This window comes from Salvelinus fontinalis, chromosome 39 (assembly GCF_029448725.1).
Source record: "Salvelinus fontinalis isolate EN_2023a chromosome 39, ASM2944872v1, whole genome shotgun sequence".
In the NCBI taxonomy this organism is placed as follows: domain Eukaryota; kingdom Metazoa; phylum Chordata; class Actinopteri; order Salmoniformes; family Salmonidae; genus Salvelinus; species Salvelinus fontinalis.
The window spans coordinates 19,430,693-19,573,920 of record NC_074703.1 but is presented as its reverse complement, the minus strand read 5'-3'; the positions used below and the strand labels follow the sequence as shown (position 1 = coordinate 19,573,920).

At 43.2% G+C, this 143,228-nt stretch overlaps 3 protein-coding genes across 5 annotated transcripts in view; 2 read left to right on the top strand and 1 right to left on the bottom strand.

Annotated features, from left to right (window-relative positions):
* The window catches only part of LOC129838473 (proton myo-inositol cotransporter-like), an 83,973-nt gene extending 26,759 nt beyond the window's left edge, over nt 1–57,214 (bottom strand). The window contains exons 1-4 of one of the 3 annotated variants that reach the window (XM_055905453.1): nt 56,354–57,214; nt 46,101–46,260; nt 36,553–36,761; nt 491–599 (exon numbers count right to left, since the gene is read on the bottom strand). In XM_055905453.1, the coding sequence (XP_055761428.1) occupies nt 491–599; nt 36,553–36,761; nt 46,101–46,260; nt 56,354–56,900 (1,025 nt within the window). In that variant the 5' untranslated portion in view covers nt 56,901–57,214. The remainder of the gene's footprint in view (nt 1–490; nt 600–36,552; nt 36,762–46,100; nt 46,261–56,353) is intronic. The other 2 variants (XM_055905452.1, XM_055905454.1) reach the window with 2 other exon arrangements.
* A 22,255-nt stretch (nt 57,215–79,469) lies between these two features.
* On the top strand, nt 79,470–112,242 carry LOC129838398 (mucin-2-like). Its single transcript, XM_055905323.1, has 41 exons — nt 79,470–79,677; nt 87,907–88,135; nt 88,792–88,921; nt 89,073–89,136; nt 89,984–90,066; nt 90,457–90,640; nt 90,789–90,914; nt 91,149–91,269; nt 93,358–93,493; nt 93,607–93,684; nt 93,787–93,994; nt 94,186–94,335; nt 94,639–94,733; nt 94,870–95,002; nt 95,637–95,880; nt 97,854–97,894; nt 98,015–98,103; nt 98,238–98,392; nt 98,900–99,038; nt 99,244–99,348; nt 99,555–99,752; nt 99,992–100,234; nt 100,584–100,740; nt 102,648–102,758; nt 104,023–104,164; nt 104,286–104,314; nt 104,538–106,757; nt 106,904–107,107; nt 107,310–107,551; nt 107,749–107,935; nt 108,071–108,275; nt 108,493–108,665; nt 108,885–108,954; nt 109,075–109,184; nt 110,110–110,141; nt 110,243–110,393; nt 110,504–110,541; nt 110,677–110,784; nt 110,892–110,931; nt 111,332–111,440; nt 111,584–112,242. The coding sequence occupies exons 1-41, from the start codon at nt 79,470–79,472 to the stop codon at nt 111,753–111,755; spliced, it is 7,659 nt and encodes a 2,552-aa protein (XP_055761298.1). The 3' UTR covers nt 111,756–112,242.
* Nucleotides 112,243–112,961: 719 nt separating this feature from the next.
* slco1d1 (solute carrier organic anion transporter family, member 1D1) lies at nt 112,962–132,563 on the top strand. The gene is made up of 15 exons (XM_055905804.1): nt 112,962–113,473; nt 113,724–113,822; nt 115,571–115,712; nt 116,158–116,290; nt 116,536–116,660; nt 117,669–117,815; nt 118,253–118,351; nt 120,335–120,622; nt 121,215–121,379; nt 121,893–122,088; nt 125,763–125,928; nt 126,236–126,420; nt 126,943–127,007; nt 127,151–127,268; nt 131,789–132,563. Exons 2-15 carry the CDS (start codon nt 113,772–113,774, stop codon nt 132,012–132,014), a joined length of 2,106 nt encoding a protein of 701 aa, XP_055761779.1. The 5' UTR covers nt 112,962–113,473; nt 113,724–113,771; the 3' UTR covers nt 132,015–132,563.
* Nucleotides 132,564–143,228: the final 10,665 nt, after the last annotated feature.

The following is a 143,228-nucleotide window of genomic DNA, read 5'->3' as shown; positions in this document are numbered from 1 at the left end:
TTGGTTTGCGGGAGCCGAAACGGCGCATAGGAGCCGGAGCAGATCTCCTGTTTCTGTAGCGTGAGGCAGCTGGATGTACAAGTACATCCCCTGGACAGGACGCTAGTCTATAAACAGGGCCTCACCCACAAAATCAAATCAAATCAAAATCACATGCGCCAAGTACAACAAGTGTAGACCTTACAGTAAAATGCTGACTTGCTCTTTCCCAACATGCAGAGTTAAATAAGAAAAATCTCCTTCACGTGGAAAATCGAACCAACAAGTTTCAAAGTTATTCGCCATGTGTACAGGACACCACAGGCGTAAAACAGTACAGTGAAATGTTTACTTGCGAGCTCTTTCCCAACAGTGCAGAAAAACAACACAAGGAATACGAAGATACGATAAAGAAACACGAGAATGCAAGTAGATACAGATCAGGGCCAGTACCATAGTCAATGTGCAGGGGCCGCTAAGGCCACCAAGATACTAAAGGCTGTGTACTCACATGACGGTGTTGATCCCAGAGAGCTGTTGGAACATCTGTAGTCCACATCCCACCAGGAGTGCTCTCCGTGTGGGGGGGTAGGTCAGCATCCTCCAGATCACAGGGCCATCTGGACACACACACACACACACACACACACACACACACACACACATACACACACACACACACACACACACACACACACACACACACACACACACACACACACACACACACACACACACACACAGGAGCAGAGGATAGAATAGACCTTTTGATCATCATCAGCCTATCAATGGACAAACACAACACACACGAAACAGGCCAACAGCGATACCAACAAGTGGCTGAAGTTAGTTCTGTTCGGTCTGAACGTAAAGTAGTGTCTGAGGCAGCAGCAGAAGCCGGCAGGCTTATAGCTGAGACCTTCAAACAGAGACTCCAGGGAGAAGCAGTCATAATAGGACAAAACGTCTGGACAGGTATGCAGAGCTTTGATAAAGAGACTCACACACTGACTGACTGACTGACTTAATCCACTGAGATATGAAACACACACAATAATGGACAAATATGGGCACACACACAGACACAGGCTGACAAACACAGACAAAAAACACACACGAATACACACAGTGTTGGAGGGGAGCAGCTGTGAGTGGGTGGATGCTCGCTGGGCTGGGAAGAGCTCCTTTAGCTCCCAGACAGGCTGAACACACACACACACACACACACACACACACACACACACACACACACACACACGCACAGCTACCGGACAGCGCCCCACTGAAACAGAAAACACTCTCCCCAGGACCAGTCACAGCAGGCTCTCCCGAGAACCAATCAACACTGACCGAGCCACTCTGCACCCAGCTACACTCACCGGGGGCACCAATCAAATCACGCTGTTCTTCCCAGCACAACGCTTTCTGACTATTACTGCTGTCACTATCTTTGAATACATGTATGGATGTCTCTTATGCCTCATAAGCTTAGCTATGTTATTAATCAATCTAGAGAGAGATCTGTTTATATCGTGTGTATCACAAAATAATAGAAAGATATCATAAACCGTCATGGAAGTCTCCAAATGTTACCGGTACACCTTATTATTACTAGCTGACGGGAGTGAATGTTGACTTGGACTGTGTGTTTGTGTTTATCGACTGCGTGAGTAACGTGAGTGTGGACATGAGCTGCCAGGATACAAATGCAGCCATCAGAAACTGAGAGGAAGTGATGCGTTTATGAGAGTCAACAATTTGCAGAGCGCTAACATTGTAGAGGCAGGATTGAACGGCCCCCCAGGAGACAATGCCAGAGGACAGAGAGCTGATTAGCTGCAGCTCAGATCCTGAGACATGGACAGACAGATCGGCCGTGGACCAACTGGTTATGGGTGTGTTAATGAACGAAGCGCTAACTTCACAGAGACGCACAAACACACACACAGACTGATGAACACAAACACATGCTGCTTGTGCATGCATTCATATTCCGCAGCAAGAAAATCTAAAATGTCGTTCAAATAAAAGGGGGAAGGTAACAAAATGGTGGCTCGTCCGGGATCTTGTGTCCCATGAGTATGGTTGTCGCTCTAGTCACCTACTCTGAAGCTCTGCTGTGCCCAGATATTTGAGTGTTCAAAATACACTTTTGTGGTAGAGTTTCTGTCACTGACATTCACCTTGAGGGGTTATACGATTGGGAAAGTTGCATAAAGGCTAATAAAATAAAAAATAAAGCCATGGATTTTAAGTTGGAAGCAATTGTGGAAAACCTTACATGGGAGATGCTAGATACTGTCAATGTACAAAGGCGAATCTGCTCGTCATTTCAAAGCATTATGACATTAAGGTGGCATCTGGCGATCCAAAAGCTGTAATTAAAGTGTTCATCGGTACTGCTTTAGTGGAGGAAGAAATCCTTCCAGGGAGAGAGGCTGATGAATAGGGCGCTACCGGTAGCAAAGTACGTCCCGTAGACTTGCAACAAACGGGAGGTAGAACTAAAGGCAAAGTTGGAGCAACAAAAATGTGAGCTTGAACAACAGAAATTAGAGCTCGGGCACAAGGAAAGAGAACGCGAGGAGAGATTGGATCAACATAAATGAAGAATTGGAGCACAGGGCTTAACAAGATGAGCGTGCAGCCTCATCTTGTGTGAGCAGTACGGCCCATTAAGTCTCTGGTTGGGATTGGGGTATGTCCTAAACAACATTTTGGATGTGTATGAACCCTTTGTTTCGGACAGGTTTGTATCTCTGCAGAGTGGCAATGCTATTAAGCAGCCGGTGAAGATACTGCGAGACACTTCATTTTGGAGGATGTTTTGCCTTTGTCTGACACTTCAGCAACTGGTTACAGTGTGTTAGTACAAGGCATGGAAATGGGTTGCATGGAAGTTCCTTTGTATAACGTGGAACTCGAGTCTGATGTTATTTCTGGTTCCGTTGGCCTAGCCAACCGGTGAAGGGGGCATCATTCATTTTGGGAAACAATTTGGCTAGAGGGAAGGTTGTGCCAAATCCTGCAACTTGTAAGGAACCTAGAGTAGAGGAACCTGATGGGTTATCAGTACCCTAGAGGGTTCCCAGCGTGTGCCGTTACACATGCTCTGTCTAGAAAAGTCACCAGGAGCAAGTCAAGTATTGAAGAGGATGTCAGCGATCCCACCATGGTTGATCTGTCCGAGACGTTTATGGGTGATCCTGATTTCAGTAAACCTCTTGAGTTGACCTCTCCTTTGAAAACCCCAAACGTCAGTAGGACCGCTGAAGGAAGAAAGGGTTCCTGGAGTTGATACTTCGATGTCTAGGAAGCAGCTGATATCTCTCTTTTTGACGAGATATGTCCAGAGGAGGAGTTGATGAAGTTTGGGTGGGTTACGTTGACAGAGATGGTGTTCTAATGAGGATATGGCAACCTCGCACCACTTCTGGGCAGGATGACTGGCCCAGTGTATCTCCAATTGTCGTTCCAGGTATGCTTCGACAAGAGATACTGAGGTTGGCTCGCGATGGTAGTATGGCAGGCCATCTTGGGGTCAATCTCTCCACTGGGATCCTCTGCCTCTAACCCTATTACAGGGGCTGAGTCACTGGCTTACTGGTGCTCTTTCATGCCGTCCCTAGGAGGGGTGCGTCACTTGAGTGGGTTGAGTTACTGACGTGATCTTCCTGTCTGGGTTGGCGCCCCCCTTGCTGTGGTGGAGATCTTTGTGGGCTATACTCGACCTTGTCTCAGGATTGTAAGTTGGTGGTTGAAGATATCCCTTCAGTGGTGCGGGGGCTGTGCTTTGGCAAAGTGGGTGGGGTTATATCCTTCCTGTTTGGCCCTGTCCGGGGGTATCATCGGATGGGGCCACAGTGTCTCCTGACCCCTCCTGTCTCAGCCTCCAGTATTTATGCTGCAGTAGTTTATGTGTCGGGGGGCTAGGGTCAGTTGGTTATATCTGGAGTACTTCTCCTGTCTTATCCAGTGTCCTGTGTGAATTTAAGTATGCTCTCTCTAATTCTCTCCTTCTCTCTTTCTTTCTCTCTCTCTGAGAACCTGAGCCCTAGGAACATACGTCAGGACTACCGGGCATGATGACTCCTTGCTGTCCTCAGTCCACCTGGCCTTGCTGCTGTTCCAGTTTCAACTGTTCTGCCTGCGGTTATGGAACCCCTACCTGTCCCAGACCTGCTGCTTTCAACTCTTAATGATCGGCTATGAAAAGCCAACTGACATTTATTCCTGATTATTATTTGACCATGCTTGTCATTTATGAACATTTTGAAAATCTTGGCTCTCTCTAATTCTCTCCTTCTCTCTTTCTTTCTCTCTCTCGGAGGACCTGAGCCCTAGGACCATACGTCAGGACTACCGGGCATGATGACTCCTTGCTGTCCCCAGTCCACCTGGCCTTGCTGCTATTCCAGTTTCAACTGTTCTGCCTGCGGTTATGGAACCCCTACCTGTCCCAGACCTGCTGTTTTCAACTCTTAATGATTGGCTATGAAAAGCCAACTGACATTTATTCCTGATTAGTATTTGACCATGCTTGTCACTTATGAACATTTTGAACATCTTGGCCATGTTCTGTTATAATCTCCACCCGGCACAGCCAGAAGAGGACTGGCCACCCCTCATAGCCTGTTTCCTCTCTAGGTTTCTTCCTAGGTTTTGGCCTTTCTAGGGAGTTTTTCCTAGCCACCGTGCTTCTACACCTGCATTGCTTGCTGTTTGGGGTTTTAGGCTGGGTTTCTGTACAGCACTTCGAGATATTAGCTGATGTACGAAGGACTATATAAAATAAACTTGATTGAATAAGACATATGACCGTATCGAGCATAATGTCTTCAGGTCTGGTGTCGTGGCAATTTCCTGTATTACCAAATGAGGAGAGTTATAAACCACACACCAGTCAGAGTTTCTTAAATTTCATCTTTAATAATATGTGAGCTTTAAAATCGCCCTTTGACTCTCAGATCAATTCAGTGTCTATAATGAATTATGAGAGTGCCTACAAAAGAATACCAAGATCTTTTATAGCCAAGATACACCCCTCTCAAATTACATGACGAACCACAGATCTTAGGAAAACTTCACAAAGGGCCTTTTACTTCAGAAAGGAGTATCCCATAGCCAGATAGCATTAGCTATAAATTATTGTCCAGTTTGATCTCTAAGACGAGGTTCTAATCTCGTTCCTGGTACTTCATAGTACCAAAACATTACCTCATCCAAGGCATAACTCAATTGTCAACAATTATATTCTCCCATCTCAAGGAAACCGCCTCTTCTCCCCACTCCTGGACAAGCTCACTAAGGGGAGTGACTTCTAGGTCATATACTATCTCAAGATAAGTACAACATCAGAGGGGATATACAATGGTTCCAGACACTGCCATACTCCTCCCCCCAATGGGAAAAGTAGGGAGTGACTGGCGTACAGACATTGTGGAGACAACTAACTGGTTCCCCCTTAATCACGCCATCCCTTCACATGGTTTAACAGATACATTCACATATGAAGACAATGTTCCATTCTGACCTCTACACTCTCTGGGCCCCAAGTGACTTTTCCCTAGCTGAGAAGGGAAAAGTGACACTGCCAACCCTATAGTCCAAAGGGAAACATTCTAATGACAAGTATTTCACATAAGCATATTATGCAAATAAAAGATCTTATCTATGTTACCCAACTAATTCTGATTCAGTCGCCACACTGGTCTGAAACAGGATGTTGTGTATTACTGTAAATCTTGTTAGCCAGCGGACGGGAAAACCAAACCAAGCTGTGGCGGTTGCACCTTTGCAGCCTATTCCTGATTTGACAAACATTTCAGGAGGGTTCTGGTGGACTGTGTTGGTCCTTTGCCCAAAGCCAAGAGTGGCGACCAGTTTCACTTAACCATCATGAGCACTGCAACTCGTTTCCCTGAGGCCATTCCACTGAGGAAAATCACGGGCGGAAAGTTACTGCGGATATAGCAGGAGTTTCCCCTTGAAATCAGACGTGTCCGTGGTAAGGACAACTTGGTTACTGATTGTGTCTCAAGGGGTGGGCAGTCAATAAGTTTTGTGTTTTGCGTTTAGCTAGTGTGTTTCCCTGGCTCACAATTTATTTTGACTGCACGTTCTGTATTGTTTTTTTTTTTTACTTGTGAGAGTTAGGCATTTATAAATAAGAACATAATTTATATATATACAGTAGCAGTCAAAAGTTTGGACACACCTACTCACTCAAGGATTTTTCTTTATTTTTACTATTTTCTACATTGTAGAATAATAGTGAAGACATCAAAACTATGAAATAACACATATGGAATCATATAGTAACCCAAAAAATTGTATAAAATCAAAATATATTTGAGATTTGAGAATCTTCAAAGTAGACACCATTTGCCTTGATGACAGCTTTGCACACTCTTGGTATTCTCTCAACCAGCTTCATGAGATAGTCACCTGGAATGCATTTCAAATAACAGGTGTGCCGTGTTAAAAGTTAATTTGTGGAATTTATTTCCTTCTTAATGCATTTGAGCCAATCAGTTGTGTTGTGACAATGTACAGTATGGGTGGTATATAGAAGATTTTAGCCTATTTGGTAAAAGACCAAGTCCATATTATGGCAAAAAAAAACATAAATGCAGTTGCAAAAACCATGAAGCGCTATGATGAAACTAGCTTTCATGAGGACCGCCACAGGAATGAAAGACCCAGAGTTACCTCTGCTGCAGAGGATAAGTTCATTAGAGTTACCAGCCTCAGATTTCAGCCCAAATAAATGCTTCACAGAGTTCAAGTAACAGACACATCTCAACAGCAACTGTTCAGAGGAATCAGGCCTTCATGGTCAAATTGCTGTGAATAAAAATACTAAAGGACACCAATAAGAAGAACAGACTTGCTTGGGCAAAGAAACACAAGCAATTGACATTAGACCGGTGGAAATCTGTCCTTTGGTCTGATGAGTGCACATTTGAGATTTTTGGTTCCAACCGCCGTGTCTTTGTGAGACGCAGAGTAGGTAAACAGATGATCTCTGCATGTGTGGTTCCCACAGTGAAGCATAGAGGAGGTGTGATGGTGCTTTTCTGGTGACAAGGTCATGATTTATTTAGAATTCAAGGCACACTTAACCAGCATGGCCACCACAGCATTCTGCAGCGATATGCCATCCCAGCTGGTTTGCGCTTAGAGGGACTATCATTTGTTTTTCAACAGGACAATGACCCAACACACCTCCTGGCTGTGTAAGTGCTATTTGACCAAGAAGGAGAGTGATGGAGTGCTGCATCAGATGACCTGGCTTTTACAATCACCCGACCTCAACCCAATTGAGATGGTTTGGGATGAGTTGGACCGCAGAGTGAAGGAAAAGCCGCCAACAAGTAATCAGCATACATGGGAACTCCTTCAAGACTGTTGAAAAAGCATTCCAGGTGAAGCTGGTTGAGAGAATGCCAATAGTGTTTTGTCTTACATTTAATTGTTGACACCCTGTGGACTCCATGTTTACATTGGAGAAGGGGACGCATTTAAGTTGACCGTGTTGTGAAGTGGAAGTTGTTTTCTGTTGGTGGTGAGCAAACTTGTCTTAGGAAAATACAGGACATATTTGCTGTCTTAAGGGGGACAGTGTTACAGGCTTTGGTTTTTCCATTTATGTTTTGAGGTTGGACTTTAGCACGTACAGTATAGCACCGATTGGTGTCATCTAATAGTTAGTATGTGTTACACCTGTGCTGGTTGTCAGGTGCTATTTAACTGGCCCAGTGCTCCAGTTGTCTTGATAGATGCAGAGGGTTAGCACCTTTAGTTGGCGCTCCCTATTTTGATTCTTGACAAACAATCATTTATCTGATTTTGGTTTGCTTGTTGTTTTTAAGTTTTGTGTTTTTTTTTATTTTGTTTGCCTCTTCTTGGGCAGGCTTAGTAGGTGCTCATGGTGGGTGGCTTTAAGGTTCCAGTTGTTGTTGCTAGTCAACTTTCAGTGTACACCACCATGAGTGTCTTCCTAAAACCACACCTGTTTGGTTTTGGTTGTGGGTCAGTGACTCTGTTAGTTTCCCTTTCTGTTTGAGCGACATTTTCGTCTTTCGTGCTGGGGAAAGTAACACACACACAGGCAGAGACACGGGCACACACACACACACACACACACACACACACACACACACACACACACACACACACACACACACACACACACACACACACACACACACACACACACACACACACACACACACACACACACACACACACACACACACACACACACACACACACACACACACACACACACACACAGAGATGATAGAGGGAGAGAGATAGATAGAGGGGGGAGAGGGGAATAGCAGGGCGAGGGACAGATAGAGATAAATGGGAAGCTATACTCACTCAAATGAACCCTACATTACAGTGTTTTACAATCAATTTGGCCCTAATTTCGGAACCTTGATGTCGTTTTTCAAAACTCTAGACACAAAGCTCACAACCAATGATCAAAATGCACATTTTTCAAAACTCTAACACTTTTCCCAATTGCTTGGATACAATACACATTAAGATAAGATCATTTGTTCATTGAACTAAAATCACCTGTTCAAAATGACACAACTTAACATCAAAGTACTACCATTTCAAAATGGAATTCACACATTACATCTGAGATGACTGCCTATTCATTTCATTACATGGATCATTATCAATTGATAAAACTGCTCAAAATGATAACTGTTGCATTACTCTTAATGCATAGTTTTATGGAAACTGACGAACAATATTCCATGTTAAGATCATGAAAGTTTCAGGATAACGAGATCCATTGACACCAATTACCGTGGAACATGAACCAATTGGACTACATTATCTATGGATGTAATATTTCATCATCATTCTTTATCAGACAGTGCTTCTATGGTCCCATGTACCACTTTCCCAGACTATGTTTTCAGATTTGACATTACTGTACACTCACCGGACACTTTATTAGGTTCACCTATCTAGTACTGGGTAGGACCAGTACTGGGATTGAAAAAAAACTGTAGGGTGGAAAGAAGGGAACGGGGATAGAATGTGCTTTCCATCGTAATGCAGTGTTCATTTGAGTGAGTTTAGCTTCCGATGTATCTCTATCTGTCCCAGTTGGTTCACGGCGGTCTGTCAGTCCAAGTAATGCTCTAACCATAAAGGCCATTTTAGCCATTATACACACACCACCTATCCTTTAAAAGTCTAACACAAAGATAATGCTCCTCTCTTTAATTTCAATCCATATTACTCATATCAAACCAACAGAGTGCAGTAGCCATCCAGTACAAAGGAAACACACTACACACAGCTGAATTAAAACCTAATTAGTGCACAGTCAGATGAGGCCAGTGTTATGGGGTCTTAATGAGAGCGATATCTTCTCCCCTTTGATATCCACCAATGGAATCCCCAATTATATCATTTCCCCATGGCAACCTTCGCCAGGGAAACACCCAAGCGACTCCAATTAGAGTGAATTTTCCAATGTTGGTATAGCGATGGCTTCATTAAGTGGGATGTTTTGTTCTGCACATCAAATAACCCAGAAATGGTTCCTAGTTGTTCTCTCATGGAACCTTCTGCACAGGCACCCGTCACTGTTTGATTACTACAGTGGAAACATTTCATTAAAACCATCCTCTCTCTCACTGCCTGTCTTAGGCTACTCAACGGAGAGTGACAGGATGAATGTAGCCACAGTGCCAAAAGGGAGAGAGAGAGAGAGAGAGAGAGAGACAGAGAGATAGAGAGAGAGACAGAGAGACAGAGAGACAGAGAGACAGCGAGAGAGAGAGAGAGAGAGAGAGAGAGAGAGAGAGAGAGAGAGAGAGAGAGAGAGAGAGAGAGAGAGAGAGAGCAAGGAAATAGATGGAGAGAGACAAAGAGGGAATGTGGGGGAGGAAGAGAGGGAGAAAGGGAACAAGAGAAAGAGGGATGAAGGGATAGGGGGAGGGGAGAGTGAGTGAGGGAAAGAGACAGAGACGTTTGACAACATGTTGATTATATTACGTTCCTTTGAGAAGGATTAAACTTTTCAGTATACTGATTAGGATTCCAATCCAGCTACTGATAAGCAATGGAGATTAATGTCCCTATCTTTTTATTGATTCGTAAGTCATGTGTAAGGTTGTGGAATGCAATCCTCTGTCGTCAATAGATAGTTTGATTAGGTTAGGGACAGACAGAAGTCAACCCAAGGAACTTAATGAAGCAAGCAATGGAACTCCCATCTACAGGAAGATGAACAACAAATTCCTTTCAGAGATGATGGAAAAAGCTCCTTCTGTTCCACATGTAATTTTACATAAGTGTCGAAGAGATTTCAGCAAGGTCAGGACATTTTCATAAAACATTATTAGAAAGCAGAGCACTTTAATATTGACAGCCTCTTTCCCCTCTCCTCTTTAATCTCCTCTCTCTCCCTCTCCTCTTCTTCCCTCTCTCCGCTCCCCTCCTCTTTCCTCACCCGTCTATCTCTCCTCTCCTCCTTTCCAACTTTGTTGTTCCCTCTCTACAGATGTATAGGGGAAGCAGCTGGGTGGTTATCCGAGGGCACTGAGGGCCGGCCAACGGCGGTTGCTAGGAGCCGCTCCGTAGGCGAAGAGAGCCAAGCCAAGCACAGTCAGACAGACAGTAAGATGGACACAAACACACATACAGTGCCTTCGGAGAGTATCCAGACCTCTTGACTTTTTCCACATTTTGTTACATTACAGCTTTATTAAAAAATTGATTTAAAAAAAGTATCCTCAGCAATCTACACACAATACCCCATAATGACAAAGCAAAAACAGGTTTTTAGAAATGTTTGCAAATGTATATATATATATATATTTTAACTAAAAATGAAATACCTTATAAGTATTCAGACCCTTGCAATGACTCGAAACTGAGCTCAGGTGCATCCTGTTTCCATTAATCATCCTTGAGATGTTTCTACAACTTGATTGGAGTCCACCAATTGTAAATTCAATTGATTGGACATGATTTGGAAAGGCAAACACCTGTCGATATAAGGTCCCACAGTTGACAGTGCATGTCATAACAAAACCAAGCCATGAGGTCGAAGAAATTGTCCGTAGAGCTCCGAGACAATATTGTGTCGAGGCACAGATCTGGGGAAGGATACAAAAAAATCCTGCATTATCTTAAGTCCCCAAGAACACAGTGGCCTCAATCATTCTTAAATGGAAGAAGTTTGGAACCATAAAGACTCTTCCTAGAGCTGGCCGCCCGGCCAAACTGAGTAATCAGGGGAGAAGGGCCTTGGTCAGGGAGATGACCAAGAACTCGATGGTCACTCTGACAGAGCTCTAAAGTTCCTCTGTGGAGATGGGAGAACCTTCCAGTGTCACGCCCTGATCTGTTTCACCTGTCTTTATACTTGTCTCCACCCCATCTTCCCCATTATCCCCTGTGTACTTTTACCCTTGTTTTCTGTTTGTCTGTTGCCAGTTCGTCTTGTTTGTCAAGCTTACCAGCGTTTGTCCTGTCAGCTCCTGTCTTTTCCCAGCCCCGCTTTTTCTCGCCCTCCTGTTTTTTTTACCCTTGCCTGTCCTGACCCTGAACCCGCCCGCCTGACCACTCTGCCTGCCCCTGATCCTAAGCCTGCCTGCTATCCTGTACCTTTGCCCCTATCTGGATTACCGACCTCTGCCTGACCTGTCCCTGAGCCTGCCTGCTATCCTGTACCTTTGCCCCTATCTGGATTACCGACCTCTGCCTGACCTGTCCCTGAGCCTGCCGGCTGTCCTGTACCTTTGCCTCTGTTGCTGTAATAAACATTGTTACTTCGACACGGTCTGTATCTGGGTCTTACCTTATCCTGATATCCAGAATCACAACCATCTCTGCAGCACTCCACCAATTAGACCTTCATGGTAGAGTGGCCAGACGGAAGCCACTCCACAGTAAAAGGCACATGACATCCCTCTTGGAGTTTACCAAAAGGCACCTAAAGACTCTTAGGCCATGAGAAACAAGATTCTCTGGTCTGATGAAACCAAGACTGAACTCTTTGGCCTGAATGCCAAGCGTCACATCTGGAGGAAACCTGGCACCATCCCTCAGTTGAAGCATGGTGGTGGCAGCATCATGCTGTGGAGATGTTTTTCAGTGGCAGGGACAGGGAGACTAGTCAAGATCGAGGCAAAGATGAACGGAGCAAAGTACAGAGAGATTCTTGATGAAAACCTGCTCCAGATGGCTCAGGACCTCAGACTGGGGCGAAGGTTCACCTTCCAACAGGACAGCGATCCTAAGCACACAGCCAAGACAACGCAGGAGTGGCTTCGGTACAAGTCTCTGAATGTTCTTGAGTGGTCCAACCAGAGCCCGGACTTGAACCCGATCGAACATCTCTGGAGATACCTGAAAATAGCTATGCAGCGACGCTCCCCATCCAACCTGACAGAGCTTGAGAGGATCTGCAGAGAAGAATGGGAGAAACTCCCCAAATACAAGTGTGCCAAGCTTGTAGCGTCATACCCAAGAAGACTCGAGGCTGTAATTGCTTCCAAAGGTGCTTCAACAAGTACTGAGTAAAGGGTCTGAATACATATGTAAATGTCATATTTCAGTTTTTTGTAATAATAAATTAGCAACAAAAAATCTGTTTTTGTTTCATCATTATGTGGTATTGTGTGTGGATGGATGAGGGGGAAAAAACGATTTAATCAACTTTAGAATAAGGCTGTAACCTAACAAAATGTGGAAAAAGTCAAGGGGTCTGATTACATACACAAACACACACACACACACACGTACAGTTTGCCCAATTCTCCTAGTCTGTCTGGACTATCGGTTCCCTGACGTTGTCCTTTTGTCTGTGAACCTATCCCTGTGTGAGATCCCTGCTGTCCGGTCTGTGAGACACAGATCTAGTGATCCATCCTTTTATGATCAGGCCTGTTCTGTTCCGTTCCATAGCGTTTGGCTTTACAGAAGAACAAACACTGACACTGAGTTACGGTCAATAACACTCTGCTGTCTTCTCATGAGACACTGATATACAGTTTAATACGAAGGAGGAGAGAACAGAAGAACAGAAGACAAGAACACAATCAGGATGACAGAGGAGTAGAGGACATGACTTTACTTTGATGCAAAAAGAGTTGGCGATGTCAGTGCCTGATGCCGTTTTAAAACCTCCCAGTGCAAACAGGCAAATAAAACAAAAGCAACAAACAATCTCATTGATCAATTGATAAATTAGACGAGAGAGCTTATCTCTGTGTAATTTCATCGTGCATGGAGAGAGCAGAGGGCTACAGTTACATAGGATTTCCCTTTGAGGTTGAAGCGTTAAGACATCTGACATCTTTTCCAGGTTACGTAAGAGTGCAAAAGGGGAGACTGGTGAGAGTTAGATCACATTTCACACAGATCGCCAGGAGACAGGAGGGAGGCATTTTTCAAACGTATACACTCTCTAGCTCAGATTTAGCACTTGTATTATTTAACAGTTACGCAAGCTTTTCAGTGTGCGTCTACTGCATTTCAGAGCTTAAGATTACATTCGGTATTCCCATCTCCCTTCATCCATGATCATTCATTCACTGAAATGATAACATGTTCCTCTAGCCCACCTGTGGACCGTCATAATTACATTAACATTGAGCATTCATATTGAGCATATAGCAGTGGGAGGGCAGGCTGCATATAGCATTACTGTATGTGTGCGCATTGATGACGCATAGTCCAGCTCAGTTAGGCTTCCTCTATAAGATGAGAGTAAACTGACACATTAAGGGACGGGCAATGGCATTTATATAACACAGATGAGCAGAGATACAGAGAGGGGGATAAGGAAGCAGCGAACAGAAGCATATTGTCCAACATCGGAACCTTCGGGGAGCAGGCTGATAATGGGAGAGAGGAGAGAGAAGAGGAAGATAGGACACATGCACACATATGCACGTTAACACACACATGCTCACACAAACACACACACACACACACACACAGAGAAAATGATTGATATGGGGAGAGATACACAAACCTAAACAGTAAGTACAATGCAAAGGCTCACCATACTAAACATCTAAGAGGAGTTCTACAATGTGTATTTGAAGACAGCTCGAACAATCTGACACTATAGAAATATGTAAAGGCAGTGGCTTGGTCTGTGTATATAGTTTTGCACCTACAGTATAGCAAATAATGATCACATATTTACACATTCAAATTACAGAGCCCCGAAATACTCTCTGAGTTGAGCAGACTCTTCTCTCCTCCGTGTGCATAGATCACATCTAGGCCTTTGCACTAGCAGCCTTATTCAAAATTAATAAGCAGCCTAAAACCTGCAGGCGACTGGAAGTGTTGCAAGTTTTGATCTCCTTTGCTCTCTCTCTACCTCTCTTTCTCTCTCCTCTCTCGCTCTCTCTCTCTATGCTCGCCGTCTCTCCTCTCCATTTCTCTCTTCTGCTCTCTCCTATCGGTCCCTCTCTCTCTTTATTTCGTTATCCTTCTCTCTCACAATACATTTCTGTCTCTCTCTCTCTCTCTAGCTCCCTCTTGCTCTTCCTCTAATTCTCTCTATCCTTCTCTCTCTCTCTCTCTTTCTCTTGTTCTCTTTTGCTTTTGTTCTCTCTCTCTCTCTCTCTTGTTCTCTTTTGCTTTTGTTCTCTCTCTTTCTCTCTCTTGTTCTCTTTTGCTTTTGTTCTCTCTCTCTCTCTCTCTCTTGTTCTCTTTTGCTTTTGTTCTCTCTCTCTCTCTCTCTTGTTCTCTTTTGCTTTTGTTCTCTCTCTCTCTCTCTCTTGTTCTCTTTTGCTTTTGTTCTCTCTCTCTCTCTCTTGTTCTCTTTTGCTTTTGTTCTCTCTCTCTCTCTCTCTCTCTCTCTCTCTCTCTCTCTCTCTCTCTCTCTCTCTCTCTCTCTCTCTCTCTCTTGTTCTCTTTTTCTTTTGTTCTCTCTCTCTCTCTCTCTCTCTTGTTCTCTTTTGCTTTTGTTCTCTCTCTCTCTCTCTCTCTCTCTCTCTCTCTCTCTCTCTCTCTCTTGTTCTCTTTTGCTTTTGTTCTCTCTCTCTCTCTCTCTCTCTCTCTCTCTCTCTCTCTCTCTCTCTTGTTCTCTTTTGCTTTTGTTCTCTCTCTCTCTCTCTCTCTCTCTTGTTCTCTTTTGCTTTTGTTCTCTCTCTCTCTCTTGTTCTCTTTTGCTTTTGTTCTCTCTCTCTCTCTTGTTCTCTTTTGCTTTTGTTCTCTCTCTCTCTCTTGTTCTCTTTTGCTTTTGTTCTCTCTCTCTCTCTTGTTCTCTTTTGCTTTTGTTCTCTCTCTCTCTTGTTCTCTTTTGCTTTTGTTCTCTCTCTCTCTCTTGTTCTCTTTTGCTTTTGTTCTCTCTCTCTCTCTTGTTCTCTTTTGCTTTTGCTCTCTCTCTCTCTCTTGTTCTCTTTTGCTTTTGCTCTCTCTCTCTCTCTCTTGTTCTCTTTTGCTTTTGCTCTCTCTCTCTCTCTTGTTCTCTTTTGCTCTCTCTCTCTCTCTTGTTCTCTTTTGCTTTTGCTCTCTCTCTCTCTCTCTCTCTCTCTCTCTCGTTCTCTTTTGCTTTTGCTCTCTCTCTCTCTCTCTCTCTCTCTTGTTCTCTTTTGCTTTTGCTCTCTCTCTCTCTCTCTCTCTCTCTCTCTTGTTCTCTTTTGCTTTTGCTCTCTCTCTCTCTCTTGTTCTCTTTTGCTTTTGCTCTCTCTCTCTCTCTCTCTTGTTCTCTTTTGCTTTTGCTCTCTCTCTCTCTCTCTTGTTCTCTTTTGCTTTTGCTCTCTCTCTCTCTCTCTCTCTCTCTCTTGTTCTCTTTTGCTCTCTCTCTCTCTCTCTCTCTCTCTCTTGTTCTCTTTTGCTTTTGCTCTCTCTCTCTCTCTCTCTCTCTCTCTCTCTCTCTCTCTCTTGTTCTCTTTTGCTTTTGCTCTCTCTCTCTCTCTCTCTCTCTCTCTCTCTCTCTTGTTCTCTTTTGCTTTTGCTCTCTCTCTCTCTCTCTCTTGTTCTCTTTTGCTTTTGCTCTCTCTCTCTCTCTCTCTTGTTCTCTTTTGCTTTTGCTCTCTCTCTCTTGTTCTCTTTTGCTTTTGCTCTCTCTCTCTTGTTCTCTTTTGCTTTTGCTCTCTCTCTCTTGTTCTCTTTTGCTCTCTCTCTCTCTTGTTCTCTTTTGCTCTCTCTCTCTCTTGTTCTCTTTTGCTCTCTCTCTCTCTTGTTCTCTTTTGCTCTCTCTCTCTCTTGTTCTCTTTTGCTCTCTCTCTCTCTTGTTCTCTTTTGCTCTCTCTCTCTCTCTCTTGTTCTCTTTTGCTCTCTCTCTCTCTCTCTTGTTCTCTTTTGCTCTCTCTCTCTCTCTCTTGTTCTCTTTTGCTCTCTCTCTCTCTCTCTTGTTCTCTTTTGCTCTCTCTCTCTCTCTCTTGTTCTCTTTTGCTCTCTCTCTCTCTCTCTTGTTCTCTTTTGCTCTCTCTCTCTCTCTCTTGTTCTCTTTTGCTCTCTCTCTCTTTTGCTCTCTCTCTCTCTCTCTTTTGCTCTCTCTCTCTCTTGTTCTCTTTTGCTCTCTCTCTCTTTTGCTCTCTCTCTCTCTTGTTCTCTTTTGCTCTCTCTCTCTCTTGTTCTCTTTTGCTCTCTCTCTCTCTTGTTCTCTTTTGCTCTCTCTCTCTCTTGTTCTCTTTTGCTCTCTCTCTCTCTTGTTCTCTTTTGCTCTCTCTCTCTCTTGTTCTCTTTTGCTCTCTCTCTCTCTTGTTCTCTTTTGCTCTCTCTCTCTCTTGTTCTCTTTTGCTCTCTCTCTCTCTTGTTCTCTTTTGCTCTCTCTCTCTCTTGTTCTCTTTTGCTCTCTCTCTCTCTTGTTCTCTTTTGCTCTCTCTCGTTCTCTTTTGCTCTCTCTCTCTCTTGTTCTCTTTTGCTCTCTCTCTCTCTCTCTTGTTCTCTTTTGATCTCTCTCTCTCTCTCTCTCTCTCTCTCTCTCTCTCTCTCTCTCTCTCTCTCTCTCTCTCTCTCTCTCTCTCTCTCTCTCTCTCTCTCTCTCTCTCTCTCTCTCTCTCTCTCTCTCTCTCTCTCTCTCTCTCTCTGATATGTCCTCTCCCACTTGATCATCTATGGAGATCATTAGTTTAAAGTAAAGCAGGAGTCTTTGGCAATGGATGCCTCTAATGGTGAATAGTTATGTAGCTAAACAACAAAAGACTAACAGGTAATACTACTGATTAAGATAAGCGCCGGCTGACTCTGCTGCAAACACTCACGCACACACATACACAAACTCTCTCGCTCTCAGTTTCTGTGTCAAAAAAGAGCCTCACAACCCCCCAACCTTCTACAGTATGTCTTCCTCACATTATAAAAAATCCATCCTCTCGCTCTCTCCTCTCTCACCACCCCAACCACCTCCAGAGAATCAGGCTGACCGGAGCTCAGTGTGTGTTTGATAACATTAGAGTTGAAAGCATCAGTGTAGGGCAGTATAGCATAAACAGTGGCACCCGGTACTATCACACTGTTTATGGGAAACAATGCAAACAACTTCAATGACTAATTTCTCTGAACGGAGGAAAATAACCATCACCAGATTAACAGGGAATGCATATGAAGAAACAATACTGCAAGCCACAGCTTCATACTACTTCTCAGACATAGAGAACTGATATTGTATACTGTCCATTTGGGTAGGATTGGGGTGGGGACTGGGGGGTCCATGGGAGACTTTTTCAATGTTTTGGGGATTGCGTATGTCTTAATTATTATTAGAAAGGACTAAGGTCCAAATCAGATGTTGGGTACTATATTTATAAAATATCATATGAATCCAAAAAATTATAATGGCCAATTGGGTACAATCAGGTAGCTTCATTTGTCAGAGATTAAATTATATTTCAACAAAATAATGTTGCAGGAATACTAATCTTATCTGTTTCTAACTATAGCCTTCATCTCTCTTTTAAATGTGATGCCTCTGTCCTTGCTGGTGAATACAAAAACATTGCCTTTTCATCAGAGCTTTTTTCCCTCATGACTGAGTCCCATTATTCATTAAGAAGAACCCTGAAACCTGACAAAAAGGCTTGTATACCACAACAACAGAATCTCTTAGGATAGGATACTGAAACCTTGCTAAAAGATGTCTGCTACAAAGTCACCTGGGACCCTTTAAAAGAAGGGATTCGATGGTGCTTTCAGAAGACAAAAAAAACAAAGCATTTTCTCCACAAAAACAGGACAAAAATCAATGGTCAAATTGATCCATTCAATCAAAGCAGACATGGGCTGTGTCTGGGTACATGTTTAATAACTTATGTTCGGCTGAGCCTCTGTCTGTATGGGTAGAACCATCTAACACTACAGAACAAACATTTAGAATAGGAACGTTACTTCTGAGAGGAGATAAGAAAGAGAGAGCGAGAGAGAGAGAGAGAGACAGCGAGACAGAGAGAAGTGAGCGGGGAAAATTGTAGCGTCAGTAAAATTGCAGTCCCTTTCATGTCTCATAGATGGAAGACCACAGAGTTGGCTACATTTGGCTTAAAGCTGTTCTTTTTTGGTCAAGCTCCTGTGCCACATTTACAGTCAATGAGTGTAAATACTTTATCACTGTGAAGTGAGCTACAGTATGTTGAGCTCCCAGTGGGAAGAATGTGCCGTATGATGAGGTGTGCGTGTGTGTGTGTGTGTGTGTGTGTGTGTGTGCGTGCGTGCGTGCGTGCGTGCGTGCGTGCGTGCGTGCGTGCGTGCGTGCGTGCGTGCGTGCGTGTGTGTGTGTGTGTGTGTGTGTCGTAGGATGAGGACTCTTGAAAGCTCTCACAGCTGTTCTCAAACGCCTGGGACGTCACACAGGGCTATAGCGCATCTGTGGTTTACCTTCAATATGACAGGAGGAAATGACATAACATACTGTACAGTACATACGTCACTCACCACCCTCACTCACATACATGTACACATACACGGGATAAACACTAACTACAGAACGTCATAGAGTTCCGTCCCGATGTGAATCCTTAGGGAAAAACTACATGATCACATGTGAACTGTTCCAAAAACACATGAGCAACACACGCACGCACACACACACACACACGCACACACACATCCAGTTTCAACCAATCATCTCAGCCCCCTATGTTGTTGCTCTGGCTAGGAGCTGGGAGTCTAGAGGTAGAGGATAATATCTGGGTCCATTATGTGGTTTGTCTGGGGAAAAAATGGCATCACTCATTGAGATTCATGGTTCCCAGACTAACACATGCCCCAATGCAAATGGTGGAGAGAGAGCTCTGCCAGGGTGGGGGATACAGCCCCTAACAACTAACTCCTGGATTTCTAAAAATGGCTCCGTAAATGTGATCCAAATGGCAGGGGATCGAGAGAGAGAGAGAGAGAAAGAAAAAGAGAGAGAGAGAGAGAGAACATTGTTGCTTTTTTTCAGCATCATTTACAACTCTGGATATTACTTCTCACACAATGTTCTCTTGTGACTTAGCAATAATGAATATTGTAATGTAAGTGTGCTGAGATCAATGAAGAGCTAATAACCTGTGTCTATTAGGAGCCATTTGAGTAGCGAGAGGTTTGTGCGTAGGTTGTTCTTGGTTGGCTATTATGTACAGGGTTGTGTTCCTGTGCCTCAGAGACCTCAGACTTCACAGACCTCAAATCACAAGAGAACATTGTGTGAGAAGTAGCTTATAAGAGGGCCAGTATCAGACTGGTGGAGAGTGAGAGTATTGCTCTGTCTTCACTCAATATGCTTTTTTTTTTTAAATAATGTTTTTATTTCACCTTTATTTAACCAGGTAGGCCAGTTGAGAACAAGTTCTCATTTACAATTGCGACCTGGCCAAGATAAAGCAAACCAGTGCAACACAAACAACACAGAGTTACACATGGGATAAACAAACGTACAGTCGATAACACAATAGAAAAATGTATATACAGTGTGTGCAAATGTAGTAAGATTAGGGAGGTAAGGCAATAAATAGGCCATAGTGGCAAAATAATTACAATTTAGCATTAACTCTTGGGTGATAGATGTGCAGAAGATGAATGTGCAAGTAGAGATACTGTGCAAAGGAGCAAAAAAAAGAATAACAATATGGGGATGAGGTAGTTGGGTCGGCTATTTACAGATGGGCTGTGTACAGGTGCAATGATCGGTGAGCAGTTCTGACAGCTGATGCTTAAAATTAGTGAGGGAGATATAAAGACTCCAGCTTCTGTGATTTGTGCAATTCGTTCCAGTCATTGGCAGCAGAGAACTGGAAGGAAAGGCGGCCAAAGGGGGAGTTGGCTTTGGGGATGACCAGTGAAATATACCTGCTGGACCGCGTGCTACGGGTGGGTGCTGCTATGGTCACCAGTGAGCTGAGATAAGGCGGGGCTTTACCTAGCATGCTTTCATCTGCTATGACAGAGATCATCTGTAATAGCTGTCCTCTAGCCTGTCATAGCCTTCCATTCTCCTCTAATGCTTCCTTTACATCATTACATGACTTCAATGGGATCTTTGTTGAATGTAATGGCCCTCTCTGTACAATACCAGCTCGTCTAATATTATAAAGTAGGTAATAGTTGATGTCTGTGAAAATGTTGGATCCACGGGTCAAATATATTTACGGGTAAAATCGTTGAAAACATATTCAGTAAGATAAACTAATTCAGTTTGTTTCTGAATTGTTTCCCTTGGGCTTGAAAGTAAAACAGAATAAATGAGAGTGGAAGAAAAGGAATATTCATTCAAAACTCGATTAGCTGAGCTGAATTAGAAGATAATGCCGCTAGCATGTTAATATTAAATTATCCCTTATTTCAAATAACAATGGAAATCCCCTTGTGTCTCCAGATAACGAAGCTAGGAAATGAACATGGGTGTCATTCGACTGTTACACACCACGACACGCCTCATCCTAAGTCCAAATGACAGAATAATAAGACTATACAACGGGTGAATGAGTATACGTCTGTGTACCAAATGGAACTCTATTCACAACACCAGAGTCCTTTTAGGCTATATAGGGTACCATTTTGGATGTATCCCATCTTCAGGCATTAATAACTGAAGGAATCTATTTGAACATCTACATTTCATAAAAGTCCAAATTATCCTAGGTGCTTCTTTTGTATTCCCTCATTTCTCATTATGCAAATCTAAATATAATGTATATTCCCATCATTTCCCCATAAACGAAGTTCCAACAGATACATGATTTAATCAGATCTAAGGCACCAACCAACCGATTCCATAAAATGTTAAAACGGTAAATGATGAATCAAGCAGAAGAGGAGCAGGAGAAGAGGCATGTGACTTGTGCTACACTCTCTATCTCCGGGATGAATGTCTATCTGTGTAATATCTCCTCGAACCTCTCATCTGCTTCTTCTGCCCACATATCAGTGAGCAAGAAAGAGAGAATGGCAGAGAGAAAGAAAGAGAGAAAGAGAGAGAGAGGAATATTGCATAAAACCTCATTGTAAATTTGTACAGCGAGCAGATAACAAATATAGTAGCATACCTTGTGCTCATTATGAATGACATACTGCATCGTTCAATTACCTGAAAGCATAGCAGCCATTGAGATTAAAATGGCAATTATGAATAAAATGGGGAGATTGTGCGGTGGGGAAAATTGCTGTGGATGGTAAGCACAGGATAAATAATTTTCTTCATGGCTGAAAAATCAGGTTTAAATTGTACTGGCAAAAAAAAAGTCTCTGACAATTATTTCGGAGGCAGTAAGCTATCTCAGAGCCTGTCAAGAAACCCGTTGAAGATAAGTTAATTATATAGTTGAAAGACAAAGCCTTTGACAGCTGTAACATCTATACAGTATCGCAGGACAGAACATCGCTCTCTCCCACTCAGTTTCCAATCTGGATGTGGAAACTTGATTCCCCTCTTACCTTTGACAGCTACATCAAACAACTGTGTAAAAGCGTCATTCTATCGCCTCAAGTACATTGCCAAACTCCATCTTACCCTCACTCAGTCTGATGCCGAGAATCCCGTCCATGCCTTATCTCCTCAATGCTGTACTACTGCGACGCACTATTCATCGGCATCCCCGGCAGGAGTCTCCAGAAGCTCCAATACATCCAGAACAGGGCTGCCAGGATCCTGATGAGAGTGCGGAAACACCATCACATTGGGCTCCCGAGTGGCGCAGTTGTCTAAGGCACTGCATCTCAGTGCAAGAGGCCTCGCTACAGTCCCTAGCTCAAATCCAGGCTGTGATCGGGCCGTGATTGGGAGTCCCATAGGGCGGCGCACGATTGGCCCAGCGTTGTCGGGGTTTGGCCAGGGTAGGCCGTCATTGTAAATAAGAATTTGTTCTTAACTGACTTGGCTAGTTACATAGAGGTTACATTTAAAATAATCACAACACCCCCATCCTGGCATCTCTGCACTGACTTCCCGTCTCATTCAAGATCGAATTGAAAACCCTCCTGCTGACTTTCCAGTGTATAGAAAGTCATGGAAATGCCCCTTCTTATCTCAAAGAACTGCGCTCCCTCCGTAACCCCACTCGCACCCTCAGGTCAAGCGATAGCCTGCTCCTCCACGCCCCCAGGACCAAGCTCCGCTCCTTGGGGGATTGGGCTTTCAGCTCGACCGCCCCCAGCCTCTGGAATGCCCTCCCGGACCACCTGAAGGCACCATAGACTCAGGACTCCTTTAAAACGGGCCTAAAGACTTTTCACTTTAGGAAGGCTTCCTGTTGATAGCTGTGCTCCTTGGTGTCCTTGTCCCTTGTAGTTTCAGCTGTGTTTTTTGTGTCAGTTGTATTAAATAAAATATGTGGGGGTTATTTTATGCACTTTGAGATAATTCTGTATAATGAAAAGCACTTTCCAAATGTAATAAATGATTAGTACTATATGCAGTACATAAACTCTTAGAAGACAAAGGTGATATCTAGAACCTAAAATGTTCATTTGGCTGTCCCCATAGGAGAACCCTTTGAAGAACCCTTTTTGGTTCCATGTGTCACGCCCTGGTCTGTTTCACCTATTCCTGTGATTGTCTCCACCCCCTCCAGGTGTCGCTTATTTTCCCCAGTGTATTTATCCCTGTGTCAGTTCGTCTTGTATGTTAGTCAAGTCAACCAGCGTGTTTTTCCAATACTCCTTTTGCTATTCTCTTTTTGATAGTCTTCCCGGTTTTGACCCCTGCCTGACTCTGGCCTACTTTTCCGCCTGCCTGATCATCCTGCCTGCCCTGACCTTGAATCTGCCTGCCCTTCGGTACCTTTTTTGACTGAACTGGTTTTGACCCTTTTGCCTGTACACGACCATTCTCTTGCCTTACCCTATTGGATTAATAAATATTGTAAGACTCCAACCATCTGCCTCCTGTGTCTGCATCTGGGACTCGCCTTGTGTCATGATAGTACGAACTGGCCATGACAGACCCAGCAGACTTGGACCAGCTCCGCCACGCTGTCTCCCTACAGGGAACCACCATTGGGAGACATCAGAAGTTGCTACAGGGCCTTTTGGAAGGCCTCAGTTCCTTGACGGAATGCCACGACCATGGGTTAAAGGCTTTATGGAGCAAATCCGGGAGTTAGCTCAGACTGTATGCCACCTCTGAAAAACCCCAATCACCCAGTCATTTTTTCCCTATCTGTAGTGAGTTTGTACAGCCTATCCTGACTCCCCGTGAACCCTGCTGACCTCCTCCAGAGCGATATTCGGGGAATCCTGGTACCTGCCGGGGTTTTCTTTCTCAGTGCTCGCTTATTTTTGAGCTACAGCCATCTTCGTTTTCTTCAGACCAATCGAAGATAGCATATATAATTACACTAATGTCGGGAAGGGTGCTCTCCTGGGCTACGACAGTTTGTGAACAACAATCTGTCATTTGGAGGAATTCATGGCAGAGGTGAGAAGTTTTTGATTCTCCGGTATCCGGGAGAAAGGCGGCCAGCATACTGCTTGACTTACGTCAAAACTCCCGTAGTGTGGCAGACTTCCAGAGTGCCTGGAATCCGGAGTCTCTTTTCGATACTTTTCTGCATGAATTATCTGAGGAGGTAAAGGATGAGCTAGCTGCTTGGGAATTGCCGGTGGGTCTCGACTCCCTTATCGTCTTAACCATTCAAATTGATGGACGCCTAAGGGAACGCAAGAGTGAGAAGAGGTCTGGTCTCGGGCACACTCGTGCACTCGATATGGTGCGTTCACCTCCTATGGAATCCGGAAGTTTCCGAAGGCAGCTCTTCCAAGAGGAGTCGAAGCCACCCGAGCTCTCTCGTGAATCTATGACGGGTGAGTCAGATACTCCTGAGCCTATGCAGTTGGGAAGAACTAGGCTATCAGTTTGGGAGTGCTCACGGAGGATGAATAATAACTGTTGTCTGTACTGTGGAGGGACAGAACATGTTATAGCTACCTGCCCTATTAGAAAACCCTTGTCCCTAGTGGGTACCAGTACTATGGTGAGTCAGACTGGGAGTTCCCTAATTCCCATCACCCACACACCCTTTTTGTGCTTGTGCTGTGGGGAGACCAATCTAAGTCTCTCAGAGTGCTCATTGACTCTGGGGCTGATGAAAGTTTTATGGATGCCACTATTGCTTCGGAGCTTGGTATTCCCTCTCAGCCTCTCTCTGTCCCCACGGATGCTAGGGCACTGGACGGCCGCTCTATAGGGGAAGTCACCCATAGTACCGTGCCCGTTCAATTATGGGTTTCTGGTAACCACAGTGAGACCGTACAGTTCCTCCTCATTGCATCTCCCCATGTTCCGGTTGTTTTGGGATTTTCCTGGCTCCAAAAGCACAATCCTGTGATTGACTGGGCCACAAGCTCCATCCTGGGTTGAAGCCCATTTTGCCATTCCCACTGCCTTCAAGCAGCACATACATTCTCAAGTCATCTTCCTCAGGAGGTTAGCAAGACTGTGGATGTCTCTGTTATCCCCACGGAATACCATGACCTCCTGGAAGTGTTCAGCAAGGCACGTGCTACTTCCCTTCCCCTGCACCGTCCTTATGATTGTGCCATTGACCTTCTCCCAGGCACTACACCACCTCGGGGTCGGTTGTATTCTCTGTCTGGACCAGAGACCAAAGCTATGGAGGAGTACATAGAAAAGTCTCTGGCCACTGGGGCCGTCCGTCCGTCTGCATCTCCTGCCGGCGCAGGGTTTTACTTTGTGGAGAAGGACAAAGCCCGTGCATTGACTACCGGGGACTTAACGATATCACTGTCAAAAATCGTTACCCACTTTCTCTCCTTGGCGTTTGAACCTCTCCAGGGGGCTACCATGTTTTCCAAGTTGGACCTTCAGAATGCCTACCACCTGGATCGGATACGCGAGGGGGATGAGTGGAAGACAGCCAGCCAGTGGACATTATGAGGAGCAGGACATGCCATTTGGACTCACCAACGCCCCCGCTGTCTTCCAGGCTTTAGTCAATGATGTGCTTCGGGACATGCTAAAGCGGGTTGTGTTCTTCTACCTGGACGCCATCCTGTTTTTTTCCCAGATCTGCCTAAGAACATGTACTCCATGTCAGACAGGTTCTTCAGCGCCTCCTGGAGAACCGTTGTTCGTGAAAGCCGAGAAGTGAGTTCCACCGCTCTTCTATCACCTTTCTGGGATGTGTCGTTGCTGAGGGCAACGTTCAGATGGATCCTGGAAAGGTGAAAGCAGTGGTGGATTGGCCTCAACTAATGTCCAGAGTGCAGTTGCAACGGTTTCCTAGTTTTGCAAACTTCTACCGCCGTTTCATTTGGGATTACAGCACCCTGGCGGCCCCCCTCTCGGCACTCAATTGGTCTCCAGCTGTCGACAAAGCCTTTTGTGGACCTGAAGCATCAGTTCACAACAGCACCCATCCTCATCTATCCGGACCCCTCGCGCCAATTTGTGGTGGAAGTGGATGCTTCAGATGTTGGAGTGGGGGCCATCCTGTCCCAGCGATCTGCCCAGGACCAGAAGCTTCATCCCTGTGCCTTCTTGTCCCATCACCTCAATCTCGCTGAGAGGAACTACGATGTTGGCAACCGAGAACTCCTGGCGGTGAAGATGGCATTGGAGGAGTGGCGGCACTGGCTGGAAGGAGCAGAACAGCTATTCCTGGTCTGGACTGACTATAACTTGGAATATCTCCATTCAGCCAAGTGCCTACCCTTCTTTGGGGTAGGGGGCAGTATTTTCACGTCCGGATGAAAAGCATGCCCAGAGTAAACGGCCTGCTACAAAGCCATAAAAGCTAGAATATGCATATTATTAGTAGATTTGGATAGAAAACACTGAAGTTTCTAAAACTGTTTGAATGATGTCTGTGAGTATAACAGAACTCATATGGCAGGCAAAAACCTGAGAAAAAATCCAACCAGGAAGTGGGAAATCTGAGGTTGGTGGATTTTCAACTCAGCTCCTATTGAAGATACAGTGGGATATTGGTAATGTTGCACTTCCTAAGGCTTCCACTAGATGTCAACAGCCTTTAGAACCTTGTCTGATGCTTCTACTGTGAAGTGGGGCCGAAGGAGAAGGGAATGAGTAAGGTCTGCCATGAGCTGACCATGCTCTGACCATGCACTTTTACATGAGAGGGAGCTCTGTTCCATCGCACTTCTGAAGACAATGGAATTCTCCGGTTGGAACATTATTGAAGATTTATGTTAAAAACATCCTAAAGATTGATTCAATACATCGTTTGACATGTTTCTACTGACTGTTACGGAACGTTTTGACATTTCGTCTGCCTTTAGTGAACGCGCTTCGTGACTTTGGATTTGTTTACCAAACACGCTAACAAAAGTAACTATTTGGACATAAATGATGGACATTACCGAACAAAACGAACATTTCTTGTGGAAGCGGGAGTCCTGGGAGTGCATTCCGGCGAAGATCAGCAAAGGTAAGAGAAGATTTATAATGCTATTTATGACTTTTGTTGACTGCATAATATGGCGGATATATTTGTGTCTTGATTGGGCTCTGAGCGCCGACTCTGATAATTGCATGGTTTGCTTTTTCCGTAAAGCTTTTTTGAAATCTGACACAGCGGTTGCATTAAGGAGAAGTGCATATACAATTCCATGCATAACAGTTGTATCTTTTAGCGATGTTTATTATGAGTATTTCTGTAAATTGATGTGGCTCTCTGCAAAATCAAAGGATATTTTGGAACTTCTGAACGTAAGGCGCCAATGTAAACTCAGTTTTTTGGATATCAATATGAACTTAACCGAACAAAACATACATGTATTGTATAACATGAAGTCCTATGAGTGTCATCTGATGAAGATGATCAAATGTTAGTGATTAATTTTATCTATATTTCTGCTTTTTGTGAATCCTCTCTTTGGCTGGAAAAATGGCTGTGTTATTCTGTGAATCGGCACTCACCTAACATAATCGTTTGGTTTGCTTTCGTCTTAAAGCCTTTTTGAAATTGGACACTGTGGCTGGATTTACAACAAGTGTATCTTTAAAATGGTGTAAAATACATGTATGTTTGAGGAATTTTAATTTCTGTGATTTCTGTTGTTTTGAATTTGGCGCCCTGCAGTTTCACTGGCTGTTGAAGAGGTGGGACGCTACCGTCTCACGTACCCTAGAGAGGTTAACTCCAGGCAGGCCCGGTGGGCCCTCCTGTTTACCAGATTCAACTTTACCATTTCCTACAGTCCAGGGTCTAAAAATGTGAAGCCTGATGCTCTCTCCCGTCTATGCAGTTCCTCTGCCATACCCTCGACTTCCGAAACCATTCTCCCTACCTTATGCCTTGCTACCACTGTGGATTGGGGTATTGAGAACCTGGTTCAAGGCACAACGCTCCCAGCCTGGACCTGAAGGGGGCCTGGCTAACTGGCTGTTTGTCCCTAACCCATTCCGGTACCGGGTGGCTCATTCCCCCAGGCTGACCCTGACGTCTCTGCCTTCATCACCGCATGCACTGTGTGTGCTCAAAACAAGACTCCACGGCAAGCTCCTTCTGGCCTCCTGCAGCCACTACCGGTTCCTCATCGTCCCTGGTCTCATATATCTCTGGACTTAGTCACTGGGCTCCCTCCGTCTGATGGCAACACCATCATTTCATCCCTCTCCCCAAACTACCTTCTGCCAAGGAGACTGCCCAGCTTATGGTGCAGCATGTCTTCCGGATCCATGGAGTCCCGGTAGACATGGTCTCCGATCGGGGTTCTCATCTCAGTTCTGGAAGGCGTTCTGCACCCTTATTGGGTCATCGGCCAGCCTGTCATCCGGATTCCATCCCCAAACCAACGGTTAGTCGGAGCGAGCCAACCAAGACCTGGAGACCACCTTAAGATGCCTGGTCTCAACCAACCCCACTACCTGGAGCCGTCAACTGGTCTGGGTGGAGTATGCCCGGAACACTCTTCCCAGTTCTGCCACGGGACTCTCCCCTTTCGAATACTCCATGGGGTATCAGCCTCCACTCTTCCCTGAACAAGAGCAGGAGGTCAGTGTACCCTCGGCCCAGATGTTTGTCCGCCGCTATCGACGTACCTCGAGAAGTGCCAGGGTGGCTATTCTCAAGACCAACTCCAGGTATCGTCGACAAGCGGACCATCACCGGACCCCAGGTCCCCGCTACCACATTGGGCAGAGGGTATGGCTTTCCACTCGGGATCTGCCACTTTGGGTAGAGTCCCGCAAACTGTCCCCTCATTTCATTGGTCCTTTTCACTTCTCCAGAGTCCTGAGATCCACTGCTGTCCGTCTTGTGTTACCCCGTACCCTCCGTATTCACCCTACCTTCCATGTGTCTAGTATTAAGCCTGTGTCTCACTGTTGTTTGTCTTCTGTCTCCAGGCCCAACCCTCCCCCCTGGGTTATCAGTGGCCAGCCAGCGTATACGCTGAGATGCCTCCTGAAGGTTCGACCACGGGGCAGGGGTTTCCAATACCTGGTTGACTGGGAGGGTTATGGCCCGGAGGAGAGGTGCTGGGTCCCTGCTAAAGACTTCTTGGACCCGGCCCTCATCGCCGATTCCCACCACCGACACTTCAGTCAGCCAGGTATGCGCCCTAGGGAGGTGGGTGTGTGTGTGGGGGGGGGGGGGTATTGTCACACCCTGATCACACACCTGTCCTTGTGATTGTCTCCAACCCCTCCAGGTGTCGCTTATTTTCCCCAGTTGATTTATCGCTGTGTTTCCTGTCTCTCTGTGCCAATTCGTCTTGCATGTTAGTCAAGTCAACAAGCGTGTTTTTCCCGTTCTCTCTTTGATATTCTTCCCGGTTTTGGCCCCTGCCTGACTCTGGACTACTTTCCTGCCTGCTCTGACCTTGATTCTGCCTGCCCTTCAGTACCTTTTGGACTCTGATCTGGTTTTGACCCTTTTGCCTGTCCACAGCCATTCTCTTGCCTTACCCTATTGGATTAATAAATATTGTAAGACTCCAACCATCTGCCTCCTGTGTCTGCATCTGGGTCTCGCCTTGTGTCATGATACCATGTTAAACCCTTTACACAGAGGGTTCTACATGGAACTTGCCTACTTAAATAAAAGTTAAATAAATCCAAAAGAGTTCTACCTGGAACCAAAAAGGGTTATCCTATGGGGACAGCCGAAGAACCATTTTGGGACCCTTTTTTCTAACAGGCTGACTACACCGCTGGCAAAATAAATGTAGTCATCTATATTATTCAATTATTGCACCCACACTGCTCGCGTGCGCCAACGAGTGTCTGCGTTGCCAAGGGCTAAAATAGAAGTCAGTTCTATTTGTGACACATCTCCTCATTGGTTTATAGAAGCAGATACCCACGTGCCATCTCCTCATTGGTTATACCCTTGTGGGTGACTGAAAGACGAACGAGGTCAGTGGCGGAAATGAGGAGAGATGACTAGAAATGATTCGGTTGACCGTTTTGAGTGGATTAATTGGTGGAGTAGAGGACCTTGTGCATTTCAGGTAAAATAAAAACTCAATGTTTATACCTCAGGACAAATTAGCTAGCAACAGCAAGCTAGCTAAATAGGACAAATTAGCTAGCAAGTGCAAGCTAGCTAGCTAAATTGCCATAAATGTTTAATGCTTTTCGACCTGTCCCCAAATTAATATAATTGGTTCAGAGTTTGTTTTGATATTTTAACCTGTGTGTCGTGATCTCGTTTGGTGTGGGGGGACAAAATACATTTATGCACTATGGCGCATGCGCGCAGCTGGTTTGGGTTCCGTGTAAGAGTGCAGGCTATATAAAGGACATCAAATCACATGTCAATAACTCATGTTTCGCTGGTTGTCAAAACACGTAAGCTCATTATTTCTTAACAGACTCTCTTCCAGCTAGGGAGAGAAGTTCTCTCTCAGTTGTCTATCACTCTCACTCTCTTTCTTCTCCCCCTTTTCTATTTCTCTCAATCTTTTAACCCCCGCCCTCTCGCCTCTCTAAGAACACAGTAATCAGAGTCCATTGACTAGTGTGTTGTGTTGTTAGTATCAGTCCTGTGGTTGGTATCATTAGGGGCTCAAACAGCTCCTCTGCCTCTCTCTCCAAATCAACATATAGTCTTGATCACACAGCCGCTGCACATCAAAACAGCACACCCACACACACACACACACACACACACACACACACACACACAGAGAGAGGCACACATGTGGATACACGCACAATAACCACGCTTTCACTCACTTCTCCCAGAATTACCCCATAGACCAGGGGTCGGGAACCTATGGCTCCCAAGCCAGGTGTGGCTCTTTTGATGATTGTATCTGGCTCGCAGATAAAACAAAATATTCTCACTTTTTTTTAAATTTGTTTTATTTTTTTCTCCCCTTTTCACCCCAATTTTCGTGGTATCCAATCGCTAGTAATTACTATCTTGTCTCATCGCTACAACTCCCGTACGGGCTCGGGAGAGACGAAGGTCGAAAGCCATGCGTCCTCCGAAGCACAACCCAACCAAGCCGCACTGCTTCTTAACACAGCGGGCCTCCAACCCGGAAGCCAGCCGCACCAATGTGTCGGAGGAAACACCGTGCACCCGCCCCCCTCGGTTAGCGCGCACTGCGCCCGGCCCACCACCTGAGTCGCTGGAGCGCGATGAGACAAGGATATCCCTACCGGCCAAACCCTCAATAACCCGGACGCCACCCAGGACCACTGCGCCACCCGGGAGGCCTATTCTCCCTTGTTTTAATCCATCCATCAATTTTTCACTGCTCATGTCCTGTTCAGGGCTGCAGGAGCAATTGTCCATTATTTTAATTAAATGATACTGGCCTACGTTGGCCGTTGCTAGGTTAAACAGGTAAACGCCTCCTTTTGAATCAGTCTGCTCGGTCATTAGCTCAAAGCTAACCCTTCGACGAAGAAGATGGCGAAAAGAAAAAAAGATGACGAGTATCGTACATTTCAGGACGAATGGACCGAAGAATTCGCCTTTGTGGAGAGAGCAGGTTCTGCGGTGTGTCTAATTTGCAATGACAAAATTACATCGATGAAACGGTCGAATGTAAAGCGGCACTTCGACAAATTCAGAAGCTTATTATACTGACATTTAGTTGAATTCACTTTTAAAATATATTATATGGCTCTCACTGAAATACATTTCCAAATGTTTTGCTTTCATGGCTCTCTTAGTCAAAAAGGTTCCCGACCCCTGCCATAGACCCATCAATCTTTCAAAATACATTGAATCTTCTCATGTCTGGAACTCAGTAATATAAAAGACCAATCATCCAGGGTCAGTGAGTAGCTCAGAGGCTGTCGTTCTCAAGTCAAATCCAATTTTATTGGTCACGTACATGTGTTTAGCAGATGTTATTGCGGGTGTAGTGAAATGCTTGTGTTTCTAGCTCCAACAGTGCAGTAATATATAACAATTTCACAATACACGCTATACACACATCTAAAGTAAAGGAATGGAATTAAGAATATATCAATATTTGGACGAGCAATGTCAGAGCGGCATAGACTAAAATACAGTAGAATAGAATACAGTATATACATATGAGATGAGTAATGCAAGATATGTAAATATTATTAAAGTGACTAGGGTTCCTTTATTGAAGTGGACAGCGATTTCAAGTCTATGTACATAGGGCAGCAGCCTCTAATGTGCTAGTGACGGCTATTTAACAGTCTGATGGCTTTGAGATAGCAGCTGTTTTTCAGTCTCTCGGTCCCAGCTTTGATGCACCTGTACTGACCTCGCCTTCTGGATGATAGTGGGGTGAACAGGCAGTGGCTCAGGTGGTTGTTATCCTTGAGGATCTTTTAGGCCTTCCTGTGACATCGGGTGCTGTAGGTGTCCTGGAGGGCAAGTAGTTTGCCTCCGGTGATGCGTTGGGCAGACCGCACCACCCTCTGGAGAACCCTGCGGTTGTGGGCGGTGCAGTTGCCGTACCAGGCTGTGTTACAGCCCGACAGGATGCTCTCAATTGCGCATATGTAAAGGTTTGTGATGGTTTTAGGTGCCAAACCAAAAATGTTCAGTCTCCTGAGTCAGACACACACTGTCTGTGTGGGTGGACCATTTCAGTTTGTCAGTGATGTGTATTCCGAGGAACTTGAAGTGTTCCACCTTCTCCACTGCGGCAGTGTCGATGTGGATGGGGGGGGGTGGGGGGGGCTCCCTGTGCTGTTTCTTGAAGTCCACGATCAGCTGCTTTGTTTTGTTGACGTTGTGAGTGAGAGGTTATTTTCCTGGCACCACACTCCCAGGACCCTCACCTCTTCCCTGTAGGCTGGCTCGTCATTGTTGGTAATCAGGCCTACTACTGTTGTCTGCAAACTTGATGATTGAGTTGGAGGCATGCGTGGCTATGCAGTCATGGGTGAACAGGGAGTACAGGAGGGGTCTGAGCACGCACCCTTGTGGGGCTGAGGATTAGCGAAGTGGAGGTGTTGTTTCCTATCTTCACCACCTGGGGGAGGCCCGTCAGGAAGTCCAGGACCCAATTGCACAAGGCGGGGTTTAGACCCAGGGCCTCAAGCTTAATGATGAGCTCGGAGGGTACTATGGTGTTGAATGCTGAGCTATAGTCAATGAACAGCATTCTTACATAGGTATTCCTCTTGTCCAGATGGGATAGGGCAGTGTGCAGTGCGATGGCGATTGCATTGTCTGTGGATCTTTTGGGGTGGTAAGCACATTGAAGTGGGTCTAGGGTGTCAGGTAAGGTAGAGGTGATATGATCCTTGACTAGTCTCTCAAAGCACTTCATGATGACAGAAGTGAGTGCTATGGGGCAATAGTCATTTAGTTCAGTTACCTTTGCTTTCTTGGGTACAGGAACAATGGTGGACATCTTGAAGCATGTGGGGACAGCAGACTGGGATAGGGAGAGATTGAATATGTCCATAAACACTTCAGCCAGCTGGTCTGCGCATGCTCTGAGGATGTAGCTAGGGATGCCGGCAGCCTTGCAAGGGTTAATGTCTTACTCACGTTGGCCATGGAGAAGGATAACCCACAGTCCTTGGTAGCAGGCCGTGTCGGAGGCACTGTGTTATCCTCAAAGTGGGCGAATAAGGTGTTTAGCTTGTCCGGAAGCAAAACGTCAGTGTCCGTGATGTGGCTGGTTTTCTGTTTGTAGTCTATGATTGTCTGTAGACCCTGCCACATAGATCTTGTGTCTGAGCAGTTGAATTGCAACTCCACTTTGTCTCTATATGACGTTTTGCCTGTTTGATTGCCTCACAGAAGGAATAACTGCACTGTTTCTATTCAGCCATATTCCCAGTCACCTTGCCATCGTTAAATGCGGTGGTTCGCACTTTCAGTTTTGTGCAAATGCTGCCATCTATCCATGGTTTCTGGATAGGGTAGGTTTAAATAGTCACAGTGGGTACAACATCTCCTATACACTTTCTGATAAACTCAGTCACTGTGTCAGTGTATTCGTCACGGTTATACTCGGAGGCTACCCGGAACATATCCCAGTCCACGTGATCAAAACAATCTTGAAGCTTGGATTCCGATTGGTCAGACCAGCATTGAATAGTGCTTAACACGGGTACTTCCTGTTTGAGTTTCTGCCGACAGGAAGGGAGGAGCCAAATGGAGTCATGATTAGATTTGCCGAAGGGAGGGAGGGGGAGGTCCTAGTAGGCATCCCAGAAGTTGGAGTAGCAGTAGCTGTCGTGGTATCGGCTTGAGGGGGAATAAACACGGCTGTGACTATAACCGAAGAGAATTCTCTTTGGAGGTAATACGGTCTGCATTTGATTGTGAGGTATTCTAGGTCAAGTGGACAAAAATACTTGAGTTCCTGTATGTTATCACAATCACACCATGAGTAGTTTATCATGAAACATACACCCCCGCCCTTCTTCTTCCCGGAGAGATATTTATTCCTGTCTGCTCAATGAACTGAGAACCCAACTGGCTGTACAGACTCAGGCTGTACATCCCGAGAGCCATATTTCCATGAAACAGAGTATGTTACAATCCCTGATGTCTCTCTGGAAGGAAATCCTCACCCTGAGCTCATCATATGTATTATCCAGAGACTGAACATTAGCGAGTAATATACTCGGAAGCAGTGGGTGGTGTGCGCGCCTCCTGAGTCGGACTAGAAGTCCACTCTGAATACCTCTTCTCCGTCGGCAGAGTTTTGGATCAGCCTCTGGAATCAGTTCAGTTGCCCTGGGGGGTACAAACAAAGGATCCGATTCGGGAAAGTCGTATTCCTGGTCGTAATGCTGGTAATGCTGGTGAGTTACTGCCGCCCTGATATCCAAAAGTTCTTTCCGGATGTTTGTAATAACACCAAAACATTTCTGAGCTAATAACACAAAAAATGAAAATACTGCAAAGTTGCCTATGAGCTAGAAGCACGCTGCCCTACAGTCACACGGAGCTCATTATCACAAAGGAAACAGCTTTGAGAAGCACGGTGCCTCTTCTGTTACTTTAATTACCTTTGTGTCTGACTTACTGTGTGTGAAGGTCCTTCACCCTATTAGACTACTACGGTGTCTAACTAACACTGAGATAAAACACTCTTTTAAAGAGGAAAACATTATCATGTTGACTGGCAATAGGCTTGCTCCCAGCCGTATACGCCAGGTAAAGGAGGTTAATCTATGTAGATATAATCAGATCAGTAGGCCTGAATAAAAACCTGGGGTAGGTTTCCTGGAAGCTTCGTATAGGATTAAGAGCATCTTTCCTGAAATGATTTTATCTTGGATGAAAGATTATCTTAGTAGCAATAAGATCACAGGAAATTCATACATGACTAGCATTTCTAACATATTCTACACCAGAGATGATAGCCCAATGCTTTAATAAGATATACTATAAGACAGTGAATCAGAGATCAGAGAGCAGTGACAGATACAGCTGTTGTTGTTAGTTGTGTTGTTGATGTTTTGTTGCTCTGTCACCCCGTGTCTCTGTAATATATTGTCCTTTCATCCAGAGAGAATTGACTGCTACAGATATGACTATGTTGTGATGTTGTTGTTGTTGCCGTTGTGTTGCCCTGTCACTTTGTATGTGTCATTGTGATTATTATTGCTCTTTAATCCTGGCTGTGTTTGGGTGGTTAGAGTGACACTCACTATCATTCCATCAGAGGTGATGGAGACAGGGAGAGAAAGAGGGAGAAAGGGATGAGGTTACCATGGAAACAGGGATGTCAGGGAGCAAGGGGGCAAAGGAGGGACTTGTTTTCCCAGGTGTGAGCCTATCCCCCCAACACCCAACAATGATCAGAGTTACAATTTATTGCCAGGGGGGTATTTTGTTCTTGGATTGTGGCCCCACTGACCACACTCTAGCACTCTGATTGGCTGAGGCTCCCCGTTATGGACCAATCCCAGCATGAGGTACTCAATTACAGGTTAGTGTTTTCTGTAGGACTGTCAGGAAGGGTTAATTACAGAACAAAGGAATGATGCATGTTTACCTCTCCCTCTGCTTTATTTTCCCTCTCTTTTCTTTTCAGGAGATGGCTTGGTGTCATTGGAATAATAAGAGCTAATACACGCGCTGATGGCTGGACTGACCTTACTGTATACAATGTCATTGACTTGATAATGCAGTACAGAACACTCATTCATCTAACCATCGGTTGTCCATATAGGCTACTTTCGATATATGTGTATATCAGCTATTCATGTCAACAAGTGGATTAATGCAGTTTATCATGTATGGTGGTTTCATTGAGTTTGAGTCAGTGCCTGGGTCTATGACCATGCCTTGACCCATATATTTCCAAACACTCACACATATACATTCACTTTAGCACTGACCTTCAATGGAGACACAGTGACTACCGTAAATAAGCTTCTTTCAGAAAATGTTCATAGAAAAACATAGAAAACATTTCTGCAATGTCCTTGGTCTCGCCAGGCGACTCAGTCTATTCTGAGTCGCCGGCTCTGACAGACGGACTTTTAGTGCTGTTTTGTGATTCTCAGAAGAGGTCAATGTTCTCAGAAGAGGCTAACTGTTTCGTCCCACATCATGGGAGTGTAACACCGAGATGATATAACAGCTGATAAAGCTTTCTCGTCTGAGCGCAGAGAGCAGAGAGAAAGAGAGAGAGACAGACAGTGGGCACATGGGCCACTCCTCTCCCTGTGTGTGTGTGCGTGTTCGTTGACGCATTCATTCATGCATGTGTGTCTTTCTGCTGAGCCTCCTGCTCCCCTCTCACCTCCTCCGCAGTCTTTCTCCTCCTCCTCGATGCTGTTCTTGATGCTGTCGTACTCCTCGTCAATGTTCTGATTGCCTCTAATCTGGCTGAGCACGCGCCGGGCCTTCTGGGTAAGGCCTTTCTGGATCAGCCAGCGGGGGCTCTCTGGCAGGAACAGAAACCCCACGAACTGGAGCACCGCAGGGACCACCGACAGACCCAGCATATACCTGGAGAGGGGGAGGGAGGGGGGCGGTGAGGGGGGGAGAGAGAGAGATGGAGAGAGCAATATATGAGTTGTTTCATCTGTGAGAGTGACTCTCTTGCAAAATGAGGAACCCCATGAACCTGAGTACAGCAGGGACCACTGGCAGGAAGGGGGTAACGAGGGGTATTCAATATATTAGCTGTTTCATCTTTGAGAGGAGAAACTCCATGAACTACAGCACAACAGGAACCACCTTTACACCCAACATAAAGTATACCTGGTGAACGGGAGGAGGAGAAGATAGGTAGAGAGGGGGGAGACGCGGTGGAGGTGAGGGATGGAAAAAGGGAGGACGAGAGAGAGAGGGGAGAGACATAGAGATAAATAAGCTGTTCATCTGAGAGGGGGAGGGATGAGAAACCCCATGAGCTGGAGCATAGCAGGAGCATAGCAGCATTGTGGGAGGCAACCACTGACAGGTTGCCTCCCACAATGTAGCAATATTCCAGCATTAACGTCTATAGTCTACTTTAGCCTCATTCACATTACCCATAAACGCTCCATTACGTTGCACCGGATGTCATGCTCTTCAATGGCAAGGTCCACAACGGAGTGGAATGGCAACGCCCCCTTGCAGTTGAAGGCTCTGTTGCGAGACGGATTCCGCATTCTTTAAAATGTTCCAAACGTTGGCAATAAAACAGGTAGTTACCAAAGACCAACTGAAGATGAAAATATGTGTTTTCGGTGATGGCTTTATGGGATAGCTAGCAACTTTTAAACAATTACCCATTCTTATAAGTGAGGACTATTTTAAAATGTTAAAGAATACACATTGGCTCTTAAGCCAATTATACTGTGACTGTTTCCCACTTTTAAGTTTATTGTTATGGTAATGACGTTTGTTTTTTATGATAATTATTAAGTTTGAGGAAGGTACAACTTCTGCTGTTTCCAGGAAACTTAACAATGGCAGACATGGCATTCACCTTCGTTATTGCCGATGAAGTGAATCCTATCGAAATGCCACTTCTCCTACACAATGCTGAACATGATTAACATGGTCCAAGGAATTATTATCCTGATGATAAGGAAATTAGATACTCACACAATGCTTTGGTTCTGACTTCAAGTTGAAATTGGTGAGGAGCAACTGCAGAAATTCACAAGCTTTGTTTTGTATTTCTGTGATGGTTTTCTCAAAATATAACCAGGTAGGCTACTAAAACTTATATTTATTATTTTCAGCACATGGGATATGCTCTGTTGTTTGCCATTACTTCATGCCCTTGTACCTTCCTCATTATTATGTGTGATTGTGAAACATGGAATTGTAACAGAATTGATTAAATGAAACGTGCATGTTTACTGAAACTCGCATGAGTCTTACAATATGGTAATTGATTGTGGGTCAGCATCACTACAGCCTGGAGTGTAATTCTTAAATTCTCAACCTTTATGATGCTTTTGTCAGTAAGCATGTAAAGAACAGAATTTGATTCAATCACACACAGGACAAAACACTTCCTGTACCGTACTGTACATCAGTTTACATGCTGGATAAACAATATGAAAAGAATTAAACGACATGTACATCAGTTCACATAAGTTACTAGGTAAACACTACTTCAAGCAGTCAAATGACCTTGGTATTAACCCCACGACTGGTGTCTGAGATACTTGCTCATTAAGGGCCAGTTTCCCGGAAACAGATTAAGCCTTTAAAATTGCCAGTGTAGAAATCCCTGACAATAACCAATATTAGAGACAAGACAGATGATAAGCTATAACACGGGGACACAACATTACAGCTATATTGTAGGATATTCCATTTATTTGTGTTAGGCATTTAGATCACGTGAAGGCTTATGGAATTTGATTGTAAGGATGAAGATGTATTTAACGTCTAAATAGTCACCCACCCAAAACAGTAAACATGCAAGATTCAAGTTTTATTAGTCGTGTGTACGGGATAAGCATGGTATACATCGTCCAACGAAATGCTTAAAATGTATAAACAGTAAACATGTATTGATAATAACCAATGATCAACCATTTAGGACCATGTATTGCCTTTCGCTTCCAAGAAAACCAAAAGAAGGTTGTCTCCCACAATGCTTTGGTTCTGACTTCAAGTTGCAATTGGTGAGGAGCAACTGCAGACATTTCTGGTCGACTGCACTCCAAGGTTCATGACCTATGATCACATGGTTGCCGTGAAGGTCATGCAGTCGACATGTAGTCGTAAGTCTGAGAATTTGTATACCCATAATGCCACACACTTTGAAAGGCGGTGACCAACGTTGGTCAAGGTCTTGACAAAAGCACTCCGCTCGAATGCGCCCATAATCGCTGTGTTACACTCCCAGCCTTCATCAAGCGTAAACAACGTAAACAAGGTGTAGACTAACAGTGAAATACTTACTTATGGGTCCTTTTCCAACAATGCAAAGGGACCCGTAAGTAAGCATTTCACGCTTAATCTACAGCTGTTGTTTACGAAGCATCTGACAAATAAAATTTGATTTGATTTGATTTCTCAGGCCCCACATCAAATCATTACCAGGCTGACAACACTGTGAACGATAGCCTAACGTAACAACTCTGTTTTGTCATTGAACATTTTTCAAAAGGCTTCACAGGGTTGACTGTCAAATAGAAGTCTGCCACAGAGCAGAGCACATCATTAAAACTCAACTTTCAAGGACTCAGAGTTGGCACAAAAACGCAACTTGTCAAATCAGTAAAAAAAAAAAAAAAAAAGAACAACGCAAGGACACACGCTGACACCTATGGCTTTTAGAGACATTGAAATAAACCCAGCACTTGTGGCAAGTTCAAGGGAGCTGTTCTGAATAATGACCTATAGCAAGACAAACCAATACTCACTTTATGAGCCAGTGACACTCATGGCTAAAAACTGTGGGAGGCTGTGTTTGAGCCTAGCCGAAGCACATTTTATTAGACGGCAATATAGCGTTTAGATTTACAAAAACAATAAACTGATGTTATCTTTTTGAACATATCCCTGCTCTGCACTGATGTTGAATGTTGCATCAGCTGGAGGCAGGATGAGGATCCACATCTCTGGTGCTGACATTTACACTGATCTGACCTGCTCGTCCAGACTGGACCTGCCATCTGACGTGACACGATTCACAGATGACAGACGGAGGAATCTTTTTTGTTTTTTAATTCATGAAACTAGTTGGCTACATTTCAATGTCTGTGCTAGCACACCACTTGGAATCATTCCCAATACAGTCTGTCTCAGAAATCAACAACACATCCTAACACCTGATATATCCCACTGAAACCTTGTTACAGACTAGAATATGAAAACGCGAAACGAAACACAAACAAATTTAGCAGCACTGTGTCCATGCCCGTGATGTATACATGACGCATAAACAACTGAAAGCAGTGGTGTGTTGAAAGTCAACGCTATATGTTGGAATGTGACAAGAGCAGTGGGAGGGAGCATTCAAAACTTGCAGATTGGTCTTAAAAGGCCCAGTGCAGTCAAAAACGTGATTTTTGTTGTGTTTTGTATACACTGAGCTGTGTGCCAGTAGTTCAAACAGACAGCTCGGTGCATTCAACATGTCAATGCCTCTCATAAATAAAAAGGAGTGATGAAGTCAATCGCCAGGAGAGATTGACATGCATATTATTAATATTAGCTTACTTTTTTGTGGCACCTGACCACACGACTTAACAGTAGTCAAGGTGCGACAAAACTAGGGCCTGTAGGACCTGCCTTGTTGATAGTGTTGTTAAGAAGGCAACGGAACGCTTTATTATGGACATACTTCTCCCCATCTTAGCTACTGGGTGGGATTAAAAACAAACAAAAGACATCTATTGTAAAATATACTGTGACCGTAAAATGTAAACTCAGCAAAAAAAGAAACGTCCTCTCATTGACAACTGTGTTAATTTTCAGCAAACGTAACATGTGTAAATATTTGTATGATAACAGATTCAACAACTGAGACATAAACTGAGCAAGTTCCACAGACATGTGACTAACAGAAATGGAATAATGTGTCCCTGAACAAAGGCGGGGGGTCAAGATCAAAAGTAACAGTCGGTATCTGGTGTAGCCACCAGCTGCATTAAGTACTGCAGAGCATCTCCTCCTCATGGACTGCACCAGATTTGCCAGTTCTTGCTGTGAGATGTTACCCCACTCTTCCACCAAGGCACCTGCAAGTTCCCGGACATTTCTGGGGGGAATGGCCCTAGCCGTTACCCTCCGATACAACAGGTCCCAGACGTGCTCAATGGAATTGAGATCCGGGCTCTTCGCTGGACATGGCAGAACACTGACATTCCTGTCTTTCAGGAAATCACGCACAGAACGAGCAGTATGGCTGGTGGCATTGTCATGCTGGAGGTTCATGTCAGGATGAGCCTGCAGGAAGGGTACCACATGAGGGAGGAGGATGTCTTCCTTGTAACGCACAGCGTTGAGATTGCCTGCAATGACAACAAGCTCAGTCCGATGATGCTGTGACACACCGCCCCAGACCATGACGGACCCTCCACCTCCAAATCGATCCCGCTCCAGAGTACAGGCCTCGGTGTAAAGCTCATTCCTTTGACAATAAACGTGAATCCGACCATCACCCCTGGTGAGACAAAACCGCGACTCGTCAGTGAAGAGCACTTTTTGCCAGTCCTGTCTGGTCCAGTGACGGTGGGTTTGTGCCCATAGGCGACGTTGTTGCCGGTGATGTCTGGTGAGGACCTGCCTTACAACAGGCCTACAAGCCCTCAGTCCAGACTGTTTCAGCCTATTGTGGACAGTCTGAGCACTGATGGAGGGATTGTGCGTTCCTGGTGTAACTCGTGCAGTTGTTGTTGCCATCCTGTACCTGTCCCGCAGGTGTGATGTTCGGATGTACCGATCCTGTGCAGGTGTTGTTACACGTGGTCTGCCACTGCGAGGACGATCAGCTGTCCACCCTGTCTCCCTGTAGCGGTGTCTTAGGCGTCTCACAGTACTGACATTACAATTTATTGCCCTGGCCACATCTGCAGTCCTCATGCCTCCTTGCAGCATGGCAAATTCATGCAGATGAGCAGGGACCCTGGGCATCTTTCTTTTGGTGTTTTTTAGAGTCAGGAGAAAGGCCTCTTTAGTTTCCTAAGTTTTCATAACTGTGACCTTAATTGCCAACCGTCTGTAAGCTGTTAGTGTCTTAACGACTGTTCCACAGGTGCATGTTCATTAATTGTTCATGCATGGGAAACAGTGTCAAACCCTTTATAATGAAGATCTGTGAAGTTAATTGGATTTTTATGAATTATCTTTGAAAGACAGCATCCTAAAAAAGGAACATTTCTTTTTTTGCAGAGTTTATATAGTATGTATAAGCTGGAAGTAGAAGCCTACGTGTTGTTGTCCATTAGTTTACTCTAATTAGGAGAGGATGGTAAGGTTAGGGGAAAATAATAAAGGAATATATATACAGTTGAAGTCGGAAGTTTACATACACCTTAGCCAAATACATTTAAACTCAGTTTTTCACAATTCCTGACATTTAATCTGTGTAAAGATTCCCTGTCTTAGGTCAGTTAGGAACACCACTTTATTTTAAGAATGTGAAATGTCAGAATAATGGTAGAGAGAATGATTTATTTCAGCTTTTATTTCTTTCATCACTTTCCCAGCGGGTCAGAAGTTTACATACACTCAATTAGTATTTGGTAGCATTGCCTTTAAAGTGTTTAACTTGGGTCAAACGTTTCTGGTAGCCTTCCACAAGCTTCCCACAATAAGATGGGTGAATTTTGGCCCATTCCTCCTGACAGAGCTGGTGTAACTGAGTCAGGTTTGTAGGCCTCCTTGCTCGCACATGCTTGTTCAGTTCTGCCCAAACATTTTCTATAGGATTGAGGTCAGAGCATTGTGATGGCCACTCCAATACCTTGACTTTGTTGTCCTTAAGCCATTTTGCCACAACTTTGGAAGTATGCTTGGGGTCATTGTCCATTTGGAAGACCCATTTACAACCAAGCTTTAACTTCCTGACTGATGTCTTGAGATGTTGCTTCAATATATCCACATATTTTCCCCCCCTCATGATGCCATCTATTTTGTGAAGTGCACCAGTCCCTCCTGCAGCAAAGCACCCCCACAACATGATGCTGCCACCCCCGTGCTTCACGGTTGGGATGGTGTTCTTCGGCTTGCAAGCCTCCCCCTTTTTCCTCCAAACATAACAATGGTCATTATCAAATCAAATCAAATCAAATTGTATTTGTCACATACACATGGTTAGCAGATGTTAATGCGAGTGTAGCGAAATGCTTGTGCTTCTAGTTCCGACAATGCAGTAATAACCAACAAGTAATCTAACCTAACAATTCCACAACTACTACCTTATACACACAAGTGTAAAGGGATAAAGAATATGTACATAAAGATATATGAATGAGTGATGGTACAGAACGGCATAGGCAAGATGCAGTAGATGGTATAGAGTACAGTATATACATATGAGATGAGTAATGTAGGGTATGTAAACATAAAGTGGCATAGTTTAAAGTGGCTAGTGATACATGTATTACATAGAGATGGCAAGATGCAGTAGATGATATAGAGTACAGTATATACATATACATATGAGATGAGTAATGTAAGGTATGTAAACATTTTATTAAGTGGCATTGTTTAAAGTGGCTAGTGGTACATTTTTACATAATTTGCATCAATTCCCATTATTAAAGTGGCTGGAGTTGAGTCAGTATGTTGGCAGCGGCCGCTAAATGTTAGTGGTGGCTGTTTAACAGTCTGATGGCCTTGAGATAGAAGCTGTTTTTCAGTCTCTCGGTCCCTGCTTTGATGCACCTGTACTGACCTCGCCTTCTGGATGATAGCGGGGTGAACAGGCAGTGGCTTGGGTGGTTGTTGTCCTTGATGATCTTTATGGCCTTCCTGTGACATCGGGTGGTGTAGGTGTCCTGGAGGGCAGGTAGTTTGCCCCCGGTGATGCGTTGTGCAGACCTCACTACCCTCTGGAGAGCCTTACGGTTGTGAGCGGAGCAGTTGCCGTACCAGGCGGTGATACAGCCCGACAGGATGCTCTCGATTGTGCATCTGTAGAAGTTTGTGAGTGCTTTTGGTGACAAGCCGAATTTCTTCAGCCTCCTGAGGTTGAAGAAGCGCTGCTGCGCCTTCTTCACAACGCTGTCTGTGTGGGTGGACCAATTCAGTTTGTCCGTGATGTGTACACCGAGGAACTTAAAACTTTCCACCTTCTCCACTACTGACCCGTCGATGTGGATAGGGGGGGTGCTCCCTCTGCTGTTTCCTGAAGTCCACAATCATCTCCTTTGTTTTGTTGACGTTGAGTGTGAGGTTATTTTCCTGACACCACACTCCGAGGGCCCTCACCTCCTCCCTGTAGGCCGTCTCGTCGTTGTTGGTAATCAAGCCTACCACTGTAGTGTCATCCGCAAACTTGATGATTGAGTTGGAGGCGTGCATGGCCACGCAGTCGTGGGTGAACAGGGAGTACTGGAGAGGGCTCAGAACGCACCCTTGTGGGGCCCCAGTGTTGAGGATCAGCGGGGTGGAGATGTTGTTACCTACCCTCACCACCTGGGGGCGGCCCGTCAGGAAGTCCAGGACCCAGTTGCACAGGGCGGGGTCGAGACCCAGGGTCTCGAGCTTGATGACGAGTTTGGAGGGTACTATGGTGTTAAATGCTGAGCTGTAGTCGATGAACAGCATTCTCACATAGGTATTCCTCTTGTCCAGATGGGTTAGGGCAGTGTGCAGTGTGGTTGCGATTGCGTCGTCTGTGGACCTATTGGGTCGGTAAGCAAATTGGAGTGGGTCTAGGGTGTCCGGTAGGGTGGAGGTGATATGGTCCTTGACTAGTCTCTCAAAGCACTTCATGATGACGGAAGTGAGTGCTACGGGGCGGTAGTCGTTTAGCTCAGTTACCTTAGCTTTCTTGGGAACAGGAACAATGGTTGCCCTCTTGAAGCATGTGGGAACAGCAGACTGGGATAAGGATTGATTGAATATGTCCGTAAACACACCAGCCAGCTGGTCTGCGCATGCTCTGAGGACGCGGCTGGGAATGCCGTCTGGGCCTGCAGCCTTGCGAGGGTTAACACGTTTAAATGTTTTACTCACCTCGGCTGCAGTGAAGGAGAGCCCGCAGGTTTTGGTAGCGGGCCGTGTCAGTGGCACTGTATTGTCCTCAAAGCGAGCAAAAAAGTTATTAAGCCTGTCTGGGAGCAAGACATCCTGGTCCGCGACGGGGCTGGTTTTCTTTTTGTAATCCGTGATTGACTGTAGACCCTGCCACATACCTCTTGTGTCTGAGCTGTTGAATTGCGACTCAATTTTGTCTCTGTACTGGGACTTAGCTAGCATTATGGCCAAACAGTTCTATTTTTGTTTCATCAGACCAGAGGACATTTCTCCAAACAGTACGATCTTTGTCACCATGTGCAGTTGCACACCGTAGTCTGGCTTTTTTATGGCGGTTTTGGAGCGGTGCTTCTTCCTTGCTGAATGGCCTTTCAGGTTATGTCGATATAAGACTTGTTTTACTGTGGATATAGATACTTTTGCACCTGTTTCCTCCAGCATCTTCACAAGGTCCTTTGCTGTTGTTCTGGGATTGATTTGCACGTTTTGCATCAAAGTACGTTCATCTCTAGGAGACAGAACGTGTCTCCTTCCTGAGCGATATGATGGCTGCGTGGTTCCATGGTGTTTATACTTGCGTACTATTGTTTGTGCAGATGAACGTGGTATCTTCAGGCATTTGGAAATTGCTCCCAAGGATGAACCAGACTTGTGGATTTTCCCATGATGTCAAGCAAAGAGGCACTGAGTTTGAAGGTAGGCCTTGAAATACATCCACAGGTACACCTCCAATTGACTCAATTGATGTCAATTTGCCTATCAGGAGCTTCTAAAGCCATGACATAATTTTCTGGAATTTTCCAAGCTGTCAACTTAGTGTATGTAAACTTCTGACCCACTGGAATTGTGATACAGTGAATTATAAAAGGAAATAATCTGTCTGTAAACAATTCTTGGAAGAATTACTTGTGTCATGCACAAGACATTTGTGGAGTGGTTGAAAAACGAGTTTTAATGACTCCAACCAATGTGTGTGTAAACTTCCGACTTCAACTGTATACAGTGTATATATATTTACCCAAAAATATATGGGGGATTGGAAATTATGCAGACAATTATATTGATGGAATCTACAATCTATCTGTACTATTAAAGCTTATCTACCCCCTAAAGAAAAAGAAAATGGGGATAAATGAGATATTTTTTAGATATTCAAAGATGAGGCATGTAGAGCAATTGTCTCACCTCCATCCATCGTGGCGTAGGTAACTGAAGGCTCCATCTATGATGCTGGCAGTAAACTGGCCTCCCGTGATGAACAGTGTGTTTACTGTCACCAGCTGGCCTCTCAGGTGGGGGGGAGACGTCTCAGCTATGTACACTGGCACCGTCATGGACGCAATACCTACTCATGTGGGATGGGGCAGAGGAATAGGGAAGACACAATGAGGAGTGTAGGACCGGACAGTGTAGGGTGAAGATGCCCCTAGACGCTAATCTCGCATCAGTTTAGCATTGGGGGAGGGGAAGCTGATACTAGATCTGCACCTAGGGGAAACTTCACCCCAGAGCATACAGTACAGTCAAAGTTTATGGATAAGTGCAAATTCAGCTTTTATGATCAGTACACTGGTTTGCCTAATTCAACATCAATGGTATAGGGTCTGAGTTATGCATGAAACAACATATCCTCTCCACAATCAAGTGGAATCTGAGTGTCCTCAGCCACTGTCACGTTCTTCAAAATGAGCGGACCAAGGGTTGTGTTGGGTTCCACATCTTTATTTCAGTGAAACTAGAAACAAAACAACAAAACTACAAAGAACGTGAAGTCGTAGGGTCACAAGCACATACACAAACAAGTGGCACCGGATTGGTGACATGCACTTCAGGGCGTGTGCAGGGAGCTGGCACAGGACGTACCGGACTGGGGAGGCGCACTGGAGGCCTGGTGCGTGGAGCCAGCACAGGTGGCACCGGACTGGTGACACGTACTTCAGGGCGACTGCACTGCAGCATACTCCTCGCTAATTCCTCTCTCCGGTATATCTCATTAAACTCCTCTATCGACTGCCAGACGGTCTCTGGCTCTCTCCTCTGCCCAGCCGACCGCCCCATGTGTCCCCCCCCAAAAAAATCTTGGAGTTTCTGTGGCACCGGACTGGTGCCCCGCTCTTCAGGGCGAGTGCGGGGAGCTGGCACAGGATTCACCAGACTGCTGGATCCTCTGGTCGTATGTTGAGCAGAACACACTTGCACAACATCTCTCTCATCTCTCTCTCTCTCCCAACTTCTCCATTGCCTCCCTGACGGTCTCTTCCCTCTGATCAGCCGCCAGCTTTATGTGCCCCCCCCCCAAAAAAATCTTGGGGTTTCCCTAGCAGCGGTCCCCAGCGCCGTCGCTGTCCCCCTATGCTCCTTGGCGACTCCCGCCAGGGAAGGGTCTCGTGTCCTCCCAAGTCCAAAACTCCTTTACCTCATTTACACGCTGCTTGGTCCTTTGTTGGTGGGATATTCTGTAACGTTCTTCAAAATGAGCGGACCAAGGCGCAGCGTGTGTTGTGTTCCACATCTTAATTTCAGTGAAACTAGAAACAGAACAACAAAACTTACAAAGAACGTGAAGTCGTAGTGTCACAAGCGCATACACAAACTAACAATATCCCCCTTACCTCAGGTGGGAAAACGGCTACCTAAATATGATCCCCAATTAGAGGCCACGATTACCAGCTGCCTCTAATTGGGAACATACAAAAACACCAACATAGAAGATATAAACTAGAACACCCCCTAGTCACGCCCCGACCCACTACACCATAGAGAACCAAGGGCTCTCCATGGTCAGGGTGTGACAGCCACATCTCTCATCTAGAGAACCTGACCAATCAAAACACTCAACCACAGAGCTGCTGCACCAATCACACACTAGCCATTAGGGCACTAAAGAGCCCTCATCAATGTGCACAACATCAATCATGTCTGACAGACTAAACAACATCAACCACAACATCTGTCATCTCTATAACCAGATCTACAACATATATCTCAAGTGCATCCACTACATCAGAGATACTGTAGCCTATATAGCATGTAAGTCAGTGTTGTTGTCAGCTGCTGCAGCCACAGACCATGCCAAAACGACTACATATTTACACTGACTGCTAGAACAAACAACATGTGTTTGCCCGGATTCATCTGACAAGGGCCCGTGACATCACCGCTCTGCGCCACACCGATAAGGGACTATTTATAGCACTCAGAGTGCACTGCTTCCTGTCTCTCCTCCAGTTGCCCGGCAGACGACGTAGCTACCTGTTACCATGGGAACCGCTTGCTTCGCCATGCAACCTCGCCGTTATACGACACCGGCTGGGGTTAATCAATATCTGGGAGACACGAGACGTTTTATTGGCATTTTATTCTTCTTCTTTTTACCCAGACTGTTAAAGGGGCCCTAGGGTTGCCGCTCATACGGTACACACCTGGGGTGACCAATCCTAGAGGTGTGGTTGATAGAGTTTCCAACTACACCTGTAGAGTTATTAGGTGTGCAGATTGCTCCGGCCCTGCAGTAGCCGAACACACCTGATTCAGCTGATCATGGTCCAGACTCAGAGTGACGGCCTTGATTAGTTTACTATTTCAGTCAGGTGTGTTAAGGCAGGGCTGGAGCAAAAGCATGCATACCCAGTCGCTCCCGTGGGTAACACCGCCAAGTAAACAACTAGAGCTGAGCGTGCTTCGACATCGATAAAGGGTTCAACTCTGTTTGCTCTTCTGTCAAAGGCTGCTCCTCTACATATCACATTTGACATGTTAGTCATTTTATTTTCATCACACACATGCAGAGAGCAGAACAAATAACTGAACCAAACGCGTGGTTGTGAATGGAATTAAGAGTATTGGAGCGTTTATTATCTTGCAAAGTTTTTAATGTGGATTAAAATAAAGGAGAGAGAGGCAGAGAGAGGCAGAGAGAGAGAGAGAGAGAGAGAGAGAGAGAGAGAGAGAGAGAGAGAGAGAGAGAGAGAGAGAGAGAGAGAGAGAGAGAGAGAGAATGTTTTTGGGATGTTATCCTAATGTTAGATAAAACCCTAATGCAGGACATACACTACACAATTTGGGCACAATTTGGGCACAAATTCGGCACGTTTTTGCCATCCTAGACAATGTTCATGATCGGGGTGAAATCCTATGAATTTGGTATAGGATCAGGACACACCTAGTTAGAGCGGGTCAAGGACGCACGGATGATGGCTGTTCCGTTTTCCAGACCCCTGTTGGATGTCCCGATCATTTTCCGACATCAGAAATGTTGGTTGTGCACCTTGCAGTATGAGAAGTGCTATGACGCGATTGGGCAGGGACCACTGCCAAAAGCCAATGAGCACTCAGCATGTGAGACCAAAACAATACCGGTGAAGTGGACAGCAACAACACACCATGTGGACCGAGGTGACGGAAGACAGATTGGTGGAGCTGTGGACAGAACACAACTGTCTTTTCAATATTACCTTTGAGTCAGACAAACCAAGAAGATCATTTCATATCATCATCATTTAAAGTCAATATTCTGCGATCACGTCTCTTTTTTTATGTTTCTGCACATACTAACGTGCACAGTTTGCGTGTTGGCATTTTTTTTCCTACAACAAATGAGAAATGCAGTGCAAGATCAATTAGTGAATCATCATGTAATGTGAGCACCACAGTCCTGTGGTTGAGGATGGACGGAATTAAAGATTTGGGACAAGAAAATCTGGAAATGTGAGCACATCCAAGTTGTTAAGATTTTAGAAGTTGTGTAGTGTATGCCCAGAATAACTAGAACTTAATGTAAATCTTAGCTAATGTTTTAGGAATGTTCCCGGTTTGCAGGGCGGATTCTGAGAGAGTGGTAGAGCCCTAGCCCTCCTTTCCTCCCCATCACTCCCTCCTTCTCTTGTTATCAGCGACAGCCTTTAGTCAGTCCTTCTGGTCTCCCCAGGCCTCTACTCAGTTCTCAGACACATGTGGAGTCCACCAGCACCAAGACTCTCACAGCCACGGCCACAGTCACAGCCATCCATTATAATGACCTCTCCTTTCAGGACCAAGGACAGCGGCACACACTATCCTGAACGAACTAGCATCATGTGTCAAAGACTGTCTATTTATAGCAAGTAGTCACCATGTGGAAGTCATTGAAACCCACAATGTGGGTTTCAATGGAGGACTAGCAGCACTCTCTATAATACAAAAAGTGCATGGTACTGCAATAGGCGTCATGGATTTTCAGGATCAGACTGAAATATCCCATCCAAAATCGTATTTTTTTTAACCTTTATTTGATCAAGGAGTCATACTGAGACCAAGGTCTCTTTTACAGATGAGCCCTGAATTACATAAATGACAGAAAATACACACATCAAAATATCAATACAAATTGCAAGAAAGAAAAACATGGTAATAAAATACAAACACATTCATCAGTAATAAGGCCCTCAATCAGCTTTCTGAATTCACCTAGAGGCACCACAACATAACATTTAAGAACATTAGAGTAGAGACCAAAGGAATTTCCAGAGTTAGCCATCCCCGAGATGGGGTGTGGTAACATTTTGTCTAAAGTCTAGTAATGCTGTTAGGTACAGTGGGACTTAATGTAAAAGGGCTTAATAAATGAAAACATAGCAATGTATTGTGCAATGTAACCTAGGTGACATCACAGAGGGCCAACCAACTGTCTGGTAGAGACTGCAGTGATGACTACTAAAATTGTCACCTGTAAGAAAGTGCAATGCTCTATGATAAACTGCATCTAACAGTTTTAATGAAGTGGCAGCTGCGTTCATATAGATGATGTCATAGTCCAGGACCGATAGGAGCGTTGACAGAATCATCTGCTTTCTACTACTTAGCGAGAGGCAGGACCTATTTCTATAGAGGAAGACCATTTTTACGCTCAGCTTCTTAACTAACACATCAATATGCAAAAGTCTTAAAACATCACACTTATTTTTATGTGCTCTAGGGAACAACATATACTTAGTTTTACCTGCATTCAGTACTCATTTCAGGTCAATAAGGTTTTTTCTGTGAAGCAATGTGTCACGTTCCTGACCTATTTATGTTAGTTTGTTATGTGTGTTAGTTAGTCAGGACGTGAGGTTGGGTGGGCATTCTATGTTTTCTGTTTCTGTGTTGGTTTTGGGTTGCCTGGTATGGCTCTTAATTAGAGGCAGGTGTTTGGCGTTCCTCTAATTAAGAGTCATATTTAGGTAGGCGTTGTCACAGTGTTCGTTGTGGGTGATTGTCTTCCGTGTCTGTGTAATTGTTTGCACCATACGGGACTGTTACGGTTTGTTCGGTTTATGTAGTCTGTTCCCTATTCGTGCGTTTTTCTTGTTTCATTTAAGTTCGTCGTCTAGGTCTGTCTACACCGTTTGTTGTTTTGTTAGTTTAATTAAGTTCGTGTTTTGTTTAATAAATATGTGTTCAAACTCCACTGCGCCTTGGTTCGATCACTACTCCTCCTTTTCGGTAGAAGAGGAGGAGGACCGCCGTTACACAATGAAAGCAGACTGTAGATCAGAGACAGCCTGGTCAACCGTGGGGGCGACAGTATACACAACAGCATCATCGGCATACAAGTCAATATTGTTAGTGTAAACATAAAGATGTACAGGACTCGACCCCTACAGGACACCTTTCGTAATATCCACAAAACCTGATTTAACACCATCATTAAATTGAGTTCTATCTGTCAAGTCATTTTTTAAATTCAGTTACGATATGTTATGATTGAGATCAAATTAGGACATTGACTTCAATGTTGTTGGTCAATAAATACCTGTTTGTCAATAATAAAACGGACAATATCACTTAACAGAAACAGATCATCATCATTCTGTGCCTTATAGACATACCACAGAACAAGTATGCATCCCAAATGGCAGCCTAGTCCCTATTTAGTTCATTATTGACCAGAGCCATATAGGCCCTGGTCAAAAGTAGTGCACTATGAAGGGAATATGGTGCCATTTGGGACTCTACACAGCTCTCCAATGTGTCCACCTAAAGGTCAACTCACCAATAATTGTCTCAAGATGGTAAGATGAACCAAACCCCAGGCTTGTGTTAAAGACCAGTCAAAGGTATGCATTTCTGCCTTCTCCTGACAAACGGCAAGAATGACCTTCCCTCAGAAATGCTAAGCAATTAAAGTTATGACGAGCCCAGCCTGCCGTCATGTAAATGTGATTGGACGTGTGACAGGGTACGCTCGGAATACAGTGGGGTCTGAAATTATTGACACACTTGATAAAGATGAGCAAAAATGACTGTATATAATACTGAGGTACAGTACCAGTCAAAAGTTAAGGGTTTTTCTTTATTTGTACTATTTTCTACATTGTAGAATAATAGTGAAGACATCAAAAATATAAAATAACGGAATCATATAGTAACCAAAAAAGTGTTAAACAAATCAAAATACATTTTATATTTGAGATTCTTCAAAGTAGAATAACAGCTTTGCACACTCTTGGCATTCTTCAACCAGCTTCACCTGGAATGCTTCACACATATGCTGAGCACTTTTGGCTGCTTTTCCTTCACTCTGCGGTCCAACTCATCCCAAACCATCTCAATTGGGTTGAGGTTGGGTAATTGTGGAGGACAGGTAATTTTATGCAGCCCTCCATCACTCTCCTTCTTGGTCAAATAGCCCTTACACAGCCTGGAGGAGTGTTGGGTCATTGTCCTGTTGAAAAACAAATGATAGTCCCACTAAGCAAAAACCAGATGAGATGGCGTATCGCTGCAGAATGCTGCTTAAGTGTGCCTTGAATTCTAAATAAATCACTGACAGTGTCACCAGCAAAGCACCCCCACACTATCACACCTCTTCCTCCATGCTTCACGGTGGCAACCACACATGAGGAGATCATCTGTTCACCTACTCTGCGTCTCACAAAGACACGGCGGTTGGAACTTAGAATCTCAAATTTGGACTCATTTCCACCAGTTTAATGTCCATTGCTCGTGTTTCTCGGCCCAAACAAGTCTCTTCTTCTTATTGGTGTCCTTTATTACTGGTTTCTTTGCAGCAATTCGACCATGAAGGCCTGGTCTCCTCTGAACAGTTGATGTTGAGATGTGTCTGTTAGTTGAACTCTGTGAAGTATTTATTTGGGCTGCAATTTCTGAGGTGCATTTAACTCTAATGAACTTATCCTCTGCAGCAGAGGTAACTCTGGGTCTTCCTTTCTTGTGGTGGTCCTCATGAGAGCCAGTTCATCATAGCACTTGATGGGTTTTGCGACTGCACTTGAAGAAACTTTCAATGTTTTTGAAATGTTCTGGATTGACTGACCTTCATGTCTTAAAGTAATGATGGGCAGTCGTTTTTCTTTGCTTATTTGAGCTGTTCTTGCCATAACTTGGACTCAGTCTTTTACCAAATAGGCTGTATACCACCGCACCATGTCACAACATAACGGATTGGCTCAAACGCATTTAGAAGGGGAAAAAATTCTACAAATTAACTTTTAAGAAGGTACACCTGTTATTTTAAATGCATTCAAGGTGACTACCTCATGAAGCTGGTTGAGAGAATACCAAAAGTGTATAAAGCTGTCATCAAGTATAAAATATATTTTGATTTGTTTAACACTTTTTTGGTTACTACATGATTCCATATGTGTTATTTTATAGTTTTGATGTCTTCACTATTATTCTACAATGTAGAAAATTGTAAAAATAAAGAAAAACTCTTGAATGAGTAGGTGTGTCCAAACTTTTGACTTGTACTTGTATATACTTGTATATTGTATGCTAAAAAAAAGGGAAATTATATTATGTTATACTAATTCAATTTCTCAGAGAAATTAACAAGTAATAATTGTTTTTCTCACACCCCTGTTTTCAATACCTTTCAATACCTTAACCTTGCGAGGATAATGACATTAATCCTTTTTCCTAAAATGGGAGGGATCTTAGACCCTTTCTCCTTACATAATCCTTCCAGATCCTTGATATACATGTGGGAGCAAAATAGCTCCATAGCATCAAACGTCCACTATCTTTTACAATAAATATGCAGCCTTATGCTCATGCATTCTCAATTCAATGCCAAACCCAAGAGCTCTAGGCATTGGCTTTATGTCTGCTCATGCATTACTCATTTTGATGCCAAACCCACCGCTGGTGTGTGTGGCCCAAGAGCTCTATTTTCATGTCATCTGACCAAGGCACCGGTTCCAATCCAAGTGACAGTGCTGTTTAGCATACTCCAGGCATTTACATTTGTTGATGAAAATAGAGCTCTTTAGCCACACACACCAGCGGTGGGTTTGGCATCAAAATGAGTAATGCATGAGCAGACATAAAGCCAATGCCTAGAGATGGAGAGGCAAATGTAACCCGTGTGACCCGATCAATTAACTATTTTGATGGCCGGATAAACTGCTTCTTTCAATCTTTGGAAAATACTAACTATTGAATTTGTTTTGGAAGATTGATGTGTCTGAGGGGTAATATTGAGCGAGAAGAGAGTGAAAGTCTACTGTGTGTGTGTGTGTGTGTGTGTGTGTGTGTGTGTGTGTGTGTGTGTGTGTGTGTGTGTGTGTGTGTGTGTGTGTGTGTGTGTGTGTGTGTGTGTGTGTGTGTGTGTGTGTGTGTGTGTGTGTGTGTGTGAGAGAGAGAGAGCAGTTTTTGAAAGATAAAAGGCTCATTCATATTTGCCCAGGCTTACTCTCTGGGTCTATTAATTGGTGTCAAAAACAAAGATTGGCTAATCCCTATGACTAGTTCACTCAAACAGCAAAAACACACAAAGCATAGCACCCTTAGTCCATTCCTCCACTTGTTGTGCTCAATGAAGCCAAGAATTAAGACAAGGCTTAACAGTGATGACTTCCAAGCATGGCACACTACTTCACCACTACATGATTTGAATGCCCAAAGTAACTCCATACTATGAACATTATTCTACTGAGCATGACAGGCCAATCTTCATTTCCAATCAAAGGCAACATCAAGACTACGAGTCACCCAGAGGTTGCTATAAATACCTTCGGTACATCGAATTCTCATTGAATGCCAAACAGTGTGAAATCTTGCAAAAGCCTTCTACCTCCAAAAATACCATAGGCCTAGGCACTGCAGTCAGATATCAGTAACCCTGACAACAAGCCAGTCTCAAAGTAGTGGGATGAAGTTAGCAACTTCTAGTTTGATTATTGCTTTGGTATACAGCTAAATAAAGTATTGACTATCCCTATGAAGTAAACTTTCTCAGTTTTGTATTAGGTTTGCCAATCAACATACTGTAGTCTACAAGGCATGTGCTGTCATGCATGCACGTTAGTTGCCTTCTGATGATGGTAACCTAAACTGTCTGAGTGTAATAAACTAGGCTTACCCGTACACAGATAACCTCATCCTTACTCTAGGTGAATGAGATTAGCCTGAAGTGAAGAGTAAATTCAACAACTATCTGTTGATAAAGGAGCTTATTTTTTGTTAAAAGTAAAACATATGCATTTTGGTCCTTGACCTTCATAAAGGTTTTACTAATCTCTGGATGACAGACTACATTTTAGGTTCTGGCCTTCTGTGTTGGTTGTACAGATGAAAAAGGAAGAGACTTTTCTATATTTCAAAATGGCTTCATATAGGCTCAGGGACCAATCACAATAGGACACCACACATGATGTGATTGGTTGCAAAAATCTGACCAATAGCATTTAGGCCCTATAGCTAAACGCCCCCTCTAATATTCTATATGTAAACCCCTGAAAACCCCAGGGACATTTTACCCCTTTTAGGTTGGGAATTTGTTTCTAGCATTAATGTAAGCACATTTCAGGTGAACCTGGAGGTTATAAATCAAACATTATCTTCAAATAAATCATACAGTATCTTTAGAAACGTTTATTTTGAGTAGGAATGTGAGTTAGCTAGTTAGTTAGCATGAGCTAGCATCTGCTGGGATTTAAGAGAATGTGCAGGTGATGTAAAAAAAGAAAAAAAGAAAAGAAAAAAGGTTTTAATGTAAGCCTAAAATAGAGTTTTAGGCTTACATTAAAACCTCATCATAGGTTATTAATAGTGAGATGTGCAATGCCATTTTGTTTCAATATTTGATTGGTCTAATAAAATATAACTAGTTTTCTAGAGTCAATTACTAAAAAGTGACTAAATAAAACGGATTAAATGGATTTTAACGCACACATTTTCAGCGGGCCGTTGCTCCATAGGGAGGGGCATTCTGCCCCAATAGTTGGGCAAGACGCCCCTTTTCTAGAATTTGTATTTTAATAACTAAAGACTTGTCAACCATGTTCATTTATTTTCTGTTTCCACATTCTCACCAAAGTTCGTTTTTTTTTGTGTCAGCAATTATATTTTTGTTACCCTACCTGTAAACAAGTCATCTCATCCCCAGGCTAATTGTCTTGTGAACGAGATAAGTAAACAAGTGAAAAGTTGCAGAAACTAAGGAGACACCTTACCAAGTCCAAGCCCGACAATGAGACGTCCGACCAGGAGAACCACCTTATCGGGAGCTGCGCTAAGCACTATTCCCCCAGATGTGAAGATGAAACTAGCCAGGAGGATGCAGACCCTGCGCCCGAAAACTCCGTTCAAGAACCCGCCGGCAAACGCGGACAGCGCGGCGGCAGCCACAGTACTAGAGATCAGAACCTCCTGCCATAGGGCGCTGAGATTCATCTCCCTCTTGAGCAGGAGCATCGCTCCCGAGATTACCCCGGTGTCATAGCCGAACAGAAAGCCACCCAGCGCGGAGAACGCGGCCAGAACATAAACAAACCCAGGTGTGACATCTTGGTGGAACTGTTTACGCGCCTCTCTCTCCAGGTCCCCGGTGGTGGTGGCGGTAGCGGCATTGGCAGGGACAGCCTGGCTGTTGATGCTCGCGCTGGACGGAGCTTTGATGAGGCTCCGCTCTCCGTCATCGTTCACTTTCTTCCTCCTCTCACCCATCAGGTTGCTCATACTACGAAGACTATAGTCATTGTCGCTCGATTTTCGGGACATAAGGGAAACAAACGCGCACACGAAATGTTCACAGGACTGTAGTTGGTTGGTTAGTTAGTTGTTAAGAGTAAGAGTTGTTTGTTGTTCTCAGTCGAGCAAATGTGGTCCAAAAAACGTTAATTATTGATCGTTCAAGTTGACAGAAGTTGGTCTGTACCCGTGGTCACAGGCTACAGAAGTGTCATCACAGTGGTACTGATGAGGGCTTCTCTCTCTCTCAATTTTTTTGGAGCCGAAGAAGGTATGGCATGGAGGAGAGCTGGTGTGTTCGTCATTGCCAGCGTCGCTCTGACGTAAAGGTATTGCTCTCCTGCAAGCTGCCATCTAGACACTGGCCGTGTTCCAGATAATCAAAAGGACTGTAGGTGTCTGACTGATTTACAAATCACCTTGCATCATAAATAACGACTCGTTATTAGTTGTAGATCAGTCAGTCCATCACAATTTACCAATGATACATTGCGGTTTTGATCGTCTCCAACACGGCCATAATCATGTTATCAATTCAATATGTTTGGCAATATTTTTGTAAGCCTATGTTGGGCAATGTCTACAAAAATGGATTTCGATGTGATTGTAGGATATTTCTGGTATCATAGCATTCAATTTATTTTATTCTATTCAGCTTGGTTATACTGTAGGCTACATTTCCACAAGATTATAAATCATTAGCCTATATAATGTGGTCTTTCATTAATCCAGTGATATTGTGTCGTCTAACTATTTGAAATAGCAAGATGTGCAATGTGTAAAAAAATATCCACCTACACCTGTAATATCCCCATATCTTTCCCATTTGCTTTTCTCCTCAGCAAATGCAAATGCAGTGATGGTGTGCCCTCTTCAGGGCAAACCTCAATATTTCAATTATATGAACTGAAATGCTTGTTACAGTGTAGAGTGGTTTACTGTATGCAAGTAGTGGGTATATGCCCTGTCATTTAAACAACTCCGTTTTTTCCCTTTTTAATTGTAATTTTGTGGGACCTATTTTATGTTTCATAATGTCTAGTTGGTGGAAGATTTATCAACACAAGGACTTGTTAGAAGCGAGTGTGACAAAAAATGCACCCAATGACTGAGGGAAATCAATTCAAAGCATTCTTCCTTCAGACTTCCTTCAAACGTCAACAATGAAGAGGCGACTCCGGGATGCTGGCCTTCTCGGCAGAGTTCCTCTGTCCAGTGTCTGTGTTCTTTTGCCCATCTTAATCTTTTTTTGACTCTTCTGTTTCACCACTCTCGCCACGCTGTCTGTGTCGCACCAAACGACGAGCATCACAAACACCGGGAATCTTCCCCTTCAGTTGGTCAACTTTTACATTTACTGCAACCCCAGTAATCACTCCTTTCAGTGGTACCCTATTCTTGAGAGCGAAACAATTCAAAGGTCTTGCCCCCATTCGTTTAACGCCAAGCGCCTTCTCCCTCTGACCAGCACAAACACAAACAATTATTATAAGACCACTTCTGGTTACCCTCACCGACTCCACAGCACCCAACTCTGTTTTCACCCACCCTGAAACCACAAATGGATCAGCCAAAAGGCAAGGGCTCACTTTTTCCAAAAACTTCACCCCTACAGACTCATCTTTATCCAGACCCTCCGTGCAAGACTCGGGCTCCGAGAACTTCACCCACACCTACCACCTCTGATACTTCTCCCTCATTCACTTCCATTTATCCTCTTGTCTTCAGCTCACTCTGCTTACACTGTCTACTGTTCTTCTTTAACAAACAATCTCCTTTTCCCCACCGTTTCTAACCGCCCCACGCTCACCGTCTTCCTCCCTCTCTCTCTCTTAGACCTCCTCTGCCTCTCTTTTTCCCTCCATTCCTCCTCCGTATTCCAAGTATGCGTCTCCTTATGAAAGTACTGCACTTCTCCTGACATACATCTTGTTCTTATCTTGTCAAGGGACGCCATTTAACCGGCTGTCACAATCTCCGTACAATAACCACAAACCCCATCGGGATGTCTCTCATTTGTATCTGGAAGTAGCTAGCAAGTTAGCTAGTAGGCTTGGGTGCTTGACTGCCGTTGTGAGGCCAGAGCACTCGGATCAACCCTACTCCTCGGCCAGAACATCCAATGTGCGCTCTGAATGATTCGAGAGCAAATGCGCTCTAAATTTACGAATGGACAATCTGACAAAGCTCTGAATTTACAAAAGCCCAGAGAGCACTCAGAACCATATCTGGTACTCCAGATTTAATTTACGAACACAACCTACAGTATGTGTCTCTAGTGCACGCAGTAGGTCTTTTATGATTGGCTACATGTACACACACACAGGTCTTGTCATATACACTACTGAAGGGGGGGGGGGGGGGGATTTGCACTTTCAGCAGGTGGTTTTCTCACCTTAAACGGTCAGGTTGACGTTTTTTGGAGGAATCTTGTCCTAGAGGCAGGGCAAAGTAAAAATTCTCGATATATAGACTACCAGTCAAAAGTTTGAACACACCTGCTCATTCAAGGGTTTTTCTTTATTTTGATTATTTTCTACATTGTAGAATAATAGTGAAGACATCAAAACTATGAAATAACACATATGGAATCATGTAGTAACCAAAAAATTGTTAAACAAATCAAAATGTATTTCATACTTTAAATTCTTCAAATAGCCACCCTTTGCCTTGATGACAGCTTTGCACACTCTTGGCGTTCTCTCAACCAGCTTCACCTGGAATGCTTTTCCAACAGTCGTGAAGGAGTTCCCACATATGCTGAGCACTTGTTGTCTGCTTTTCTTTAAGTCTATGGACCGACTCATCCCAAACAATCTCAATTTGGTTGAGGTCAGGGGATTGTGGAGGCCAGGTCATCTGATGCAGCACTCTATCACTCTCCTTCTTGGTAAAATATCCCTTACACAGCCTGGAGGTGTGTTGGGTCATTGTCCTGTTGAAAAACAAATGATAGTCCCACTAAGCGCAAACCAGATGGGATGGCGTATCACTGCAGAATGCTGTGGTAGCCATGCTGGTTGAGTGTGCCTTGAATTCTAAATAAATCACCAACCAGTAAAGCACCCCAACACCATAACACCTCCTCCTCCATGCTTTACGCTGGGAAATACACATGCGGATATCATCTGTTCATGGAACCAAAAATCTCCTATTTGGACTCCAGACCAAAGGACAAATTTCCACCGGTCTAATGTCCATTGCTCGTGTTTCTTGGCCAAAGCAAGTCTCTTCTTCTTATTGGTGTCCTTTAGTAGTGGTGTCTTTGCAGCAATTCGACCATGAAGGCCTGGTCTCCCCAGAACAGCTGATGTTGAGATGTGTCTGTTACTTGAACTCTGTGAAGTATTTATTTGGGCTGCAATTTCTGAGGTGCAGTTAACTCTAATGAACTTATCCTCTGCAGCAAAGATAACTCTGGGTCTTCCGTTCCTGTGACACTCCTCATGAGAGCCAGTTTCATCATATCGCTTGATGGTTTTTGCGATTGCACTTCAAGAAACTTTCAAAGTTCTTGAAATGTTCCGGATTGACTGATCTTCATGTCTTAAAGTAATGATGGACTGCCATTTCTCTTAGCTAATTGGAGCTGTTCTTGCCATAATATGGACTTGATCTTTTACCAAATAGGGCTATTTTCTGTATACCACCCCACCTTGTCACAACACAAATGATTGGCTCAAACGCATTTAGAAGGAAAGAAATTCCACCAATGAACTTTTAAGAAGGCACACCTGTTAATTGAAATGTATTCCTGGTGACTACCTCATGATGCTGTTTGGGAGAATGACAAGAGTGTGTAAAGCTGTCATCATGGCAAAGTGTGGCTATTTGAAGAATCTCAAACATGAAATATATTTTGATTTGGTTAATGCTTTTTAGGTTACTACATGATGCTGTATGTGTTATTTTATAGTGTTGATGACTTCACTATTATTCTACAATGTAGAAAATAGTAAAAAATAAAGAAAAACTCTTGAATGAGTAGGTGTTCGAAAACTTTTGACCGGTAGTGTACGTAGTAAAAATGAATGAAAACCATTTAATGTTAGGATTAAGCATAAGGTTAGCAGTGTTTTTAAGGTCAGGGTTAGGTTTAAAATCAGATTTTATGACTTTGTGGCTGTCAGCTAGTGACTACCCTGCAGGACTGCCTCTAGTACATGAGTCTCCCCAATAAATGCCAACCTGATGAAAAGTGTTCTTTCATCTGTCATGCATGTGTTGAAGTGTGTTATTTTTATCCATTGCAGGGAGCCCCACCACAAATGGATCAGGTACCTACAGACCCATGATGTTCCTATACAGTGCCTCATCCTCTAGAGAAAAGCAGAAAAACATCCTGCTGTGTATAATATCTCAACAGATCCGTATTGATGTTACTATCCTCTATAGTGGGATGATTAACTATATCCAGCAGAATCTTTCAACTATTTAATCTTTCATTGACCGATTAACTATTAATGCTTTGAACACAGTGGGCTAATAAAGCCCCATTACTTGACCAAACAATGTGATTTTGTGATAAACGGATATTGTGTAAACTACAATCTAATCTGTCATTTAAAATTAAACTTGAACACAAATATCTGCACATCTTCACACATCTTCACTTACTAACTATTAAGTCCAAGTAGGCGTAAAATGTCCCACCTAGTCTCATTTGTACCATAAGATGTAATAGTTTTCTCCCTTTGTTTGGCAAAAGGTGAGGACAATGTGATTAAGAATCCTTACAATGTATTAGGTAAGATGTAGGTTAAAGGTTATCTCCTTTTGTTTGTGAACAGGGAAGTGGTGAGGAAAATGGAACAATGACGAACGTGCAGAAGTACATTAGGTAAACTGTAGGTGCTTTGGGTCATTGATTATGAAATATCAGAGTTTAAACATTGACACTGTATACACAGAGTGTGTTTGGGAACACCTTCCTAATATTGAGTTTCACCAATACTCCAGTGCTTCCCACAGTTTTGTCAAGTTGGCTGGATGTCCTTTGGGTGGTGGAACATTCTTGATACACATTGGAAACTGTTGAGCGTGAAAAACCCAGCAGCGTTTCAGTTCTTGACACAAACCGGTGTGCCTGGCACCTACTGCCATACCCCGTTCAAAGGCACTTCAATATTTGTTCTTGCCTGTTCCATCTCTGAATGACACACACACACAATCCATGTCGCAATTTTCTCAAGTCTTAAAAATTCTTCTTGAACCTGTCTCCTCCCCTTCATCTACACTGATCAAAGTGGATTTAACAAGTGACATCAATAAGGGATAATAGCTTTCACCTGGATTCACCTGGTCAGGCTATGTCATGGAAAGAGCAGGTGTTCCTAATGTTTTGTACACTCAGTGTCGTACCGTAATGTCTATTTAAGCCAACTATTAGTAGTAAGTGTTAAGCACTGATATCTATTAAGAAATAGCCAATCTCTGTTTTACTTCGAGTGTTGGCCCTTTTTACCTTCCGAGAGAGTTCTCAGGGATTATCACCACGACTGTGTACGTCTCACTCCAAGCCGACACCAAAATGTAGCAAAGATCTTTATTGGACCCTGAACAAACTGCAGACTATCAACACATTAACTGTCCAACTCGCAGAGATTTTACGCTGGACCACTGCTACATGCCTTTTCGTCACGGGTATAAGGCCATCTCCCGTCCTCCGTTCAGCAAATCTGACCATGACTCACTTGACTCAATTTTTTTCCTTCCTGCTACAAACAAAGACTCAAGAGGGAAGTTCCGATGATCAGGTCTGTACGACACTGGTCTGACCAACTAGAATCCATCCTCCAAGACTGTTTTGATCACGTAGACTGGAATATGTTTTGGGTAGCCTCTAGGGATAACATCAATGAATACGTTGACTCAGTCGCCGCATTCATAAAAATATGCATAGATGATGTGATATCGATAGTGTCTTTCAAAACTCACTCAAATCAAAAACAGGGGATTGATGGCAGTCTTGTCGGGAAACTGAAGGAGAAAGATGCTGCTCATTAACACAGCAAAGTGACCGGGGGTCAATTGTATGGTTAAACAGTACAAATACAACCTATCCAGATCGATCAAGATGGTGAGACACAAGTACAGTACAGGGACAAAGCGAAGGAGCGATTCAGCGGGAGTATGTGGCAGAGGTTTCTCGTTCAAATATTTTTTATTGAACACACACAGGAATGGTGTATAGGTATAAAAGGCAGGTATACAATTTTTTATCGAAACATAAAAGAGCAGACAGAAACAAAATGACCCAGAGTTCTGGGTACAAAACAAATATTACAAAACAAGACATACAGAACAAGGACAGGTAGAAAGAAAGAGGGGAGATGTCACCCCCCACTTATTCCCCCCTTTATCCCTGCCCCACTTATTCCCCCCTTTATCCCTTCCCCTTATTCCCCTCCCGACTGCTCGGGTGGCGGTGCCAGCACATGCTGCCCAAAGGTGGATTAAAATATTACTATTGAGAGTGCGTTAAAAAGTACAAATTCACAGCGCCTAATGGTCCAAGTAAGAGAGGAAAGGCTGCCAGATTTGATCAAATGTTGATAATTTATTGTTCAGAATATATCTAATCCTTTCTAAGTGTACTGTGTTTGCCAATTCGCTGAGCCATAATTTGGTAGTGGGCGCTTCCTTCTTTTTCCAAAACAACAAGATTAGTTTTTTTGCCAAAATTAGACTGTAAGAGATGAGTTGTTTTTGAGGGTTGGTTAATCCGTTTAGGGAATCAGACACTCCCAGGATTATCAGAAGCGGGTCTGGGTCAATTGAAGTCTCCAGAACTTCAGAGAGGATCCTAAAAATTCCACACCAGTAACCATACAAGCTAGAGCATAGGGCAAAGCAGTGGAGTAGTGTACCCTGTGCAGCCTGACATTTATCACACATAGGGGATGTATCAGGAAATATCCTATGCAGTTTGGTTTTGGAATAGTGTAATCTGTGTAATACCTTGAATTGTATGAGACGATGTCTGGAGTTAATGGAGCAGGTGTGGATATACTCCAAGCTATCTTCCCAGTCTGCCACAGAAATGTTAGTTCCTAGTTCTTCCTCCCATTTTGCCTTAATGGCATCTGTAGAAGGTGTGCTAACCGATTGAAAAGCATCATATAAACGAGATATCAGTTTGTCTGAGGTGGGGGATGTTTTTATGCATCCGTCAAACATGGAAGGCTTAGCGTTCCCAAATGTTGGGAGGTGTTTTCTAACATAGTCTCTGATTTGTAGGTATCTGAAAAAGTTACTTCTGGGAAGATTATAAGTTTCCCTCAGCAACTCAAAGGAAGCAAAGGTCCCTTCTATATATAAATCCCCTATACTCTCCCCATTGCTCAAAGGTGTTATCAAGGTTAGAGGGGGCAAAGGAGGGGTTCCTGGCAACAGGGAGCATGAATGACATTGGTCTAAGCTCAAAGTTCGGACTGTGCTATGTATAATAGGATTGTTACGATAAAGTGACCTCTCCAGATTGACAGGCGACAAAATCACAGCACCAATAGAGAAGGGGTGACACTCCTCCCGCTCCATACTAAGCCAGCTGGGTGACGGACGTGCGTCATCCAGCAAAAACGTAACAGCGCGGAGGTTAGCGGCCCAGTAATAAAATATAACATTTGGGAGAGACAATCCTCCTTCCATTTTGGATTTGCAGAGGTGTTTTTTACCTATCCTGTGTGTTTTATAATCCCAGATGAAAGGATTGATAATTGAGTCCAGTTGTTTATGAAAGGATTTAGGTATGAATACTGGGATGTTCTGGTATAGGTAGAGCAGTTGTGGGAGGAAGACCATTTTAATGGCATTAATTCTTCCGAGCAGAGAAATTGGGAGAGTTCTTCAAAATTGTATGTTTGTCTTGAGTTTTTGCATCAGAGAGGGGAAATTCTCTTTAAATAGTAAGGAGTATTGTTTGGTAACTACAATTCCTAGATAGGTACATTTTTCTGAAGATAACTAAACTGGAAGATGTCCTAGCCAGGAGGTATTTTGTAACCGTATGGGCATTAATTCACTCTTGTTCCAATTTATTCTTTATCCCGAGAAGGTACCAAACAAATTAATCACATCAAGAATAGCTGGAATACTAGCTTGGGGTTCTGTTACATAGAGGAGAATGTCATCTGCGTATAGGGAAATCTTATTTAGAGTATCTTTAGTATTATAGCCGTGTATTGCTGCATCAGATCTAATCTCCTGAGCGAGAGGTTCAATGATTAGGGCGAAGAGCATAGGCGACCTCGCACAACCCTGCCTTGTCCCTCTGTAGAGGTTAAATCGGGGCGACAATGATTGGTTAGTGAGTATTCTCACACAGGATTTCCTATATAAAAGCTGGATCCAATTTATGAACCCATCTCCAATATTACATTTCTGTAGGACTTTGAATAGATAGGACCACTCAACTTGGTCAAAAGCCTTCTCGGCGTCAAGAGATATAACGGCAAGGTCCACGTTTGGTAACCTCTGAGAATACATAATGTTGAAGAGGCGCCTGAGATTGAAGAATGAGTTTCTGTTCGGGATAAAGCCGGTCTGGTCCGAATGGACCAATTTGCCAATTAAAGTGCTAAGCCTGTTAGCCAGGGTTTTTGCTAAAATCTTTTGGTCTGTATTAAGGAGGGATATTGGTCTGTATGACCCTACCTCTTCCGGATCTTTACCCTTCTTATGTATAACTGTAATGAATGCTTCATCCAAAGTAGATGGGAGAGCTCCATCCTCCTTGGCCTGAACCAACATTTTGTGCAGGTAGGGAGAGAGCATGTTGCTGAATGTTTTATAGAATTCACCAGGGTATCCATCTGGGCCCGGGGTCTTGCCACTCTTTAGAGTTTTAATTGTTTCTCGAATTTCTTCAAGAGATATTTCCTTATTCAGGAAGTTAGAATCTTCCTGGTTCAGGGCAGGAAGATTACAGTCCTCCAAACAGTTTTGCATAATTAAGGGGTTAGGATCTGCTTTAGATGTATATAGAGTCTCATAAAACTGACGGAATCTGTCATTGATGTCTTTGGGGGAAGAGAGTAATTCCCCAGATGCAGACTTAACTTTGTGAATCATTCGGTCACTCACATTTTTTCGAAGTTGTCTGGCGAGTAATTTGTGTGGTTTGTCACCAAACTCAAAATATTTTTGCTTGGCGTAGAGAAAAGATTTAGCAATTTTAGCTGAGAGAATCTGATTATATTCAAATTTTAAAGAGGTAATTTTTTTATGTTTCTCCATAGATGGATGTCTAGCATTCTCCCTATCCAGTAAGTGAATTTGTCCCTCCAGTTCTACCAATTTTCCCCTGTTTTTCCTACTCCTGGCAGTCTAATAGGAGATGATACAGACTCTCAAATAAGCCTTAAGTGTTTCCCACAGTAATGCTGGGGAAGTCTCTGTGTTGTCGTTGGTATCAAAGAAAAATGTAATTTGGTCTTTAAGATGTTCACAGAATGTTGGTTCTGTGAGGAGCTGAGGATTTAACCTCCAGACCCTCTCGTTTGGTACGATGCCACCCAATCTCAGGGAGAAGGTGAGTGGACTGTGGTCCGAGATTATAATATCATGATACTTCACATTACAGGTATGGGGGAGTAGTTTAGCATCAACCAAAAAGTAAAGGTCCCCTCCAATGACCAGGTTAGTATGGGAGATATCTGGAATCAGGGCAAGGACTCTTTTGAAAAAAGAGGGGTTATCAATGTTTGGTCATAGATATTTAGTAGAGTTATAGAAGTAGAGTGGATCTCTCCTATTACGATCACATAACGACCCTCTTTATCCACAATAGTGGTTTTATGTAGAAAGGGAATTCCTTTCCGTACCAGAATCGCTGTGCCTCTCGTTTTGGCAGAGAAGTTAGAGTGATACACTTGCCCCACCCACCTACATTTAAGTCTGCTATGAGAATTATTTTTCAGATGGGTTTCTTGCAAAAATATAATATCAGACGAGAGTGCTTTCAAGTGGGCTAGGACCTTGCCTCTCTTAATTGGTTCGTTTAAACCCTTGACATTCCAGGAAGTGAATGTGAGCCCCGCCCCCCTCTCATTTGTAGTTCCTATGGTGGCCTGCATAACATGTAACTCATGTAATAAAAAGGTAAGAAAGCGCACCAAACCATCACGATCAGCATATGTAGCAGCTACACCCGAGCAGTATCCAGCCAGCCCCTCCCCCCCTGCAAGCACCTTTACTTCCCACCCTGTTCCCCTACTTTCCCCACTATTTACCCCCCCGATCAACCCACCTTTAACAGGCATACACAAATAGGAGAGAAAAAAATAGAAAAAATAAAATAATAAACACATTGTCTGGCCGATGCCAAAAAAGCACGGCGCGACCTCGAACAAGAGGTAAAACAAAAATAAAATCCCAACTATACGTTCACCTCTCACTATCCTAGAACTTCTACTAACATATGAACTGAGGAGGCTCCCGCGAATAAAGTGTTCAATTAGCATCTAATACACCTAAACAGAATAAGTTGCAACTTAAACATATTGCGCACTTAAGCGTCATCTTGGGTCAATCCCTGAGATAAGCAAGATATAGCATCACAAGATTATATTGCTAAGCAATGCCGGTCTAAACATGAACCATCCGCAACTGACATAGACAGCAGTACATTTACATATTGTGGGTTAGATCGGAAACAAGAATTTTTCTAAATTAAATGTACCCCCCAGTCAGAAAATAAATAAATAAAAAGGTTATATATTAATATACATATACATACACATACATATATACATATATATATATATATATACATACACACACATATACATACACACATACACACACATACATACATACGTACATACACACATACAAACACACACACACACATACACCCCCAAAAAATACATATAAAAGTATATATTTAAAAAAATATATACATATACACACACACACACACACACCCATACCTATATACATATGCATATATACACATACATACACATACATACACAAACATTCATGCCTCAGAGTAATAATCTACACTAATTTAAAATATACACATACATAATAGTAAAATGCTAAGAGAAAATAATTATAAAGTACAAACAATAATTATATGTACGCACACCTACACAACCACTACAGAGGGCTGGTGGGGATCTAATCGGGAGAGCGGCCCTCGGCTAAAGCAAAGGCAGAACGGCACAAAACATCAACTTGCTATCCAGGTGTCTGTGTCTGCCCCTTCACAACCATCACCCCCAGTCCCCTGGCAGAGGTTTCTAACGATCACTGATTTCAAAAGGAAGTCCAGTCACGTCTCGGACGCTAATGGCACCCTACCGGACGAGCTCTTTCTCTTTCTCACACTTTCTCACACTTTCTCACACAAAACAACTCTGAGCTGCCAAGGAGAGCCCCTGAGGACAACGAGGGCTACCAGCTTATGGTCTCCACAGACAATGTCTGTAAGTAATTCAAACGTGTTAACCCTCGCAAGGCTGCCGGCCCAAACGACATCTCAAGCCACGTGTACAGACCAGCTAGCTGTTGAGTTTTCTGACATTTTCAATCTCTCTAGCTCAGGCCGTTATCCCCAACTGCTTCAAGATGTCTACTGTCATCCCCGTGCCCAAGAAAGGGAAGGTAACTTAACTGATTGACTACCGACCCGTAGAACTCACTTCTGTCACCTCCTCCCTCCCCGACACACTCGACCCTCTCCAATTTTCCTACCGCCCCGCTATAGGACGATGCAATTGCCATTGCACTGCACACTGCCCTCACCCATCTGAACAAGAGAAATGCCTATGTGAGGATACTGTTCATCGACTACAGCTCGGCCTTTAATACCATAGTGCCCTCTAAGCTCACCACAATGCTCACAGCCCTGGGACTGAACTCCTCCCTATGCAACTGGGTCCTGGCCTTCCTGACAAGCCGCCCCCAGGTGGTGAAGCTAGGCAACTGATCCTCAACACGGGGGCCCCATAAGGGTGCGTGCTCAGTTCCCTCCTGTAACCCCTTTATACCCACACAGTTCGAACTCCATCATCAAGTTCGTGGACGACATGACAATAGTAGACCTGATTACCAACAACGACGAGATGGCCTACCGGGAGGAGGTAGGCACTCTGACAGTGTGGTGCCACGTAAACAACCTCTCCCTCAATGTTGGCAAAAACAAAGGAGATGATTGTGGACTTCAGGAGGAACCACACGGTTCCTCCTGAACTTCACGTTCAATCTGAAATGATCAAACCACACGGACACCCTACTGAAGAAGGAACGACAGCGACTCTTTAACCTCAGGAGGCTGATGAAATTTGCCCTGTCCCAGAGGGCCCATTGGGTGCATACTGCCTGCCCTCCAGGACACCTACTGTATTGTATCTACAACTGCCAGAACCCCCCCCCCCCCAATTGCACCTTAAAGCCTTGAAGCCCACTGGCTGCGTCTGAAATGGCACTCTATACCTTAGATAGTGCACTACCTTCAGTAAAGAAAATTGTTGCTTCCTTATGTGTATGCAAAACAGGTACAATTTCTTCCTCCTTCCTGGTAACGAGATTAAGATAATATTTCACCGGTTAGGAACACCGCCCATGTTATTACAATACTCTATTTACTGAAGAATTTCTCAACCAGGTGTATGACCTATAGTGCCGTGATAAAGTATTTGCCCCTTTTCTGATTTTCTCTATTTTTGTTACTGAATGTTATCTTATCTTCAACTAAAACCTAATATTCGATAAAGGGGACCTGAGTTTACAAATAACACAAAAGTTATCCTTATTTTATTTATTTAATTTACAAAGTTATGGTCACCCAATTCCTCTGTGTGAAAAGGTAATTGCCCCCTTACACTCAGGAATTGGTTGTGCCACCTCCAATCAAACAACTTTACTGCCTTGTTGCAAGGTTTGGAATGTTTTAATCTCTTTGAATTCTTATTTTCACTCTGCTGTCATTTAGGTAATTATTGTACAGTGCTGTTTATACATTGTCAGTTTTATCCAATCACAGCCATTGAACTCTGTAGCTGTAAAATCAGCATTGGCTTTGCAGTAACATCCCTAAGCATTTTCATTCCTGTCCTGCAGTTCAGTTCAGAAGTACAACTGTATGTTTGATGTGTCTGGGTGGTTTAATACATCATTATTAATTTGACCATGCTTAAAGAGATATCCAATGTCTGATTTATTATTTTCATCCATCTACCAATCACCCTTATTTATGGGGTCTTTGTTATTGAATCTGTGCTTGAAATTCAATAGTTGACTGAGGGACCTTACAGATGTTGTATGTATGGGGGAGAGAGGAAGGGTTAGTCATTCAAAAATCATGTCAACCCCTATTATTTCACACAGAGTGAGTCCATGTAACTTATATGATATGTTAAGCCAAATTTTACTACTGAACTAAATTAGGCTTGCCTAAACAAGGGGCTGAATATTTATGCAACAACCATATTTTAGTGATGAATTTTGTATTCATCTTTAAAAAAAAAAAATTCTACTTTGACATTATTTTGTGTATATTGTTGACAAAAAAGTCACTGTATATAGGCTTGTTTTACCCTATTGTTTTTATGCAATGTGATTGTAAACAAACACTGTATAGCCTCAAAACATGGTTAAAACTATCATTTTTATACAGTATCATGGATGGTCAGTCCTTGCATCCATAACTCTATATGAATTTGACTGGTTACATTTCTCCAGTCCCATCCATCAGCTGCTTACAGTGGAGGGGAGTCCGCTTTGTTATTGTTTGAACTACATATTGCCCCTTTAATGGGACTGAGGGGTCAAAATATCAACCAAAAATCTGATGTATGGTCATATTTTCAAAAATGTCTATAAATGGCATACTTGTTTCATTTGATTTGATATTCCACACCATCTTAACATTAAGACATCACGTTTAGTTTTTTGCCCTAGCATTACACAGCTGGGGGGGGGGGGGGATGACCGAGTTTGGGAAACCCTGCCCTAGAGTGTAATCGGGTAAATATGCAATGCCACTAAAGCTGTAAAGCTAAACATCTTTATTTAGACATATCCTATCTTTTTGTAAAAGATTGGAAACGTTACCTCTCTGCTGGATATAATATATTTATATGGGACTTTACATACTGTAGAGTGGCAGGTTTGTTGTCACATTTCTTAAAAGTGACAAAGTATATCATATCAGATCCTATTTCATTAAAAGACAGTAGACTTCAGGGAACAAGTTATCTTTGTATTTAATACACCACTTTGAAAGTGAGAATGTCAACATGTTTTCAATGATAAAGGAAAGAAGAAAGGACACGTGGTGTCGGTTGTTGTGTTCCCCAAACAATTTTAGACATGTTCAAGTCTCCGACAAGGGCACTCATTATAAGGGTAATATGTGGTTGACTGGGTTAAGACTTTGTTAGCCTGCTGAGATAAAGCTGAGGCTTTGGTCCTGCTTGCAGCGGTCTCTTCAAAGAGGAGGTCAAAGGAAGGTGAAGTGTAACACAGGTGGTCCGGTGGTCGCGTGATGAGTAAGGTTGTCATTTTTTAACAAAGAATTTGTGGACTGGTTGAAAAATGAGTTTGAATGACTCCGACGTAAGTGTATGTAAACCTCCGACTTCAAATGTAGAATTCTGTTGGTGGCAAGAATTTGATATAATCATTTAAATTGAAAAACTCTAAGTGTTGAATCAAGTGCTGTTTTTTTGTACCAGTCCATAAACCATGTGCCATGGAATCGGTACGAACAAGTTCCCTACCTTCTCCCTTTTCCACTTGCCTCCTCCGTTTTTGTGGTATTTCTGCAGTCAGTTGGTGGTACATTTGGATTGAGCAGATATTCCCATTCATTTTCGATAGCTACATATGTGACATAACTCCCCCGTTTCTATTCATATCATTAAGAAATATAATTTTTTTAAAGTATCCTTTTTTCCATAAAGGATACTTTTTTTTAATGAATCAGTATATTTGAGTTTAACCATAGCATTTGTTGTAATATCTGTTCTATCTTTTCTGGAGGATAAAACTGAAATTGAAACCAGCTTTGTGTGGCTTGTTGAATTTTCAATTAGTCGGACATGAGAAGTTGTTATCTGTATAAAGGCACAAAGGCCATTTTAGAACAAAGGATGAGCCTTTCTTAATAATCTGCTGGAGAACCATTGTGGTATAACTTGCAGTATTTAGTGAGAGGTTTTAAAGGTTTAATATTTAATCATTTAAGCGATGAGTGACTTGTCTGAGACATGGTCTGGTGCACAGGAGACCCGGCTTAGAACCTCCTCAGTCAAAATAACATGTCTTCAGGTAAGGTTGGTCATCTCATGCATGGATCACTAAGCCACCTCTGTTTCACTCTCATTAAATGGGGTGCACAGATCCTTCTGCTTCTCTTTGCCATAGAACGTGTTGTTGTGCAGTAGGCCTGATTGCAAACCCAGTCAGTTATGTTGGTGCCGTGATCTCTGAGTATGGGGTCAAAGGGGGTGAAATGTAACTGAGGTGGTTCGATGAACCACGCTCTTTGATGAGTAAACTTGCTGGAGACTTGAAGACTTGTGTTAGCTTCCTGAACTCACCCCTATGGGCTTTGGCTAAGTGAGCTAACACAGTCTTGTGACATGCTGGAGACCCGGTTTGAACCCAGTCAGTCAAAAGAGCAAGATTGAATAGGGATTGGAAAAAATATCCTTAGAAGGGCAATGACATGGATAATTACTTATGGGGGCCAAGTTGCGGTTTTGGTGACACCCCCCTTTTAACATGTTCTGCGTGTCCTACGCTGCCTGTGATCATCATAGCCAAAACAGTTCACATGCTAGAGCCACATTTATAGGAAGAAAATAAATTCAACATGCCACATTGGCTACAGAAACCATCAGAAGCTTCTGTTGACCACAGAGAGCGTTTGATTCTTTCTGTTCTTCTCTACCTTTCCTGGCTGGCAAAGTACCTAAATGTTGTCTCTGGTTCTGAATCTGAATTTAGAAAACTGAATGTGAATGCATCTGTTAAGTTGCCTTCAGAAAGTATTCACACCCCTGGACTTGTTCCACATTTTGTTGTGTTACAGCCTGAGTTGAAAATTGGTTAAATGTAGTTTTTTTGGCTCTGTCCATAATGTCAAGTGGAATTATGTTAATGTTTTTTTTTTTTTAAACAAATTAATAAAAAAATGGAAAGCTGACATTAGTCAATAAGTATTCGACCCCTTTGTTATTGCAAGCCTGAATAAGTGCAGGAATAAAAATGTGTCACATAAGTTGCTTGGACTAATTCTATACGCAATTGATTGTTTATATTTGTATTATTTTTAACGACTACCTCATCTCTGTACCCCACACATAAAATTATCTGTAAGGTCCCTTTCAAACACAGATTCAACCACAAATGGATTACAGGCAATATTCACACTGAGCTAAAAGGTAGAGCTGCCGCTTTCAAGGAGCGGGAAGCTTTAATAAATCCCGCTATGCCCTCCGATGAACCATCAAACAGGCAAAGCATCAATTCAGGACTAAGATCGAATCGTACCGCACCGGCTCCAACGCTCACTGGATGTGGCAGGGCTTGCAAGCTATTACAGACTACAAAGGGAAGCACAGCCGAGAGCTGCCCAGTGACACGAGCTTACCAGACAAGCTAAATAACTTCTATGCTTGCTTCGAGGCAAGTAACACTGAAACGTGCATGAGAGCATCAGCTGTTTCCGAACAACAGTGTGATCACGCTCTCCGCAGCCGATGTGAGTAACAGGTCAACATTCACAAGGCCGCAGGGCCAGATTACCAGGACGTGTACTCGGAGCATGCGCTGACCAACTGGCAAGTGTCTTCAATTACATTTTCAAACTCTCCCTGTGAGTCTGTAATACCAACATTTTTCAAGCAGACCACCGTAGTCCCTGTGCCCAAGAACACTAAGGTAACCTGCCTAAATGACTACCGACTCGTAGCACTCACGTCTGTAGCCATGAAATGCTTTGAAAGGCTGGTCATGGCTCACATCAACACTTTATCCCAGAAACCCGAGACCCACTCCAATTTGCATAACGCACCAACAGATCCACAACTGATGCAATCTCTATTGCACTCCACACTGCCCTTTCACACCTGGACAAAAGGAACACCTACAGTGGGGCAAAAAAGTATTTAGTCAGCCACCAATTGTGCCAGTTCTCCCACTTAAAAAGATGTGAGAGGCCTGTAATTCTCATCATAGGTACACTTCAACTATGACAGACAAAATGAGAGAAGAAAAATCCAGAAAATCACATTGTAGGATTTTTTATGAATTTATTTGCAAATTATGGTGGAAAATAAATATTTGGTCACCTACAAACAAGCAGGATTTCTGGCTCTCACAGACCTGTAACTTCTTCTTTAAGAGGCTCCTCTGTCCTCCACTCGTTACCTGTATTAATGGCACCTGTTTGAACTTGTTATCAGTATAAAAGACACCTGTCCACAACCTCAAACAGTCACACTCCAAACTCCACTATGGCCAAGACCAAAGAGCTGTCAAAGGACACCAGAAACAAAATTGTAGACCTGCACCAGGCTGGGAAGACTGAATCTGCAATAGGTAAGCAGCTTGGTTTGAAGAAATCAACTGTGGGAGCAATTATTAGGAAATGGAAGACATACAAGACCACTGATAATCTCCCTTGATCTGGGGCTCCACGCAAGATCTCACCCCGTGGGGTCAAAATGATCACAAGAAGGGTGAGCAAAAATCCCAGAACCACACGGGGGGACCTAGTGAATGACCTGCAGAGAGCTGGGACCAAAGTAACAAAGCCTACCATCAGTAACACACTACGCCGCCAGGGACTCAAATCCTGCAGTGCCAGACGTGTCCCCCTGCTTAAGCCAGTACATGTCCAGGCCCGCCTGAAGTTTGCTAGAGAGCATTTGGATGATCCAGAAGAAGATTGGGAGAATGTCATGTGGTCAGATGAAACCAAAATAGAACTTTTTGGTAAAAACTCAACTCGTCGTGTTTGGAGGACAAAGAATGCTGAGTTGCATCCAAAGAACACCATACCTACTGTGAAGCATGGGTGTGGAAACATCATGCTTTGGGGCTGTTTTTCTGCAAAGGGACCAGGACGACTGATCCGTATAAAGGAAAGAATGAATGGGGCCATGTATCGTGAGATTTTGAGTGTAAACCTCCTTCCATCAGCAAGGGCATTGAAGATGAAACGTGGCTGGATCTTTCAGCCACGTTTTGATCCCAAACACACCGCCCGGGCAACGAAGGAGTGGCTTCGTAAGGTCCTGAAGCATTTCAAGGTCCTGGAGTGGCCTAGCCAGTTTCCAGATCTCAACCCCATAGAAAATCTTTGGAGGTAGTTTAAAGTCTGTGTTGCCCAGCAACAGCCCCAAAACATCACTGCTCTAGAGGAGATCTGCATGGAGGAATGGGCCAAAATACCAGCAACAGTGTGTGAAAACCTTGCGAAGACTTACAGAAAACGTTTGACCTCTGTCATTGCCAACAAAGGGTATATAACAAAGTATTGAGATAAACTTTTGTTATTGACCAAATACTTATTTTCCACCATAATTTGCAAATAAATTCATAAAAAATCCTACAATGTGATTTTCTGGATTTTTTTTTCTTATTTTGTCATAGTTGAAGTGTACCTATGATGAAAATTACAGGCCTCTCTCATCTTTTTAAGTGGGAGAACTTGCACAATTGGTGGCTGACTAAATACTTTTTTGCCCCACTGTATGTGATAATGCTATTCATTGACTACAGCTCAGCATTAAACACCATGGTGCCCTTAAAGCTCATCACTAAGCTAAGGACCCTGGAACTAAACACCTCCCTTTGCATCTCGATCCTGGACTTCCTGACGGGCCACCCCCAGGTGGTAAGGGTAGATAACAACACATCTGCCACGCTGATCCTCAACACGGGGGCCCCTCAGGGGTGCGTGCTCAGCCCCCTGTACTCCCTGTTCACTCATGACTACACAGCCAGGCACGACTCCAACACCATCATTAAGTTTGCTGAAGACACAACAGTGTCATCAGCACTGACAATGATGAGACAGCCTATAGCGAGGAGGTCATAGACCTGACAATGTGGTTACAAGGACAACAACCTCTCCCTAAATGTGATCAAGACAAAGGAGATGATTGTGGACTACAGGAAAAGGAGGACCGTGCACGCCCCCATTCTCATCGATGGGGCTGTAGTGGAGCAGGTTGATAGCTTCAAGTTCCTTGGCGTCCACATCACCAACAAACTAACATGGTCCAAGCACACCTAGACAGTTGTGAAGAGGGCTTAACAAAACCTATTTCTCCTCAGGAGACTGAAAAGATTTGTCATGGGTCCTCAGATCCTCAAAAGGTTTTACAGCTGCACCATCGAGAGCATCCTGACAGGTTGCATCACTGCCTGGTATGGCAACTGCTTGGCCTCCAACCGCAAGGCACTACAGAGGGTCCTGCGTACGGCCTAGTTCTTCACCGGGCCAAGCTTCCTGCCATCCAGAACCTCTATACCAGGCGGTGTCAGAGGAAGGCCCTAAAAATTGTCAAAGACTCCAGCCACCCTAGTCATAGACTGTTCTCTCAGCTACCGCATGGCAAGCGGTACTGAAACACCAAGTCTAGGTCCAAGAGGCTTCTAAATAGCTTCTACCCCAAGCCATAAGACTTCTGAACATCTAATAAAATGGCTACCCAGACTATTTGCATTGCCACCCCCCCCCCCCCTACACGGAGCGCTGCTGCTACTCTGTTATTATCTATGCATAGTCACTTTAATAACTCTACCTACATGTACATATTACCTCAATTACCTCGACACCGGTGCCCCCGCACATTAACTTTGACTCTGTACCGGTAGCCCCTGTCAGGCCCTGACCTTAGAGAGCCTTTTTATGTCTCTAGTTGGTTTGGTCAGGGTGTGATTTGGGGTGGGCATTCTATGTTTTGCATTCTATGTCCTGTATTTCTATGATTTGTGTTTTCTATGTTTTGGCCGGGTATGGTTCTCAATCAGGGACAGCTATCTATCGTTGTCTCTGATTGGGAATCATACTTAGGCAGCCCTTTTTCCCACTTGTGATTGTGGGTAGTTGTCTTTGTTAGTGGCATTATAGCCTAAGTAAGCTTCACGGTCGTTTCCTTTGTTCTTTGTTGTGTTGGCGACATTTATCAAAATAAAAGAAATGTACGCTTACAACGCTGCACCTTGGTCTTCTTCCAACGACGTCCCTGACAGCCCCTGTATATAGCCCCACTATTTTTATTTACTGCTGCTCTTTAATTATTAGTTATTCTTATCTCTTACTTTTTGGGGTATTTTCTTAAAACTGCATTGTAAGTAAGCATTTTTACTTACAAGCAAGGGCTTGTAAGTAAGCATTTCACTGTAAGTGTCACGCCCTGACCTTAGAGATCCTTTTTATTCTCTATTTTGGTTAGGTCAGGGTGTGACTAGGGTGGGCAATCTATGTTTTTCTATTTCTTTGTTGGCCGTTTCTTTGTCTATCGTTTCTTTGTTTCTTTGTCTATCGTTGTCTCTGATTGGGGATCATGTTTTCCACCTTAGTTTGTGGGATCTTGATTTTGTTAGTTGCTGCATAGCCTAGAGAACTTTACGGTCGGTTTGTATTTTGTTGGTTTTTGGTGTTCATTTTAAATAAAAGTAAGATGTTCGCCTACCATGCTGCGAGCGCACTTGACAAATACAATTTTATTTGATATGAAATACCAGGGAGGTTTTCCATTGCCTCGCAAAGAAGGGCACCTATTGGTAGATGGGTAAAAGTTATTGTGAAGTTATTAATTACACTTTGGATGCTGTATCCATACACTCAGTCACTACAAATATACAGGCGTCCTTCCTAACTCAGTTGCCGGAGAGGAAGGAAACCGTTCAGGAATTTCACCATGAAGCCAATTTTTATTAGCGCTGTAACGCTAGCAAATCTTCCTGGGCTCCAACACCAATTAACAAGACATTACAAACAACCACAATCAAGACTTTACAAACATTCAACAAGTAGACAATAAGATAATTAAAATACTTGACAGGAAACACATTTAACATTCAGTTGATGCTTTCTATTTGCTGTCCAGTCATATGGTCTATCACATTAGATGTTCTATTATTTTTTTCTTGAAGGTGGATTTAATTTTTCCCTGAGAAATATGGATTGGTAAAGAGTTCCATTCATCTATGGCTCTATATAAAACTGTAGATTTAAGGCAATTTGTCCTTGGCTTGGGTTGTTTTAGCTGCCCTGAATTTGCTTGTCTGATTGGGTGGTTATGCGTGTTGCTAGTATGTACTAACTGGACTGAAAAATATTGTTTAAAAAAAGATATAATGTTCCTAAAGAAAATCAGGAGACTAGATAGTAATGTGTTTTTAACGTGAAGCCATGAGAGATTCTGATGCATTTGGATAATATTCATACAGTTAGAGCAATGAAAAGCTAATCTGGCAGCCCTGTTCTGAGCCATTTGGAGCTTTTTTTATATATTTCTTTGCTGCAGATGACCATATAACCGGACAGTACTCTAAGTGTGATAGGATCAGGGATTGACCATATAACCGGACAGTACTCTAAGTGTGATAGGATCAGGGATTGAATCACCTGATTCAGAGTGATCTATGTTACATACTCTGAACATTTTCTTGTAACAGCAATTCCCTTGCCCATCTTAATAACAATATTATCTATGTGATCTGACCATGATAAAGCTGGGTCCAACATGACGCCTAGTAGTTTTGTTTTTTCACTTTCTCTACATGTGTTCTGTTCATCGACAAATTTAATTGGGGAACATCAGCAAGCATATATCTTGAAACAAATACAATACATTTAGTTTAAAAAAAGTTCAACACCAATTTCTTCATATCAACCCACTCAGACACAATTCTTAGTTCACTGCTCAGTCCGTCTGTTAGCTCATTACATTCTGATGCTGCACTATACATTGTAGTCCTCAGCATACATGACCACTCTTGCTTTGTTCATTACTGAAGGTAAATCATTAGTAAAGATAGAGTAGAGAAGTGGGCCTAGGCAACGTCCTTGAGGACCACCATAGTGTATATCTGTTACGAATCCCGCCGAGGAAGGTGCCTCTTCCCGTTCGGGCGGCGCTCGGCGGTCGTCGTCTCCGGTCTACTAGCTGCCACCGATCCCCTTTTCTGTTTTCTTTTGAGTTGGTCTAATTTGTTTCACCTGTTGTGTGTTTAGGTTAGGGGTTATTTAAACCCAGTTTGCCCGCTGACTTTTGTGCGGGCTTGTTTTTCTGTTTCGTGTTGGTGGTGTTCAGTAGTGGATTTCTGTGATACATTTTTCCTTGGACAGTATTCTTTACGCGCCCAGTGTTTTGTGTGGCGTCGCCGTATTGTATGTTATTTCTATAAGGAATAAACATCCACTTGTTGAGGATATTCCTGCTCTCTGCACCTGACTCTTTTATTCCACCACTGGATTGGTTACAGAAGCCCGCACCATTAAATGGAGTCAGCAGAAGCAGCAACCACCCCTCTTCCATCGATGGAGGAGCGTGTCCTTCATCACACCGCCGTTCTCTATCGGATAGGGTCGGCGATGGACATGATGATGGAGAGGATGGAACGATGGGAGAGGAGTGGTATCCCGACATCTACACCAGCTCCTTCCCAGACGGCGCAACCTTCTCCATCAACGTCGGCATCTGGTTCAGGCGCATTGCGTCTCGAGCTCCCAAGGGAGTACGACGGAGCGGTGGCTGGGTGCCAGGGGTTTTTGCTCCAGTTGGAGCTCTACTTGGCCACCGTTCATCCGACTCCCTCTGGAGAGGAGAGTGTTAGCCTCCTCATCTCCTGTCTGACGGGTAGGGCCCTGGAATGGGCTAATGCGGTCTGGAACGGCCCAGACTCGGTTCGAGACCACTACCCAGAGTTCACCCGCCGCTTTCGGGCCGTATTTGACCACCCTCAGGAGGGCCGAGCGGTGGGTGAGCGACTGTTCCACCTCAGGCAGGAGACGAGGAGTGCGCAAGACTTCGCCTTGGAGTTCCAGACCTTGGCTGCTGGTGCGGGGTGGAATGACAGGGCCCTGATGGACCATTATCGATGTAGCCTTCGGGAGGACGTCCGTCGGGAGCTAGCTTGTCGGGACACTACACTCTCTCTCGATGAGCTAATTGACATGTCTATACGACTGGACAACCTGCTAGCTGCCCGCGGGCGTTCAGAGGGGGTCCTGTCAGTTCCACCTCCCAGCCCTCCCGCTTCAACTCCGATGGAGTTGGGAGGGGCTGCATCTAGGGGGGCCGGAGGAGGTGGCTTCTCTTGCACCTATTGTGGCAGGAGAGGACACACTTCAGACCGGTGTTGGAGGAGCGCCTCTGGGAGTAGAGATGGCAGGCGGAATACTCCTCGGTCACCCCAGGTGAGTAGGCACAAGACTCACCCAGAGCTTCCTGTCGGTCACATGTTTTTGGTTATTTTTTTCCCTGCGTTTTTCCCTTCTCTCCAGCATAAGGCGCTAGTAGACTCAGGCGCAGCTGGGAGTTTTATGGATCGCGGTCTAGCCCGTAAGTTGGGTATTCCGTTTGTACAGATAGACCCTCCTTTCCCTGTGCACTCCTTAGATAGCCGACCGCTAGGGTCAGGGCTGATCAGGGAGGCCACAATTCCGCTGGACATGGTAACGCAGGGGGATCATAGGGAGCAGATTAGTTTCTACCTTATTGATTCACCTGGGTTTCCAGTGGTGTTGGGGGTTCCTTGGCTAGTCATTCACAATCCCCTCATTTCCTGGAGACAGGGAGCTCTTCAGGGGTGGTCAGAGGAGTGTTCAGGTAGGTGTGTGGGAGTTTCCATCGGTGCCACCTCGGTGAAGAGTCCAGACCAGGTTTCCACTGTGCGCATTCCCCCAGAATATGCCGATTTGGCTATCGCTTTTAGTAAGAAGAAAGCGACCAAATTACCACCTCATCGACGGTGGGATTGCGTGATAAACCTCCAGGAGAACGCTGCACTTCCCAGGAGTCATGTGTACCCCTTGTCACAGGAGGAGACGTTGGCTATGGAGACATATGTCACGGAAGCTCTGAGACAGGGGTTCATTCGGCCCTCCATGTCACCCGTCTCCTCGAGTTTCTTTTTTGTGAGGAAGAAGGAGGGAGGTCTGCGTCCGTGCATTGATTATCGAGGTCTAAATTCAATCACAGTGGGATTTAGTTATCCGCTACCTCTCATCGCTACGGCGGTGGAATCATTCCACGGAGCACGTTTCTTCACAAAACTGGATCTCAGGAGTGCGTATAATCTGGTGCGTATTCGGGGAGAATACGAGTGGAAAACAGCGTTTAGTACCACATCAGGCCACTATGAGTACCTCGTCATGGGTTGGTATGGGTTAAAGAATGCTCCAGCCGTTTTCCAATCCTTTGTAGATGAGATTCTCAGGGACATGCACGGGCAGGGTGTGGTAGTGTATATTGATGACATCTTGATCTATTCTGCTACACGCGCCGCGCATGTCTCCCTGGTGCGCAGGGTCCTTGGGAGGCTGCTGGAGCATGACCTATACGTCAAGGCTGAGAAATGTGTGTTCTCCAAACAAGCCGTTTCCTTCCTGGGTTATCGCATTTCCACCTCAGGGGTGGTGATGGAGAGTGATCGCGTTAACGCCGTGCGTAATTGGCCGACTCCAACCACGGTAAAGGAGGTGCAGCGGTTTTTAGGGTTTGCCAATTACTACCGGAGGTTTATCCGGGGTTTTGGCCAAGTGGCGGCACCCATTACCTCACTGCTAAAGGGAGGGCCGGTGCGTCTACAGTGGTCGGCCGAGGCAGAGGGAGCTTTCAACCAGTTGAAGGCACGGTTTACTGAGGCTCCCGTGTTGGCGCATCCGGACCCTTCATTAGCGTTCATAGTGGAGGTGGATGCATCCGAGGCTGGTGTTGGAGCCGTGCTATCACAGCGCTCGGGCACGCCACCGAAGCTCCGTCCCTGTGCTTTCTTTTCTAAGAAGCTGGGTCCGGCGGAGCGGAACTATGATGTGGGGGACAGGGAGCTACTCGCTATGGTAAAAGCCCTGAAGGTGTGGAGACACTGGCTTGAGGGGGCTAAGTACCCTTTTCTCATCTGGACTGACCATCGCAATCTGGAGTATATCCGAGAGGCGAGGAGACTGAATCCGCGTCAGGCGAGGTGGGCCATGTTCTTTACTCGTTTTAGATTTACGATCTCTTACCGACCAGGTTCCCTCAACACTAAGGCCGACGCGCTGTCTCGTCTCTATGACCGGCCCATCGATCCGACTCCCATCCTTCCCGCCTCTTGTCTGGTGGCTCCAGTGGTATGGGAGGTGGACGCGGACATCGAGCGGGCGTTGAGGGTAGAACCTGCGCCGTCCCAGTGTCCGACTGGCCTGAGGTACGTACCGCTTGGTGTCCGTGATCGATTGATTCGGTGGGCTCACACACTACCTGCTTCGGGTCATCCGGGGGTGGAGAGGACAGTGCGTGGTCTTAGAGGGAAATACTAGTGGCCCACCTTGGCTAAGGACGTGAGACTCTATGTCTCCTCCTGCTTGGTATGCGCTCAGAGTAAGGCTCCTAGGCACCTACCGAGGGGGAAGTTACAACCCCTTCCGGTTCCACAACGGCCATGGTCTCATCTATCGGTAGATTTTTTGACGGATCCTCCTCCATCTCAGGGGAACACTACCATTTTGGTCGTTGTGGATCGGTTCTCTAAGTCCTGTCGTCTCCTCCCATTGCCTGGTCTCCCTACGGCCCTACAGACTGAGGAGGCTCTATTTACCCACGTCTTCCGGCATTACGGGGTGCCGGAGGATATCGTATCTGATCGAGGTCCCCAGTTCATGTTCCGGGTATGGAGGGCGTTTATGGAGCGTCTGGGGGTCTCGGTCAGCCTCACCTCTGGGTATCACCCCGAAAGTAATGGGCAGGTGGAAAGAGTGAACCAGGAGGTGGGTAGGTTTCTGAGGTCGTATTGCCAGGACCGGCCAGGTGAATGGGCGAGGTACGTCCCGTGGGCGGAGTTGGCCCAGAACTCACTCCGCCACTCATCAACGAACATGTCGCCCTTCGAGTGTGCACTAGGGTACCAGCCGGTCCTGGCTCCGTGGCATCAGAGCCAGACTGAAGCTCCTGCGGTGGAGGAGTGGGTACAGCGCTCTAGAGAGACCTGGCGAGCGGTCCAGGACTCTCTCAAGCAGGCCAGTGAACGGCAGAAGAGGAGCGCTGACCGCCACCGCAGTGAGGCCCCTGTGTTCGCACCAGGGGACAGGGTCTGGCTCTCGGCCCGAAACCTGCCCCTCCGCCTGCCCTGCCGGAAGCTGGGGCCGCAGTGTGTGGGGCCATTTAAAGTCCTGAGGAGGATAAACGAGGTGTGTTATAGGTTACAACTTCCCTCTTACTATCGTATTAACCCCTCGTTTCATGTGTCTCTCCTCAGGCCGGTGGTAGCTGGTCCCCTGCAGGAAGGTGAGGTACCGGAGGTCCCTCCTCCCCCTCTCGACATCGAGGGGTCCCCGGCGTATAGGATACGAGCCATTCTGGACTCAAGACGCCGGGTGAGGGGCCTGCAGTACCTCGTGGACTGGGAGGGGTACGGTCCGGAGGAGAGATGCTGGGTACCGGTGGGGGACATTTTGGATCCGTCCCTCTTGAGGGACTTTCACCGCCTCCATCCGGAGCGCCCTGCTCCTCGCTCTCCGGGTCATCCTCGAGGCCGGAGTCGGCGCGCTGCGGGAGCCGCGCGTCGGGAGGGGGGTACTGTTACGAATCCCTCCGAGGATGGTGCCTCTTCCCGTTCGGGCGGCGCTCGGCGGTCGTCGTCTCCGGTCTACTAGCTGCCACCGATCCCCTTTTCTGTTTTCTTTTGAGTTGGTCTAATTTGTTTCACCTGTTGTGTGTTTAGGTTAGGGGTTATTTAAACCCAGTTTGCCCGCTGACTTTTGTGCGGGCTTGTTTTTCTGTTTCGTGTTGGTGGTGTTCAGTAGTGGATTTCTGTGATACATTTTTCCTTGGACAGTATTCTTTACGCGCCCAGTGTTTTGTGTGGCATCGCCGTATTGTATGTTATTTCTATAAGGAATAAACATCCACTTGTTGAGGATATTCCTGCTCTCTGCACCTGACTCTTTTATTCCACCACTGGATTGGTTACAATATCTTTCCTGTTTGAAAAGCTACCATTAAAGAACACTTTTTGCCTTCTCCTGGATAGACAGATTTCCATCCAGAATAGAGCTGCAGACTTAAAACCATAACATTTGAGTTTTCCTAGTAACAGTTCATGATCAATTACATCAAAAGCAGCACTGAAATCTAGCAACACTGCACCAACTAACTTCCTGTCATCCATACTCTATAAACCAATCTTCATTTGTGCTGAGGCCGTACTTGTAGAATGCCCTTCTTTGTATGCATGCTGGAAACCAGTTATCAGATCATTACATGAGAAATAATCCTTGATTTGTACAGATACACATTTTTCCAATCATTTACTTAACACAGGCAGCAAGCTTATAGGACGACTATTAGGACCAGTGAATGCAGATTTTTTTATCCCTAGGTAGTGGAATAACCTTTGACTCTGTCCAGACTTCTGGGCACTCCCCAGACATCAAGCACTTATTAAAAATATGAGAGATTGGGGTAGATATTTGGTTAGCTGTAACTCTAAGCAATTTGGCGTCAAGATGATCTGTACCAGGTGACGTGTCATCAGAAAGAGACAACAGCATCTTTTCTACCTCTTCCTTTTCTACTTGATGAAATTCGAACCTGCATTGCCTCTCCTTCATGATACAATATTTGATAAGGGTATATGACTTGGAGCCATCAGTTGGAATCATAGCGTTCCTCAACTTGTTCACTTTAAAACAGTTACAGAGTTTAATGGCTGTGATAGGAGAAAATTTAGGATGGATAATCCACATTGTAGTTACTCCACAATACTAACCTAATTGACAGATTGTAAAAAAACGGGAGCCTGTACAGAAGAAGAATATTCCAAAACATGCATCCTGTTTGCGACAAGGCACTAAAGTTATAATATAAAATATTACATTCAATTTCAGTACCATAATAGAAATTCAAAATTATGGAATTCAAACACATTTTATTTTGGCCCTAAAATCGCTCCATATGTTCAGCTGGAGGACACAACGTTGTGCAACGTTCAGATAGAAATACAGCATGTAGAACAAACACTCCTCTCTGTCATGTAGAATAAGGCATTGTATCATCTCTATTCATGAAAGTTCAACAATGTTAGTTTACGGAACATGGCCCTGATAAAGTATTGGATGTCATTAGTTTAAAATTCCTCAGAGAAACCAAAGATTAAACATTCAACTCATTCCCCCACCGAGTCCCTATAGAGTTAATAGCAATTCCTTTCCAGTTAAAACTTTTCCTGCATATCGGTTTATTTCCTGGTCTTTTCAAAGCAGGTGGGTCAGAGAAGGGTATAAAAGACCAGAGATAAGTGCAGTTCAGTGAATTGTGCTGTGGTTCTGTCACACTGTCTCTCCCTCTCTGTCTCTCATTAAGACTGGTGAGCTAGGGAGCATGGTTCCTCCAGGGTGGACTCTGGTGGCTGTCTTACTTTCTCTTGTCTCAGGTACAGGTAGGTCTTTTTTGAAACTTGACTGTGATTATTTTTTTTTATACATTTTTATCCGGATTAACTGATTGTCCCCACTGCAAATGTATATATGGTCAAATGAGTTATTACTGTACAGAAGTGTACTCCAGTTTGCATATGGATGGGCTGGCATATTAATATTTTGTTATTTCTAGTTCTAGGCCCAGTTGGTTCTGTTTCAACCTCTGATACCCATCAAAGTAAGTAAAGTACCTTCCTCTAAATTACATATACATAGAGGGCCAGTTTCCCAGACACAGATTAAGGCTAGTCCTGGACTAAAAAGCTCTTTCATTGGAGAATCTCCATTGAGAATGATTTTTTGTTCTCGACCAAACTTAATCCGTGTCTGGGAAACCGGCCCATAAAGGGCAACTCCGACACTTTTCAACCTCATATTCATTGACTCCAGCACCAAACCAGTCTACATATGTGAAAACGGTAAGTTTCTTTGATCTGTGGTTAAAAAGATACTGTAAGAAGAAAGGTCCTAAAAAATGCTTCTCAGGGTAGGATTACAAGTAAGAGTTTCAAAACCTGCACGGTATTTTCTTGCTCCCCACGTCCTCATGAATCTCCTAGTGCTTGAAAATCACTGTTTTTAAAACTTTAGATTGCTCATACTAAAAATAATATATAGACATATATTTTTTTAGATGTATGTAAATGTATTTAATTATACATATGTAAATTATAGATATATAAATATACGCTTAAGCTTTATATTTACATATATTTAAATGTACATAAATATATTGACATAGTACAAAATTGGGAATTTTTATATATTTCTGCATGTATATTTATATATATAAATATGTGGTGTGGAAATACATTGACAGCATGCTGTGGTAGCTAGTAAAATATATTCCCAAAAATATTTCATAAATATATGTTGCCATGTAATTTAATTAATGGAAAATTTAGCTTTTTAACTTACATACCGTAGCTAGGCTACATTAAAATACAATGTATAAAACTACAAAGTTCAGCACAAAATCACAATACATGATGGACAAGGAGTGCTTTCAATAATCATATTTTTTTTGCTCAAATAACTTGGTCCATTGTTGAATTGTCACTGGAAGCTCTCATCTGAAATATAAAGTACAAATTACCTCTGTGCACTTAACATCTGTATTTGAAAATTATGTATTTTAACATAAAATGTAAACTTACAATGCAGATTCCTTCACCTCCAATGTTCATTTTCTGAGTCGCATGTTGACACTTACCCTGTGGAGAATGAAGAGAGAGTCAGAGAAACAATTCCACACAAGATGAAGAATAAATAAGGGGTTAATTCTCATGAACATATTTTAATTTAACTCGGAACTAGCTCGATAAATTATACAAAAGACTACTTACATTGACTGGAGTCTGTCCATAGGCAGCTGAGGTGCCAGACCAGAACAATCCACTGCAGGAGGGAACATTTTGATTATTTTTTGCTGGAAATAATCTAGCTAGCTAGCTAGCCAGTTCTATCAGAGACATCCATCCCTCACTAAAGCTAGCTAGGTTAGCTAGCTACACTGGTTCTTCCTTTAAAAGTTACGTACTGTAGCACAGCTTGCAGGGTGCCAGAGAATTCTATTGCACGCTATTTAAGTGTCAGCCTGTAACGGTCGTCTAGTGGTGAATGAGTGGACCAAGGCGCATCGGGTGATGGATACATAATGAATTTATTAAATGAAAGACGAAACACGAAGAACACTTGAATTGATTACAAAATAACAAATGACGTAGACTAACCTGAACAAGAACTTACATAAACACGAAGAACGCATGAAACAGGAACAGACTACCTAAAATGAACGAACAAACGAAACAGTCCCGTGTGGTAGACACAGACACAGGAACAATCACCCACAAACAAACGGTGTGAACAGCCTACCTTTATATGGTTCTCAATCAGAGGAAACGTCAAACACCTGTCCCTGATTGAGAACCATATAAGGCTAATTACCAATGAACCTAAACATATAAACACATAACATAGACTACCCACCCAGCTCACGTCCTGACCAACTAAACAAAGTAAAACAAAGGCAAATAAGGTCAGGAACGTGACACAGCCATTGTTGCCAGAATGACGCAATTTACCATAATCTGCCACCATCTACCACAAACGGTTGCGGCATAAGCTCAAAACTTTTAAAGGAAGAACCACTGTAGCAAGCAACACATTGATTGGCTAGCCAAGATTATTTAACAATAACTTTGGAAATTAAATGATATCTAATGCATACATAACATTAACTCTACTGAACTCTACTCAACGTAAATGTTCAAGGCAATTGAAAAGGTTGAAAAGTGACGGAGTTTCCCTTTAAGTTCAGTTTTTCTATGTGGATTTTTTACTGCAGCAGACGTTTGACTCTTCTCTGTTGGTTTCCAGATGTGTGTAAGACTTTCGGCAGTGGAGTCGTCCAGATGTTCAACGGAACTGTATTCTACGTCCGCTCCACCTGTCCGTTCACGCTGACACGTTTTACTCACAACCGGGTGGACTGTGACATCACCGTGCGTCGAGGTGAAAACGGCCTGCTGGAATATGTCGAGATCAACGTCAACAAGATCCAGACCCGGATTCTGTACAATGGAACCATCTTCGTCGAGCAGAGAATGTTTGTGTTTTGATTTACTCTATTTTATTCTATTTTAGTTCTGTTAAATGATGTCTAATTATTTACTCATAAAAAAACAGATAACACAATAAAGGGGTAGTTGCAAAGATCCAGATATTGTCACTTTTCATATAAAATCATGCATAACACAGTTCAGGAGTGGGTCTTCAAGATCCAGATAAAGTTAACTGTAAAGCTGGATTTAAAACATGTTCGGTGGATGTATGTATCTTGTATTGAATGTGATTTTTAATCCAATGTGCTTAATCGTGGTCTGTGATGCTGCCAATTACACTATTACTTGAAAGCAAGGGATTACATTGAATAGTGAAATGTCTGTCCTTCACAGTTTTTTGACGTCTGTGATGACTTGTAACTGTAATTATCTTACACAAGCCGCTAGCTCTAAGCGGAAGTAATGAATGGATGAATCTGTTTACCTTCAAATGCACCAAGGTGATGCAGTTACATACATCATTAATCTGAGAGCTCTAGCATGACCAAGTTATTAATTACACATTTCACCAAATATTAGCTAGACTTTCCTGCCCTTTTCTTCACACCAACAAAATATACAGTCTAAAATTATCATTAACCTACGTGGCATTGAGGATGATGATGATTGGTGACGATTGACTATGACGTGTTTGTCACAGGGTGTCCCTTCCCTACGATCACACCTATCAACATGTGTTCCAGTACGGTATCAACACCAAGCTGAGGAGCACTGTTCTACCTCTGTCTGTCATCTGGAGCAGTGCGGGTGTGGGCATCGACTCTCTCTGGGTGAGTGATCCATGAACAGCTTCAAATACATTGTTGTTACCTATTATTTAATCTCTCATGCCGTCCTTAACAAATTTGATTAGTTTCCTGGTGCCGAGATGACCTATTAATGCATGATTGATTGACTGGTCCCTGGTCTGTCCTCTAACAGGTGAAACTGGAGCAGGAGCTTGTCCTTGGAATGACAGGACTCTGTGGACGACCAGATATACCAGGTCGATTACCTATTAAAAATATTTTTTGTACCTCTTCTAAATATATATATACAGTAACAGTTAAAACACCTACTCATTCAAGGGTTTTTCTTTATTTGTACTATTTTCTACAATGTAGAATAATAGTGAAGACATCAATATTATGAAATAACACACATGGAATCATGTAGTAAAAAAAAAGTGTTAAACAAATCAAAATATATTTTCTATTTGAGATTCTTCAAAGTAGCCACCCTTTGCCCTGATGACAGCTTTGCACACTCTTGGCATTCTCTCAACCAGCTTCACCTGGAATGCTTTTTCAACAGTCTTGAAGGAGTTCCCACATATGCTGATCACTTGTTGGCTGCTTTTCCTTCACTCTGCGGTCCAACTCATCCCAAATCATCTCAATTGGGTTGAGGTCGCGTGATTGTGAAAAATCTAAAATATGTTTTGATTTGTTTAACACTTTTTTGGTTACTACATGATTCCATATGTGTTATTTCATGGTTTTGATGTCTTCACTATTATTCTACAATGTAGAAAATAGTAAAAATAAAGAAAACCCCTTGAATGAGTACTGTAGGTGTGGCCAAACTTTTGACTGGTACTGTGTACTGGTACAGTATATATATATATATACTGATATATATTTACTGTATATCACGTTGTATACATATGGATTGTCTAAGTAATCTGCTAAATGCAGTATGGAGAAAAATACAGTGAACAGCCTCTTGAATATCATTTGGGCGCTAACTACACTTCTTGATGTTAGCTGTGCGCTAACTACACTTCTTGATGTAAACTGCACTTTAACTACACTTCAGTGTACTAACTACTCTATATTTTCCTGCAAAATTAGATGACCGTCAGCGATTGATTGCAGAGAGCGTTCTGTCAGAGGACGGGTGCCAGATCATGGACTCCCTCCTTACTAAGAGCACGGTACATTTCCTGAATTATGTTCTACGTTCCAAATGACACCCCATTCTCTATCTAGTGCACTTCTTTTTGACCACTATATAGGTAATAGGATGCTATTTGGGACGTGGACCACCGTTTGAATCTGGTGGTAAAGTACTAGTATGACTGCTTGGGGTCTCTGGTATTGCGTGCTTGGCCTCAAGGTTATGGCTTGGTAAATAACACTAGACTTCTGGGGAATGGTAATGAATGGATCTAAGACATAGAACCCTACAATTTTCTGGCAAGCCTTGATGTTAATATTTCTATATAGATAATGACATGTTGCTGTAACGTAGGTTATACTGGTTTGAAGTCTGCACTAGTGTTTTACAGTATGATGTACTGTATGTATTATGTATTATTTAATAGGTCTGTCAGAAGTTCATCTCCAACTACGTTGAATGTCTGCAGGCTAACACAAGCAAATACATAACTCTTTGTAAAGAGAATATTTACGGATATGAAAAAGAGCATTATGTAGGATGTGCGTTCTACAAAGAAATTGCCCATCGGTGTCAGACCAGCTACGCTTGGAGGACCTTGACACACTGCCGTAAGTAAATCAGTTCAGAAAGAAAGCTGTTAGTTTATAAATATGTTATGAACAGTTGTAACACATTATAATGACTATTAATCTTGTTAAAGTAAGTTTGTCTTTAACAAATTCTTAAAGACTTGTGTGTCTGTCTGTTGTGAAACAGCTGAGTTCAGTTGCCCAGGAGAACTACACTTTGAGGAGCAGGGTGATGCGTTTGTTCCCACCTGTTCCAACCCAGCACCTAGAACCAATGATCAGGACATCACCAGCACCTGTGTCTGCCCCCAAGGTAGGCCTTACAATGTAATCCGGAGAAACACAGTTTCAAGTGTAGTCTAAAGTGTAAAACGTTTCTTTAAAATATTAATTGTAACTGAGCAGACAATGTCTTAGCAAGCAGATCTGCACTGCTTTTAAGATTACCGTCACATATTAAGCAATCTGCCGGGATACAATTTTAAACATTATCTTTAGTGTTACAATCACATAAGGTTGATGAGGGTTTTAAATGGCTATGTTTCAGGACAGGTATTGAACGATCGAGCGGAGGGCCATTACTGTGTAAGTGTGTCAGCCTGCCCATGTGTGTACGCCGGGAGGAACTATGCACCTAGGGAAGAACGCAGAACTAAATGCCAGACCTGGTGAGAGAATCAGAACTCAGGAGTCTATTTTGGACCAGAGCACTATGTGGTTTTAGTCAAAAGTATTGCACTAGAGTACGCAGTGCCTTCGAAAACTATTCAGACCCCTTGACTTTTTCCACATTTTGTTACCTTACGGCCTTATTCTAAAATTAATTAAATAATTAAAAATACTCAACAATCTACACATAATACCCCATAATGACAAAGTGAAAACAGTTTTTTTTTTCTTTTTTTTCTTTTTTTTTTCTTCTAAATTTTCTCCCCTTTTCTCCCCAATTTTCGTGGTATCCAATCGCTAGTAATTACTATCTTGTCTCATCGCTACAACTCCCGTACGGGCTCGGGAGAGACGAAGGTCGAAAGTCATGCGTCCTCCGAAGCACAACCCAACCAAGCCGCACTGCTTCTTTAACACAGCGCGCCTCCAACCCGGAAGCCAGCCGCACCAATGTGTCGGAGGAAACACCGTGCACCTGGCCCCCTTGGTTAGCACGCACTGCGCCCAGCCCGCCACAGGAGTCGCTGGAGCGCGATGAGACAAGGAAATCCCTACCGGCCAAACCCTCCCTTACCCGGACGACGCTAGCCCAATTGTGCGTCGCCCCACGGACCTCCCGGTCGCGGCCGGCTGCGACAGAGCCTGGGGGCGAACCCAGAGACTCTGGTGGCGCAGTTAGCACTGCGATGCAGTGCTCTAGACCACTGCGCCACCCGGGAGGCCCGAAAACAGGTTTTTAGAAATGTTTCCAAATGTATTACATTTTAAAAAACTTAAATACTTAAAGTATTCAAACCCTTTGCTATGAGACTCGAAATTGAGCTCAAGTGCATCCTGTTTCCATGAATTATCCTTGAGATATTTCAACAACTTGATTGGAGTCCACCTGGGGTAAATTCAATTGATTGGACATAATTTGGAAAGACACACAACCTGTCTATATACGGTCCCACAGTTGACAGTGCATGTCAGAGCAAAAACCAAGCCATGAGGTCGAAGGAATTGTCCATAGAGCTCCGAGACAGGATTGTGTCGAGGCACAGCTCTGGGGAAGGGTGCCAAAACATTTATGCAGCATTGAAGGTCCCCTAGAACACAGTGGCCTCCATAATTCTTAAATGAAAGAAGTTTGGAACCACCAACACTCTTCCTAGAGCTGGCCGCCCAGCCAAACTGAGCAATCGAGAGAGAAGGGCCTTGGTCAGGGAGGTGACCAAGAATCTAATGGTCACTGACAGAGCTCAAGAGTTCCTCTATGGATATGGGAGAACCTTCCAGAAGGACAACCATCTCTGCAGCACTCTATCAATCAGGCCTTTATGGTAGTGGCCAGACGGAAGCCACTCCTCAGTAAAAGGCACATGACAGCCCGCTTGGAGTTTTCCAAAAGGCACCTAAAGACTCTCAGACCATGAGAAACAAGATTTGCTGGTCTGATGAAACCAAGAATGCCAAATGTCACGTCTGGAGGAAACCTGGGACCATCCCTACGGTGAAGCATGGTGATGGCAGAATCATGCTGTGGGTGTGTTTTTTCAGCGGTAGAGACTGTGAGACTAGTCAGGATTGAGTGGCCTGCCAGAGCCCGGACTTGAACCTGTTCGAACATCTCTGGAGAGACTTGAAAATAGCTGTGCAGTGACTATGCCCATCCAACCTGACAGAGATTGAGAGGATCTGCAGAGAAGAATGGGAGAAACTCTCCAAATACAGGTGTGCCAAGCGTGTAGCGTCATACCCTAGATGACTCGGGGATGTAATTGCTGCCAAAGGTGCTTCAACAAATTACTGAGTAAAGGGTCTGGATACTTATGTATATTTTTTATATATAAATTAGCAAACATTTCTAAACTGTTTTTTTGCTTTGTCATTATGGGGTATTGTGTGTAGATAGATAAAGGAAAAAAAAGAATTAATAAGTTTTAGAGTAAGTCTGTAACCTAAGAAAATGTGGGAAAAGTCAAGGGGTCTGAATACTTTCCGAAGGATGTTATTTGTGAACTAGCCAGACTTCTCATTGAATTTTGTCCACTTATTGATTTTGTCCTGATCAAAATGTAACGTGATACTCATTTATTTCTCTACAGTGAGTGCGACAATGGCAAGTGGAAATGCTCTCAGAACAGCTGCCCTAGTAGGTGTGTGATTGAAGGGCAGTTTGTGACCACGTTCGATGGGAAACAGTATGCCCTTCCCGGTAAATGCACATACATGGCCTCTAAGGTAAATCAATAGATTTTCATCTCACAGCACTATGGTAATTTTGAGCTGTACTCATACAGTACTTTCACCTAAAGTACTAACTTCCCTTATTCTTTACAAATGAAATAAAACAGGGTTTTAATTGGACGATATCCATACATTTTTCTGAGACGACGTCCTCCATCCAAAACGTGTTTCTTCAGATTTACCAGGTACTGTTTGTCTGCTTGTAACTTTTGCTTCCCCCTTTACATTCAAAGTCTGTTCGTGATCATCGACAACATCTAAACACTTTTTTTGTTGATCAATTACAGAATACCTACAGATTCTCTCACAACAGTGTACAGTTTGAGAAAGAGGAAATCCGAGAGCTACACCAGTCAGACAATGCCATGGTGTTCTGGCAGTCATCCATGTACGTCCAGGTATTGACATCCTTTGGCATGAAGATCCAAGTACAGATGTCGCCAGACCTCCAGCTCTATATCACACTACCACAGAGTGAAGTAGGGCGGCCAGAAGGTACTTCGCGTTCATCATTATAATGGTTTTGCATCATATATTATCACTGTATATGATCATTGTAATTACATATTATCATTGTCATATCAGTATTTAAGTCACAACGGCTGAATCCTGTGAACAAACAAACAAATGATGTCATGTATCTGGTCATTACTGTAAAGTAAAGTGGTAACTTTTCCTTTCACTAGGACTTTGTGGAAACTACAATAGCGATACCACTGATGACTTCACCACAAGCAGTGGTATCGTAGAAAACGCAGCGGAACCGTTTGCGCTGTCCTGGAGTGTAGGGGACTGTCCTGTTAACATACCTAAAGTCTGCATCAACACCGACAACGGTAAAGTCCCTCTGAAGGCTTCATGACTTAAAAAATAGGTTCTCACATGCGTTCCGTAGCTTTCTCTATGAAGGAAATGAATCAGTTTGTTTTAATAACTTTATGAAAATAATGCATGTAGTGACAAAATGTGTCACTTTTACATAGTGTTATAGCTCTTTTTTGGTACATTACATAGTCGACATGACTGCAAGAATGAGGGGCATGTGAATGCGTCTTGCAATACGACATAGTGTAGAAATGGAAAAATCCTAATTCTGTTTTTGTGCTTCTTAATCTAACATGTGGACGATTACCTCTCAGAAATATTTGCAGATGAGAAGTGCCACCCCTTGAGAGACCCCGGTGGGATTTTCGCCAAGTGCTACGATCACGTGCCTACTGACAATTACCACAAGGCAAGGATGAACTAATACCAACAAATCTTGGGAACTTTTCATACATCGATTAAGGTCAAACAAAAAGACATATTTGAATTGGTATTTACCTTGTATTTAACTAGGAAATGATGATGTAACAACTTCATGTTTGCAGGCTTGTATCCAGAGAACGTGTACCTGTGGAACTGGGCTGCAGCAGTGTTTGTGTGTGGCCCTGGCAAATTATGCTAAAGCCTGTGCCAACCAGGGAATCATAGTGGGTGACTGGAGAAGGGCCACCAACTGCAGTGAGTAACACCCATAGAATTAGCAATTAGAGTACTAGAATGGACATTAACCTTCTTATAACGGTATAAAAGGTCAGACATTTTGGTAAGCCAGTGGTCAGCCAGTGCTGTGATACGATATTGTGTAAAACAATATACTTGAATATTTATTTGCACAGTATGTTTGTTAGGTGGAATGATTCCAATAATGTTTCTAATTTACATTCCAGACGAACAATGCAGTCAATCCACAGCCATACACTGGCTGAAATGAGTTTGTGATAGGACTTAGACACGTTGTAAACACAAACAAGTACTGATATTGTATCGGATGATAGCAATCACAGCTTTCCAAGAAAACAAACATTGAGAAATGTATGGTGTGTCAAGATATATTTTATAGGCTATTTATACAGAACATTGGTATAAAACCTGTGTAAACTGTATTTATATGACAATATTTTAGATTGACAATAATTCTATTACACAATATCACATTACTTTTATTTTTCTGCAAAAGTAAAAACAGGAAATGCATCAACTGCTTCTCTATTGCCATTCATTCCAATTAAACTGGTTTGGATTTCTCTCTGACCAATATTTCTGCCATTTCCTGTAAATGTTTACTAACATGAATGTCATTTTGGATTTCCAGCGGTATCGTGTGAGAACAATCAGAGGTTTGACTACGAAATGCAGGCGTGCAACAGCACCTGTCTCTCCCTATCCCGGCCAGACCCCAGGTGCGGGGTGGAGGATGCACCTGTGGAGGGCTGTGGCTGCCTGGAGGGCACTCATCTGACCGGGGGGCTCACCTGTACCTCGAAGGCCCAGTGTCCATGTCACCATCAGGGAGGAGTCACACCACCAGGACCTGTTATCATGGATGGACGACAGTGGTGAGTTCCTCTTACGTACTGCTATGGAGGTGTCATTACAGATGACAATGTCAGCATAAATCATTTGACTCTTGCACAAAAAAACAGGAGATCCTATTACAGAACATGCTACTGTGTGTTGGTATTATTGTTATTACGTTTATTTGAACAGGGACAATGTACAGCAAAACATGAGTCTCAATACACTTGAGAAAAGCTGCGTTGGACCAGATTTATTCAACAACTAATTTCCATCTGCAGTCCCCGGCATGGTAACCTATAAACAAGAAAATACATTATGTACGGACAGACAACACACAAACATCAGACACATTTTCGTATTCTTCTTAGAAATAATAACAAAAACAGAGGTCAGGATATACAGATACGTTTACAGACAAAAGTCAAGATATTGCACATATTCATTGGACACATTGCTATTGGAACCATGAGTTGTAAAAAACAGCAACATAAACAAACAGCAAAGAAAAAGGTTTGTAAGTGGTTACTAACCTGCTCTTCTTTATACTGCTTATTGTGTAAAAGCACTGACACTAGTCACCAATTTTCGTTATCTGGTAGTTGGTTCCAGTGGTGAACAGCTTTTAAAGAATGCAGATTTTGGGCAAAAACTGTTCTACAGACTGGAACTCTACAGTTTCCATTCACTTTTCTCCTAGTATGTGACCCTATATATATAGTCCCTTGAAAAACTATTCATCCTAGTGGCGTTTTTCCTATTTTGTTGCATTACAACCTGTAATTTAAATCGATTTTAATTTGGATGTCATGTAATGGACGTACACAAAATAGTCCAAATTGGTGAAGTGAAATTTAAAAAATTACTTGTTTATACAAGTAAAATTATACAAAATAAAATACGAAAAAGTGGTGTGTGCTTACGTATTCACCCCCTTTGCTATGAAGCCGCTAAATAAGATCTGGTGCAACCAAATACCTTCAGAAGTCACATTATTAGTTAAATAAAGTCCACCTGTGTGCAATCTAAGTGTCACATGATCGGTCACATGATCTCAGTGTATTGTGGCAGACCAGGTGGTTTGGTCAAGGCGTTTACACAGATCAGACACGGACAGAGTAGGATTAGCTCGGGTACAAGGGTGTTTATTAAGTAAAAATCTAAAGAAAAGGATAGATCTCCCCCATGAGACCCTCTCCGAGATACCGTCTTCAGGGCTTCGGGTCTTGCTGTATCCTGCTTGGCACACAAACGTCTTCGCTCGGGCACCGTCTCCAACTACACAAAAGTCACCTTACTTCCCCCAGTCCTCTCCTGTGTGCTGCCCTTTTGGCAGCTTTATGGGGCTTGTACAGCTGGTGAGCAATCAGCCCCAATTAGTCCTGGACGGAGAGCCCGTCGAGACCTGGCAGGTCCAGCAGATGGAGCCATCGCCTCGTGATGTATACTCCGTCTGTCACCAGGCCTCGACGAGTCTTCCCCTGGGGGCTGACCTGCTGTACCCACAGTATATATACACCTGTTCTGAAAGGCCCCAGAGTCTGCAACACCACTAAGCAAGAGGCACCACCAAGCAAGCGATACCATGAACAAAGTTGTGGAGAAGTACAGATCAGGGTTGAGTTATAAAAAAAGATCTGAAACTTTGAACATCCCACGGAGCACCATTAAATCCATTATTAAAAAATGCAAAGAAGCAATCCTGCTGACCCTGGGACTGAACACCTCCCTCTGCAACTGACTGGATCCTGGACTTCCAGATGAGCCACCCCCAGGTGTTGAGGGTAGGCAACAACACATCCGTCACTCTGACCCTCGACATGGGCGCCCCTCAGGGTTACGTGCTTAGTCTCCTCCTGTACTCCCTGTTCACCCACAACTGCGTGGCCGCGCAGGATTCCAACACCACCATTACGTTTGCTGATGACACAGCGGTGGTTGGCCTGATCACTGATGACGATCAGACAGCCTATACACCAACATCTTATATCCACCTTTTTATACTCTTTTGCAGCAAATGTGAGGATGGAGAATTGTTGTGCTCTGAAGATTGTGGTAAATATACATTTTTTATTTAATAGGCTCTTGATGGTCTAATTCTTACATGATATTGCAGTATTTTTGTGTGTTTGATATGCCTTCAAATATAATACTGTATGCTACTGTCTGTTTCAGGTTGCACCCAGGGGAAGGTTTGTGTGCATTGCTCACAATTATCCATAGACACAGCTCAAACAACATGTGCCAGTCTGAGCAAACCAACAGTAAGTTCACAGTTAATATAAAAAATGCAATAAAAAGTTAATATTTCATGCTAGCCCAAAAGTAGAACTGAAAGCTGTTCATTGATTCAATTAGCATTGAATTGTAATGAGACACTCATCTTCTTTGTTCCCAGAGTGCTGTTCAGAGTTGTACAAGTGGCTGTTACTGTCCAGGGGGCCAGTTGGAAGACCATAGGGGTGTGTGTGTCACTGTGGACAACTGCACCTGTCAGTACAGCGGCAGAGTGTTCAAAGCGGGACAGAGTGTCAAGACCAACTGTAGAACATGGTGAGTGAGCCACACCTGTTGCCTTGCTACTTCTGAGGTGTGTATCAATTACAGATACATGAATAAGTGAATGTATCACAGTACGACTTGGTAATGTAAGAAAATCAGGAAGTGTTTGTCTGATTCTAAGCTGAAGCAAAGATATTATAGATAGTGTTTCATACTTACTGTCTGAAATATAATCCATCATTTGAATCCTAACCTCTACTTAAGTTGATTTGTCACGTAGCCTAGTGGTTAGAGCTTTGTACTACTAACCGAACGGTTGCAAGATCGAATCGCCGAGCTGACAAGGTACAAATCTGTCGTTCTGCCCGTGAACAAGGCAGTTAACCCACTGTTCCTAGGCCGCCATTGAAAATAAGAATTTGTTCTTAACTGACTTGCCTAGTTGAATAAAGGTCAAATTAAATTAAAATGAACATCAATACATGATTAAGCAGAAATGTATACTGAAGTGGATGTTCAGAATCGTCCCCTAACAGTTTGTCTCCATCCACTTCCCAGCACCTGCCACCATGCCCAGTGGAGCTGTGTAGATGAACCATGCCCTGGTACATGCCTGGTGTATGGAAACGGACACTATCAAACCTTCGACTCTAAATGGTACCGCTACGATGGGAACTGTCAGTACACATTAGTGGAGGTGAGTCACAGAAGGCAATCTGATATCACCTTTTCATTGGGTTATTAAGCATTGTTGTTTATTTTGTTAGGGATTTATTTTGTTAGGGATTTTGTTCTATTTGTTCTATGTGTTCTATTTCTATTCTATACTGCTGTGAAATTAATGGTACTGCTTCTTTACAAAAAACATCTCCAATTCTGCTGTTTTCCTCCTTCTCTCATAGGATGGCTGTGGTAGTGAAGCCGGCTCGTTTTCTGTCAAAGTGGAGAGTGTCCCGTGCTGTGACGAGGCTCTGACCTGTTCCCGGACCATCGTGTTAGACCTGCTGGTAATACACTTAGCTCACTTCTCTCCTCTGTCATGCCATGCTTTTGAAGTCCATTATTATTAAATAGAACTACCCCTCAGTTTGTTCGGGATGTGTTTTGTTAAGTAGGACTAAGCACCACTTGGGATCACCCGATAGATACTAATTGTATTGAATAATGTATGTGGTAATAGGACTAATAATGAGGTGTTTGTCTTTTCTCTCAGGGTAATGTCACTCTGACTCTGAATGAAATGAAGGTGACGAGACGGCTCCAAGGGGGATGGGCTTCTCTGGAGGCTGAGCCTCTGTACTCCACCCACACTGTGGGCCTCTACATCATGATCTCAGTGCCTTCGAGAGGACTAACCCTCATCTGGGACAAACACACCAGACTTACCGTCATACTGGATGACCGTTGGAGGGTGAGTTCTCTCTATCTAGACGTAAAATGTAACCTGTAAGATTTCCCTATTGCTCGTTGATCATTTCAACTACTGAAATATCATTGCAACTGCTGAAATATAATTTCATATCTACTAAGTACTGTTTAGTATTAAGCTATGGTTAAGTTTGCACAGCTCTCTTGCCTAAGTTAGTAACTCATAAATTAATTTGATTATTATTAAGTTAATTACCTAATTAATCAGCTGTACTTTCACAGAACCGAGTGTGTGGACTTTGCGGGAACTTCGATTCCAACGAGATGAACGACCTGCAGATAAGCGGGTCATCGGTGGTGTCCAGCCCCCTCGCCTTCGGCAACAGCTGGAAGACGGCCACACCCCCCTGCTCTGACGTGACCAATGAGGTGTTTCCGTGCCAGCGCCACTCCTACTGCTCCGCCTGGGCCGAGAGACGCTGTATGATCCTCACGGGAGACACCTTTAAGGACTGCCACTTGAAGGTACAGTTCACTGAAAAGGACAGGTCACCCCAAACGTTAAACACCTTTTATTAAGGACTGCCAAAGAGGTACACTCAAAAGGTTAGTTTACCCCAAACATCACACACCTCCACTTAAAGGTAGGCTTAAAGGCATAGTTCACCACAAACATGTGGGTCCTTTGTTGCTCAGTTGGTAGATTATGGTGCTTTCAATGCCAGGATAGTGGGTTTGATTCCCACGTACACCCATACAAGGTATTTTAAATGTTTATGTACCCCTAAATGCATCTGCGAAATTGCATGTATTATATTATTATGTAACACATTTAAGGAGACATTCAGTTAGGATGTTCTGCTTTGTTCTCCAGGTGGACCCAGAGCCCTACTACCAGGCCTGTGTGTTGGAGTCGTGCTCTTGTGAGTTTGAGGGGAAGTTTTTGGGTTTCTGTACGGCCGTGGCGGCCTACGCTGAGGCATGCAGTGACCAGGACGTGTGTGTACGCTGGAGAACGCCAGACATGTGCCGTACGTAACAGATCACAACTGACACAAATATTATCCTCAATATATCATTTAAAAGTAATGCTTTATTGTTATTTTTTAAATAAGTATGAGTCTGCCCAGGATAGTCTTTCAATTAAATGCTACTTACAGTTGAAGTCAAAAGTTTACACACACTTAGGTTGGAGTCATTAAAACTCATTTTTCAACCACTCCACAAATGTCTTGTTAGCAAACTATAGGTTTGGCAAGTCGGTTAGGACATTTACTTTGTGCATGACACAATACATTTTTTCAACAATTGTTTACAGACAGATTATTTCACTTATATTTCACTGAATCACAATTCCAGTGGGTCAGAAGTTTACATACACTAAGTTGACTGTTCCTTTAAACAGCTTGGAAAATTCCCTAAAATGATGTCATGGCTTTAGAAGCTGCTGATAGGCTAATTGACATAATTTGAGTCAATTGGAGGTGTACCTGTGGATGTATTTCAAGGCCTACCTTCAAACTCAGTGCCTCTTTGCTTGACATCATGGGAAAATCAAAAGAAATCAGCCAATACCTCAGTAAAAACAATTGTAGACCTCCACAAGTCTGTTCCTAGGCCGTCATTGAAAATAAGAATTTGTTCTTAACTGACTTGCCTAGTTAAATAAAGGTAAAATACAATAAGAAAATACAAGTCGGGTTCATCCTCGGGAGTAATTTCCAAATGCCTGAAGGTACTACGTTCATCTGTACAAACAATGGTACGCAAGTATAAACACCATGGGACCACGCAGCCGTCATACCGCTCAGGAAGGAGACACGTTCTGTCTCCTAGAGATGAACGTACTTTGGTGCGAAAAGTGCAAATCAATCCCAGAACAACAGCAAAGGACCTTGTGAAGATGCTGGAGGAAACAGGTACAAAAGTATCTATATCCACAGTAAAACAAGTCCTATATCGACATAACCTGAAAGGCCACTCAACAAGGAAGAAACTACTTCTCCAAAACCGCCATAAAAAAGCCAGTCTACGGTTTGCAACTACACATGGGAACAAAGATCGTACTTTTTGAAGAAATGTCGTCTGGTCTGATGAAACCAAAATAGAAGTGTTTGGCCATAATGACCACCGTTATGTTTGGAGGAAAAAAGGGGAAGCTTGCAAGCCGAAGAACACCATCCCAACCGTGGAGTACGGGGGTGGCAGCATCATGTTGTGGGGTGCTTTGCTGCAGGAGGGGACTGGTGCACTTCACAAAATAGATGGCATCATGAGGAAAGAAAATTATGTGAATATATTGAAGCAACATCTTGAGACATCAGTCAGGAAGTTAAAGCTTGGTCGCAAATGGGTCTTTCAAATGGACAATGACCCCAAGCATACTTCCAAAGTTGTGGCAAAATGGCTTAAGGACAACAAAGTCAAGGTATTGGAGTGGCCATCACAAAGCCCTGACCTCAATCCCATAGAAAATTTGTGGGCAGAACTGAACAAGCATGTGCGGGCAAGGAGGCCTACAAAACTGACTCAGTTACACCAGCTCTGTCAGGAGGAATGGGCCAAAATTCCCCCAACTTATTGTGGGAAGCTTGTTGAAGGCCACCCAAAACGTTTGACCCATGTTAAACAATTTAAAGGCAATGCTACCAAATACTAATTGAGTGTATGTAAACTTCTGACCCACTGGGAATGTGATGAAAGAAATAACAGCTGAAATCAAACCTTCTCTCTACTATTATTTTCACATTCTTAAAATAAAGGGGTGATTCTAAATGACCTAAGACAGGGGATTTTTACTAGGATTAAATGTCAGGAATTGTGAAACTGAGTTTAAATGTATTTGGCCAAGGTGTATGTAAACTTCCGACTTCAACTGTATATGTATGTGTTATTGAAACAGTGTTTAAATGAACTATTCCTCCATCTACCCATACAGCGGTATACTGCGACTACTACAATGAGCAGGGCCACAGTAGCTGGCACTACGATCCCTGTGGACAGATCAAGACCTGTGGCAAAAACAACCTCTTCACTGGCAAGTTGGAAGGTAACTGAACTGACCCAATTAATGGAAATGGATGATCCATCTAACATGGTCCAGGATCTGTTTGTGCTGTCAAACCGACCTGTCACCAGGCTATGATCCCAGAACCAAATCTTGTGTACACTAATAGATAATTCTGTTTAACCTCTCTTGGGCAGACGGTAGCGTCCCACCTCTTCAACAGCCAGTGAAACTGCTGGGCGCCAAATTCAAATACAGAAATACTCATTATAAAAATTCAGAAAACAAAACATATTTTACATAGGTTTAAAGATTAACTTCTTGTGAATCCAACCACGGTGTCAGATTTAAAAAACGCTTTACGGCGAAAGCATACCTTACGATTATTTGAGAACATAGCCCATGAATCATTACCAACAGTAACCAGCCAAGTAGAAGAGTTACACAAGTCAGAAATAGAGAGAAAATTAATCACTTACCTTTGATGATCTTCATATGGTTGCACTCAGCAGACATTCATTTACTCAATAAATGTTCCTTTTGTTCGATAAAGTCTCTTTATATCCAAAAACCTCAGTTTTATTCGTGCGTTTTCTTCAGTAATCCACAGGCTCAAACGCAGTCAAAACAGGAAGACAAACAAATCCAAATTGTATCCGTAAAGTTCATAGAAACATGTCAAACGATGTTTATATTCAATCCTCAGGTTGTTTTTAGCCTAAATAATCGATAATATTTCAACCGGACAATAACGTCGTCAATTTAAAAAGGAAACAAGAAACGCAATCTCTCGGTCTCGCGCATGAAAAAGTGACACTTTAGGGTCCACTCATTCAGACTGCTCTTACTTCTTCATTTTTCAGAATACAAGCCTGAAACAATTTCTAAAGACTGTTGACATCTAGTGAAAGGCATAAAAACTGCAATTTGAGTCCTATATCAATGGATACTGTAATGGCATTGAATAGAAAACTACAACAACAAAAAAACTACTTCCTGAATGGATTTTTCTTAGGTTTTCGCCTGCCAAATCAGTTCTGTTATACTCACAGACACTATTTTAACAGTTTTGAGAACTTTAGAGTGTTTTCTTTCCAAATCTACCAGTTATATGCATATCATATCTTCTGGGCCCGAGAAGCAGGCAGTTTAATTTGGGCATGCAATTCATCCAAAATTCCGAATGCTGCCCCCTACCCTAGAGAAGTTAAGTTTACATGTATGTTTAGATCTGTCATGAGAAATTAATCTACTCCTCATAGTGATGTTGACCTTAATGCTAACTTGACATTGTCTCTGTGTGCAGGCTGCTACCCGAGATGCCCAGCAGAAGCTCCATACTATGATGAGAACACAAGGAGTTGCTCCACTTTGGACAACTGCACCTGTTATTCCAACGAGACTATGGTTAACCCTGGTACAGTTATCAGGAAACCCACTGAGAAATGGTGAGTACCTATTTACAGTATATCAGTGCATGTAGGCCTATGTGAGGAAATGAGAAAGGGAAAATAAATGTAACATACAGGAGAATGGTAACTGATCTTTTACTGCATTCTCTGTCTACAGCACTTGTGAACAGGGGCGTATTAACTGTGGTAAGTGGATATAAGTTATGACTGCATTAATGTATTTGTAAATCAGCTAAGACTTTGATCACAATTGTGACTGACTTATATTAAAGTATTATATTATCAGGAATGCAGGTCCCAGTTGTAAATGAGAACTAGTTCTCAACTGGCCTACCTGGTTAAATAAAGGTGAAATAATAAATACAAAATGCTGTATTAACACATCCATTTATGTGATTTGCCTCTTTAGGTCCTGATCAAACCACTACCACACCTGAACCTACAACCACAGCTACACAAGCCACTACAATGATAACTACACCTGAACCTACAACAACTATACTGACTACTACACCTGAATATACAACCACACCTACACAACCCACTACCACACCTGAACCTACAACCACAGCTACACCATCAACTACAATGAGAACTACACCTGAACCTACAACCACAGTTACACAATCAACTACAATGATAATTACACCTGAACCTACAACCACAGCTTCACCATCAACTACAATGAGAACTACACCTGAACCTACAACCACAGCTACACCATCAACTACAATGAGAACTACACCTGAACCTACAACCACAGCTACACCATCAACTACAATGAGAACTACACCTGAACCTACAACCACAGCTACACCATCAACTACAATGATAATTACACCTGAACCTACAACCACAGCTACACCATCAACTACAATGATAATTACACCTGAACCTACAACCACAGCTACACCATCAACTACAATGAGATCTACACCTGAACCTACAACAACTATACTGACTACTACACCTGAATATACAACCACACCTACACAACCCACTACCACACCTGAATATACAACCACAGCTACACCATCAACTACAATGAGATCTACACCTGAACCTACAACAACTATACTGACTACTACACCTGAATATACAACCACACCTACACAACCCACTACCACACCTGAACCTACAACCACAGCTACACCATCAACTACAATGAGAACTACACCTGAACCTGCAACCACAGTTACACCATCAACTACAATGATAATTACACCTGAACCTACAACCACAGCTTCACCATCAACTACAATGATAATTACACCTGAACCTACAACCACAGCTTCACAATCAACTACAATGAGAACTACACCTGAACCTACAACCACAGCTACACCATCAACTACAATGATAATTACACCTGAACCTACAACCACAGCTACACCATCAACTACAATGAGAACTACACCTGAACCTGCAACCACAGTTACACCATCAACTACAATGATAATTACACCTGAACCTACAACCACAGCTTCACCATCAACTACAATGATAATTACACCTGAACCTACAACCACAGCTTCACCATCAACTACAATGATAATTACACCTGAACCTACAACCACAGCTACACCATCAACTACAATGATAATTACACCTGAACCTACAACCACAGCTACACCATCAACTACAATGAGATCTACACCTGAACCTACAACAACTATACTGACTACTACACCTGAATATACAACCACATCTAAACAACCCACTACCACACCTGAACCTACAACCACAGCTACACCATCAACTACAATGAGATCTACACCTGAACCTACAACAACTATACTGACTACTACACCTGAATCTACAACCGCACCTACACAACCCACTACTACACCTGCATCTACAACCGCACCTACACAACCCACTACTACACCTGAATCTACAACCACACCTACACAACCCACTACTACACCTGCATCTACAACCGCACCTACACAACCCACTACTACACCTGAATCTACAACCACACCTACACAACCCACTACTACACCTGAATCTACAACCGCACCTACACAACCCACTACTACACCTGCATCTACAACCGCACCTACACAACCCACTACTACACCTGAATCTACAACCACACCTACACAACCCACTACTACACCTGAATCTACAACCGCACCTACACAACCCACTACTACACCTGCATCTACAACCGCACCTACACAACCCACTACTACACCTGAATCTACAACCACACCTACACAACCCACAACAACAAGAACCACACCTGAATATACAACCACACTATTCCCAACGATAGTTACAGGACCTACAAATACTCAACATAGTTCACCAGTTGTGTCCGTGTTCAGTACTACAGCCGGACGAAACACTACAGCAGAAGCGACTACAGCGTACACTGAAACGACAACTAAATTAACATCTACACAACCCACAACTACCTTCTCATATTCTACCACCAAATATGTTGAACCAACATCTACAACCGAACCAACCTCTGAAGGACCACCGACTGAAGCTACAACCCTGTACACAAGTCAACCAACAACCTCCTCTACACGATCTCCCACTACCTCTGAATCAACAACATCCACGCGCCCAACAACGATGTCAACAGCAATATCTACAGAGCCTACAACGCGTACAAGTAGGCCGACATATTTAAATATAGTTTTGGCAATTTGGATTGTTGATATTGGTTGATATCTCTCAAATCTACACTAATGCTGACCTTACAAATAGATGTAGAAATTGTTCCACTGTGTTTAAGTCAAATCTTCACCTTGTTTCCAGTTTGTGAGTGTAGAGACCTGAAGAGGAACCAGATATGGGCGTGTGGAGAGAAGTGGACAGAAGACTGCTTCAATAAGACTTGTAAGGATGGGAAGATAGAGATGACTTCGGTCACCTGTCCGAATCCAGTTCGCCCCACCATGTGCCCCAGGGGACAGATGGTCAGAGTCTCAGATGGATGCTGTGACTACTGGAAGTGTGATTGTGAGTCTGGCTGCCTGTCTGTTCCTTTGTGTGAAGTGCTAGAGTTTGTCTATCCGTGTATCTTGTTTTTGAAGAGGGTTTTACTTCCTGCAAATTCTGATGCTCTTTTTATGTAGTAGTTTTGTTTTCCTTATGGGAATGCACTTATTATAAGTCAGTTCCTCTCTTATTCCCCCTCTACTCTTATTCCCCCTGTCCCCAGGTCGTTGTGACGTCTATGGCGACCCTCACTACATCTCCTTCCAGGGTGTGACCTTTGACTTCCTGGATAATTGTACATACATCCTGGTCAAGGAGAGAACGCTGCGTCACCATCTGACTGTTGCCGTGGACAACTACTTCTGTATTCCCGAGTTGGACGGCTCCTGTGCCAAAGGCATCATCCTGCAGTACCAGAACAACACGGCCACTGTCAGCATCGTACCGGATGAGTACAGGGTGAAGGTACTGCCGGTCTTCAACTTCATTTATTGATTGATTGGTTTAAGGATTCATTCATCCGTCCATCCAGTCATTAAATTATTTGTTAATTCATTCCAGTAGTCACCACATTTGATTGATTGTCTCTTGAATATATAGCCATGCTGGTGATCTTTCTGCGATCTCACTCACTCAAACCATTCTGCTCCTCTCTGTCCTAGTCTACTCTGAACCAGAAGAATGTCGAGCCTCCCTATGAGGAGAATGGTATCAGGTTTGAGACGACAGGCTATATGGTGTCTGTATACATCCCTGAGATACGCTCACATATCTCTCTCACACCATCCAACACTCTGACTGTCACCTTGGCCATGGAGCATTTCCTGAATAACACCCAAGGACAATGCGGTTTGTATTAGACAAGGAAGTGTCTGTGTGTGTGTGTGTGTGTGCGTGCGTGCGTGCCTGCCTGCATGCATGTGTGCAATCGTGTATGTATGTGTGTGTTACCAAGCTCACGTTTACATCTTTGGCCATTGGCAGGTGTGTGCGGTGGGAGCTCTTGTGTGCGTAGAAGTGGGGAGACTGAAGCTGACAGCTGCTGTGATAAGACCGCCTATGACTGGGTCTATGAGGACCCTCTGAAGCCTGAGTGTAGCGCAGCTCCCAGGGACGTCCCATGCCATCCTCCAGGCCCTCCTCCACCCCCCTGTCCTGGAAGCCCCCTCTGTGACCTTCTCCATCACCCGTAGGATGATTCAATTCGATTTGATTTATTTCACATGATGATCTCCCAAATGGTCAAAAATCTGTGGCGTTTCATTCAATGTTGCTGCGACAGCTATGATAAAACATTATACTGAGATAAAACCATGCAGCATACAAACTGAGTTTGTTGTGTTGTAAAACTATTGAAGGTTTATTTTCCTGTATGTTGATCAGTCTGTTGGTATGTGTCTTTACAGAGTTTTTGCAAATTGCAGTAGGCGGGTGGATCTGAGCCAGCTTGAGAGGAACTGTAGGTTTGATTCGTGTGGGAGGAACGACATGGCTTGTTCTCCTCTGGAGCAGGCTGTTGTGGAGTGTAAGAAAGCAGGCATCTGTGTGAACTGGAGAGAACTCACCAATGGGACCTGTGGTAATTTAACAAATTTTTTCAAAAAGTTCCTGACATGTGTATCGGTGCTTGGAAAATCAGCTGATGCGTTGATAAAAAGAAGGAAATGTAGTTGTATTTGTGTATATATAAATAAATAAAAATCATCCATCATGGTGTACTGATGCTGGGGAAATGCATTAAGACACAAGGTCAAGAAGAGAGAAAGAACATTTCACGAAATAACTTTCTTTTTTTCAGCTATTGGGTGCCCAACAGGGATGGTGTACAGAGAGTGCCAAGGTCAATTGGATGACTACTGTCACGGAGGGTAAGTGAATCCATCTCCCTGTGTCCTAACTATTTAACAGAGGACTTTTTACGTGTCTAAATGTATGAAAAAGTTTCTGAAAAGTTCAAGAGTCTTCTGTGTTCCACGTTCTTCCTGCAGAGTCCGTGTTCAAGGGAGAGTACTGGAGGAAGTTAAGGCTGGATGTTTCTGTCTCAGAGGACAGTTCAGAGCTGAGGAGCACAAGAAGATCTGCGTGTCGGACTGTCCCTGTGAGTGGAGTTTGGATTCTCTCTTGAGCCTAGGGCCAAATCCTAACTTGAGAAATCCACTTGTATACGTTGAAGTTTAGCTTGTGATCATCTGAGTTAGGGTTTCCCAAACTAAGGGACAGGGTTTCCCAAACTCGGTCCTCGAGACCCCAAGGAGAGCACATTTTGTTTTTTGCCTAAGCACTACACAGTTGATTCAAATAATCAACTAATCATCAAGCTTTGATAGTGTTAGGGGTAAACAAAATCAAATGTGCACCCCTTGGTGTCCCGAGGACCGAGTTTGGGAAACATTGCACTATGAGCATCCTAAATCAGGATTTGACATGAACACATTGACTGCAATGACCTCCAGGTGCAATTTATACATACTATCAGGGTTGGGGTTAATTTCACAAATTCATTTCTAATTCAATTCCCTCTCCCTGTAAATTCCATTTAATAAAATTCTAATTCCAGGTCACTTTAAATGCAGAGATACTTTAATTCCTCTCAATTCCATTGTAAGTTAAATTACACGAATTCAATTCCCAATTCAATATTATCCCCAACAATTCCACATTCGAATTCAATTCCCTCAGGCTTTCAGACTGATCGTGTCAAAGCCTAGCTATACTGGTAGTATAGAAATACAAGTTGAAATTAATTTAAAATAAATCCTGCATTCATTTTGTCGCATTTTGTGCATTCACTTCATTTTCTGGGAAATATACAAATATTGTTTTCCAATTCACTTCCAAAAATGATACGTTTTTCAATTCAAACAATCCAAACAGTTTAACAGGTTGTTGACATTCGAATTGAATTCAACATAAATTCTCCACTTCACGAGTGAATGACAATTAAATTGGAATTGACCCCAACCATGCATACTATACTGATGTTTTATGTGTATCAAGTTAAACCTCTTCATCATGTCTTCCAGACTGCAAGGGTCCACTGGGAGAGTACAAGCAGGTGAGAAGACCATGTGCTTTCATGGCTCCATGATTACAGCTCTGTGGTTACAGGGCTGATATACTTGTACTTTTTATTATTAATGTTCTTATGTTTTACAGCTTGGGGAGACATGGCAGTCTAACTGTCATGTGTGTACGTGTAACAACCGAACCAAGACAGAGGAGTGTCAACCTAGCCCCCCCTCCCCCGCACCTTCCTGCAGTCAGAACTCAGTCCCGGTCACCGGCTGCTGTGGCGAACAGACCTGTGGTAAGATAATGGACCTGATACTGAATAAAAATGATGCATGTCTTTTGTATAGGGTGTATTGAAATACACTCACCTTCCTAGTGCTCACATTACCTCACTTTCCTTTGCAGTCGAGAAGACATGTAACTATAATGGAAGGACCTACAAAGTAAGCATCCTAGATGTTTAGAAATACCAACTTTATAAAGCTACTGTACCAGAAAAAAAATATATACATACACACAAGACCTTTGTACACATTGGCAGCTCTTCTTGGCTGATGTCTACGTGCCTGTTTGGTTAGGTGGGAGACAGATGGACAGACCTTGCCCTGCCCTGTGAGTCCTATAGCTGTACCAGAGAAGGCACTCAGACAGTGAGAAGGGTGTGTCCCCATCAGAACTGCTCAGAGGTACCTGCTGCTCTTTCTCTGTATCAATCACATGTATTTATGAAGACATTTTTACATCAACACCTGTCACAAGGACATTCTTTTCAATGTCCCTTTTTTATTTCTAGGAGGACAGAGTATGGGACGAACAACATTGCTGCTACACATGTAAGCTAACTCTTATCTCCAGTCCGTGTTGTAGGTAAATGATCATATCTGGTCACACTGACCATGAAGAGAGGGAGAGCCAGACATCTAGTGGTTGAACTGAGGCGGTTCACTTATTCACTGTGGACGTTTCCACTGCAAGGAGAGACTAGAAAATCAACAACAAGATAACGGTTCCTAGTCTTTGTATCTGTTTCTTATAGCTCCAGGGGAGGATTATTTACAATGTAACTCTGAACTGTATTAAAAAAAACTATATTTTCGTATTTTGTCTGTCCTATGTTAAAAATAATTGTTAAGGTGTTCAACATAGAGCACATTAGTTCAGAGAAAGAACTGTGGTGATGGTGAGGTTTATGCATTTGTTTCCACTCACACACTTCCGTTGTCTCTACCCCAGGTAACCAGACCTGTGCTACCAGGGTTTCTAGTGTGAACATCACTGTAGACAACTGCACAGCAACACTACAGCTGCCCACGTGTCAAGGCCAGTGTGGGACAGAGACAAGGTTAGGCTGGTCAGCGATTATTAGTGCACTTTATTGTATGTTTCTCTGGATAAGAGTGTGTGACATAACTACAATGTGAATGTCTGGTCTGGTCCTCTTCTCTTCTCCTTCCTCTCCTCCCTCTCTCTCTCTCTAAACCTCAGATGGGTTGTTGCTCGCAGTATTCTCCAACTGGAACAGAAGTGGGAGTGTTGCAGAGTGAGGAGTCACGAGAGGAAGTCAGTGAATCTGACCTGTACTGGGGGGTCCGTTATGCCACACCTGTATGCACATGTTACCAGCTGCGAGTGCCATAACTGCAGTATGTTGCAGTAAACATCGCTTTGTGTTCTGAACGTATATGCACACAAACAAACAAAAATCTATATTGAACTGTTATTAAGATGGTGAAAATGTGCCAAATCAATGTTTTTTTCTAGATTCTGCAACCTTCCTGTAATAGTGTCTTGGTCGGTGTTTTGAGGGTATACTGTACAGTACGTGCAGACCAACGGCTTCATGTTCCCTTAGTAGAATAGGTTTTTCAGCTAGTGCACATCGGTCGAAAGGCCTTTTTCTATATTGCATATACTCTGTTCCAGTGCAGGAAGTGGACCATTTATATGTAGCATATTGTTGATTATGTATGTATTCCATAGACTTCACATAGGAAATCTTCTAATGATCCACCCAGCACTTTTTGCACTTTTCCATCTAAAAGACTGCAGCTCCAATTTGAAAGTGATTTTGAAATGTTTATTTCAAGAACTGTAGCCACTTTGATTTTGCTGATTTTGTTTTAAATAAAGTACTGAAGCTTCCACATTGAATAACCATTTACTTATCACAATCAGTTGACTGTCACTGATGAATGTGCATGAATTGAATTAACATGAGTATTGATTAAGATGAATCTGATACATTAACATCAGTATTGATTAGCTGAATTCAACAAAAGTTGCTAATCCTATCAGAGATATATAGGTGCACTATTACCTACCGATCAGGATCAGTTTCTATGGCTACCAGGGGTTCTGAACCTTCTGCAGGGCCTACTGAGACACCCCTCAAATCTGGAGACCCCCTGTAAGAATAGTATAAATATTTTCTGAGAACATTTTAAAGAGGAAACCCCACTGAAATGAAATGGCACGATGTCACTAACCCCTTTGTCTTCATATTAAACAATAACATATTCACCTTAAAACAACTAACAGTGCTCTTCCATAAAATATTATGTTCTCGTTGCTGATGTTTTTCTATTCATGTTGGCATGTTCATGTTTTTCCACGCTTTTCCAGAGACCCGTTAGAACTCTGTAAGGCCCACTAGGTGTTCTAGCTCCCCTGGTTGAGAACCATTGTTCCACAGCCTCCTGTCCCATCCTCATTTGAGGGAGAGCGACATTGTTTGAAACTCCACAACAAAGACCTGGAAGACTTTGAACAGGCATGGTTACACCCTGCCTTAGAAAAGCATAAATGAGTTTCATGAGGGAGGAAAAGGGACCATAATCACTGCAAGTCTGTAGAAGATTGATACTTTAACTCTACGTGACCTGCTTGTAAAATACACCGTTTTTAGTAGTAGGACTCAAGGAGAGAATTTACAGTGTGTCACTGAGTCTCTTATATGATATTCTTTCCATGAGTTCAGTGTGTGTGTAAATGTGTGTAAATGTATGAGCATGTTGATGTCTATTTGCTTTGCGTCTGTGACATAGTGTTCCGTGAACCTTGTGGACTCTGCTCCAGGATTCCTATGATTGGGTCCTACCTCTCTCATGGACACTCACGTTTTTTTAGGGGACGACCTGAATGTCGACATGATCAAAGAGTTCACATGAGTGGTGGCCTGCGGGTTACTGATTACTGCAGAATGGATGTTAGAGTTTCAGCCAATCAACATCCAGGATCCAAACTACCTGTGCTATAATGCCTCTTTAAGATAAAGGTTTGCTCTTCAACCAAAGTCCTGTCAGTGAAATCCTCTGCCGCTCTAACACATCTCTCCATCTCCTCGTGGGACCTCTGCTGCTGCACTGTTAAAAACTGGTATTTTTGTATTTTTTTTTATCAATATACTGTTCCTTGTGCTGGATAGTGTGTGTTGTACATAGTATGTTGACTGATTTGATTGGTAATTGGTAATAATGACTAGAGCAACAGGAAGAGAAAATGATTATGTAATGCTTAACCTGCGTAGCTGCACTGACATGTGTGTACCTAAGTGAATGTGATTCTACCAGAAGGTTTTGATAGTCACAGTAGTCAACCTCAGATCTCGCCGTCTGTCTGCCTGTAGGTCCGCTGGATCACTCTACATTTACCTGTGTCAACTGCAGAGGTCATCATGAGTGTTGAAAACAAGGCGCCCCGGGAGCCTTGCTGCTCCAAACTGAAGGTCAGTGTTTTAACTCATCTTCAGGGTATTCGGGGTAGTAAGGACGTATGCCTCCTAGTAGATGATGAAAAGAAATAGTCAAATTATATGTACTTGGGAAAGAAACATTTGGAACTTAATAGCGGTCCACACAGAACTTGCAAGGAGAACTTAACGGATGTCTCTTGAAAAATACATATCCCGGAAAGAGAAAAATAAATGTTCAATAAGATGAAATAAGCCTGATTGAAGTACTGGCCAGACAGGCAGAAACTAGGGAATAGTGCCATTCTCTCGTGGAAGCCTTATGTTCCACATAATAATGAAGACAACTAAGTAAGTAAATCAAGTATTGAGAGGCCACCTGTGTCATGTAAAAATCTTTCCAGCATGAAATAGTTCCCAGTTCAATAATTGCATGTGCGTATCTGTATGTGGATGGCTGAGCTCATGCGGATGTTTCTCTCACCCTTCCTTGCCCTTGATTTAGCTATCTAACTAACAAATATATGCACTGTCAATCAAAAAATGTGTGCCAAAAAAATATCTTCTCACATCAACCATTAGCACTTTGGTGCTCGAGTCCGGGTATTTATATGATGATCTCATGCCTCCAGAAGCTTCTGATTGGTCAGTGTCAATACTCCTTGTCACCATTGATTGGCAGATGTGTGAAGCTTAAGCGCTTGCCCACAGAATAGTTTTCAGAGTTTGAGGGAAGGTGTGAGAGGGAGGCATCCTCACGAGCTCAGTCATCCACATAAAGAGATACGCGTGCAATTATTGAACTGGCAACATTTTCACACTGTGAGAAATTTTACAGCATGACGTCACAATCAGAACAAGATCAGAATGATTGTGAACTATTTCACGCTGGGAAGATTTTTACATGACAGCCTGGCTGTTATATTTGCTGCTGTTGACTATGGCAAATGGGATTACAGTGATTGTGTAAACGTGTTCCATGGATAGCCTCTGACCCAGTCCTTTACCGACAGCTCTTTAATAGTTTATTCTCTGTACAGCTCAGGTTCAGTCTTTTAGAAAAAAACACCAACGGCAGATTGACTAACAAAAGAGCAAACAAACTCTTAACTATATCTGGACTGGAGGGGAGAGGGGCCAAATAGGCAAAAAGGTGATGTAGCCGGAGGGGTGGAGCGGGGGGGGGGGATTGGGGCAGACCTATAAAATGACAAAGCAGTTTTTCAACCTAAATATTTGGTTGACACACAGTGTTTGTATTTTTTCAGCCATACATACTGTACACACACACGCACTTATAGATCTATTTTATTTTTTATTTAACATTTATTTAATAGATAAATAATAGATGCGTACACAAGTTATTCCCTAGAACTGACTGTTATGATGGTCAATAACCTGTTACTTTGTCTGTTATGAATCCATAACTGAAGCGATATCAGCACATGGCTGGTTGACAACACCTTTTCCAAATGGGTCAGAGTCTTGTTGTCTGGGTATTATTCGTTGCTTTAGGATTGTCTTAAACTACAGTAGATGTCCTGTCGTATTAACAATCAACTGAATGTAGGAGAGTGGAAGTGGTGTCAAATAATCCATACTCATGTTTTCCGGACCCTTCAATGTTGTTTTGTTGTGCTCTGGGTAGATTTAGGATGTCAGTTTACCCTTCCCAAACCCCAACATTAACTATAATCTGGGAAACACAAATCTGGCTTCAGATCAACATCTAGACTCTAGGGACATTGCCTTCATCGAACTTTGCTTTGTGTTTATTTTCATAGCTGTTCCTGGTTTCCTTGTCCTTTGTGTACTTTGCAAAAGCCTTCGGGGGAAGCTACATGAAGAGTTCTATCACCCAGATAGAGAGACGCTTCGACATCCCCAGCTCACTCATAGGAGTCATCGATGGCAGCTTTGAAATTGGTAGGCCTAAATCCTAACGTCCTAAGTACTTAGTCCTAAGGTCTTGTTTTCCCAGGGCCCGAAATCAATAGATGATGTTTATTGATGTTGATGTTTAACATCAAACACTGGCCCTATATACGTGTCCTGAACATCTGAAAGTGTGTAAGCAGTGCAGTTAAAGGACTCCACCTAACCATACCATGTTTCTTTTTTTGTGTGGTCTTGCTGCACAACCAAAATTCCTCTGGGACAAATAAGTTTGAAAGTTAAAGCCCTGTAATGGGCTAGGTGGAATTTTCACCATTTTGCTCACAATCCTTTAAGAAACACATTACAAGAAGTATTGGGGTTGATTTGATTCGGAACAGTAAAAGCCTGTGCCCTGTGAGGTTTTGCCTTCTAACTTTAGCCCCATAAACATTACTCATTGGCTATATCATGGTTCTGTTCTCTCTCCTACCAGGTAACCTGCTGGTGATAGCATTTGTGAGTTACTTTGGGGCGAAGCTCCACAGGCCCAGACTGATAGGGATTGGCTGTCTCATCATGGCTGCTGGGGCCTTCCTCACTGCTCTGCCACACTTCTTCCAGGGACAGTAAGTCTACCTCTTATTTGGTTTATTGACTATCTCTAGACTGTTTATATTTGTGCGTAGTACATACATGTAAGTTAACATAAGGCGTGACAATAAAGAATTGAAAGAAAATCTTAACACTTCGAAAGAAGTGGTACAAAAAACAACAAAGGAAATGCTTGGGTATGAAGAAGGGACATGTGGCTTCTCAAAACCACCGTATCACTTTATAGAGGAAATATACATTTCATTTCTTTCCCATGCAGGTATGTATATGAAACAACCCTGTCACATATACCTGAGGAAAACACTACAGAAAGTATTCTGCCTTGTCTGGCCAACACCAGTCATCTGGTCATAAATGATCTGGATACAGCTGCGAGTAAAGCAGGTAACGAGTCAATCACCATCACTGCAGCATCAGTCTGGCTGAATCTGGGAACATAGTTCAATATATTATTCCAATGAATTTTAGTCTACGTACAGTATTAGCGCCAAACCAGATGAGGCTAGTGGGAGGAGCTATATGAGGACGGGCTCAATGGAATACATGGAATGGAATTAATGGAATGGTATCAAACATATGGAAACCACGACTCCGTTCCATTTATTCCATTCCAGCCATGACAATGAGCCCATTGTTCTATAGTTCCTCCCACTAGCCTCCACTGCGCCAATCTCAGATAAATGGTGTGTCACAGGTTAAAAGTGCCAGAGGCGTCACTACAGACCCGGGTTTGATTCCAGGCTGTGTCACAACTGGCCGTGACCAGGAGTCCCGTAGGGCGGCGCACAATTTGGCCCAGCGTCATCCGAGTTAGGGGAGGGTTTGGACGGGTTGGGCTTTACATGGCTCATTACAATGTTGGGGCGGGCCGGACTTTGGTCATCAGTCGAACAGTGTTTCCTCCGACACATTGGTGCAGCTGGCTGCCGGGTTGGGCGAGTGTTAAGATGCGTGGTTTGGCGGGTAATGTTTCGGAGAACGCATGACTCAACCTTCGCCTCTCCCGAGCCCGTTGGGGAGTTGCAGCGATGAGACAAGATCGCAATTGGATATCACGAAAATGGAGAGAAAAGTTAAAAAAATATAACAAATTGCCACAAGTTATTTTTTATGAAGCAGCACTGTGTATTCAAGACCATTTTACCCTTAATGACAAGAAAGTTTATCCTAATTGTATACCTTTTTTTCTGAATACTGGTCCTAAGAAACCAAAATGATGTACTTTTTTGTTTTTGTACTAGCCCTAACACACCTGATTTAAAGCAAAGGATTGATGAGTGGATTAGTTGAATCAAGTGTCTTATTGCTAGGACATAAACAAAAATATAGACCTATAAAAAAATGGACCTTTGAGTCCCCAGGATTAAGAAACCGTGTTGTGTGTTCCCACAGCGTGTGAGAAGGAGGCAGGCTCTTCCTTGTGGATCTATGTATTCCTGGGTAACATGCTGCGTGGGATTGGAGAGACGCCTGTCATGCCTTTAGGAGTGTCCTATCTGGACGACTACGCCAGAAAGGAGAACACTGCCATCTACCTTGGTTAGTAAAACACTTTTCAGGTGTACCATATCAACATTGGATGGTAAACCTCTTTTTATACCATACTGTGTCTCTTCAACCTCTTCCATACCACATCGCTCCCGGTTGAAGTTTCCCCTAGATGTCGGTCTCCTCAATCCTAAACTTAACCATTAGTGGGGAAATGAAAACTGACCCAAGATCAGCATCTTGGGGCAACTTCACTCAACACCTACCACTTGTATTGTGTAAACCTTGGTTAGAAACAATCTATTCAGACATTCCATATCAAAATCTGCCGTCCTACAAATACCGGTAGCTGACTTAGATGTCTCAGCTACAGCAAACCATATGGCAAACGAATATGGCCGAACCAACTTCAGTTAAATCTATTGTCTTTGCTGTTGATTGCTGCTTGAACTGTATCTGATCAACTCTCTCTGTCTCCTCTGCCTCAGCGTGTTTACAGACTGTTGGGATCCTGGGGCCCGTATTTGGCTTCATGTTTGGCTCCTTTTGTGCCAAAATCTATGTGGACATTGGCTCTGTGGATTTAGGTAACCGACCCTTGAATTAACAAATCCTACATTGTCTATTTTATGTAAGTTAGGACGTATTTATATGTGCACATCAATATTGTATTTATGGCGGGAATATGTGTTACTAATAATCATGTTGCATTTGCCTCGTTTATTAGTTACTAGTTATTAGTTACTTACTTGTTAATCCATCTATTTGGGTTGAATCTGAAGTTGATTAACTTCTATGATGTTGCTAAATCGTGTCAGAGGGTAGTTGTTTGTGTGGTTTGTTTGCGGAACGGTTTGGTCATCTCGAGTTTATTGGTTGGGACTTGTTGGGTGCTGAAGGTCATTTCTAAACATAGAGACATTTAAATCTGTTTGCATTAAGAGAAGAATTATCCTATCTACCTATAACAGTATATTTTTATCCACACAGCAAATTGGGCAGTGTTAACTTTGGTTGATTTCTCAATATAACATTTCTAATGTTAATTCAGGAGTTAAATTAACTCTGTAAGAGTTAAATTTAACACTCAGTGGTGTAAAATAACCCCAATGTTGATGTTAATAACCAGTTTTGAAACAAAAACCACACCCATCATTGTCATATTTCCTAGCATGCTCTATTACAGGGAGATTTTTTAGAATTGTTTGTTGCAATTTCTATATTTTTTAAATGTACATTGATTGATGAATTAACTTTATGCAATGTAAATATAAATAACATACATTGTTCTAAACTAATCCAATCTCTTACTTGGACTTATTTCACCCGTTACTGAAATGGTTGTTCATATTTAGATGCTTTAGGTACTGTCATATCTTTGTTTTCCCAACCCTGGCAATCATGCTGAATGCAGGTTGCGAGTGAATAACAATTCCAAATGTTGGATATTCTCATTCTGGCTGGATAGGAATTATAGGAATTACACATGACTTTGCAAGCCAGCATAATGTGACTTGCAGACCTGAAGTGGCCTGTAAAACCATGAGTTTCAGGCCACTGCATTAGGGTAAAACTAGGCCTTATGAAATACAGAGTATACAAAATATTATTTCATACTGTTCTTTCCATGATATAGACTGACCAGGTGAATCCAGGTGAACGCTACGATCCCACATTGATGGCACTTGTTAAATGCACTTCAATCAGTGTAAAAGAAGAGTAGGAGACAGGTTAAATAATGATTTTTAAGCCTTCAGACAATTGAGACATGGATTGTGTATTTGTGCCATTCAGAGGGTGAATGGGCAAGACAAAAGATGTAAGTGCCTTTGAACAGGGTATGGTAGTAGGTGCCAGGCGCACCAGTTTGTGTCAAGAACAGCAATGCTGTTGTGTTTTTCACACTCAACAGTTTCCCGTGTGTATCAATAATGGCCCACCACCCAAAGGACATCCAACCGACTTGACATAATTGTGGGAAGCATTGGAGTCAACATGGGCCAGCAGTTCTCAATATTAGCAAGGTGTTCTTAATGTTTTGTGCACTCATTATTGTCGTGTCTTAAAGAATTTGATTTTAACAAAAACATAATCACTTTGGATCTCACTTGGTGATGGTGACAAGACTGAAAATCAATGAACAACCATGTCTCTGTCACTAACATATACAGTCATGTGTGGTAACTACTCGAAAGGCACACTGGAAAATATGCAAACAGGACTTTACACTAAGCAAAGTGTTAATTTAACACTGAAAAGTGTGGACCCATATAGACACTGGAACAGTGTTAAATGTAAGAATCAGTGTTTATTCAACTGGAGAATTTGCTGTGTAGTAATGATGCTCCTTAGAGAGCTAAGATTACCAGGGATTTCTATAGAGCTAATTGAGCCATGTAGCTGATTCTCCACATTTTGAGCATTAACATTGATATTGACATTATTGCTATTTCAGATTATAATGGAATATGAATTCAGCAGCCCAGTTAGTTATTTTAAGGCAATGTCTGATCAACTGACCATGTTCACCCTCATATTCACTCACATCTGTATCTCTCTCCTACCCACAGCGAGCATCTCCATCAACCACAAGGACTCTCGCTGGGTGGGGGCCTGGTGGTTAGGCTTCCTGGTATCTGGCTTACTGATGCTCCTGGCTGGGATTCCATTTTGGTTCCTCCCCAATACTCTGGCTAAGCAGTGCAAGAGCCCCAGCAAAAAGAAACAGAAGGAGGACATACAGGCGAAGAGTTCCTCTGACACCTCAGAGGTGGAGCAGGAGCAGGGCAGTTTCCTACCAGAGGACAATACTGAGGAGGATGCACCACAGCCTGTCACCATGGCTGCCATGGCTAAAGGTATTGTGGGATTGATTCCATTTATACATTCCTAGTCCCTTCACCTAGCTTCAGAGAGGGTGGGATAGGTGTTGGAAAAAGTCATGGCTCCACCTTGCCCAAAGTTGTGTTTCTGCTAACTAACCTTCAGCTGTCCAATACTTTCAAATCTATGATCCCAGAGTTGTTAGGTGCTGGGGAAAGAGGCTAGTGACTAATGGAACTGAGGCGGCAGAATTCTTGCATTGTCTTCAATCATTGATGGACATTACAGCTTAGACAAACCTGATCCAGAGTCTGACCACTGACCCTTAACAGACCCCTAACCCCTGACCCCATTTAAGCACTAATTTATGTGAGACATAGGACCAAGCGTTGCTCAAGACTGACAACTTAGTGACAGTACAGACTCTGACTACAGCCAAATGATTACAAATGCCACATTCCATTGACCACATTTCATTATATGGTGGATACTGTACCTTATCTATGCCATTATACTAGAGTGATCAATGTATTGTTGAACATTTGATTTCCCTGCCTCCAACTATTTTGATGTTACTGAATATTACAATATGCCTTTCTGAATTGTGTTATTTCTTGTTATTTCCAGATTTTGCTCCGTCCCTGAAAAGGCTGTTCAGCAACAAAGTCTACCTGCTGATCATCCTGACGTCCGTGGTGGCTTTCAATGGCTTCATAGGGATGATCACCTTCAAACCCAAGTTCATGGAGCAGGTCTACGGGCAGTCTCCCTCCAAGGCAATCTTCTTGATAGGTAGGCTACAGTACAAGAGGCACACACACAGACACTTTCTCTCGCCTTCACTCAGAAGAAAGCCGAAGCCGTGCTGCCATTGAAAGAAAATGTGACTGAGATAAACATGACTAAAAGTGGGTGCATGTGTGGGCGGCAACTTTAAACTGAAAGAGCACTCTGTACTGTTATTAGATAGTACAGTGGCTAACCTGATTACTCACCACCACTTGTCAACGAGTATCTAGCTCATATTGTACATGACTGTCATGCAACACTTTTCCCACACAGCTTGTACTCTCAGCAGTAACCGTGCATTTAAAATAGTCTACTATGCATTAGTTTTACACATGCTAAACATTATAAATCATGCTGATACACATGTTTCCATCTATGCTCAACTACTTTCCTGACAGTCTTTACAAATCTTTCAATTTTGCCTGTTTTATGTTTTAAAATGTGATGCATGGCAAATGATTTGACCACTTTTGGGAAAGAAAGTACTACAAACTTGACCTGTCTGTCTCTGTCCAGGTTCGATGAACCTGCCTGCGGTGGCAGTTGGGGTCATCGTGGGAGGCTTGGTGATGAAGCGGTTCAAGCTGAGCGTTCTGGGAGCAGCCCGACTCTCCATCATGTCCTCCTTCCTCTCCTTCTGCCTCCTGCTCGTCCAGTACTTCCTACAGTGTGACAACTCAGAGGTGGCTGGCCTCACCATGACCTATCAAGGGTAAGTAGTGTAGTTCATGCAATATACAGTGCTGTCAGAAGGTATCCACAACCCTTGACTTTTTCCACATTGTGTTAGGTTACAGCCTGATTTTAAAATTGATTACATTGAGATTGTGTGTCTCTGGCCTACACACAATACCTCATAATGTCAAAGTGGAATTATGTTTTCACAATTTTTACGAATGACTTAAGAATGAAAAGATGTCTTGAATCATTAAGTATGCAACACCTTTGTTATGGCTAAATATGTTCAGGTGTACAAATTTGCTTAACAAGTCATAAAAAGTTGCATAGACTTACTCTGTCTGCAATAATAGTGTACCCCACACATACAATTAATTATCTGTAAGGTCGCTCAGTCAAGCAGTGAATTTCAAAAACAGATTCAACCACAAAGACCAGGGAGGTTTTTCCAATGCCTCGCAAAGGGCACCTATTGGTAGATGTGTAAAAATAAAAAAACACACATTCAATATCTCTTTTGAGCTTGGTGAAGTTATTCATTACTCTTTGGATGCTGTATCAATACACCCGGTCACTACAATTATACAGGCGTCCTTCCTAACTCAGTTGCCGGAAAGGAAGGAAACCGCTTAGGGATTTCACCATGAGGCCAATGGTGACATTAAAACAGTTACAGAATTGACTGGCTGTGGTAGGAGAAAACTTAGGATGGATCAACTGCATTGTAGTTACTCGACAATACTAACCTAATTCAGAGTGAAAAGAAGGAAGCTTGTACAGAATAAAAATGTTGCAACAAGGCACTAAAGTAATACTGCAAAAAATGTGGCAAAGCAATACATTTTTTGTTGTGAATAACAAACATTATTATATTTGGGGACAAATCCAATAAAACACATTACGCAAGGACAAACCTAAAACATAAGGCCAAATCTACACTGTAGTTGCTTACCAATAAGACAGTGAATGTTCCTGAGTGGCAAGACACGGAAACGGTTGTTTAGCAATGATCAACAATCAATTTGAAAGAGTTAAGAATTTTGAAAAGAATAAATGGGCAAATGTTGTACAATCTAGGTGTGGAAAGCTCTTTGAGACTTGGCCAGAAAGACTCACAGCTGTAATCGCTGCCAAAGAGGCTTCTACAAAGTATTCATTCAGGGGTGTGAATACTTATGTAAATTAGATATTTCTGTATTTAATTTTCAATACATTTTCAAAAATGCCTACCAATGCCTACCTTCGTCATAATGGTGTATTGTGTGTAAAAAGTATATATAAACTCAACAAAAAGAAGAAACGTCCTTTTTTCAGGACCCTGTCTTTCAAAGATAATTCATAAAAATTCAAATAACTTCACAGATCTTCATTGTAAAGGGTTTAAACACTGTTTCCCATGCTTGTTCAATGAATCATAAACAATTAATGAACATGCACCTGTGGAACGGTCGTTAAGACACTTACAGCTTACAGACAATTAAGGTCACAGTGACACTAAATAGGCCTTTCTACTGACTCTGAAAAACACCAAAAGAAAGATTCCCAGGGTCCCTGCTCATTTGCGTGAACGTGCCTTAGGCATGCTGCAAGAAGGCATGAGGACTGTAGATGTGGCCAGGGTAATAAATGTCAATGTCCTGTGGCAGACCAGGGGGTTTGGTCAAGACGTTTACCCAGATCAGACACGGACAGAGCAGGATTAGCTCAGTTTCAAGGGTGTTTATTTAAATAATAGTTCAAAAAAGAAAAGGATAGGTCTCCCCCATGAGACCCGCTCCGGGATACCTTCTTCAGGGCTCCGGGTCTGGCTGCATCCTGTTTGGCACACAAACTCAAATTCCCTCGTTTCCGCTCGGGCACCGCCTCCAACTACACGGAAGTCACCTTACTTCCCCCAGTCCCCTTGTGTGCTGGCCTTCTGGCAGCTTTATGGGCCTTGCACAGCTGGTGAACAATCCGCCCTTGTTTACTCACCAGCTCCCAATCAGCCCCAATTAGTCATGGCTGGGGAGCCCGTCGAGACCTGGCACGTCCAGCAGATGGAGCCATCGCCTCGTGATGTATACTCCATCCGCTAACAGGCCTCGACGAGTCTCCCCCTGGTGGCTGACCTGCTGTACGCCACAATCCGTACTGTGAGACGCCTAAGACAGCAGTACAGGGAGACAGGACAGACAGTGGATTGCCCTCGCAGTGGCAGACCACGTGTAACAACACCTGCACAGGATCGGTACATCTGAACATCACACCAGCGGGACAGGTACAGGATGGTAACAACAACTGCCGAGATACACCAGGAACGCACAATCCCTCCATCAGTGCTCAGACTGTCCGCAATAGGCTGAAACAGTCTGGACTGAGGGCTTGTAGGCCTGTAAGGCAGGTCCTCACCACCGTCGTTGGACAAGACAGGACTGGCAAAAAGTGCTCTTCACTGACGAGTCGTGGTTTTGTCTCACCAGGAGTGATGGCCGGATTCGCGTTTATCGTCGAAGGAATGAGCGTTACACCGAGACCTGTACTCTGGAGCGGGATTGATTTGGAGGTGGCGGGGCCATCATGGTCTGGGGCGGTGTGTCACAGCATCATCGGACTGAGCTTGTTGTCATTGCAGGCAATCTCAAAGCTGTGCGTTACAGGGAAGATATCCTCCTCCCTCATGTGGTACCCTTCTTGCAGGCTCATCCTGACATGACCCTCCAGCATGACAATGTCACCAGCCATACTGCCCATTCTGTGTGTGATTTCCTGCAAGACAGGAATGTCAGTGTTCTGCCATGGCCAGTGAAGAGCCCGGATCTCAATCCCATTGAGCAAGTCTGGGACCTGTTGTATCAGAGGGTAAAGGCTAGGGCCATTCCCCCCAGAAATGTCCAGGAACTTGCAGGTGCCTTGGTGGAAGAGTGGGGTAACATCTCACAGCAAGAACTGGCAAATCTGGTGCAGTCCATGAGGAGGTGATGCACTGCAGTACTTAATGCAGCTGGTGGCCACACCAGATACTGACTGTTACTTTTGACCCCCCCCCCCCCCTTTTGTTCAGGGACACATTATTCCATTTCTGTTAGTCACATGTCTGTGGAACTTGTTCAGTTTGTGTCTCAGTTGTTGAATCTTGTTATGTTCATACAAATATTTACACGTTAAGTTTGCTGAAAATTAACACAGTTGACAGTGAGAGGACTTTTCTTTTTTTGCTGAGTTCATATTATTCCATTTTGAATTCAGGCTCTAACACAGCAAAATGCGGAAAAAGTCAAGGGAATACTTTATGAAAGCACTGTAAAGGTTAGGGTTAGGGTAAGTTCCTCTCCTGCCTCCTGCTCATCCAATACTTCCTACAGTGTGACAACCCAAGAAGTGGGTTACCAAGGGTAAATACTGTAGTTCATATTGCGTAAATAGAGTAAATTAATTTGTAGAAATGTAATAGCTGGACACTTAGCGTTTATACAGTGATTCTAAGAGAAGGCATGAAGCACAGTGTGAGTGTGCTTCATCAAATATTATATTTGGATTGCTACACAATCAGATTTTGCTTGACTATTACTATTGCTACTGATTTAGATAATATAAGATAACAAAATACAAACTTGATCTTTGTCTTTGTGGTCATTATCGTTGCACGAGCACTGCCTTGTAAAACAATAAACACAAGACATTGTCACACTTTTGACTCAAAGCCACATTGTTACCTTTATCCCCCAGTGCTACAGCAGTGTCTTACCAGCAGGAGAACTTGCTGTCTCAGTGTAACATGGGCTGCTCCTGTTCCCTGAAACACTGGGACCCTGTGTGTGCCAGAAATGGCATCACCTACGCCTCCCCCTGTCTTGCTGGCTGCCAGACCTCCACGGGCGTAGGCAAGGAGATGGTAAGACATCTCCTGACTAAATGTCTAAATGTGTTCCGAGTTACTCTCAACTCCTCCTGCCTTGTTTATTAACACACACATCTCTCTGTTGTTACAGAAGTCTCTGTTTCCATAGGGACAACATATGAGTGTAGAACTCCAGTGAAGACTTCGGAATGTTATATACTATACCACACAATCCGTTGCGTTAGTACTGGGCTGGAGCCAAAACCTGCGCACCTTGTGGGTCAAACCCATAACCAACTTTGATGAATTTAAAGTCACTATTTCTCCTTCTGTTTTTCCTTCTCCTTCCTCTGTTCCACAGGAGTTCCATAACTGCACATGTATGCAGGAGCATATGGCTCCACCAACCAACATGTCCGCCATCTTGGGCCAGTGCCCCAGGAAGAGTGATTGTGACAGGATGTTTAAGTTCTACATGGCTGTCTCTGTCCTGGGGGCCTTCGTCTCTGCCTGCGGGGGCACATCTGGATATATCGTACTGCTCAGGTAAGACAAGACAATAGGATGGATGGAACTGCCCAGTGGTGGAAACAGTACCCAATTGTCATATTTGAGTAGAAGTAAAGATACCTTAATTAAAATGGCTCAAGTTAAAGTGAAAGTCACCCAGTAAAATACTTCTTGAGTAAAAGTCTAAAAGTATTTGGTTTGAAATATACTTAAGTATTGAAAGCACATGTAATTGCAAAATTATACTTAAGTATCAAAAGTAAAAAATAATTTCAAATTCCTTATGTTAAGCAAACATTCCAACACTCAGACATGATTCTGAGTGTCTGCCAGATCAGAGGCAGTAGGGATAACCAGGGATGTGTTCTTGTTAAGTGAAAAGTACATTATATTCATTAGGAATGTAGTGAAGTAAAAGTTGTCAAAAATATAAATAGTAAAGTACAGATACCCCTAAAAACCACTTAAGTAGTACTTTTTAACTTTACACAACTGAAACTGCCCACCTGTGATTGGAATCGCTTTTGTATTGTTCTTGTTGCTTTTGTTTTGTTTCAGATCTATACACCCCGATTTAAAATCACTGGCTCTTGGGATGCATACATTGATAGGCAGAACTCTGGGTAAGTAAGATACATTTTTTGAGGGTATGAACAATCTTAGAACCTTGTGGAACATTCTCAAAATGTTCTATTTTCTTTCAATGTCTTTGGTTGAGGAACTTGAGAAAGAAAAACACTTCAGTAACTTATGTGTGTGCTTGCAGGTGGAATCCCTCCCCCTATCTACTTTGGAGCTTTGATTGACAGGACGTGTCTGAAGTGGGGATTAAAGCGATGTGGGGGTCAAGGAGCATGCAGACTCTACGACTCACATGCATTCAGGTACAGTCAACTGAACTCAACTGATAAATGGATGGATGGACTTTATTATAACTTCTTATGGCTGAAATCCCGTTAACGGGATGATATGACAACAGCCAGTGAAAGTGCAGGGCGCCAAATTCAAACAACAGAAATCTCATAATTAAAATTCCTCAAACATACATGTATTTTATACCATTTTAAAAGGTAATCTTGTTGTCAATCCCACCAAAGTGTCCGATTTCAAATTGGCTTTTCAGCGAAAGCACCACAAACGATTATGTTTGTAACGATCGTCTAATGCCTCCTCCTCGGACGAGGAGGAGGAGTAAGGGTCGGACCAAAATGCAGCGTAGGTTGAATCCATAATGATTTATTATAACAAGACGAAACACGATGAACACTTGAATAAACTCAAAACAACAAAACGACGTAGACAGACCTGAACATGTGAACTTACATAAACAAGAAGAACGCACGAACAGAAACAGACTATATACACGAACGAAAACGAAACAGTCCCGTGTCGTGCGACATACACAGACACGGAAGACAATCACCCACAAACAAACAATGTGAACAGCCTACCTTTATATGGTTCTCAATCAGAGGAAACGTCAAACACCTGTCCCTGATTGAGAACCATATAAGGCTTATACCAATGAACCTAAACATAGAAACACATAACATAGACTACCCACCCAGCTCACGTCCTGACCGACCAAACTGAACCTCAAGGGGAGGGTCTGGGTGGCGGCTCCGGCGCAGGACGAGGACACCACTCCACCATTGTCTTTGTCCCCCTCCTTAGCGTCCTCCGAGTGGCGATCCTCGCCCCCGACCCTGGTCTAGGAACCTTAACACGGGTCCCCCCTAGATAACTCAGGACATAGAGGTAGCTCAGGACAGAGAGGTAGCTCAGGACAGAGAGGTAGCTCAGGACAGAGAGGTAGCTCAGGACAGAGAGGTAGCTTAGGACAGAGAGGTAGCTTAGGATAGAGGGGCAACTCTGTACTACTGGCAGCTCCGGGCTGAGGGGCAGCTCCGGGCTGAGGGGCAGCTCCGGGCTGAAGGCCAGCTCATGACTGGAGGGCAGCTCATGACTGGAGGGCAGCTCATGACTGAAGGGCAGCTCATGACTGGAGGACGGCTCATGACTGGAGGACGGCTCATGACTGAAGGGCGGCTCATGACTGAAGGGCGGCTCATGACTGGAGGGCAGCTCATGACTGAAGGGCAGCTCATGACTGAAGGGCAGCTCATGACTGGAAGGCAGCTCTGGCGGATCCTGGCTGGCAGGCTCTGGCGGATCCTGGCTGGCTGGCTCTGGCGGATCCTGGCTGGCTGGCTCTGGCTGCTCATTGCTGGCTGGCGGCTCTTGCTGCTCATTGCTTGCTGGCAGCTCTGGCTGCTCATGGCTTGCTGGCGGCTCTGGCTGCTCATGGCTGGCTGGCGGCTCTGGCTGCTCATGGCTGGCTGGCGGCTCTGGCTGCTCATGGCTGGCTGGCGGCTCTGGCTGCTCATGGCTGGCTGGCGGCTCTGGCTGCTCATGGCTGGCTGGCGGCTCTGGCTGCTCATGGCTGGCTGGCGGCTCTGGCTGCTCCTGTCTGGCGGAAGGCTCTGGCTGCTCCTGTCTGGCGGAAGGCTCTGGCGGCTCCTGTCTGGCGGACGGCTCTGGCGGCTCCTGTCTGGCGGACGGCTCTGGCGGCTCCTGTCTGGCGGACGGCTCTGGCGGCTCATGACAGACGGGCGGCTTTGAAGGCTCAGTACAGACGGGCGGCTTTGCAGGCTCAGTACAGACGGGCAGTTCATGCCGCGCTTGGCAGACGGACAGTTCAGACGGCGTTGGGCAGACGGGCAGTTCAGGCGCCGTATGGCAGACGGGCAGTTCAGGCGCCGCTGGGCAGACGCCAGACTCCGGCCGGCTGAGGCGCACTGTAGGCCTGGTGCGTGGTGCCGGAACTGGAGGTACCGGGCTAAGGACACGCACCTTCAGGCTAGTGCGGGGAGCAGCAACAGGACGCACAGGACTCTGGAGGCGCACACGAGACTTAGTGCGTGGTGTAGCCACTAGTGATAATGGGCAGGAGACACGCACCATAGGGCTAGTGCGTGGAGGAGGAACAGGGCTCTGAAGACGCACAGGAGGCTTGGTGCGTGGTGCTAGCACTGGTGGTACTAGGCTGGGGACACGCATCTCAGGGCTAGTGCGGGGAGCAGTAACAGGACGCACAGGACTCTGGAGACGCACAGGAGGCTTGGTGCGTGGTGTAGGCACTGTTTTAACCAGACGGCTAGCACGCACCTCAGGACGAGTATGGAGAGCTGTTCCCGGTGACATCAACTCACCAACACGTTCAGTCGGACGGATGTCCTGCCTCATGCACCAAACCAGTACATCCCTCATAACTCTCTCCTCCAATTTCCCCATTAACTCCTTCACTGTCTCTGCGTCACTCACCTCCAATACCGCCCTCACCGGCTCCTTACGGTAAGCAGGAGGACTTGGCTCAAGTCTCCTGACTGACCCAACTACACTCCCCGATAGCCCCCACCAAGACATTTTTGGGTTTGACTCGCGGGCTTCCAGCCTCGTTTCCGTGCTGCCTCCTCATATCGCCGCCTCTCAGCTGCCTCCAGCTCTTCTTTGGGGCGCCGATATTCTCCTGGCTGTGCCCATGGACCTTTTCCGTCCAATATTTCCTCCCATGTCCATGAATCCTGCGATCGCTGTTGCTTTCTCCCACGCCGCTTGGTCCTTGGTTGGTGGGTGATTCTGTAACGATCGTCTAATGCCTCCTCCTCGGACGAGGAGGAGGAGTAAGGGTCGGACCAAAATGCAGCGTAGGTTGAATCAATAATGATTTATTATAACAAGACGAAACACGTTGAACACTTGAATAAACTCGAAACAACAAAACGACGTAGACAGACCTGAACATGTGAACTTACATAAACACGAAGAACGCACGAACAGGAACAGACTACATACACGAACGAAAACGAAACAGTCCCGTGTGGTGCGACATACACAGACACGGAAGACAATCACCCACAAACAAGCAATGTGAACAGCCTACCTTTATATGGTTCTCCATCAGAGGAAACGTCAAACACCTGTCCCTGATTGAGAACCATATAAGGCTAATACCAATGAACCTAAACATAGAAACACATAACATAGACTACCCACCCAGCTCACGTCCTGACCAACTAAACAAAGTAAAACGAAGGCAAATAAGGTCAGGAACGTGACAATGTTAGGTCACCACCAACTCACAGAAAAATTCAGCCATTTTTCCAGCCAAAGACAGGAGTCACAAAAAGCACAAATAGAGATAAAATTAATCACTAACCTTTTGATGACCTTCATCAGATGACACTCATAGGACTTCATGTTACACAATACATATGTCTTGTTCGATTAAGTTCATATTTATATCCAAAAACCTCAGTTTACATTGGCGCCATGTTCAGAAATGCCTCCAAAATATCCGGAGAAATTGCAGAGAGCCACGTCAAATAACAGAAGTACTCATTATAAACTTTGATGGAAGATACATGTTTTACATATAATTAAAGATACACTTGTTCTTAATGCAACCGCTGTGTCAGATTTCAAAAAGCTTTACGGCAAACACAATATTCAATCATCTGAAAACAGCGTTCAGGCACAAAAGCAAGCCATACAGTTACCCGCCAAATTGTGCAGTCAACAAAACTCATAAAAAGCATTATAAATCTTCACTTATCTTTGCTGATCTTCGTCAGAATGCACTCCCAGGACTCCCACTTCCAAAATAAATGTTTGTTTTGATCGGTAATGTCCATCATTTATGTCCAAATAGCTATTTTTGTAGCGTGTTTGGTAAACAAATCCGTTTACCATCCGTTTAACGTCAGGAAGCGCGTTCACTAAAAGCTGACAAAATGTCAAAAAGCTCCGTAACAGTCAGTAGAAACATGTCAAACAATGTATTGAATCAATCTTTAGAATGTTTTTAACATAAATCTTGAATAACGTTCCAACCGGAGAATTTCATTGACTTCAGATGAGCGATGGAACAGAGCTCCCTCTCATGTGAACGCGCATAGTGAAAGCATGGTCAGGTCATGGCAGACCCGACTAATTCCCCTCTCATTCGGCCCCCCTTCACAGTAGAGGCATCAGACAAGGTTCTACAGACTGTTGGCCACTAGTGGAAGCCGTAGGAAGTGCAAACTCATCCAAATCTCGCTGTGATTTCAATAGGATCTTGGTTGAAAATCGACCAGTCTAAGAATTCCCACTTCCTGTTTGGATTTTCTTAGGTTTTTGCCTGCCATATGAGTTCTGTTATACTCACAGACATAATTCAAACAGTTTTAGAAACTTCAGAGTGTTTTCTTTCCAATACTAATAATAATATGCATTTATTAGCAACTATGACTGAGGAGCAGGCCATTTACTCTGGGCACCTCTCTGCACCTTTCATCCAAGCTACTCAATACTGCCCCTGCAGCCATAAGAAGATAACCTCTGTCCCTTCTCTCCCCCATAGAATAACGTTCCTGGGTCTGGTCTATTGTCTATACGGCATGGCCAACCTGCTGTGGTGGGTGCTGTACCTGCAACTGTCCAAGCGGCAGAAGAAGTTGGAACTGCGAAGCCAGGCCAAGGCTACCGCCCTGGAGGCCAATGGGAACAACAATCCCAATGGACATGCCATGGTCAGCATCTTTAAGAACAATGATGACCTGGACAGGGACAGTGAGAGCACCATCTGAGATACCAAAGAGATTTCCAAAACAAATGGTTTTTGATCCTGTATTGTGCCATGCCCATGATCCACCTGAAGTGTTTTGGGGTATTTGGTGACTTGTCAAATGAACAAGTCAATTTTTTGCCACAACTCGGTACAGTCTTAAGCCAAGACCCAGTACATTGGTAGGAATTGGTCGCTATTTGTGAAACTGATTTTGCTGCTAGATCTCATCGACCAAAGCCCTGATATATTTACCATCCTCTCAATGTTATTAATGCAGTATTCAAAATATGAGATCCCAATGAAGTATTCCTCCCATATGAGTTATTATGAATAGTTTGCCAACCACAGGCCGCACCTATTACGTGTCTCTATCTCTCCCTCTCCCATCCGAGGGACCCTTGTACATACTATAAACAAGAAACCTCTTACAAGTTCTTTCGAAACTTGATTTCTGGCCTATTTTGATTTCTCTCTTGTTATATACAGTGCCTTGCAAAAGTATTCAGACCCATTGTATTTCTTCACATTTTATTGTGTTACAAAGTGGATTAAAATGTATGTAAAAACATTTGTGGGGTCAACAATCTACACAAAAAATGTGAAGCAACGTGACAACAAGGGGATGCAAAAATTTGAGCATAATACCATGACACTACACTGTTGGATTCGAAATGATGAACATTGAGATATTGAAGACATGATATATCAGACGCATAGTATATTAAAACCTCTCTGGGATAGGTGGGACGCTTGCGTCCCACTTGGCCAATAGCCAGGGAAAATGTAGAGCGCCAAATTCAAAAACATTATATTAAATCAAACTTTCATTAAATCATTTGGTAAGATACCAAATTAAAGCTACACTCATTGTGAATCCAGCCAACATGTCAGATTTCAAAAAGGCTTTTCGGCGAAAGCATAAGATGCTATTATCTGATGATAGCACAACAGTAAACAAAGAGAGAGTAGCATATTTCAACTGCAGGCGCAACACAAAACGCAGAAATAAAATATAAATCATGCCTTACCTTTGACAAATGGTCCTTTTGTTCGATTAATTCCGTCCATATATATCCAAATTGTCCATTTATTTGGCGCGTTTGATCCAGAAAAAAACAGCTTCCAATTTGCGCAACGTCACTACAAAATATCTCAAAAATTACCTCTAAACTTTCCCAAAACATTTCAAACTACTTTTGTAATACAACTTTAGGTATTTTTAAACGTTAATAATCGATCAAATTGAAGACGGGTCTATCTGTTTTCAATACAGGAGGACAACAAACTAACGCTACTTTTCTAGTCTTGCACAACTCTCAAACAGTACACATAACGTTACACTGATTCCAGATGGCCGTACTTCTTCATTTCACAAAGGAATAACCTAAACCTATTTCCAAAGACTGGTGACATCCAGTGGAAGCGGTAGGAACTGCAAACAGGTTGATTAGAAATCTAGTATCCCAATGAAAACTCATTGAACAGACAGTGACCTAAAAAAAAAAAATATATATGAATGGTTAGTCCTCTGGGTTTTGCCTGCTACATAAGTCCAGATCTACTAATAATATGCATATCTTATATTCTGGGGATGAGTAGAAGGAAGTTGAAATTGGGCACGCTATTTATCCAAAAGTGAAAATGCTGCCCCTTATCCTAGAGAAGTTAAGGAGTGAGATCTGTAGAAAGACAGAGTGGCTGTGGAATGTGCTGGGAGGAAATCAAAGGATTGCTACAGGGGAGGCAGATGGACATCTGTGGACTAGGCGAAGGAGGGGTTGAGGTCAGGAGGTCAGGTCAGATTCCACGAAGGGAGTAATAAGAGTTTAGTATCCTGTTACCCTCTTCCTGTGGAACCATAATATGTAAGGATTGGAGAGAAGGAGTGTCTTATGTGGGATATATATACCTGTGATGGTGAGAAATGTTTGGCTGTCTGAATTACAGCTGTAAAGACCCTTTTTTAATATATATATTATTTCCCCATTATTTAACCAGGTAAGCTAGTTGAGAACAAGTTCTCATTTACAACTGCGACCTGGCCAAGATAAAGCAAAGCAGTGCGACACAAACAACAACACAGTTACACAAGAAATAAACAAGCGTACAGTCAATAACACAATAGAATAAAAAGTCTATAAACAATATGTGCAAATGGCGTGATGAGGTAAGGCAATAAATAGGCCATAGTAGCAAAGTAATTGGGCAGAATTAAACTTGGTTAAGCTTCTCTAGTGTCTGTGAGTTGTTTACTCTGAAAAATAAGAACCTAACAACACAAGACAACATGTGAAAACACAATCTCATGAAATAAATGGGACAACATAGGAGAGGAACATTTCAACATGTGATATCATAGTTACAGTAAAATGCAGGTGTTAATGTTAAAGGACAGAATATTGCTGTATGCTGATTACTTGGGATTCAACTTCTGGGTTACTAGCTACCTGAAGTTGCTGCTGTGCCACCAGGTCTGTGGAGATACTGTAGATTGGCACAAATACATTTCTGCACTTTGTCTAAAGTTGCAGTAAAAAGTATTCTGAATTAAATTATTGTAAAACCTTGTACTCTGACCACAATTTGGAATCTGCCTTAAATGTAATTTCAACTCATAACCTTTTGGTCGCTAGCAGCCTGAAATGTCCTGCTACACTGCAGCTGCACCAAAAGATCTTTGAGCATGAAAGAGATAATGCCACAGCCTTAATGGCAACCATGCTAAAAGCTGCCCAGAATCAAGTAAATAACTGTCCAATTATCACCACCAACATAAAACTAGCAGTACTCAAGGACACTTGAAGTATAAAATAACGTGTGACATCTTGGCTGGGAGTGCATCAATGTTTCTGCAGTGGCACCAGGAACAATGGTGGCCCTCTTGAAGCATGTGGGAACAGCAGAATGGGATAGGGATTGATTGAATATGTCCGTAAACACACCAGCCAGCTGGTCTGCGCATGCTCGGAGGACGCGGCTAGGGATGCCGTCTGGCCAGGCAGACTTGCGAGGGTTAACACGTTTAAATGGCTGCGGTGTAAAACATTGAAACGTGTTAACCCTCGCACCATTGTTCCTGTTCCCAAGGAAGCTAAGGTAACTGAGCCAAACGACTATCGTTTGTCAGTTAGATATTGTAAAAGTCTCAAAAACGTACTCGCAAATTGTTGCCATTTTGGCTACTAGCAATCTTTCCAGTAACCTACTGTCTTCACTGATTCAACTGTTGACAACATGCATCTCACTTGCTGATTGGCAGCAGTAGCCTAACAGAAGATTGCAGGCATGGCTTATTCTAGATGTGGCTTTCATCCAGCTCTTTTTGGTCTCCCATTAGAGGGGATGTCATCCCAATTAATGTGCTCTGTTCATAAGCATTCAGCTTGTACACTGTCAGTTCTGCAGTCAACTTGTTTGGGATAGGGGGCAGTATTTTGACGTCCGGATGAAAAGCGTGCCCAAAGTAAACTGCCTGTTACTCAGGCCCAAAAGCTAGGATATGCATATAATTGGTAGATCTTGATAGAAAACACTCTAAAGTTTCTAAAACTGTTAAAATAATGTCTGTGAGTATAACAGAACTCATATAGCAGTCAAAACCCTGAGGACAACCCCCCCCCCTCCCCTCCCCACCCAAGAAAAAATCATCCTACCACTATTTTCAATGGCTGTCACCTTTATTATAAGGCGAAGTCTTCCAAGATTGCAGTTCCTAGGGCTTCCACTAGCTGTCAACAGTCTTTAGAAAGAGTTTCTGGCTGTTTTTTGGAAAAATGAGCCAGAAATTGTAGTTTTTCTAGGTGGCTCCCATTTTTGCTGTAGTGTTTCCAAGCGCGTGAATGAGAACGCGTACTTGGGTATTTTTCTCCGGTAAAGACAATAACGATTCTCCGTCTTAAATTTGATCATTTATTTACGTATTAGGGTACCTAAGGTTTGATTATAAACGTTGTTTGACTTGTTTGGAAAAGTTTATTAGTAACGTTTGGGATTCATTTTGTATGCATTTTGATGGAGGGAAACTGGGTGGATTATTGTCTGAAGCGCGCCAGCTAAACTGAGTTTTTATGGATATAAAGAATGACATTATCGAACAAAAGGACCATTTGTGATGTAACTGGGACCTTTTGGAGTGCCAACAGAAGAAGATCATCAAAGGTAAGGCATTTATTATATCGCTATTTCTGACTTTCGTGTTGCACCTGCCTGGTTGAAATATGTTTTTCATGGTTTTGTATGAGGGGCGCTGTCCTCAGATAATCGCATGGTGTGCTTTTGCCGTAAAGCCTTTTAGAATTCTGACACGGCGGCTGGATTAACAAGAAGTGAAGCTTTATTTTGATGTATTACACTTGTGATTTTATGAAAGTTAAATATTTATAATATTGTAGTTTGAATTTGGCGCTCTGCAATTTCACCGGATGTTGTCGAAGTGTCCCGCTAGCGGCACGCCTTTCCCAAAAAGGTCTAAAAAAGGCTAACGTAAGTGCATGTGATACAATGAACCACATATTTTATTTATAGCTTGTCACTGTGTAATTGTGATACCTGACTATTAAGTCTGAGTGTGATGGATCAGCTACAGTAAGTTGTGATTTTAACAATAACCCACATGTAACTAGTTGACAGTAAGTTACTGAAATGCAAATGTGAACTTCTTGTGAACCAGCAGCCACTAAGCTACTGGAAGATGCACAATAACAAAGACAGTAGAACTGAAAATGTAAAAAATGATAAAACCACTTAAACTGATACAACATTTCCATTGAAGGTTGGCACTAATACTACATGTTTTAAGCCAAGACCCCAAATATGTTAATGAGCCCCCACTATAAATGTATTATCTTGGGTAGAAAAACTGTACTATTTTACTCGATTATACCGCACATGTATCTGTGAGTTCCTATGTATAGGTGGAACTGGGTTAGAGCTGTCAAATACACAAGCGTCTACTGATATTATAACTGAAGCAGAAATTGGCTGCACCGAGCGGCATTAAGAGAAATCCCATGCGGTCTTGTTTACAAGTTGGAACACTGGAATGTGATGTCATCTACACCTCGATAAAACTGATAGAAATCCTCTTTAATGATTTTCAATTTGAGTGTCCTTATTTCTTGTTCTGAACATGGGTGTGGCTTCGTGACAATGACCACACGAGCTGCCACTCACCAATATGACAGCTCCAGGACACTTAACAGCTCTAACGCTATCATGTGTTTATGCCGTATCTGATTGAAATTAGGCCTTAATGTCAAGTGACCCTGAGCACGGCTACTTTTTAGTTGGTGTTGTCAGATGTTCGCACAATTATTGACTTGATTCCGGGCAACTTTTAGAAAAGTGCAGAAACGTATTCTTGCCAATACATCTGTGGCCAATCACTGTCGTCACCACACTTGGGAAGCAGGAAATTCAGATTGCTGTCATCTAAGAAGTTTGTGAGATCAAATCCCAGGTGTGGTTGCATCCCAAGTGTGCGAACCAATGTTGAGGTCAATTGCGTTTAAATTCCAGTCTATTCAGAAAGTTAACTCAATTCATAATTTCATGGATTGAAGATAGTGTTAAAATTTCTGTCTACTTCCTGAATACAGTACATTTTTCTATATTTACTGACAAAATACAGTTTAGCTGTAGAAATACATTAAAAGTTGTTTCCAATATTTTCACGACAACTCAGTAGCTGGTAGCATACTATAAAATTACAGGAAGTATCCTATATTAAAATTATCCTATAAGTTTAACTGCAATTGCAAGTGAGTAATGCCAAGTTAATTTGCAGAACGGGTCAAAAAGTACCCAAGTGCATTGTGATTGACATAAAAACATGTGAAAACTTGGTTTTAGAACATGTCACATTACACATGTGAAATCATCTGACAGCGTGTTTTTTCAAACAAAAACACGTTTTCACATGATTTCAATTGTGCACATTTTTGAACACTTTACATGTAACATTTGTCTGCATAAAGATGTCAGGATAAAAATCTGCTAGTTTAAGCTAGCTGTATCTGTTTTTTTGGTATTGGATGCTTATCAATTCACAGCCTCCCAAAAATCGCATCTGTGGTGAAAGGCAGACAGAGCTAGAACGGTATTGTCAGCCCACGAGACATCCCAAAAATCGGTCTTCTGACAAAATCGTCTATTGTCCGAACGGTTTGGCCTATACACTATTATGATATGGAAGGATGAGACTCTCACAAACACGTACATGTCGGTTGTCCACAGGCCTGTTTGGGCACTTCCTGAAGGAAGTGCCCAAACAAGGGCACTGCGTTCATCCACCTCTGGCCTGCTCGCCTCCCTACCTCTGAGGAAGTACAGTTCCCGCTCAGCCCAGTCAAAACTGTTCGCTGCTCTGGCACCCCAATGGTGGAACAAACTCCCTCACGACGCCAGGACAGCGGAGTCAATCACCACCTTCCGGAGACACCTGAAACCCCACCTCTTTAAGGAATACCTAGGATAGGATAAAGTAATCCTTCTAAATCCCCCCCCCCCTTAAAAGATTTAGATGCACTATTGTAAAGTGGCTGTTCCACTGGATATCATAAGGTGAATGCACCAATTTGTAAGTCGCTCTGGATAAGAGCGTCTGCTAAATGACTTAAATGTAAATGTAATGAAGGTCCCCCGGTACGTTGAAGAAAATGTATGGAAGTATGGAGACTGTTTAGTGCCAAAAATAAAGGGTTGAATACATATATTTATATTATATCTGAGACACTTCAAAATAAACTTCCTTTAGCTTTTTATGCGGGACTATCTGTTGTTCCTTGTAGTGAGTCAGTTATTCAATGCGTTTGTATGAACTAATAGCAGTAAATCCAAAACAATTTTTTTCATCAAATATTTTTTTTTACATATTTTTTGATACGTCAAGGGGTCTTAAAATTCAAAATCAAATAGCTAAATGATCCTTTGTATGACCTTCTTAAAACTTAGTAAAACCTCCTCTCTCGGCTAAGACAGGGTTTAGACTGTTATGGGTAAAGAATATTAGAACATACAGTTGAAGTCGGAAGTTTACATACACCTTAGCCAAATACATTTAAACTCCGTTTTTCACAATTCCTGACATTTAATCCTAGTAAAAATTCCCTGTTTTAGGTCAGATAGGATCGCCACTTTATTTTAAGAATGTGAAACATCAGAATAATAGTAGAGAGGATGATTTATTTCAGCTTTTATTTCTTTCATCACATTCCCAAAGGGTCAGAAGTTTACATACACTCAATTAGTATTTGGTAGCATTGCCTTTAAAATGTTTAACTTGGGTCAAATGTTTTGGGTAGCCTTCCACAAGGTCCCCACAATAAATCGGGTGAATTTTGGCCCATTCCTCCTGACAGAGCTGGTGTAACTGAGTCAGGTTTGTAGGCCTCCTTGCTCGTACACGCTTTTCAGTTCTGCCCACAAATGTCCTATGGGTTTGAGGTCAGGGCTTTGTGAGGATGAACTGTCTACAGAAAGTAGAACATCTGCTTTGCACTGATATTCAACTGCTGAACAGTACTGTGAAAGGAAAGGAATGAAGGTATATTAGACCTGCACATGCATTGTAGTACAAACAACGTCAGAGCCACCTAAGCGTTAAACCTGTATGTTCAATCTTTATCTTAATCTGCAGTACCTTCCTAACATCACCCACTGGCACTTCTATTACCTACAGTTTGGAAGTCAGACACCCAAATTGGTCTCTGCCAAGCCATTTGACAAAAGCATGAAACAATATAAAGGTCTCTACACACAGGGCACTTACACTTGATTGGGGCCCAGGAATGTGGCCGGTTCTTAACTGTTAATCCCTAAAATTCCTGTGAGAGCAAAGCTGTCTGTCTGCCGACACCTCATGCATGCTGGGTAAGTATGCTCATAACACATTCCCCTGACTCAGTCGGTGGTCGGCCCAGCGGCTTGGTGTCCGGTGCTGGTCCGTTAGGTCCACCCAGTTGGACACATTTGTAACCAGAAATGTTGTTAAATGTTAGCCACCCCATTTGCTTTGTTATACTCATCTTTGATAGATTAAATGCACCCTGCAAGCAGCTTTGCCCTCACAGGAGTTTCAGAGATAAACAGTTAACAACCTGCCATTTTTTGACCAATCCTTTAGCTTTTCTCAAACTAAGTGAAGACATGTATCACAGGCCTACATTGGTGTCATTTGGTCCTATGGTCCATTAGAAGTACATTTTTAAAGTCTTTTTTAGCATACTTTAGCATATTAGCGTGGTCATCTTTGAACGCATCAACAGTATTTTCTCAAAGTCTTTAGGGACTATTATTATGAGTCCAAAAACCTAATTTGGAGGGAATTCGACTTTTAGTCCATGAGTAGAAGATTAGTATATTGCTAATGGTTTCCTTGTTTTTAAATATACACTACTGGTCAAAAGTTTTAGAACACCTTCTCATTCAAGGGTTTTACTTTATTTTTTACTATTTTCTACATTGTAGAATAATAGTGAAGTCATCAAAACTATGAAATAACACATATGGCATCATGTAGTAACCAAAAAAGTGGTTAAAAAACAAATCAAAATGTATCTTATATTTGAGATTCTTCAAATAGCCAACCTTTGCCTTGATGACAGATTTGCCCACTCTTGGCATTCTCTCAACCAGCTTCACCTGGAATGCTTTTCCAACAGGCTTGAAGGAGTTCCCACATATGCTGAGCACTTGTTGGCTGCTTTTCCTTCACTGCGGGTCCAACTCATCCCAAACCATTTCAATTTGGTTGAGGTAGGGGGATTGTGGAGACCAGGTAATCTGATGCATCACTCTATCACTCTCCTTGTGGGTCAAAAAGCCCTTACACAGCCTGGAGGTGTGTTGGGTCATTGTCCTGTTGAAAAACAAATGATAGTTCCACTAAGCCCAAACCAGATGGGATGGCGTATCGCTGCAGAATGCTGTGGTAGCCATGTTTGTTAAGTGTGCCTTGAATTCGAAATAAATCAAAGGCCGTGTCACCAGCAAAGCATCCCCACACCATAACACCTCCTCCTCCATGCTTTACGGTGGGAAATACACATGCGGAGATCATCTGTTCACACACACCACATCTCACAAAGAACCAAAAATCACCAATTTGGACTCCAGACCAAAGGACAAATTTCCACCAGTCTAATGTCCATTGCTCTTGTTTCTTGGCCCAAGCAAATCTTTTCTTCTTATTGGTGTCCTTTAGTAGTGGTTTCTTCGCAGCAATTTGACCATGACGGCCTGATTCATACAGTATCCTCTGAACAGTTGATGTTGAGATTTGTCTGTTACTTGAACTCTGTGAAGCATTTATTTGGGCTGGTAACTCTAATAAACTAATCCTCTGCAGTTAACTCTGGGTCTTCCATTCCTGTTGCGGTCCTCATGAGAGCCAGTTTCATCATAGCGCTTGATGGTTTTTGCGACTGCACTTAAAGAAATGTTCAAAGTTCTTTAAATGTTCTGTATTGACTGAACTTCATGTCTTAAAACTTCTTAGGGCTGCAATCCCGTTAACGGGATCGATATGAGAACAGCCAGTGAAAGTGCAGGGCGCCAAATTCAAACAACAGAAATCTCATCATTAAAATTCCTCAAACATACAACTATCTTATACCATTTTAAAGGTAATCTTGTTGTTAATCCCACCACAGTGTCCGATTGCAAATAGGCTTTACAGCGAAAGCACCACAAGCGATTATAATAGGTCACCGCCAAATCACAGAAAAACACAGCCATTTTTCCAGCCAAAGACAGGAGTCACAAAAAGCAGAAATATAGATCAAATGAATCACTAACCTTTGATGATCTTCATCAGATGACACTCATAGGACTTTATGTTACACAATACATGTATGTTTTGTTCGGTAAAGTTCATATTTATATCAAAAAATCTCAGTATACATTGGCGCGTTATGTTCAATAGTTCCAAAAACATCCGGTGATTTTGCAGAGAGCCACATCAATTTACAGAAATACTCATAATAAACGTTGATCAAAGATCAAGTGTTATACATGGAATTTTAGATCCACTTCTCCTTAATGCAACCACTGTGTCAGATTTTAAAAAAGCTTTACGGAAAAAGCAAAAACCATGCAATACTTTGAGGTCGGCTCTCAGAGCCCAATCAAGCCATACAGGTACCCGCCATATTGTGCAGTCAACAGAAGTCAGAAATTACATTATAAAATATTCACTTCTTCATCAGAATGCACTCCCAGGAATCCCAGTTCCACAATAAATGTTTGATTTGTTCGGTAATGTCCATAATTTATGTCCAAATAGCTACTTTTGTTTGCGCGGTTGGTAAACAAATCCAAAGTCACGAAGCGCTTTCACTAAAAGCAGACGGAATGTCAAAAAGTTCCATAACAGTCAGTAGAAACATGTCAAACGATGTATTGAATCAATCTTTAGGATGTTTTTAACATAAATCTTCAATAATGTTCCAACCGGAGAATTCCTTTGTCTTCAGAAATGCAATAGAACAGAGCACGCTCTCACATGAACTCGCATGGTCAGCGCATGTTCAGCTCATGATAGACCTTACTCAATCCCCTCTCCTTCGTTCCCACTTCACAGTAGAAGCATCAGACAAGGTTCTAAAGACTGTTGACATCTAGTGGAAGCCGTAGGAAGTGCAAAATGACCCATATCCCACTGTGCATTCGATAGGCGATGAGTTAAAAACCTACAAACCTCAGATTTCCCACTTCCTGGTTAGATTTTTTCTCAGGTTTTTGCCTGCCATATTTTTTTATATTTTTTTTATTTCACCTTTATTTAACCAGGTAGGCTAGTTGAGAACAAGTTCTCATTTGCAACTGCGACCTGGCCAAGATAAAGCATAGCAGTGTGAACAGACAACAACGCAGAGTTACACATGGAGTAAACAATAAACAAGTCAATAACATGGTAGAAAAAAAGAGAATCTATATACAATGTGTGCAAAAGGCATGAGGAGGTAGGCAGTAAATCGAATAATTACAATTTAGCAGATTAACACTGGAGTGATAAATCATCAGATGATCATGTGCAAGTAGAGATACTGGTGTGCAAAAGAGCAGAAAAGTAAATAAATAAAAGCAGTATGGGGGTGAGGTAAGTAAATTGGGTGGGCTATATACCGATGGACTATGTACAGCTGCAGCTATCGGTTAGCTGCTCGGATAACAGATGTTTAAAGTTGTTGAGGGAGATAAAAGTCTCCAACTTCAGAGATTTTTGCAATTCGTT

Coding starts and splice junctions, on each gene's coding strand:
- LOC129838398 (XM_055905323.1), top strand. CDS start 79,470: ATGGGAGAGGAGTGGTATCCCGACATCTACACCAGCTCCTTCCCAGAC. Junction 90,915..91,148: donor CACCTGTGTCTGCCCCCAAG/GTAGGCCTTACA, acceptor GCTATGTTTCAG/GACAGGTATTGAACGATCGA. Junction 110,932..111,331: donor ACAACATTGCTGCTACACAT/GTAAGCTAACTC, acceptor TCTCTACCCCAG/GTAACCAGACCTGTGCTACC.
- slco1d1 (XM_055905804.1), top strand. CDS start 113,772: ATGAGTGTTGAAAACAAGGCGCCCCGGGAGCCTTGCTGCTCCAAACTG. Junction 117,816..118,252: donor GAACACTGCCATCTACCTTG/GTTAGTAAAACA, acceptor CCTCTGCCTCAG/CGTGTTTACAGACTGTTGGG. Junction 125,929..126,235: donor CGGGCGTAGGCAAGGAGATG/GTAAGACATCTC, acceptor TCTGTTCCACAG/GAGTTCCATAACTGCACATG.